At 40.8% G+C, this 144,179-nt stretch overlaps 4 protein-coding genes across 5 annotated transcripts in view; 3 read left to right on the top strand and 1 right to left on the bottom strand.

Moving 5' to 3' along the window:
- Window positions 1-8,422, top strand: part of LOC147413947 (uncharacterized) — a 21,017-nt gene extending 12,595 nt beyond the window's left edge. The window contains exons 12-15 of the mRNA XM_086476878.1: window positions 5,290-5,375; window positions 6,987-7,019; window positions 7,325-7,422; window positions 8,233-8,422. Coding sequence (XP_086333004.1) covers window positions 5,290-5,375; window positions 6,987-7,019; window positions 7,325-7,422; window positions 8,233-8,422 — 407 coding nt within the window. The remainder of the gene's footprint in view (window positions 1-5,289; window positions 5,376-6,986; window positions 7,020-7,324; window positions 7,423-8,232) is intronic.
- A 36,628-nt stretch (window positions 8,423-45,050) lies between these two features.
- On the bottom strand, window positions 45,051-46,689 carry BTG4 (BTG anti-proliferation factor 4). Its single transcript, XM_009953940.2, has 4 exons — window positions 46,508-46,689; window positions 45,759-45,896; window positions 45,387-45,582; window positions 45,051-45,227 (listed from the first exon to the last, which is right to left on the bottom strand). The coding sequence occupies exons 1-4, from the start codon at window positions 46,678-46,680 to the stop codon at window positions 45,051-45,053; spliced, it is 684 nt and encodes a 227-aa protein (XP_009952242.1). The 5' UTR covers window positions 46,681-46,689.
- A 16,858-nt stretch (window positions 46,690-63,547) lies between these two features.
- Window positions 63,548-70,452, top strand: LAYN (layilin). Of its 2 annotated transcripts, XM_086476915.1 has the most exons (8): window positions 63,548-63,614; window positions 64,924-64,947; window positions 66,108-66,405; window positions 67,531-67,688; window positions 68,055-68,093; window positions 68,462-68,545; window positions 69,288-69,390; window positions 70,095-70,452. In XM_086476915.1, the coding sequence occupies exons 1-8, from the start codon at window positions 63,548-63,550 to the stop codon at window positions 70,450-70,452; spliced, it is 1,131 nt and encodes a 376-aa protein (XP_086333041.1). The 2 variants fall into 2 exon arrangements, with proteins under 2 accessions (XP_086333041.1, XP_086333042.1); XM_086476916.1 differs by lacking the exon at window positions 64,924-64,947.
- Window positions 70,453-77,814: 7,362 nt separating this feature from the next.
- SIK2 (salt inducible kinase 2) lies at window positions 77,815-131,640 on the top strand. The gene is made up of 15 exons (XM_086476817.1): window positions 77,815-77,964; window positions 88,136-88,252; window positions 91,357-91,420; window positions 101,041-101,202; window positions 114,122-114,246; window positions 116,379-116,502; window positions 118,528-118,748; window positions 120,255-120,407; window positions 122,810-122,974; window positions 126,210-126,438; window positions 127,169-127,453; window positions 127,634-127,797; window positions 128,877-128,993; window positions 129,730-129,821; window positions 131,009-131,640. The coding sequence occupies exons 1-15, from the start codon at window positions 77,815-77,817 to the stop codon at window positions 131,586-131,588; spliced, it is 2,748 nt and encodes a 915-aa protein (XP_086332943.1). The 3' UTR covers window positions 131,589-131,640.
- The last annotated feature ends 12,539 nt before the right edge of the window (window positions 131,641-144,179 follow it).

Here is a 144,179-nt window from a genome sequence, read left to right as displayed (position 1 = left end):
AGCAAAGGGAGAGTTACTATTCTGCACTTGTAGCAGAGCATGGCAGAAGCATCCCCAGGACAAAATCTGTCCAGCACAGAGCAGACGTCAGACCTATTCTAAGCTGCATTTGCGTTATTAACCTGGCTCAAAACTTCCCAGCCCTGGGACCTTTTTGAAAAGAGCAGCATGTCTCAAGGTGCACAGCTAGACTGTGGCATGCCTGGGACCAAGCCCTGTGCTTCTGACACCTAAGTACCAGTTATGGTGACCAGGCTAGTATTTGTGGTATGACTCCTACAGCTAATTAATTTTAAACCAGATCACATGCGCTCCCACAAGCTATAGTCACACCTTTGAACTGTGGCACAGGCCATAGTTAGAGAAGCTGCTTTCCTTCTTCACCTTATTTCTTGTCCCGTATGACAAAATGAGTGCCGTTCACTGGCTTACATGGTTACTTAGGTTCCCTGCTCCTTTGAAGATATATGAGCATTGATATGCATAATTATTTTTAATAGCAGTGCAAAAGCTTTCCCACTGAATTAGTAGCAATTCAGTAAAGAAAGATAAAGCATTTCCAGCACTTCTCAGGGATGCTCCTGATCAGGAAAGAGGAAACTCATGCGGTATCTGTTACAGATTTGCATTGGCTTGAAGAAGGCCCTGGGAAGGATGGAAGCTTTACTTTCCTGGCAGGGCTCTCTGATGGACACTGCACGTATTTACAACCAGCGATAGTCACAAGGCCACAGATCCTGTACATAAAGTGAATGACAGAGCAACTGTGGACTTCAATGGATGTACAGACTCATACAGTATTCATGCCAGTTTTCTAGGCTTTCCTCACTAACCCCTTCCATTCAGAGTTGGGTTAAAAGATGTATCTGAGCCAGACCCCTAAAAGCTGAAGTTACACAGAAGACAAGTTGCAAGTTACAGCAAGGGGATCAACAAATACATCTGTTTAAACGGCCTGAGGCAAGGGAACAGGAACTCCGGCCTAGGTGTTACCTCACTAGGACTTTGGCTGAATATTATATCTTCCTCCTACAAAACACATCTTAAGGTTCCAGAGGGAAACAGGACATTGTCACAGATGCTTGGATGCTGCTACTACACAGTGACAAATGTAGCAAGTCCTGAGAACAAAAGTCTTCAATGTTAAGTCATTGAGCTCTACTGAACAGCTTTTCTGGTGCACACATATGTATTTCCACTAGCTTTCAGAAGTTATCAGTAACACAACTACTCAGCATAGTCTATTCTATAGTGCTGTGAAAAACAAAGTACAAGTGTTGCCACGTAGCAGTTCATCTCTATCTACGAGACATACACAAAATAAATTGCAGAGGTGGCAAACAGCATTGCAAAAGATGAAAATATTATCAAAGATATTTTATGGATTAACAAGAAACTGCATGGGAAACACACAGAAGCTCTTCTAGGTGTTACATAAATTCAAAGAGTAGAAACAACACAAGAATAAGAGCAGAGAGTTTCTGTCCCAGATTTTCAGGGGCTTAAAATTCTGCAGGCAGCAGGAGAGCCTCTTACAGAGCATTAACTCCAGAAAGTGTCTTGAGCAAACAGCTCCTGCGGGAGCTGCTTTCCATAGCTAGTGATGGCAGAAATGCTCCGTCATTCTCCTATCCCTCTACTTACGCCAAATGGAATAACAGGACCCAAATTCTTTTCGGCAAAGTGTACCTCAGTCTGGAGGGATCTGACTGCTTTCCAACCCTGTCACCCCAGCCTGGTACCACACCAAGACTGACCACAGCAGAAAATCCACCTCCTGTTTTGTTTTTATCCTCCAAAATGTGCCCTTGAAAACATGCTCTGCCACATATCCACAATTATTTCATCAAAGACTCCCTAAGGCTGCTGGATTTTGCTTAAACAAGATATCATCTCCCAGATCTCAAAAAACTTAGCTGAGAAGCATATGAACTGTTGCCCACTAAAAAAAAAAAAATAAATAAAAAGAAGTTAAACAGAGAACAATGCCATAATTGTAAGTAAAACATATACAAGAAAATAAAATACATTAAAAAAATTCCTTCTAACACACAAACAAAAAGAATTCAATCTTTTAGATGAAGAACCAAGAACAGAGTCAGGGGGAGGCTGGACACTGAAGAAAACCCTCCACAACACTTTTGAGAATTTGGGTCAACAGCTGCCATGCAAGAAGAAACATTGACATTTCCTCTACACCACTCTGCATCCCATTTCCCATAACTCCACATCTCTCTCCATGCAATGACAACCAGGCTGAATTGCAAGCAGAGCTGGTGGAGCCAAGTTTCTGAGCCAAGCAAGAGGGAGAGGCTGAGCTCTTGGCTGATCCAGATTCTTTTAGAACAGTCTCACCCATCAAGTTTCCTGCTTTCTTTGTGGCTAGAGAAACTTGGAAAACAAAAGATTCAATTTAAAACAAGGCATGTTTCTGCAGCTGTGCTGAACAGGACAGATGAAACAAGTTTAGAGAAGGGAATCCCACTGACTGAAAATTGGGGTGTCTCAAGCACTTTGAACAGGGATCATGGCAGGGAGAGGCAAGAAAAAAGGACAGGACACTGTCTCCTGCTCAACCTGGACAGCAGAGCTCTCCAGCTGTAGCAATTGCTATGATCCAGGCTGCCCCAGCCACACACACACACACAAACCAGGAGCTGAAGCTCAATGTTGCAAACTGTTTACCCAGAAGTTTCGCTTGTCCTGAGGATAAGCATGCTATGCAGCTTAGCATCTGGAGGCTGCAGGATCAGCCCTAAAGAAGTCACTTCTGTGTTAAGACAGTCTAAGTGGACTGGAGTTTCAGGCATCCCTACTTGCCCTAGTTGCTTACTTCCATGAGGAGCTAGGCACATGGCACCTGTGCCCCAAGTACCACACCATTGTTTTCCTGTCTTTTTTCCCCATTCCTTGTCCCATGTGGTCTCTAGGAGGAGGAAGAAGTTTAAAGCAAGGTTATCAGGAAACAGTTTTCCTGAAGAAAGATGGTGAGGGGAAGGGGGTTCTGACTGAGCTTCTTGCAATGCCCCAGAAACAGCACTTATTCCTTCTTCCCTGGCTTTCCAGGTCACAACTTTTTATTTTTCATCTGCTTTGAAGCCACTTCACCTTTACTTCAGCAGCGCAGTTTTGGGGTTCACTTGGCTTAGCAGCAGGAGTTTAGGCTCCAATGGATAAAACATCACTTCTCAGGTATAAAAACCCAAGACGACATTAAGCAGTTGATATCAGGAAGGCCCCAGGCACTGCTCTGCTCGATGCTTAGCCATACTTCACTGCTACACCCATGAGAAGCTTGTCTGGGTAGGTCCCAGCTCTTAATTACCTCTATTTGTTATCTCTATCTATCATCACTAGCCAAATGAGTTTACAGAAGTCTTTTTTTTTTTTTTTTGAATAAAACAAGATCTCCAAACACAAATATTGAAATTTGTGTGGTGTGATAAGTACATGCAGAAATCATAACATTATTACCTCAGTAACCAGAGGGTTACTCTGTAATCCAGAATAAATACTCACTTCAGATCTAAAGGAAAGCATGCAGCATGAATTAATACAAAAATCTAGCAGCAGATTTTAAATACTATGATTCGCTTGGTTTGGCTTTGGTTTTAATAAAACCCTCTGGATCCCTCTGTTACTGATGAGTAACTGGTTTTTGAATCCTTCACAATTACCTCTAGGGAGGTATTCACAGCTAACTGGTAGCTAGCGGCACAGAAACACACCATAACCTGCCTTCAAAGGTCTACAGAAAGGCCAAAAAGATTACCATCCTCACAAACCCTGAGACTCAACAAAGCACTTTAAGGTACACAAAGCACAGCCCCCTGAAAATTTCAGTTTTCTTTTTCTTCACCAGAGTCTTATGCATCTCTTTCTGCTCCTTCTATAGAGCTTCTTTAGAGAGCAGGACTGAAAGGTATGTTTACACCTCTACTCAGGCTGTGATGAAGTCACATTTCAATTAAGCAAGAAATATCTGCCTGCTAGAAAGACTCTAGGAAATACCAGTGAACAGAAATTAATCCACCAGGATTTCAAGTAGTTGGACAGTTTCTGATTTCATTTTCTAATGCTTCCAGGTGTACATGTTTTGACTCCTAGTTAACATGACCTTTCCGTTTCACTGGAATTATTACTCACACACAAAGGCAATCCCTTTCCTGATATAGAAAAAGATAAGATTCTACAGAACCCAGCAGTTCTTTGAGTTCACAGCCAAACAGTGTGTTTGCTAAGGTGAAGCATGTACACTACTAAAGTCCATCTTGATGAAATTTATGTGTGCGATAGATGTCGTTTTAATACTGGATTTTTATTTTCTATGTCCACAGCAGGCTATTTCCAACAAAATACTTGTTTATTGTAAAAGAAAAACCTCAGCTATGTTCTCTTACATATTAAATAAAACTTTGGGTTTTAATTCCCTAAGGAAGCAAAAGCCACACACCACTATATTCCCCACATTACCTCCTCTCCCAGAATCAGAGCTCAGCCGCAGAGATGCTAATTTACATCCTCTGATGTTTTAATCCACCTAGCTATAAAACATTGCTACTGCAAAAATACAACTACAAAGTCAAAACAAAACCACCTAGTAACTTCCAGTCTCTGCATTCTCCCTGGGACCTGAAAAAAAAAAAAAACCCAGCAACCTGAGCTCTTTTTGGCCTATATCTTCATTTGTTTCAATTTGAATTGTGATTCAGCTGGCTTTTCATCAGGATTATATCAGAATAACCAGTCTTCAGGTTTTTTGTTTTCCAACACAACAATGAAGTCCCAAGTGCCAGAAGCCTTATGGTCCCCAAAAAGAAGAAACTAGAAGAGCAGTAAGCAGTGAAGAATAAAGAGAAATAAAACAGAAGAGGCATGGAAGGAGGAAGGAAAATAAAAGGAGAACCTTCTGCATGTTGGATCCTTTCACCACTTCAATTTAATGAGCAGTGTTCATTTTTCTGAAGATGACAAATAACCCTACTAAGCCCCAGGTTGTGCTGTCACATGCTTGTGTTTTACGTGGAGAAAGATTCTTTCATCTTTTGCAGGGATTAAGTATATTGCACACCAAAAAACCCACAAAACAAAAAAACAAAATGCAATGAACAAAAAACCCCAAACCATGAAACAAAGAAAATCCAAGCACAGAAAAATGAATACATGTTGTATTTTGCAGCTCCTACTTCTTCAAATGGGAGGCAGGTCTGCAGGAACCAGATGTAAGTCTTCTGGATTTTTCTTCAATTGGGGGCATAAAGTTAACTTCACCCTTCCCTCCCAATTCAGCCTACTGTGATACAGAAAGGGAGCAAAATGAACATTCCGAGTTTGTCATAATATCCTCAACCTGGAGCAAGGTAGAAGGGCTCAAGGTAGGTTGCAGTTTTCAGAGTATTGTCACTAAAATTACCTTGGCTTTGTGCTATCACAGTCCAGCCTTTCACTGGGAGTCTTTAAAACTATTTCAGCGTTTACATAAGCTTCTCTTCAGAAAACATGTATGATTGTAAACCGAGCATTATCTAAAGGTAACTGGCCTTGTTCTGCAGAGGCAAAGGCTACTGAAAACATTATCTAGAGAATAAAGTTTATGTGGAAAAAATAACAACATGGTATAACTATGGAGTACGTTGATCAAATATTTGCAGAACATAAACCACCTGCCACCATGTGAACTCAGCCTTCTCTTTGTTTAGAAACCCCTATTCAATTTTACAGATAAATAAGACCAAAATTTTGCCTGACCGCCTTACTAACGCTAACTAAAACTCCTACAAACATATTGGTACCTACTTATTCAGACACCATGTAATTAAAATAACAGATAATTCTCAAACCCCAATGCCTGGGAAGAAAAATAGCTAACAATAACATGCAGTTCGTAACATGAATCTAGTATAGCATAGACTGAAAACACCAGTGATTAAGTTCAGTGAGAGAAAAAAAATAGCACTCCTAACCAAAACAATTACATGAGTTAAAAAACTGTATGTGCATCAGGGATGCTTTTACTAGTTCCATAGCAGAGAACAGCAAGAGACTGCTTTGCTCTCTTAATCAGAAGCTATTTGAGAAAACTCCAATTTCTGTGTACAGTAACATGGTGTTTTTAGAGGCTGTTTATCCAACAGCCTGCTCATTTTTTCCATCATCTTTAAATATTAAATAGAAAAACTGGAGTTTGTTTTACTCTGTCTCCCCCTCTCTTTTCTGCCCATTTGCTGAATTGAAAAGTCATAAAAGGTCACCATGTCAGCCAGGCCTTTGAGAACGACTCAGGCACTAATTCTTGGTCTTGATTACAGTCACGAAACATTTTATGAGGATATTAAACTCCAGCCCCTGCCAGGAAAATGACGGCTTGACACACAGAGCAACATTATGTAACAGTTCTGTGGAAAAAGTAAGCTGTGTACCTGCTTATAAAAGCAAGCAATCACTAACCTAAGACTCAACAGGGAAAATGTCATCACAAGCTATTTCTTTTTTCTAGACCCATCACCACTGGCCATTGGTTTGCGTAGCAAAGAGCAGTCAGAGACGTGACTATAAAATACTTCCTGTATGATGGAAAGCTACAAACTTCCTCTCATATTCTTTGCTATCAAAGAAACCTAATGACTCAGGGAATCTCTGAGGTCATTTCCACAATGCTATGCATGTTGCATTCGCAAAGGCTGAGCTCTATCAGACCCAGGACAGGGAGGCTTGCCCAACATAATCTTCCCTGGGGGAAAAAAAAAAAAAAAAAAAAATCCAGCACCAGAACTTCTAGACTTACAGTGGACTCTAGAGCCTTGTAGCAGCTGGCTGAAGTATAGATGCGCTGCTGGAGGGAAGGAGCTGAACACAACCACAGAACTACTCACTGCTTTCTCTAGACTACGACATTAGCAGCTGCACAGCTCCAGCTGAACAGAGCAGCTAGATTAGGCAGTCATTCCTCTTTGATCTCCCTTTTGCTCTCCTTCCTCTGCTCACAGATACTGACTGGCAGCAAGATGCTAGTTTATGAGGTAAGAGATATGGATTGAAACCTCTCTGGGAAAGAAAGGAACTGAAATTACATTTCTGTGTGAGTATTCCAGCTCCATGGATGTTGGCTGGCAGATGGCTCTGGCTTTATTGGTGATTAAAAAAAAAAAAAACCAAAACAAAACACAAACCTACAGAGAAGAAAAAGAAGAAATGGTTGCCCTTGATTTGGCAATTACCAGAATTTACTAGGTGTGCTCCGAGAGCAGGCACCAAAGTAAAGCCCTGCAGGGGACAGGAGAATAGGCAGAATCACAGCTAGTTCCTGCATTCCAATCTGTTTTAGGCAGGACCTATGCACAGGATTTCGCCAATGGGGGCAATTCCAGGCATGCTCAAAGACAGAGATCTCTATGCTTGGGGAATGCAAACTCAAACAAGGAGGTGAGTTTAGGCACTTCCAGTATTAGACAGCCACCGAGTGGGAATGTTTTGGACTGTAGTTTAAAGTGCAGGCAATTCAGATCTAAGTAAATACTACTTTAAGACCCAAACTGTTTTAGTGGATACTCTATTGCACATTCCCCTATAAAGCACAACCTTTAACTAGGGACTCCAGCCATTACCGTATATTAAAAAAAGGTATGCCAACTAACCCTTCACTGTAAAACCAGAGATTTGCCAAAGTGGCACCAACAATTTCAGGCAACCTGAATATTGCTAATTAAGATGCGGTCCTAAATTTTGCAAAAAGATAAATAAATATGTCCTCTCTCTGAATGCCTCTCTCTTGCTTCCCATTTTTTTCCAGGCTGACTAGCCAGTGGAACAGTGACTGCTATAAATACATCTGGAAACCACTCATTTATTTTATTGTGTCCCTAGAAAGTCCACCCAACTACAGGTCTTTGAACAAGAGTTATGTGAAAGATATTTAAGAAACACAATATGCTTTTTCTGGTGTCACTGCAGGTACAAACAGAGGATAGCAATGGGAAATGTCATCCAGAAATGCTCTTGAATATTTGATTATATGTTTCACAAGAAAACAGAAGTCTCTGCTAGATACGTGACACCTTCTTCGTGACACATGCAGGTAGGGGGCTGGGATAGTTGCCTTTTATTACAAGGGCAAAGGTTCAGTGCAAGACGTGCCATTAACTCCCTTTGCCTCCATCTCATCACACTCGGAAAAAAACCCTGTTTCTTGTGTGGCACCGAGAAATTTGCCGCTTCTTCGTCCGCCTCGAGAAGAGCGCAAGGCATTTCCCGCAAAGCTGCGGGAGAAGGGACCACGCCAGCTCCCGCCCCTGCGCCCGGGGTCGCGGCGCTGCGGAGCGGCTGCCCCAGCCCAGCGCGCAGCCAGGCCGCCCTCTGCCGGGGGCAGGCGCCCGGCTGGCAGGGCAAAATGCTCTTCTTGGAGAGCGGGGTCAGCAGCTCCTGATGGTTTTGCCGCCTTTGAACGACCCCTGCCCGAAGAACGGAAAAACCGCAGAGCATTCAGAAGCAAGTCCCTGAACTGCATTCTAGGATCTGCCACGGACCTTGAAGAACAGAGGGGACGAAGCAGCCGTAACCAATTACATTTTCTATAGTAAGCAATAGAAAAGACACCAGTTGCTTGACAGTTTTTTGGTTTATGCTCATCAAAACCTATGCAACCTATCCCAAAACCAAAATCCAGCATCTCCCGTACTACCTGATGACCTCCTGTGGTAAATGAGGGTTCACAGACTTTGAAAAATCATGGGACCCTGAAAACTTCAGGTTAAGAAGTACAGCAGCAAATGGTCTATAGTCATAAAAGAAGCACTTATCTGTGCTGCAACAGCCATATTTGACATATAAATTCTTTAGACAGTATACAGCTTCTGTTATATGATCTGCAGGGGAGTACAATAGGCTCAAATAACTTCCATGCATACTTTACACCAATACATTTGCGCGGTTTAACTTTCACTAGCAATTAAACATTTAGTGGCTGAAAGGGAAGCTCTCCTTATGCACTTCTGTTACCCACATTTAGCAACTCAGGCTACTTGGTGCAACAGAGAAATGGCCCTCTTCCTCTTCATTTTCTCTATTTTTTCAAGCTTGCCTTGTGACAATGGGGAAATCCAACTCCAAAACGATGAGGAATGTCAAAGTGGAATTTATTGCAAAAGAAGAGAACAGAATCTGCCAATTTGTCCAGCAGGTACCTGTAGATAATTTACCAGAGATTATTAGCTTCTTTAGAATGCTTCTCAGTCACATACTGCTCAATAAAAACACAGTCAGACTTTAATTTTGCTGAATGCTACAGGAGCTCTTAGATAATCAATTGGGCTTGCTGAAGTTCATATTGTAAAAGGTAAGTAAGCTTAAATAACACATATACAGCATTCAATTTTAATGTAATAAGATTCGCATATCGGAAGACCTCCTTTCTGTACTGCGTAGTAAAACAACATTGAAATGGGGGGAAATTTTTGTTGAAGCAGGATCTGGTTAACTAACTTAGGTGTTATGACAAACTACAGTATTTAAACTGGAAAGACACCAATTCATTCCTCTATGTATTATCATACAGCTGCATTACATAAGAAAAATTGACAAGCATTTCTGTTGTTGTTGTTCAAAGGCTTTTTCTGTCCTGAAGGAAATGTCACACCAGTTCCGTGTCCCCCAGGAACTTTTCGTTCAGAAGGAGCAGCACTGATATCGCACAGCTGCTTGACATGCCCAGTGGATTTCTTTAATCCCATTCCTGGCCAAAATGCATGTCTTCCATGTGGCTCAGAGGCCGTGCAGCCTGCGGAAGGGCAAGAGACATGTATCTGTCTTGGGAAAGGTCAGGTGTTTCAGGTACAGGACCAGTCCCACAAAAGCTGTTCATGTCTTAATACACATCAGTACTACTTCACACTTTGTTCTTCATTCTCTCTCTCACCTGCACTGCCCTATTCAGCTTCTCTCTCTCTTTAACATTGACAGCCTTCAGTCCTACACCTCATTTCCATTTACACAGACCCACAGGGAGGGCAAAGGGGACACCAGATCTACATATATTCCAAGTTTCTTCGGGGCTACATCAATCCTCCCCCTTTGCTGAAAGGTAAAGGGTATGTGTACAGACATCAAAGTTTCATCTGACCCTGGTCAGATAAGGTGCAATGCTTAATGCAGCACGGTACAGAACAGTATCTGCATGAGACTGCATGTAGCTAAATAGTTGTTTTTCTCTTCCAGCCTCGTGACGCTCATTGCACATGCCCTCCAGGTTATTCAAGGTCCTTAGGTGATGGAAGACACTGTGTCAGACAAGCATACGACATCTGCCGAGATTCAGCCTCCCGAAACCAGGAAGGACAGTGTTTAACCAAGAAAGAATGGGTTCATTATTGCTCAGAGAAGGTATTTCAATTTTTGCATTAGTTAAATTCAAAGACCATGCAGAAACTGCCCTAAAAGCAAACTCCCAAGCTTTTCCGTCAGAAGGCACAGACAGCACAGCAACCAAGTGTTATTAGTGTTTTCACAGGACGTTTTGCCTGTTCTTCAACCTGAAATAGGAAGCCCAGATTTTCCTTCTCACAATAAGGAACACCTGGACATTACTTATACAGCTATTTTCTTCCTTTTTTTCCTCCTGCAGGTTTGTACTGTCCCCAGAGATTATCACGGCTATGACAAAGTTCTTGGCCTCTGCATTTGTCAGACTGACAGTCTGGAGAGTGTGTGTAACTCTCAGTGTAGAAGACAACAAAGAGATACTCTGCAGGTCACTTGTACAGAGAAAAATGCTCAGCTTTTTGTCACTTACAGAAATGGGAGCAAGGTAAAAGCTGCAGTTATTTTCACAATCTAACTATTTTTGCTAAGCTTTCTAGACTTCTAATAATCCTTTACCTGAAGAACACCATCATTCCTTTTTTTCTTATAAAATTATAGAAATCAACAAACAAAACCCCTGGACACTATTCTATTATATGCATAGTGTATTTTTGTACCTGGTCTTGTATTGCAACTTTGAGAAAAATTAACCAAAAAATTTCTGAACTCTTTTTCTATTAGATTATCGTTTTCTTAGAAGAATTAAGAGCAGTTCTACTAAGACCATATTTCTCTTTAAAAGACAGCTGCACTTCAGAACATAGCAAACATACCCATCCAACATACATCGTGAAAACGAGTGGTAAGAGAAAGAACAAGAGCTATAGTGTTATCTGAATATTAAATGGCTTTTATACACAACAAGACTTTCCGCGATATTTATAACACAAACAATAAGAAATCTTGATGCTTATATCCTGATAGCATACAGCAATACCAATTCATCACTCCATGCAAAATTCATCCCACTTAATCCCAGAACATTCATCCAAAATCTGTGGATTTCCAACATTATAGGGAAGGACAGATACTCAGAGATTTCCTTCTATTCCCTAAATTATGATAAACAGAGATGAAGAACATCTTTGACTGTCGAAGGACTCCATTCTCGGGTCTTTTATCTGTACAGATTTTCTCCTGGGCTTCAAATATTAATGTACTTTTGCCAAGTAGGATTAGAAGTAGCTACATTTTTTTTTTTCCCCAGGATTCGAGAACCAAGCCATAGGTCAAAAGCAGCATTTGCCAACCATGTGAAAACTAGTAAGAGCAGGAGGATAGAACCATTTGCCCATGGTACCTTTGCACATTTTCATTGATTTCAGCCAAGTTAAACCAGCTGCTACATAAGGAACAGGTCTTACAACACCAAATAAACCCTAAAGGCTTTGAGTGAGGCCAAAACCTTTTAAAGCACTGCCCTAGAATAAGAGGAACGTACTAAAAAGTATACCATTTACTTTTAGAATTTGTAAGTCTTACTTAGGTGAGCAGACATCCCATAAACTAGAAGGGAAAGTCCAACATATTGAAAACTAAAAGTGACCAATGCTTTTTATACCATTTCAGGGAAAGGATTTTTAGGGGTGTATAACCCTGACCCACAACTATTTCACAACTTCATCATGCTAAACGAGGCTTCATCACATTACAAAAACAGGCCTTCTTCAGCAGCAGCTCCAGGTAAGCTCTCCTGTAAAGATCCAAAGCATGCATTTCATACAGCTTCTCTAAGACTTAATTGTGCTTTGTCTATCAAACATCTCCAGTGCTGACCTAAATAGGAAATAACAACAGTTGAATCAAACAGACCTCACCACATTCCTGGAGAAGCTGTTCACACTAAGCGCAGTGAAGTCAACCAAAAAGCTTTTCTTTCTCTGCACCACAAGTCAGAACTTCTGCAGCCACGGCCCAAACCCCCTGCTCAGCAGACTGCTTCCTTTTGGCCCCTGCCTTTTCCCTGGGGACAATGAGAAACAACTGTGTGGGCAACTGTCGAATGCTTCCACCTGCGTGTGCACATGACCAGCCCCCTAACACTGCTACCACTGTATGCAGGGAGGACAGAGCCCAGGAGCAACTGCCAGAGCCAAATGTCTCCCATTTCCTCCCACCTCTCTCCTTTGGCTCAGTAGTCCTGACCCACAGTTTTGCTCCATTCTTCAGTTCTAATCTACACCATCTACACCATCCCCTCCTTAGCTTTGGACGTGTCAGATCACTTCCTGATTGTTTCTTCCACTCGCATTCCCTCAGAGAGCAGGACTTGAGTCCCTGTTTAGTGTCTGCAGAGATACCCTCAAATCTGTAGACAAGCCAAATCTGACCAAACATAAAGGGACAGATCTCTTATAAAGGCTGCCAATTTTGCAGATGCACCTCAGCAGAGCCGTTGCAAGAAGGTAAAAAACCATGGTGCATAATTATCCAATGTTATGAAAATGCCAGTGGCATGTTTGCATGCTGTCTTGACAGTAAATCTTATTCTGGAAACTAAATTTGCATGTATAAAGTTTAGTCATAAAAATAGAAAGGAAATGTTTTATGCTGCATTTGTTCTGTAGACATAAAATTGTCAGTAATGATGCAAACCTAACCAGGTCTGTGCTTTTACAGTTAAATCTGGCCATGGAGAACACAGGTCTTCCCGGGTACAAAACCTGACCCCATTGAACTCCACATCAAGTATCTTATTTACCGGCATCTTAAATCCTATCACGTGCATTAATGTTAATGTTACCGTGATGTTCATTGTCTCCAAGGAGCACTACCCAGTTTATGATGCGTAAGTACAAATGCTGAACATAAAAGAACTTAGCTAATGCACTTTTACGTAAGCTACAAAGAATAAGGCTGAAGTTTTCACGTTTTTCAACATAGAATTGAGAGAAAACATGACTAGGAAGAGTAGAAATCTCATAATTAACCATACTTCAATGTCTTTTTGACAGAGAAGACATTGTGGCACAGTAGGAAACAGCATGTAAGTCATTAAGAAAATACCATTCTCTTACATAAGCCAAATTAATAGGTATATACTGTTTCAGATATCTTGCTGATGCTACTTTTGACCTGTGTTCACTCTCTTTGCAACTTGACTTCTCATTGACTTATGCTATATAGTCCCTCTAGTTGACCTTAAGTTCCCTTTTTTTTGTAGTTACTGAGTTTTAGGATCTTATTGGAGTTAAGGTTTAGGTTTTGGTAAATTAACCCAAATGGAAGCAAGTAGTTCCTACTGCATTGAAAGCCTTAGGAGCTCTGCCTTTGTGGCTTTTATTTGTTTGGGTGAATTTGTGAGTTCTTACCCTATGGCCTATTTTGATTTGATTTCTGCCATTCATCCAGTTTCAAAGCATACAAATAACAGCAGGGCCATATAATCAAAACCAAAACCTACATGCATTTTCCACGGTCCCCACGTTGACATCTGTGCAGACTGAACACCTATAAGGGGTCCCAGTGACTACTTCTTCACTGCTAATTAAACATCCATGCTGCTTAGAGTTAATTCCTACTAGGTCACATTTATTTTGGGGACAACTAGTTGGAGCAGCCGAAAACAAAGCAGGGGGTAAGTAAACACTGGAGCTGTGTGGACAATTAGAGGTTAGTGCCTAAACTCACACTGATCCTCAGTTTTTTAGTGGTATAGATGAACCTTGAGCGACAACGATGCCTGGCGAATCTCTGTTGCAATTATGAGCCCACACCAAAAAAGTCAATGGCAAGAACTGACTTTTGTGCTTTTGCTCCTAGAAACAACCTGTACAACACGAATGCTGAATTTGACTGGGGAGAACTTCGAAGCCTCGAAGAGGAAGTAAGAGAGGCTTCCCAAAAATTCCTCTTCTTCCTTTTCCAGTTCCAGTACCCTGGTACCTATGTGCTACGGCTCAGTAGCAATCAGCACAAAAAAATGGTTTGTATCAAGGAATCCTGTCTTTGCATTTACAATGTCCCTCTTAGCAAAGCATTTCACGTCTATCTGAATGTTTGGAAACATAGGAAATTTTAGAAATAATAGTGAGCATCTTTTAATTTTTGTACCTCGTTCTGTGCAGGTGAGTACAGCAATAAATACGTGAGTGTGCATGCCTGTGTGACACACATATGAGCGCAAAATGGTGCAACTGCTGCAAAGCTTTGACTGAGTGTAACAGACAAAATAACACTTCATGTTTAAATCAGCATGCCTATTTAAATCAGATGCAATGACATGTGACTTGCCTTTCTGTTTATGCTCATTTGATGAAGTATGTTAGGGTCATGCCGCTTGGAGGACAGTGTTATGAAGAGGGGCCATTCTTCCCCACAACACCCAGATATGCTGTACAGGTGGGCGTTGCAAAAATCCGAGATCTCCTACTGAAACCTGATTGGATGGCAATTACTGGAGTAATCACAGGACTCCTCGTATTGCTTATGGCCTCTGTGGTATTGACAGTAAGTAATAGTTACACAAAATTTTTTTAGAGGCTATTACAGGATTTTGCGTAATGAACCTGCAACCTATCTGCTCCCTTAGGTGTAATCTATTTAATTCAAAATTAGAATAAATTGTAACTCAACCTTGTGGTTTATGTATGGAGTAAAATTCCTCCTTACGAATTGATCCAGCATCATGAAAGTCCAGTACATTTACTTGTTACACAGGCCACTTAGAGACACTCAAGGTGTAGGTGAATTTCATTCCCATTTGCTGATTCATTAGACCAAACCATAATAAAATTCTTCTCAGCTCACATCTCTTCAGGAAGGAATGAGATCATCGATAATTATTTTTTTCTTAATGTCTGACCAAGCCTCCTGCAAAATAAAGACATAGATAAGTCCTGGAAAGCTATTATAAAGAACTGTCAGTCATGAATAAGTTTCTCCCATGGTCATTCATGCGACACTCAGTTTTTCATTCCTTATTCAGACAAAAGTCCCAGTGACCACAACATACATGAGATCAAATGTGCTGTTTCACAGTTAAAAACCAAGATGGTCCTTTAGACTGTTAATCCCCCAAACAGCCATTCCTTTATGTTTCTAGCATGTTCTGAAATCAACAGGCTTTTTCTGCAACCAGACTACTGAGGTAATGATAGAAAATGTGATTTATTCATCCAGTAGATTAAAACAATAGATAACTATGCCTCCTTTCCCTTGATTTCAGCCTTATCTCCTGGGACTACTAGTTCTTCTGTTTTAGAACAGATTACTCTGATGATGTACTTAGAAAACAGACTCTCAGGGTCTTTGACTAATAGGTGATGATGCATCCTACTTGTTGAGTCAATAACTTGTGAATCGCATTGATAGAACATGTCAAAATAAGACAAGGAACTCACTTGTTTAATTTTGTTGTGTTTTGCAGCTTCTTTGTCAGGGACTCGACTGGTCACAGAAAGGCACTACCTGCCCTCCATTTCGAAGGCAGCAGCTGAAGTATAATCTGGACAGCTATTCCTCCAATGTATCAACAGTCTTTTCTGTTAAAAAATGTCACCCCTTGCTGCAGACCAAAGGTGATATGGATGATGACCCTTGTAGCACTGACGGAACAGGTCAGATATCAAAAAGGCTAAACAACAGCAGGTCTACCTGGTTACTCGTATGTAATGGAGCCAGAATCCCATGTTTAGCAATATGCAATGGCTAAGTTCAGTGATTTGTTCAAAAAACAGCCTCAAATGAAAAAAATACTAATACATGAATATCCGTGTTTCAGCCTGCTTCCTGAAAAGGAGTGAAGTTTGGGAGCCTGAAGAACAGATAGATCTTGAGTCATTTAATACTAGTGTTTTCTTTGAACTTTTGCTGAGACAGTCTCTATCTGTCACAACCAAACTGGGCCATTTCAAAGAAGAGGTAAATTGTGGTTTGGGGCTACTCATATTTACATAGAAATTGCCTAAAACATGTAACTTTGTTACCATTGTTTCATTAGCCTTTGGCTATTAGGTACATGCTTTATTTCAACTTTCATCTTTTTAGAACATGAAACGCAGGCATGTACCCATATTCTCAGGCATGTTGTTTATAACATGTAATATAGTGGGAGGAATAGTGACCCTAAAGCAAAACATTTTGGTTTTCTTATGGTTCTGCACTGAACTGATACCATTTTTGGCAAGGGACTTCGTCTTCCAGATTCAATTTTTCATCTGTAAAATGAAAATAATATGGATTTCCTAGTCGAACACTTGAGAGCTTCAGATTAAATTGAGGAGAAATATAAATGAATAGGTGAATACACAGTAACAAAATATGGAGCCTCATTCAGTTATTCGAATTTTATAATAATCTCTCAGCTGAAGTGGATGGGGTAGCATTTCACAGCCCTAATGATGAAACTACCTGTAATACTCATCTAACTTCATTTGTGTTTTAAAGGACAGTAGAGGGAGCTGGCATTACAGCATGCGGTTAACAGACAAGTCATGTGGAGAAATCATTGTACCCTAATCCGAGACAAGATAGCTTTAATGTCTTTTGTACTGAAAACTCAGACACCAGCATGTGTTTTAATTACATAAAAAGGCATCTATTTTGAAGGGACTTCACCATCTCCAAATCATCTCTTACAGTCCTAATATAATCTTTTTTTCCTTTTCTTTTTTTTTTTTGGACCTCAGGTGAAAACTGTATATAAAAAGCTTACAAATGAAATATCTTCACTGAAAAACCTTTGGATACAGGCACTGAGTATCCCAGAAGAGATGAAGGCTTATGAAAGCACAATGACAGAGGCTTACCTAAAAGCAAAACAGCAGGTGGAGCTCAGTTTAGCACATTTACACATGGAATAACAAATTAAATTCTCAGTACTCTTTTCATACTTTTAAGCATGGTCACATAAAACTGCACTTTTGGAATTGTAGACATTTCATATTTCATGGGCTGAAAAATTATTAACATGGTAATGTCTGTGAACAACACACTACATTGGACCTTTAAAGCATTTGAAGTTGCTGCTACTGCTTTGTACTAACACAGAAACATATCTCTGAAAGATTACTCTTTCTTTTTTTTTTTTTTTTGCCTTTCTTGATTTGCCTGATACATCCATGCATTCCATGTCTTCTTCTGGGAGCTCTTGTCTCTCTGCTTTGGTAGCAGAAGTTTCAGTTTTGCAAACAGCACAAGTTTGTCTGCTTGAGCATGTGTTGCAATTTCTTTTTCCACATCAGAACTGTACTTGTTTACATTGTTACAAAAGTTCTAAGAATGAAATTATTTCATGTCTTAGAAAACAGAAATGTACTCGTTGTCTCACTTGGAAAACAGCTAGTAAAGAATTGAAAAAGCTATTCTTTCTTAAGGACTTATTATATCCCTGTTAAAAGGGTGCTCTAGTTTACTCAGATCTGGAGAGATGCTGATTGCTTACGTGCTAGATAACTGCAATTCAGCATTTTAGAGTTGTCAGCATATACATGCTCAGATTAGACGGAACACATCAAAATTTTTTTAAATTTCTAATCTTCGCCATTTTAATAAAGGTAGAAAAGTTGCTCTCTCTGGATAAAACCAAAATATGTTTGCATCTTATATCCCACCTAGGCAGAAGAAGAGATGCAGCAAAGGAAACAGCTAGCTGCTGAATATGAGGAAAGTGTGAACAAACAGATCCACATATTACAGCATGATCTGAAATGTCAGGAAGAGCATTGTGTCATGTTCAATTCTGCCTTACGAGAGGTGGTGAGATTGGCAGAGATGCTGACAAATAAGGTAGCTTGTAAAGGAAACCAAACAACGCTGTCTCAGCCAGAATATACAAGGTAATAAACATGCTGCAAAATTCTTCTGCAACTTTCTTTTTGCTAGCTAGAAAGCATTTGTGGCAAGCAGTTAGGTTCCTTGCGGCTGGCAGTACGTATATCTGCAAGTTGAAAACTGATTCTTTATCTAGAAGGTCAGATGATGCAGATTATATTTTTCACATTTATGTAAAGCAAGCCTAGAAAATCTCAGACAAACTCTGAAGGGACTCCCATCATAATCTCGGGGACAAAAATATTTTGAGGGTCCTTTCTTGTGCTACCAACAGATTTGGCTCTAGGATATCACACCAGCTCCAGTCAGTGTGCCATCCATGCTCTGACAGGTCTTATCACTGTCAGAATCAGAATGGTGTTATCAATAAGAAAACAGAGAAACTGGAAAGTGGCCTTTTTTACTGTGTTAGCCAAAGCAAGTATTCCTCCAGCTCTGGCCAAAGTGCAGATATCATTTGCACGTCCATCAAAATTCTTCCTTTACTGCTCACTTTAAATTGTTTTATGCTGTCTTCAGATGGTGAGTAACCGTCTTTATCTCTTGAATTCCAGCCTCCTAGCCCGGATAGAGACTGCAAGCAGCAAGATGTCAAGCATAATAATAAATGAGAGTCACCGCCTCAAAGCATGGGGAGTGCTGGGTGAAGGAATGGGAGCTCACCTTCTTAACAAAGCTAAAACCAGGATACTTACCAAGCAGGAGCTAGTGGGTAACTACAACATCTGTAAATTCGTTTGAAAATTATGTTAGTGTGTAAGGAAGCGTAGGTAGGCCAGTGTAATGTAGGTCACAAAATATAGGCCACAAAAAAATAGCTAGGTCACAAAAGAGTTAATAGCAAAGTCAAAAGAGACTGCATTTAGAAAACAATGCCCTCACTGAGTTCCTACCAACAACTTGTGAATTAAGAGGCTGTTACAAAAGCAAAGTCATCAGTAGAACTCTTTTACATTTTTTCTGAGGAAGAATGTCAGATATGCATTCATCCAGATCTTTGACAGAGTACTTGCTAATTATCTCCTGGCAACAGAGAGGGAGAGGAACTATTCTGTAGGCAAGTCTCAATAAGTTCAATTACTTTGCTCCTATGTGTTTGTCTGCTTTCTAATATTGTTGCACATGTTTTGGCATGACAAAATGTAAAAGGTACCCTGACACCAAGACACCTCTTTCTTTTACCCTTATAAAAAAAGAGAATTAAAAAAAGGACAATGAAACTGACCTTGGATGTCTAAATTAGTGTTGCAGACTAAAGCAAGGAAATCTAAAATCCTGAAAGTACATTTCTGAAACATCAGTCTCCTCACTTTTATGAAATTCATGCAGACATAGTAAAGATACAATCGAATTGTCACGTACTATAGACTTTTCCCCACAGACACCTTCATCTAGGAAAATCAACGTCTTTATTCTCACCTGATCTCTTGCATAAACTATTTATTTCTGACAAATTAACAACCCTCCCCACTCCATTCTGCAAGGCCTACAGGATGTTTCTTCTCCCCTCTCTTTCTATTGTAAACTGCTTTTAGACTCAAATGGCACTGCCCGAGCACCTGATGTTGTCTGCATGGATGCTGTCACTGGATTGTTAATGCCCTATCCACACTGCACCACACTGCTGACTAGTCAGTGCCCTGGGCCGGTACCTAGCAATCATTTTCTGCATCCTGAGACTGGAAAGGTACTTCACGTAGCTGGTAATATTGGTTATGATCCCATCAGATCTAGGCTGGTCTGTGCTGTCGATTCTGCTTCAGGTAAGTGCCACAATGCAATAATCAATTGATCCAACTGCCTGTTTGTAGAGCACAGTTATAGTGGGGGTACTGGTTAAAACAAAACAAAACAAAAACCCAACTTGCTATCCTTGCATGTAGTTTTCCCATAATAAAACCTAAAGAAAATCTGAGAAGGCTTCTTATTAGCATGGCACTAGAAGATAGTGTTGTTCAGCTAGATATAGGATTTACTGTGGATAAGATGTATTAGGTGTTACAAGGCTTGTCTACAAGGAAGTGTTGCGGTATTCCTTGTTTCTGACAGTTTTCAGCCCCTCTGTTCATTAAACTATAAAAACCACTATACAATAGGAAACTTGCAACTTTAAGGGAATGACCAAAACAAAAATTAAATTTAAAAAAACCCCATAGAATTCTCAGAAAAGGCTTACATTCATTCATTTGATTCTGGACCTAAAGGCAATAAACCTTTACTGTCAACATCCTCTGAAATCTCCATAGTCTCCATTCTGAGCCCTAATTCTTCCTTGCCATTACCATTAATTCGCGTAACCATGTTAAATTTCTTCTGACTCTACATGTAGGTAAGCGTCATAAGCCTGAAGTGCCCATATTTCCCTACATTCCTTACCCTGTTTGTCCTAACACTGGCCTACCTGTGAAGACAAAACTTCCAGTCCTGTGTCCTGAAAAAATGTTTAGTATGGGAGGACTCATGCTGGATCCCGTGACAGAAATAGAAGTTCCGGTGCTTGGGGTTACGATCCATCCTCACACTGGGCAAAAGCTGACTGTTGGCGGGACATACCTTAACCCCCTTACTGGCATGCTGACACCTCTGGAGATTGGGGGTCCTATGACTGAGCCAGAGGGAGGCAAGATTGTTCCAATACTTGGAGTTGGTTTGGACAGTCACACTGGTAGGTGAATGCTCTTCACGATTCAGTAAGAGTGGTAGGCACCGTTCATTTAACTTGCCCCTAACTTATTGATTTGAGGCACAGACCAGAATGAAACTAAAGAGCCTTTATGTTCACCTTGCTGAACACAAAGTGAACCACACTTTTCCTTTTCCTGTCAAACCAGCTGTGGAACAGTTGTGCAACTCAGATTTTACAGATAATAATCCTTCTCTTTTCTATAGTTTTATTTTACAATTTGTTGCTTTAAAGGTCAATGAAACTATCTCGTTAAACGGTGAGAGACATCCAGTTCATTAATTATGACACAAACTACTGAAGCAGATTTGACTCTTAAAGATTGTCAAATTGTTCTATTAAAATATTAAAAGTAGCATGAAATGTATTTAGAGGCTTGGAGTGGCTGAAGTTCTAGATTTTTAAAAAGCATTTTCACACGCCTGTAGTCTTTATGACTCATGTTAGTACATACAATAGACCCAAAAAAAGGACTGTGGACCTTAATCTTCTAAAGTAGAAACTAGAAGACTTGTTTAAGAACATTTTGTGAGCCAAATTATTTTATAAACAACCTCAAACTTCCCCCATCATTGGGGTGTGTCTGTGTGGTTTCCCTCCCCATGTGTCCCATTAGACATATTTCTGCTTCTATCAGAGTGAATGATCGTTGTGTCTTTTTCTGAATGGGAAGGACTGGACCATGATAATGAGTTGGCAAGTGATGTTCTGAATCTCCTTTCCTGTTCCTGACTGCAGGAGAAGTTATACCTCTAGGTGGGCTGGTGGGTCCTTCCGGAAACCTGATGCTTCTTGGAGATTCCTTCACTGAACCTCTGAGTGGGAAAACCGCCCGGGTACACGGAGCTCACCTTCAGCAAGACGAGGTGCTGCCTCACAGTGGAAGTTACCAAGCAGTGTTGGAAGCTGACTGGCTGGTATCACAAACCCATGTGGTGAATGCTCTAAAGCAGTTTAAGGCATCAGTTTTGGAAGATACCTGTCTAGCAGCAGACAGATTAGCAGCACTAAAGGCTTCAGTAGAAGATATGAAGAAGTCTTTCACCACTAGGTTTTATCATGCAATACACTGCTTGCAAAGCCTGGAGAAAAAACAGGAGATAGCTTCAAGCCTCAAGAGTAATGGTGGTAAACTGGGTAGGTATAAAACAACCAGCTTGTTTTAAGGAATAAACGGGTATCATTACACCGAAGGCTATAGCAATGCACCCATTTCCATCACAGGATTTGGCCAAGACATCAGCACTTCGAACTTCTAAGAAGTTTTTTGTCATAATAGCCACTCTAGCAAATCTTATGATGAACTCAGCCAGGTATTATTTGGAAGCTGTAGCAGAAAGAACAGCATTGTAAGCCTCTGAAAGTGACAGCAGTTCTTTTCATCACAAAACTATTCAATGGTTTATGTTTCCCATCTTTTTTGAACAAACTAGGTATGATCAAATACCCTGGCACAGAGATGTGGATCCCTGCAGTGTTTGGAATGAAAATCCCAGATCCCGGTGGGTCCAGTTTGATGGTGCCAATTCTGGGAATAGACTGTGACTGGAATACTAGGCAGCCTTCCCCACTTGCAGGAACCATGGAAGACAGAAATGGAAAAGGTAGAGCAGGAAATTTAATTGGATGATGTAAATAATAGAGACAAGGACGTGTCATTTTCAGAGTGAGGAAATCACTCTACCAAAACAGAACAGTTTCTGCCTCAACACTGAATGGAAAACACCAGTTTTCATGGTGCATGCATTCCAAACAAGCAACACCAGAATAATGGTGAAGGAAAGCTAGGACTGAGAACAAATTACACTGTGGCTTTCAGCCCTTCAAAAATCTACTGTACTGTACTCTTTAGGAGAACTATTCCTATGTTTTTCTCAGTGATGGGGCCGTAAATAGATGCTATCTGTAGGTGAAGGTCTGCAGTGCTTTGGTCTGATGCTTGGTACATAGCATTTACAGCTCAGGAAAATTCAGTTTGTTTTTCATTAAGCGATTTGAAATCATTGTCAGTTCCTTGTGCAGTTTAATAAAAGCTGGTCACTAGATCTGCAGCTGGAATTTGTGATCTAAATTCTAAGTGTTATACTTAGTTTTTCTTTATCCACAGGCCTTGTCCCCATTACTATTGGTGCCAGAACCATAAGTCCAATTACAGGTGAAATTGGGCCTGTTATAGGCGCTCAAACCAACCCCTGGACACACAACGTAATTCCTACTGTTCAGTCTCTTGGAGCTTTACCAAGAAGAGCTACAGATCCAGATCTGGTAATTACAGCTCCAGCAAACTATCTTTACTTACAGGTTTGATATCTGTGGGAAATTCTTTGCTTTTCCACTACTGAGAGAAAATTTCTCTTCTTTCTATGCCCCACAAGTAGTGTTTTCTTATAGTGCAAGATGAACTGAAATATATGTATGTCATTTTACTTACCTCTCCTCTTTTCATTATCTGCTTTTTCTCTCCCTTACATCTGTAACTTCTTCTGCTGATCTTTGTACCTTCCATTTCATATCCTTCCCCTACACTGAAATACACATTGCATTTGGACATGAATTAAAATACAGACAGACTTGGGACTGTGAAGCATTCATCCCCTTTGATAGCAAACTTGGATATATGCCGTCAAAATATTGAATGGAGATTTCATCATTACCTTCAATGAAGTTTATAATCTTCCTTCAGGTTCCTGCAAACCTGAGCTATTACGTCTCTCATTGTTTTACAGCTGGACTTTCTGGAAAAGGAAATAAATGCAAGGCATACATACTGGCATTGCAGAAGAAAAAAGGAAGAAGGGCTTCTTAAAAAGCTGAACTCTCTATTTCTTCATGTCCTCGACGCTACAAAAGAGGGAAAAGCACAGAAGGTATGGTGTATTCTTTTTGCAGCTGGCTTCACGGAAGTTCTTTAAAAATTCCTTAAGGAAGTCTTGTTCACATGTATCAAATTCAAATATCACTGATGTCATGCCGAGGATGGTGGTGTTCTGAATCCAAGTCACTTCCCTCCCCAGTATGATGCAAACCAAAAATTTAAATGGAGACTTTGCTACTTCAGTGCAGCCATTCCCAGCATAAGGGAACGGTGTCAGGTGTCCTAACAGAATAACAAGAGTTCTAATTCAGCATGTGTCTATACACAGCAAGGACAACACAATTCATACTGGTATCAGAAACAGGGGATTTGCAATCAGTTTCTACACAATCAGAATAAATAAAAGGCTAGGAAAAAGCAACCGAACTAGACAACCTCTTCTTCTCATCTGTCACAGGAAAGACTATCACAACAGGTCACCATCTCACAAGTCTGCAGCATAAAAATCCCTCTCCTTTTCCATTTCTTACAGATAAAATACAAGGAAAAAGTGAAAGACATTGAGGAAATGTGCCGTTTTCTTAAAGAGTCTTCTCTTCAGGAAGCCGAGAGACGAACCTCAAAGTATTTTAGTAGTTGGCTGGCCACCAATCTATCCTTGCTATTCAAAGGTACAAAAGGGTAGCTACAAGCAGAAGAGAGGGAGGCAGGGTTGTACATAATTTTCTGTGATGTTTGCTCCCTGACATGTTAGTTTAAGCCTTACAAACTACATATGTCCTCCTGAAGCAAGACAATACAGACATATGATCTGCAAATTGTGTTGTTCTAAAAGATAAAGAATGTTGATGTGGTGAAGCACATTAGGAAGGCATATTACTTCAGATTTGCTCTGTGAATTTCCAGTAGATTATCAGATGGGTGCTACTGCTAATATTTGCTGTTTATAGCTGACAGAGATGAAAAAGAACTAGAAATGCAGGTTCTGCTGGAGATCAGAAAGGCACTGGAGAAGCTGATGGAGTTCATTGAAAAAATGCAATTGGAAGAAGAACGAATATATATGCAGCTAATAGAGAGAGAAAAGCAAAGAAGTCACATCTCAAGTACTGAGACAGTAACAAACTTGAAGCTCAGAAAGGTGAGGTCACTGCTGGGTTGGGCTGAACAACCACAGTCTCAGTCCACAGAATGCTCTGGTCTACCTTTGAGAGGCACTGTAAAATGAAAGCTCTGAAGCCAGTGTACCGTGATATTTCCAGTTCCAGGCACTGCTATTTATAAAGAGTTTCTCCTTTCCCACCTGGCCTTCTCTCAATCCCAATCAGAAAAAAAAAAAAAAAAAAGAAATAAAAGAAAAAAAAAAGTGGAAAGACAGACATCAACAACCACAAGAAATCATGAAAACCCCAGTCACCTTAGACACGCATTACTCAGGTATTTAATGATAGACTTCTGGCAACAGCAATGTCTCATTGAACTGCATAATTGAAGCTGGATCTCCTTAAGGAAAGAAATCCAACAGAACTGTATAACAGTGATGACTGAGCTAGGAGCGGACACAGGCTGGACTTCGGAGTTAGAGATGAGACCTGAAAAAAATACTATGCTTTCCTTTTTGGCCTTGGGTGGAGAGCATTCTCCTCGCATCAGGAGCCAAGCAGTCACTGACACTGACTAGACAGATGTGAATTAAACTTTATTGAAATACATGGCCAGGAAGCTTTTATTGGGCTCTTCTTCACATCATCTGCAGTTTCCATGACTGTTCTTTAAGGGCTACCCAGGCACTAGTGTTCTAGAGTTGTTACAGTTACACCAGCTTTGTGGCTAGTGACTTGCCAAATTATGTGTAAGAAAGCAAATGAAAGCCAGGGTTTGCAATTCACTTGAAGCAGGCTTATATTATATATATTTCTTCCAGGTCATACCTGCCCTAGCCTCTGAGTCTCAGGAATATATACTGAAACAACAAGCTAGTGTGGAGACTGCGTACACCAAACTGGAATATTTGAGGGACTTATCAAATATCCAAACACAGCAGGCAAAGGTATGACTTCACTTTAAGGCAAATTAAAAGTAATCATGTTACTTACTTTCTAATAAAAGCATGAGCAGTTGCCATGTTCTGAGAATATACATCCAAGAACACCGCTGCAAGTAATCAGATCCCTGTAAAATAACAAAATCTTAAATGAGAATTGCAAAAGTTGATTTATAAAGTACATATCAAAGAATTTAACACTTGGAAATTCAATTTCATTTCATTTCCAAAGGCAGTTCTTCGACAGCGCGATTAGAAAAAAATTAGAATAGACTAGAACAGCATAGTTCACCTGGAAGGGACCTACAACGATCATCTAGTCCAACTGCCAAGCTTGTCTATTTGCAGAGAGATTTTAAACAGCTGGACACCCGAATTTCTGTACTTCCTAGGGAAGAAGCAAGGTATTAGACATTCCACAGCTGCTGTGAACATTTTTTTCTGGACTCAAATTGATTTTCAAAATGCTTGTGTAAAGAGGATCACAAGTCCCCCTCTCTTAAAGGGACCTTTCAAATCCCATAATCTGTAATGTCTCAAGAGCTGTAGACCCAAATCCTTTTGACAAGAGGGTCTGTGAATCTTTCCACTAATTCAATGGTGTCAGGATCTGATCCTTACTCTCTACATTAACTGGTTTTCACATTCCATTTCGGATCACTTACTATAAAAAGGTTAAAATTAATGCACTTTCCTAATCCTCTTCTCCTTTCTTCAGAGACCTCCCCTTAAAGTTCCTTGGGAAGTGTCTGTCCTCCTCTTCTGCTCTTCCATTCCCATAAGGCCATCACTATTAACTAAATTTCAGCTTATTAGTCCAAATGAGATGGGATTATTAGACCACAATGTTGAACAGAAAGAATTTTATCACATGTATCGTACTTACAAATGGATTCCAGAGAAACTAAGGACATTAAATACAAGTAATGAAGTTCAAACCACATTTTACAACTTCTACATCACCTTGAAGGATGAGAAAAACATCTGAGAGTTGGGAAGTGTGGGACCACAACCATTGCAAAAGGCTTTTAAGCTTTTAAGGCAAAGTGCTGCAGCATCTTACCGAGTCACTGGAAAACATGCACAGGATGGTTATAAACTGATAATATAAGGTTTTCATGAGAAGGCAAAGAAAGCCAGAATGTTTTTTTTCAACTATATTTTTGACAAGCATGAAATGGCCTTTGTTTTCTTTGTGCTGTTTCAGGTGCTTTTCTCTGGGTCACAACAGTGTTTTGAAAACTACCAGACAACCAGATTTTATGGTGTCAGTGGGATCTCACATAGCACATGCAAGGTCATCCAACAAAACCTGATCCCACTACTCAAGTCTACAGTTCAGATGCTGGAGGAAAATAACAAAAGTAGTGTATCACCTGAGACATCAGGTAAGAGAGAAGATAAAGTACCTTATTTTATTCTAGCCTTGAAAAACCTGGGGTTAGAACCTTTCAACTTTGAAAATCTAGAAAGAGATTCTCCCATCTGACTACGGAAAATCAGACTTTGGTTCTATCTTGTAAGAATTAAAGATCTTCTGGGACTTAATGAGTAAACCCTTTATCATTTGTGTAAACTTGCCACAGGGGGGGGATCATTTGCAAGGCTCAAAGTTTCCCTTGCTGGGCCTCACAAAAGTTAATGCATATTTTGCAAAACAATTAATGTCTTTCTCCACATTTAGAGTATTCCTATAAGTATAAACACGACTTCATTAGATTACTTTGTTATAAGCTGAAAGACAGCTAAAATTCAAAGGGAAGCCTGTGAGAAAAGGGTGGCACAGAATTTCATATCTTGCATTTTCTATGCATCAGAGTTAGGCTGGTTTACCTGGAAAACTTAAGTGGGATGTTTTAAGATTTGGAAATAAAAGAATGCATTGTGTTTATGCACATGAACTAGTTCTGTGGTTTCAGTCCTGCAGCTCCTGCAGAATGGAAAATCTAACCTCTGCTTGACAACAGAAAATGTGGTAAAAACCTAGAAATCAATAGCAAGCTTTTACTTCCACTGCTGAGAATATTTACATTGTAAACTACATTGTGACCAGGCTTTTATTTATGTACAGGTCTGCCTGCCATATATGAGCAAACAAAGGTGAAAAATACAAGCTGTTCAAATGCTGAAGAAATTTTAGTATGCAAAATTTACAGTTATGATGACATACGCTTCTCTGAAACCCTAGAAACAAAAAGCACAGTGGAATTTCCAGGGAAGTTCCTTTGATAATGTCCCAGCAAAAGTACTACTTGCGAAAAAATACATTTCATTCTTCATGGTGAACAAGCACAGTTTTTGCGAGGGCAGCTATCTGTACAGCTGGAGTTTGAACCATTAGTGGTTCAAAGATCTTTTTATACAGGATCTCTTCATTACTATCAGATCTGGTGGCGATCTAACTCACTTAGAAGACTGCTGTCTTCATGGAATTATGCAGTGGATAAACACAAATTCAGGGTGCATACTGCCAGAAGAATTATACGCAATGAAATGGGGTATTTGTTTTTAAGCATATAGCCTTGTATTGCTGCCAGGTGCTTCAGTTAATCAGGAATTAAGTAATAGTAGTTTCACAGTGCAATTACTACTTTTTTCCATTTTTCTACCACCTCTGCTTCCTTTTGGTGGCAGAAATCCTTCAGGTGATTTTACCTGAATTGGAAAACCTGCAAATTCGTCAGCACTTATTGGCTATTTAAACAGCAGGACTGCATTAAAATAATTGATACACACAGAATAGCTATTGTTTTGGGGTTGGTTGGTTTGGGGTTTTTTTGAGGCAGTATTGATTTTCATTTCAGTAACAGTATTTTAGCTTATGCAACATAACTATTTCCAGAATAACTAAGGGTGGGGTTATCACTATAATAGTCCCAATACAAAATGGAGGAAACCATCTGTTTTATTTTAATTCCAGGAGACTAGCATTAGTGATTACTAGCAAAAATTAAATAAACCAGAGTAAAGAGGTGTGCACTTTCAACCTCTTTTCCTCTAAAACAATCCCCTGTAGAATTCCTACGTCAACTGCAGGTACCTCTTAATTTATCTATCTGCACTAAAACTTTAATTGGTGGGTATGCCCTTAGGTTTTTTTCCATCTACTCATTTATGCTTGGGACAGATTCTACACTGGAAATTACTGCCTGGATAAGCAGTAAGAAGATTCTATTAGGTTAAAATTATCCGTTGCTGAAGGTTATTCCTAGTTGAAAACGAACAAGTGGTATAAACCAGGTTTCCTTTCTCAATAAGCAATATAAATATACTTTCAGAATTCTCGTATCCAGATCAAGACAACTCTCAAGGAATTATGGATAGACACACTTTTTTGGTTAAAAATAAAAAGCTGTTCTGGAAAACAGGCTTTTTGTGGAAATGTAACTAGAAAGGACTGATAAATGACTTTTTGAAAGGTCATTTTGTTTCCTTCCAGACAGGAACACTGCTACTTTAACTACTGAATAAAATACAGTTAAGGGAAAAAAAAAAAAAATCCTGGGAAGTGTGTAATAGGGTTTGACTGTAGCCAAAATACAAAGATTTGGCAGTAAATATGTTCTGTCATGTTTGTTCTACAGGGTACTCACCAATGAGCACTTTAAAAGCATCTCCTGCTTATTCAGAGGCATTAAGGACTGAGGCAAGTCAGGAAACTGCTTCAGCTTCCACAGTATTGCCTGTTCCGCCCACCTCACATTCGGAAAGAATCAGCCACGTACAACAAGAAATCCAGAGAAGGTAGGAAATCCTCATTCTGCCTTGTGTAATTGCCTCTGCATTTTTAGTTATAAAAATACATTCTTTGCAAGTTTGGAAGGTTTTCTCCCAGGAAGTCTTGTATTTAGGCTTTGTGTGTGGGTCAACAGAAGATACCTGTTACAGTCTACTGCTTGTTCTCCAGGCAACGTACCTATGAATGTGACAAGTGCCTCATAGTAATGACTGTATAAAAAGCAATGTTAACTGCTATTCAGTGTAAACTCTCTTCAGTTCTGTTTCATGCATATCTGGTTGTAGGTTTTTCTTTGAGAAACACGCTTGTGAACTGGCACTTCTGGAACTGTCCTTACTGACAGAAGAAATAAACACTATCTTTTCCTTTTATGAATCATCCAAGGCTAAAGAAAAGGACTGCCACAAAGGAAATTGGGTAAGGTTGGCATTGCATCAGCTTAGAATTCTCAGCTGATACACAGGAAACGAAAGTTTTCCATTTCCTTTTTGAATTCCTATCACTTTTCCCACATTACTTCAGGAAAGGAAATCAAATCAAAAAGGAGTTTATTACAGAACAAATAAGTCTTCTGTTCTGACTACTGCAAAGCAAAACAGAAACTAAATTAGTTTTTCTTTCTCAGCGTTAAGGCACAAGAAGCAGTGGCCATATTTTCAGTAACTTTTGGGTGCTTAATCCCAGAGTAAATCAGGCTACTGATGTTACTTAAATGAACATGGATGTCTAGTTTCTGGCTATGTTTTTTAGATCTTGGGCTCAGTACAACTCAATTCTCATTCCTTTGGTGCTCCTGATCAAGAAGATGTTTCAGTTGGGATGTCTGTAGTTTCAGGGGATGAAGACCAGTAAAGAAACAGAAGCAACAACCACAAAGGATTTGCTCCTGAAAGAACTGTCAGAACACCACCACCACAGTGAACAAGCCCTCCGTCAGAAACAACTGGAAGAAATCAAGCATTCGGGCCTCAGCCCAGACTTAACAGTGCCCACACAGATCCTACATTTCCTGGAAGAAATTCCACATCAGTTGCCAGTTTGTCTTCTTGGCTTACAAATAACCGATTCTAACTTCATAGAACAGCAAGTAAGTTTAAGGCATTTTCTTTATGCTACTCCTGCTATCGTCACCTCACTGCTGTGCAAGAATGAATATGATCTTCACTGGGTGATGCAGATGTACATGCTGGCTTTAGGCCTTACACAGGTGGCTGTATTATCAAAGCAGTTACAGGCATAACTTAATTTCGCAGGTCTCCCTGTGCTGGACTATGTATTTTACTGCCTCAGTACAGGTGTCTTTCTGTATCAAAGAAAAACAACTGTAAGTTTTAAGCTATCATTACACAAGAAAAAATAATAAGTGACATTACCAGTCAGAAGCCTAAAAAAAAAAAAAAGCCTGCTTGCTGTGTTTGCTGCCCACATGTATTTCTTTTGCTTACATGCTTAAATGTAGTTTTTCTTTTTTCTTCACAACCTACCTTTTGAATTTTGGTGCTTTAACGGCCCTCATTCTATCCTCCAATATCCTGGGATTTTATTACATAGGATGAATCTACAACCATAACAAGCTGTTTTTCTTCTAGTGTGTCCTTGGTTTTGCTAAGAGAGTAACACTAAGAGATAACCACTGAGGCTTCTAGAGTAGAAAAGCTTCTTCTAATAACAAATTTTCCTCAAAATATTTTGAGTTAACATCTCCTCTACACTCCTTCACTTTTTAGAAGGGGCCACTGCCATTTCTGCAATCTGAGTGCCCACCAATGGTGGAGCCTTCTAGCTTTACTACTCCACATACTCACAGACCTCATGCTACTGTCGGACATTGTTAGAGAAAGCTTAAAAGATGTTTAGGCAACTTATTGAAAGTAATTCTGTTGTGGGTAAATTCCACCTTTGAGATAACCTTGTTCATACAGACAGCTTTTAATATGGCAGAGAGTCATTCTACAGTCAGATTATATAAATCTGTTCTAGGAGCCCATCTCTGCCTATCTCTTATTAAGCTAATGCCAAACTTTTTAATCCATTTCCTGATTTCACCTAACTTTGCAGGGCCGTAGAGGCCCTGGAAAATAAAGCACGTACTTACAAATTTTATGAAAACAAAGAGGCAGGTAGAAGAGAAATACTGACTTCACAAACCTCTCTGAGGAAAAAAATGCAGTATGACTCCATGCCTTACTAGGTAGGAAAATCTTCCCTCAGAGTCTCTATAACCTTAGAGAAAAGTCTAGTGCAAACTCAGAATTCTGTGGGAAATTGGACCCCACTGGTTCTGGTGATCACAGCGCTATTTGTTGGTGTAGAAAATCCCTACCCTTTATTCTCTTTTGCTTAATAGAAACTACATTCTTGGGAAATCAAGCATTCACCAGACCCTCTAACTCAAATACTACAAGTTTCAGCAGTGAAGATAGTAAGACTGGAAGCTCTCAGGCAAGCATGTCTGTACAGAGTCCTGGATCTCTACAGCAACCTTCAGGTAGAGGCATTTTATACTTTTCATGCCTCACACCTCCCTGCATGAGCCTCACAGTAATTCACAAAACCTGTAAGTGCACATATGCCCATCCTGACTGACAACTTACAGGATGTGCAGAGCACACAGGCTGGGGTATATGTACAGGCACATGGCAAACTACAGTTACAGTAACCTCCTACACAGGTCAACCCAGCAGAACCCTGCTATAAAAAGCCCTGCCAATTATGCCCACTACAAACACAAAGCTGGTAACAAGTTCATTCTATAAACAAAATTCATTTGCTCATATCACTGTGCTTACCTGCTTCAGATTCTGACTTGCCCAGAAGGTGTGACAAGGATCCTGAACAGTTTTGACTACAAAAATAATGGTGAAGAAGTAGCCCAAGAGGTCGCTCAGATTAGAGAGAAACAGCAAGTAGCAAGAGCAGTGGCTTTTCTCCAGAAGCATCATCAGGAAGGGGATTTGCTTAAAAGTTTAAACGAAGAGTCAGAAGCTGAGCTGAGAAACATGCAGGCACAATTTAGTCTGGAACTTCAAACACAGACAGAAGAAAAGGTACATCAGCTAAAGCATTGATACTGTCATTTGCTAACAGCTGTACAGAGGGCAGAGACTTTCGTAAATGTCTCTGGCTGTGTTATTTTAGGCTCAGCTATGTTTTACATGGTTCACACGTATTTGACTCATGTTGTCAGGGGAAACTTTTAGAGGTCCCTTTTAAAATTGATGGATTCCATTGTTCTTCAGGGTAGTTAATTTTTTCCCCTCTGGATTTCTATTTTCAAACCTGCAGGAAGAATCAGAACATTTCCACACTTCCACAAGTCTGCAAGTAATCTGTAAGACATTGTAATCTTTTCTTCCCAGCTGCAAGCCAAAGAAATGCAAGTGATCCAGGAGACCAAAGGAGAGAAGTTAGGGAATCTTGTGGCATATTTCATCCTATCTCAGAGACACCTGCGGCAAACAGTCATCATGCTACAAGATTGCTGCAAGCTCAAGAAGATTGCCTTGAGGTCCCAAAAGGAGCACACACGCCTGGAACAGCTTGTGAAAGTAAAATTGCTTGACAGCTTGGTTTAGAATCTAGAACTCCTCCAGCGTGTTGTTACAAAACTTTAAAGTTTACAAACTCCTCAGGAATTGTGTCTGTTTATAGCAATGGGGCAGCTAACTCCAGACTACAGTATATTATACTGTATATTTTTTTAATGCCAAAAATAATTGAAAGTATCTTGGGCTTAGCTACTAAAGATCAGACACTTAGATCCATTTCTTAACATAGACTTACTTAAGGCTTCTTTGAGAATCTTAAATTTAATTTTTATTTTTGTGGTTTTGTTATTTGGGAATTTACAAACAACAACAATAAAGGGTACATAGGACTGCAAAATACTGTTACCTAGCTTCTACTACCTTTGATGGCATTTTCAAAAACTCTTGTATCTGTTCTCAATGTGTTGTGTGGAAAGTAAGATAACCAGAGAAGGTTCATACATTTCATGTTATATTTCACATGACCATTTTATCTTTCAGGAGTTACTGATTGATGATGACACTAGGGACATTTTGCATCTCCTGAAGGACGACACAGAGTATACAGTTTTAGTGCTGGAATTTATACAAACTGTAAAATTATTACAACTGAGAGAGGCACAGTTTAAGGAATTAGTCAGAAGTCTAAAAGGCTGCATCCAGGAGAAGGTAAAACTAAAGATATATCACCTAGCAATTTTATTCAGAAAATGCTAAATAATTTGCATTGCTGCTGTTACTGTGCAAAGAACTTTGTTCTCCAAGTATCATTCTTTCCAGAACAACACCAGGATCTTGTGGTTTGTTGTGGTTTTTTTCTTATATACAATCTGCAGTTTGTGGATGAAGCTAACATCATAGCCAATGAACTGAAAAAATTCAGAGAGCTGAAAATGAGAAGGCTGGAGGAGCAGTTGAAACTCTTCCTGGAAAATAAAAGAACAAAGACGACTATTTCAAGTCATTTTGATCCACTGCAGGTCAGAAAACAGCAAATTCCAAAAGTTTTCTAATTGAACAGGCTGCATCATATGCACAGTACATAACATGAACGGTATAATGCTAGTAAGACCATGGCTGCAGCTGTATTGTGTGGATTATGTCCTGTACTATGAGATTCACAACAGATACACAAATAAAATGGTTGAATGTAGAGATTAGGAACGCAATACTTGAAGCTGGAAAGGGATAGGAGAAGTACAGTTTTCAAAAGTAGGCTCTCTCCCAGGTGAAGGCACAAGGGAACAAAGAAAGAGCTTAACAGAGCTTTCTTCTTTACAGAACAAAACAGCCGCCTTGAAATCAGAAGAAAAAACAGAAAAAAGAGAAGACCTCTGGCAGACTTTCCAAGAGAAGCATCTAGACCTCAAAGAATCTCACTTATGGCAAATATTAGATGAAAGAGCAAAGCTGCAGGATCATCTGCTCTGTGGAGAACAGAAGAGCAGGATGAAGCCCACAGGGTTTGGTTCTACAGCATACACTGAGCAGCACGATAGGGTACAGTGTGACCGCCTCCCTTCACATAACCCCCCTCCAGTTGTTTGGGGTTTGTTTTGCATGGGGGTAGGATGGGGGTGTTGCTATTTTCTGATTTTCAGACTTACTGAAAGATTGTGAAGACTGGTACTCCAGAAATGCCATATCTAGTATAAAGTGCTAAGCATCATAGAGTCTGATAAATTCAACAGCAGAAAGCACAGTGAGCAGCTAGTGTCAGCCCTAAACAAAGAATGTACTGCCAGAAAACCTCACTCTAAGGTGACTGGAGGTCTTTGTATTTGCTGCTTAATATTTTTTCTGGCAATTGAGTAATTCAAGGGAGCAGAAGTTTCTAAAACACAGACCCTAAGTTTATGCAATGTGAGGAGTCACATAGATCCAAATATGAAATTTCCATTGTGCTTTTTATAGGTACTTACTTTTACATCTCCTTACTTGATGAAAGAATGCAGTGAAACAAAAGCTTTCTTAGGAAAGGATTTTCATCCAGATTTGCAGAAGTTAAGAATGATCCCAGAAAAAGAAAAAAAAGAAAGAGAGATGCAACAAAACAACAGTCCTCTATCATCCATCGCCAAGTCTTTCCAGGTTCCAGGGATACATCATAAGGCAGATGACCAGCTCCTATTGTTCTTGACTAAGAGTAAGTCTGGTTTGTCTTAGGAAACTCAAGTGACCTGTGGTTCTTTTTGGATACTGATGCATTGCCTGGGGAACACTAATGCTTTGGGAATTGAATGAACAGGGAAGAGGTGGGATGGAACTCACACTAGAGCTAGAGTACAAGATGAGGAAGAATGATGCAATTCCAAAGGAAAAAAGTCAGTCGCATTCTCCCAACTAACTATCAGCAGAAGAACACCTAAGCATTCTTAGAAACTGGGCAAATGAGCAGGAAGATTTTAGGTTAAAAGTACATTTTTCAGCTCAGAAAATACCAGTTTTCCACCCATTCAAGCAAAGGATATTACCAAAATCCAGACGTAAAACTGGATATTTACATGGGTGCTTGACTTTTCTAGGGCATGAATAAAACTAAATGTCTTACCTAGATGATGTTTATGCATCTGCAGAGCTAAGCTTATTCCATCCTTAGGGTTAGCAGGTCTGCAGGGGTTTTCTTGAAACTTCAACAGCTGCTTGATAAGTAGTAGAATTTCCTCTGTTTTGGATTGAAAAGATCTCACAGGGATGAGGTGAATTACCACATGTGATCAATTGCTTAATGCTTCAAAGCCTTTTCCAGCACCTTTTCTGTGAAGTAGAGGTTGCTCTCTTATCACCCTGTAAGCAATTCCCAGAGCTTCCTGAACAGCAAACAGTGCAATAGTTACACAATTATTAGAATGCCAGAGAAAGAATTCCTTATCTAGGCCCTTGGAGAGATTCCAATACGCTTCTGCATTTTTAAACCTCTTCCAAAAATTAGACATTTAGTCAAAAAGTACAACTTTTATTCCTAATAATTGATTTTTAAACTGACATGTAGGCCCAAATACTGCATAGAAAAGTCAAGGTTAGCTTATGAAAAAACGAGAGGAATAGACGCAAACCTCCCTGGAATTTTTGCGGTAATTAAGTAGTATATACTGTTCTTACAGATGTCAAGGTGCTGAAGCAGGCAGAACACCTGATGGCATCCAGAATCATTGTTCTGAATCCACAGTTCACAACACCTTCTCTACATGGTAAAAACCTTGATTCACCTTCTTGACTACTGCCCCACAAACAGAGCTGCACAAAATGATCTCACAAGAGGCTTCTTTTCGTGCCAGCTACCTACTTTTTGTCTGCCTAATAATAAAATACATAAGCCACATATGATACCTGCATAAGTAACTTGCCTACAGCTGTGAATTAGCAATGATGTAGTCATAATAAACCAAATACTGGGCTTAGAGCACTTAAACAGGTAAATTCCTGTCAATTCTGATAAGATATGGAACTTGACACTTTGATAGAAAGTCACTATTTATAGAGTTAAGGGCAGCTGGAAAATTTTTTCTCATCAATAAAAATGCATCAGTGACTAAGACAATTTTGTTAGGAAAAATTGTGAGGAGTATTCTGTAAGCAGTCTAAACAAGAACTACAGGAATTAGAAGTGTTTTGACTCGGGTTTTTTTGTTTTGTTTGGGGTTTTTTGTTTTAATTGAACATACTACTCTTCCTTTACAAACAGACTTCCACATAATATTTGCTATATATGAAAACCGAGGAAACTAGTGAATTGGATAATGTAAATGGTTTCGGAGAGAAAGATATTTTCTCTGCAACTTTAACATCTTTGCCCAGACTTCAATGTCATGCTCCAAACAGCAAAATTATTTACGTGTTTTACCTGACTTGTCTATATAATTCCAATGTGTGAAATATTTGCTAAAAAAAAAAAAAAAAAAAAGGTAAGAGATGGATTGTTTAGGAAAACAATATTTCCATATTTGTTTACGCAGGTGGTGATAAAACTAAGTGTACGAAAACCTCTTTTCTTCTTGGTCTTCTGAAAGATGTGAACAATGAGCTCCAAAGTCATGCAGTGGCAGCTGGACTGCTAGAAAGCCAAAGGCTAGACAAAAGTAAATCTCACCTCTGTTCATTCTTATGCAACAGTCAGAACTTGACTGTTTATGAAGATTTCTGTTTCATCATTCAGGTAGCTGTTTGTTCTGTTTATCATGATAAGATTTTGCTGGACAGACATCATAAAGTTACTCTCCTCTTTGAAGGAGGTGCTCTACCAGTGAAGGAGAAAGACTCAGAACACAGAATCACCACCGATTTTGCTGCTGCTCAGCTGAGACACACATAAGTATTGTCACTTTTTTAGGCCTTAGTTATCAGAAATTTCACTGGGAGAGTGAAGTTTTGGGTATTGCCTAACAGTATCAAACTTTTCTCGACTTTTAAAAGAACTCATAATGCATCATAAGGGCTTCATTTTGTATTGAACAATGATATCACAAGGTGAGAAATGCAATATATTACACACTTGTACTGCAGTATCACCTCTTGGACAACCAACATGAAAACAGAAACCAACTAGTCTAATGAAACTCTACTGTTCTTGCAGAAACAGCAAGTACTTCTCAGGGTACACAGGATGCCTTGGTGACTCAAGAAGGAGAACTAACAGTAGTTGATCCTGCAACCCTTTCTACAAGAGAGTTTGTCATATATCAGTATGGCATCTCTATCCTACAGTTTCTCAGATTTCACATTGATGTAAGTTTTTAACACACTGATATTTAGTAATCAGTGCTTCCAAAAGATGACTATATCAGAAAAATTCTTCAGCCAACAGGCTGTAAAGTGTCTAACAATTATATGGTAAGATCAAGTAGAGAATGACCAGTGTGCAAGCATCAGGAATTGAATTCTATTTATGTTTTCTCCACAACGGTGTAGGACTGTTTTGAAGTCAAACCTCTGACCCACAATACCCACAGTCAGTTCTTACACTTGCTGTGGTATCTTTCTTGAGCACATCACTTAATTCTGGCATTACTTAGTCCCTGCACACTGCATAATACTGTGATAAAACATATTTCCTTTATAACTTGGAGCAAGGATTCCCTCATTTTCTTTGTACAGTTCTTAGCACAGTGTAGCTTTACTCTAGGTAAACTCTCCAGGGCATTTCATAATGGTATCAAATAAATAATAATAAAAATCATGGTGACTACAGCCAGAGCTCCAGGGCTGGAATACACTATCATTTACTTAATTAGAAAACTTGCAAGATGAACTTCTATGATTTGCTAGGGTTTCTTTAAACAGTCTGCATTTTCATATGTTATTTGTTGGCTCTGTGTACCCACTGCAAATCAAAGCTGACATTTAAATGAACTTATATCCCATGAATCCCTCTTATTTTGCAGATCTGATGTGCATACATACTTTTTGCAGAAGCGTTTTTCCTTCTCTTTGCAGGCTCCAGAAATTAACCTGTGTGTTGCCTCCAGCATACCTCTTAGTAAAGCCACAGGCAATGCCTTCAGAAACTCTTTCTTCTATCAGGTTTGTCAACTTCACATGTAGCTAACCTATGCCATATTTTCACATCCATTAAGTTCTGGGACTAGGAAGTAAAGTGTGAAAATGTTTCATACTTTTCAAGTCACAGTATGCTTGGTGCTTTCTAGGAAAAAAATATTAATATAAGAAATCCTCAAACATTAATGGTATGCCTCAGATGTATCTGAACACAAATTTAGCAGACCACTCTAGGATACTGAGTTTGACTATATGTTTAATATGAGGGTCATACCCAAAGCATGTTTATAAAATCACCTTTGGTTACCCAGTTTCTCATGTCCAAACTCTTATCACTTCTATTTCTACCAAATTCTCTATAGGTCAGCTTTATAGAAGTGTATCAGCATTTTACTTGTTATAATTAAATTACAGAATCTGGCTATTTAGTATTATTTATTTCTAGAACTCCGGGATGTTGAGAGAGAAGTTTTCTAAAGTTCATGATACCAAAATTTTAAAATTGTCTAGAGACAGAGAATGCAATAATGCTTTAGATTCGCATCACAGAATATTTGGTGAAGTCTTACAACAACGCTGCTGGATATGCTAATGGATATTCCCCAGCACTCTAATTTGAATCTTTTAACTTCCCTAAAACTGAGACAAACCATTGGAAGAGTTGCATCAGCTTGGCTGACTACTGTTGTGCCCCCGTCTCAGCTCCGGATATTTGTTCTTTCTCAGAATTCAACGAACAGACTATTCGTTTTAAGGGATTGCCTGAGCTCTGTAGGAAGTTTCCTTCTCCTCCTCGTGCACTGCTTAGCCCATATCACTGCTGCTGACTTCAACCATGACACCAACCCAGTCTTTCTGAGGCTTTTTTATCAGGTACATCAATATATTCCAAATGTAATTACATTATAGCAGCGTTTGTAAAAAAATTACCCTTTTAAAATTAGGGGGGTTAACACCTTTGTAAAATTTCCAACAATAAAAATCAAAAGGAGATATTAAATAAGATCGTTAACTATTACCTGAACTGCCATTACAGTTACACAGTGGCTATTCATAGAAAGATTCATATTCAACATTCAAAGAAAGCTGCTTCATCTTAGGTGAAGGCAGCGAGACAGCAGAACAATCCACCATATCAAGTACTAACGTCCTGCTTGCATACAAACAACACTAACTCAGAAACACCCATTTGTTCCACTGATAGCTAAGAAGATAAGAACAGACACCTACATTCTAACCATCAGCTGGCCAGTACATTGGAGAATCAGAGAACGCTCTTTCATAATCATAGTCCTCACTCAGAGAACACAGTTATACCAGACACAGATTTGTTGAGAAAGATAAATGGAACTGCAGTGTTCTTCCGTAACACCTTGATGTGATACAACCCTTTCCATTCAGCTTTCAATAAAGTGCAGGAGATACTCATTATCATCTCCTTTTCCCCAAAGGTATTCCCAATGTAAATATGGTGATTTTAGTCCCCTGCTGAAAGCTACCCTTTATGAATGATGGTTTTCTTCATGAGTGGTAGGGACTATGAGCATTATCTAGAAACCAATATAACACAAATATCCCAAACAGGACTCTACTCAGGCATGGCACCATGTTCCCATCCTGATCCTGTCTTTAACAGCTGCTTATTAACCACATCGTGCAGCATATTTGTGGTCTGTATCAAATCCCCATGAGACATATGAAGTTATTTTTTTCAGATGAAATAGGCTCCAGAAGTAAAAACCTGTCTTGATACCCTGCTACTGTTTGATTACACTTTTTTTACCCCCCTTATTAATATCTCTGTTCAGTAGTTAGCTGCGAAGAATTATGTTGAACTGCTTCCAGGTTTTCTTTTCCAGGCACTAAAGGCTTGTCTTAGTGAAACATTCTCTCTCAGACTCCAGCTGTCAGCAGTTCTCCAGGGTGATAAATCTTATGAGTTAAGTCAAATGTTACTAAAGGAAGAACCATTCTCCAAGGAGGAAATAAATCTCATCTCCAAACTTTTTGAGGTGAAAGTGAAAGGCCTCACAGTCATGGAAGCCTTTGAGAAGGTAATAAGAAAGATCATGAGTCCTGGTCTGGCTGAAAGATCACCACCCTTATTTTCTTACTTTGTTACAAAAAGGCAGTTTGAACTGGCTTACAGAGGCCTGCCTCTCCAAATCGTTACTTGGTAAAGTCAGGCTCCAGTGGGATGTAGAAGGTCCATACATCATTTAAACTCCTGAGCTTACTCCTAATGTATTGGAAAGATACAGCACTGGCTTTCTGCAGAGACATTCATAAGCCATGTGGCCAAAAACCTGTTCAGCCAACCCTTGAGTACCCAGATCTAGGACTAACTATCCCATCTGCACCATGGTGGTCAAACTATCATGACTCAAACTGCAGCTGGTGAAAAAGGGCCATTTGTACCATGAGAAGCAGGTGTGCGCTTAAATATCCTCAGGGGTGTGGATAAGCACAAGCAGTTCCCAGTGACAGGCCAAGAGGCAACGGACACAAACTGAAACACAGAATATTCAGTCTGACCATACTTTTTCACTATGAGGGTAAGCAAGGACTGGAACAGGTTGTTCAGAGAGGTTGAGATCCTCCCTCCTTGAAGACATTCAAAGCCATCGGGACACAGTCCAGGGCAACAGGCTTTAAGCAGCTCTGCTTAAGCAGGGGAGTTGGACAAAATAACCTCCAGAGGTGTCTCCACCCTCAACCATTCTGTGATTCTGTGGGGGGCCATAGCCACTCTTTTAAGTACAATGCTAAGAAATCTTTTATTTGCTTTAATATTTCAAGAGCATACATCCTAAAGAGAAAAGTGTGCAAGGGTTGAAGTGAGCTCCCCTATCTTCAGCTATAGATATGCAGCAAACATAACTGTGTTCAAACGTAAAAGCTACACAAGCAGCTATCATTTTCATCTGAAAAAACTCATACAAGGAAAAATTATTTGACTTCATGCAAATCATTAAGATAGCATGAAAAGCAGCACCATGAAAACTGTATTTAAAGAGATTATAAAAAGGCTTTCAAAATTAACAGTGCTCTGCTTTCTCTACTTCTGTGCTTATTGCATATCACATGAAGAACAACCTCTTACTCCGTATGAAATTTGAGGAACCACTAAATGACAAGTTGCTTGTGAAGAAAAAAGACCATTTCCTTCATGCCTCGAGCAGCTATGAAAAGGGCAGCTTTGGATGGAGAACACGGTAAGAATGATTTGACAAAAGGTGTTAACAACCGTTGTATTAAGACGGAAACAACTGAACAATTTGGGGGGGTTTGAATCAAAGCAAATCATGACACATCTTTACCACAACCTCACTTTATGCCACAAAGTCAATCTCCATAGCCTTCTACATCCAGGCACATTGTATAAAGGACAGATCAGATTTCATGCCAGAATATGCCAAAGAAAGACTGATTACGTCTCTGTAAACTACCTTCACTTTCTCAGTACAGAGAAGTTAAGCTCCCATGAAATTTGTCTGTCTTGTTTGCTCTTGTGAAGAGTCTATGGATATGGATGGCATTCCTACTGTCTGATTTTAAGCATTCCTTTCCCTTTTTTTAGCTTTGAAGAGGAAACCTACACTTACTTATCCCCTTCAGAACTTGAGGATAAAGTGGATGTGTTAACTGAAGAGCTAGTACGTATCATAGAGGATGAACACCAGTTTTTAAACAGTAAAGGCAATGAAGACTTGCTTTTTTACTACCTTGAAATAACTAGTTTGGAGAAAGACTGTTTAGTAAAACAAATAAATGCATTAGAAGAGAAAATAGCCCTAGGCAGGAAGCTATCATAGCACTCAAAAGAAGACTTGGTGGTTTGGTTCTAGCTTGGTCCTCTAAACTTGTTCTCAGGCTTTAAGCCAAAGTAAATCTTGTATTTTTGTTTTAAATATAGTGTATTTTCCCCTTTCACACTAAAGGCTCATTAAATTAGGAGTGAGAGCAATGTAGTAATTTAAGTGTCAAGCCTTTAGCCTATGTGATGGCTATTTCTGGCTATACTCAAGTGGTGAAAACACAAACATTATTGCGACAACTCAGATTCAGAGTTTCCAGGAACAGAAGCAAAATATAGGATCACTCGTAAGTCTGCTTAGTGTTAAAAAAATATTTTTTAAACTAATGCATCATACCACTACACGTTCTGAAACCTCTGCATCAGCTAATAGTTACACTTCTGACTTTATGAGCCAGTGAAAGCTATAGATACAATCAAACCCAAGGAACTATATCTGCACAATTACATATCAAGAGCAAGAGAGATTATCTCCACCACTGAAAGCAACTTGCCCAGCCCAGAGAACCTTTATTTGTTCTGAAGTCACCATATTTCAGCTGCTCTGTAGTACCCACCTATACATGAATGCAGGTCCTGCACTGTCAAAGACTGGCCCTGCTCTTAAGCTTGGAGAGACAGTCTTTCCTCCTCCCAAAATCAAGAGCTGAACCCTGAAACACATTCAGTGTTCACTGATCAATGAAACATCATCTCTTCTCTGCCCACCACAGCCTCTGGCTTAGGTAAAAAGCAAAGGGAAAAGAGCAGAGTCACCTAAAATCCTTCCTAGCCAGTACAAGGATTCATGGAGGCACAGGACAAGACTCAAAACTTTTTCATGGGTCAATGAATACCCTCAACACTAATACTGTTACCTCATTATACATCAAATACTGAACACTGAGAAGTGGTAGGATTACTGTAACTTCACAACTTATGTATCCATTACATTCTCTCACAATTGCTGAATCAATTGGTCACACCTTCACCCCATACACAGATATTTATTTTGATCTTCCTAGGAAAAAAAAAGGTTGACTACAACAAAGGGATGGAGCTGCTAAAGTGCAAGTTCTATTATCAAAGCTATGAAAACACTGCTTCTAGTCACAGTAATGACAAAGCCCCTCCTCACATCTCCTTTACTCAGTTTAATCAACACCCCACAGATGGCAATATTCACACATAAAACAGACTTTAAAATGAAGTCTTCTAAAAGTGAAGTTACCTCTACTTAGAGAAAATGTAGGATTTTTAGGTTTTGTACATGCAATCTACCAATCCCCATTAATACCAAGTTTATTGCAAAATTCTTGTGCAAAAGTATATGTGACTAATGAGGGTTTGTTCTGAAGAAATACAGACAGTCCCAGTGAAGCATGGCTTAAACGTAACTGTGAGAATAATTGATTACAGCCCTTCGTCTCCTTCTGATTATTTCCATCCTCATTGTATTTGAAAGGTACACTAGGATACAGTTTATTGAGCACCTATGACTTCACACAGCAAATGAGATTCTCACACACACACTATGAGATCTTCACTAAAATCTCTACTATAGTTTTATTTCTTTCTCTTTTAATTCACTTATACATGTAGCCCTCTACTCTTGAATGGGCTCCTAGTTATCTGCTGTTACAGGACACTGCTTCCCCCTCAGAGCTACTTATTAGCATGTTTTTTCCATCATTGCTTATTAGGTAATATCTGGACTGCAGCAAGTAGAAATGGCTGCAATAAGTGACAACCATAGGTATTTACACGACCTATTAAGTTTTCAAACTAGTTCATTTTGCATTTTGACCAGATTAACCAGCAAGACAGAAGCTATTGACATCACTTCTGTAACCCTTATGCCCCATAGTTTAATCAGCAGGCAATGGTGGTGTAGGTGACAAGTAGGACCAGCAGGAAGACACACTGCAAATCAACAGAACAAACTTAGGTTGATTCTGATTGTTTGAGACCACAATTTTTACTCAGTACTGGAGACAATAGCCCAGAGCATAGTTTTGAAGCCAAATGGTATTCCAGCAAGTCCTCTTCTACTGAAAGGGAGTCTCCACCTGTCTGGAGTTCTGAACTGGCTAGAAGACAGTTTGACTCAAGTTGTCCAGAGCTATGAGAAAAGGTTCCTGTGGGCCACAGTATTGCAAACTGTCAGGCTAGACATCCTTAGAGGTAATAGTTCTGTCATTCTACAAGGGGATATGTCAGCTTACAGCTGTGGCAAGCTACACCACCACTTATTCACCCTTCTCCTGCCCATGAGGCTACATGCTTCTGACAGGTAAGGTATAGTCTAGAGGCAAAAGCCTAGCTGGAGCCACAAGGCAGTCTTTCACAGCTGCATATACCAAAGCTTCAATTAAGGGGGAGCAGAGAGGTCATTCTGCTCGTGATGTGTAGATGTTTTGCTCACAATACAGCTGCCCTTGCTACCTTTGCCAGAAGAAAGCAGACTATCATTCAACACAACTTGGAGGATGTTTCTGTCTTCCTTGGCTTGCTTGCTTTTTAACTCCCTTCAGGGCACTGATAGCAGATCAGACAGCTTTTAAAAAAAACACATGAGCAGATTTATTGATATATGCATTTCCTTTTTAACTTACAGGTAGAGTCTCACATTAATTTTCAATCTTACATTAAACATTAATAAAACATTTAAAAGGTTATATAATAAAACCCCAAAGTTTCAGATGTACAAAGTAAGACACAGGGATTAGACAGTGCTTTGTTTTTAATGAAACTTTGTAGTGCCAGCCTTCACCCCATACCACAGCTCAGTATTTCAACAGCCTCTAACAGGTGAGCCACAGATCTACCGCTTGGTATTGATCCAGTGGTATCTATCAACACATGGTCCTGTGAAAGCAGCTGTTGGCCTGTAGACTTTGTAACCCCTGTGCTGGGCATAGTATGAGCCATCAGTCATATAGGTCTTCCTATGAAGATACTGAGACCAGGGCTGTATGGGTGCCTTGTAGTAGTCACTGAACTGAACAGCAAGAAACGAGATAATGTTAAAATGTGCTTGGGAAAGAGGGGAGATTAGTCTGGCCATCAATTGTTAAGTCCATTGCACTCCTTTATAAGGAAACTTAGAGGGCAGATGCTAGCTTTTACTGAAAGCCACATACCATTACCACATGCTTACCTGGTAGACACTGTTGGGATTGCTGACAGTAGGGATAGCTTTTGGCTCCTTGTTGAAGCTCTCCTCATCTGATGAAACGCCAGAATGATAGTCTAGTGCTGCTCTGTCAACAGCATAGCTGATCTGCTGAGGAAGCTCTGGGTTCTCCTCTCCCTCAAAGTGCGCAATTGTGAAGGGCCGGTTCTTCTCACCGTATCTGAAAGTGGCTGTATTTTATAATGCAGCTCTGCACTAGCAGTATGGGCATCTGTTAGCAGTCAGCTGACACTAGTAAGTACACCTTCAGACACTAAGACTCTAGTAACAGGCTTGGCCTCAATCAAATTCATACAGGGCACTTGACATGCATTAACCAACAGCTTCCCAGCTCACCTGCAACACACCTCAAATGGATCAACCCATAGCGTCATCTCTTTTGGCAAACCAAGCTTATTGAAGTCCACGTTACTCTCCACACAAGCTTGCTCCAGCAGTGGATCTCTTGTCTGATGTTTGTTTATCCGTATACACCTAGGTAAGAACAAAGTGCAGGTGGACTTAAGATTTCGCTGCAACTTCACAAGTTCTGCTCATATAGAGGTACACTTCTTAAGTTCACTGTTTATTTTCAACACATTTGGCCCTTTGATGCAAGTTCTCACTTCCAGCTGCAATCAGCATGTTAGTCTAACAAGCCGATTCATAAATCCAAACAAAACCTTGTTTGGTTTAAATACATAATGCAGTAACTCACTTCAGTAATTTTTAGAAGAATTAAAAGCAGTTACAATTCCACAAGTCACTTTAAGACCACTTGAATTCTGCATTCAAGTCAAGAAGTCTTGAGGACTACTCAAGACACTGTTTTGTGGTTTTGTGTTTTTGTCTGAAGATTTCCACCTCGGCTCTCTAGTCATACCTACACAAGCACACACTGTGAAAGCACTTTCAAAATAGGCCCATCTTTACCAGTTAATAACATTTCTTCACTCAAGCTTAAGGGACAGCTAAGTGGTTTTCTTTCAATTTTGTGTTACTTATTTCCAGTTTAAGGGCTCCAAGCACTGAAAGGGGACTCGCTCCATCTCACACATCATGCAAAGGCTCCATTCACCCACCCCATCTACTAAGAGTCCTCTTACCTAAAGGCTTGTCCTCTGGATGGATTGTCCAAGTACCAGTGGTTCTTATACTTTTCAAAGAGTATTGTTGTCAGCTTAGCTGCAAATTTCTCCATTTTATGCTTGCTCAGCTTGTCTTCCCTTTTCACTAGCCTTGTAATGAAGAAGACTGTGGCGGCAATTTCATCTTTCATTTTAAATTGAAGGACACAAGGTATTTTAGCTGTTGGGTAATTATCAGTAGAGATGAGACACCACACTAGAGAGATTTAACAACATTAAGGTACTATCAAGTCCCAAGGATATATACTGAAAAACCTGTGTGAGCCATGACAGATAGAGCCTAAATAAACTCTAGTGCCAAACAACTGATAAATTTAGTTCTGCATAGTGAAACCAATTTAACACATTACTAGAAGGCACTCACACTAAGCCAGTCAACAGTGTACAAAAAAAAATTTAAACAATATCACTCCTCATTATATATCGCTTAATATATTACAGTCATCAACCAACAGCTCTTGCAATTACATAGTTCTTCTATATACAATGAAGACCATAAAACATTACCTTCTCAGACCAGAGCTGTTGAAAATCCAAGCTATGATTTATAAACAACTTCAAATAGTTACCACTAAGGAAACAGACCTAATTTTACAAGAACCTGAATCACTCATATAGCAGGGGAAAAACAACACCCAAACCCTCCCTTACTCTTCCTCTAGCATGGCTTGCTTAGGGTTTATATAGAACAGGAAATCATGTGCCCCCCCCCCCCCCCCCCCCCCCAGGAATGTAATAATATTCAGGTGTGTACCATTAGACTGACTAACATGCTGGTTTCAAAGCAATTTCTAATCTATTGGGCTTATTCCAATATCAGCTCCTTCTTTTAGGGTATATAACTGATTCAGTACTGTGTTCTGTTGTGTCTACCAGTCTACCTCATAAACATCTGTGAAATATTTGAGTGAAATATTCACCATGGGAAAATTAGTACCAGGCTTATTAATTAATTATTAAAATTGCATTTGCTTCTAGCAGACTTTACACAACACAGTTACTTTCCTTACAGAGTCTTCACATCTGGTACTTCTTTTGAAAATCACGTGACTCTATTTATCATAACATTAATCTTCCTTAGTGATCTACAGAAATGTTTGTATTATTAGAATAGATTTATTTAATTTTTGAGGCATTTCATACAGAGTGTGAATGGCTCTGTTAAGGAGTTCATACACAAGCAGTTTCTCAAATGTGAGTGCTTCACTGTTTTAAAACGTCAGGCAATAATTAGCTGGTGCATTCAGAGAATAGCTGATGTCTTTTTTCCCTTTGCTGTCTCAGGAAGGTGTGCCTCTAGTGTCACATATGGGGAACTGTCATGACAAAAGAACAAATTAAGGTAAAAAGAGTTGAGTATTTAAACTGGCCCTTAATTTGACTGTACATGTTGCAGCCAAGCAACTCAAGTGCTTACATTTCAGTCTTATGAACAGATCGTGATACAAGACAGAGGATAAGAAAATAAAGCATGAAGGGACAAATTTACAGAAGCACACATCTTTGCAGAAGTGTACACTAAACCATGAATTTCTGGCTACTTCTTGATTTCTTTTCTCCACCACTCACACAGTGAGTTCCTTGCTCTTTACAGTTTCTTTCTGCATCACAAAAAAAGACTTACCAAGGCACTTAGTGGAAACTCTGGTTTCAAGGAACGAGCAATAAATTACAAAGAAAAGATGTCTTCTCTTTCTTTTTCTCACATATCGAAATGCTTCCTTAACAAATGGGGACCTTTCAATAACCACTCAAATGAAAGAGAAATCAAAGTCTGAGATAGATAATGAATCTTCAGAAAAAGCATTCAGTAGTGCCAGGAGTTGAGCTTTAATATAGTACACCAGTGTTGCGACCACAAGAGTATCCTTATCATGTGCTCTGTGCTGCACTTGGTTGCTTGTGATGACACATGAGGATTCTGTTCCATACACAAGCCATGAGTCATTCCTTGCCTTTCACATATAGCATAAGAGGCCAATGGTAGCCCGTTCAATGCTTTATGGAGAATGATGTAGAACAACAGGAAACCACTGCTGTGCATTGCTGGGAAGAATTTCCACACAACCTTTTTTAGGAGTTGATTAGCCTCTTCCTATGCAGCCTGTGAATTTTCATTTGCTGATGACTGTCAGCATCCGGCACACCAAAATTAGCTCTGAGCAACAGATGAGCATTCTTGAACAGGCAAACTGGATTTTCATGCCTGAGGCCTAAACTTTATTCTAGAGACTAAACTTGCTTTGAAAATGTCAGGCAATTGATGGGTCATATTCTGATGTGAATAGATTCCCTTGTAAACACTGAAGACCATGTTTACAGCCACATCAATTTTTCTTTGTTTTTAAACATCTGTTGCGTGGTGACATGTCAAAAGAACAAAAAAAGAGTTCCCAAGGGACTTGAAACTTTTGATCACATAGATTTTACTGCAGAGTGTAGCTGAACTGCATAAGAAGAGGAGATTATTAAAAACGGGGCTTTGTTTCTCATTTTAAGAGTGAAAATCCATTGATGAGCGGGGTCAGACTAACAGATACAGCTAGATACAGATCTCCTATATGTAGGTCTTCACTGACTCATTCTTGACTCACTGTATGCCTTCTGATGGATTGTCAGCTCTGAACAGCACTGGAATGATCTGCAATCCTGAGAGGCAATGTCTTCTAACATTCTAACCCTGTGGGATGTACTCCTAGCTCTGCCAGAGCTATAAATTCCTGAAAAGCATTCCAGCATTCTCATCTAGCCACCCTGAGGTCCCCACATTATTATTTCCCCAAGAGATGACACTTGCTTCATGAAGTATCTTAAATGTCTAAGAATTTTCTACTGGAGCTACAAACAAATATCCCAAGGCTTTGCAGCATGGAAAGTACGAGGCAAATGCTATGAATGGATCCCTTTCCTACTGTCTTTACTTGTAAGAAAAAGCAGCTGGGAACAACTACCACAGATACGTGGGTTTTTAACTTTGCTTACAAAATCAGTATCCAGGAAAATATCAAGTGTGAGCAAGATTTGCCACCTAAAAATGACAGATAACGCACATAGTTATAGTTTTTTAAGTTCTTCTTAATAACAGTTTAGTCCACTCAGGGTTTCATGCACAATCACAGACAGACTGTGGCTCCTCTAGGGATGATGCTGTCTTTCCTGCCAAAGCTTAGGAAGTTGCTATTTAGTCTGGTTTCTTTGCCTTAATGTCATCTTTTCACAACATCATATTGTAATCTAATAAAAGATACGGCTTCTTCCTATAAACCTTGTTTTCCTTTTCTTCTTGAACAATCAAGGCTAAAATAATATTCCCACTGCAAAACAGCAGCCGGCATCATAGGGAGTCCATCTTCTGCCCTGGAGTCCGTAATTTGATCACAGTTTCCATGTGGCATCTGACCCTGACACAGTTCAGTCTCAGGAATTATCCAGTTACTGTCTTTTCCTCAATAAATGGCAAGCTAGTTTGGCTCAGTGGGACACATCAGCTGATGGGACTTTGAACTGTCTCCTGCCTCTGCTTTCTCCAACTTGTCCAGGCAGGCCCTGTGAGTTAGGAAATTCTGTGACAAAGGAGTGAAGTGACTAGATTCCTCAAAGGACAATCAAAGAGAAGTCTGAATCCCTACAACACCTCCTTTTGTTGAGTTACTTGTTCCCATAGTTAACATACAAACTGCAAGTCAACAGTAAACAAACTCTTCACCTGAGAAACCAGATTACAGCAGGGCAACCAGTCATGCAATAAGGTGCTATTTCTCGGATGTTAGGAGGCAAAACCCAGGCCAAATCGCACACCAAGCAAACACAGGAAAATTTAAGCAAAGTTCTTGGCAATTCATCCAGTTGGCTCTAATTATTAATGCTGCCTTTGATACAGGAGTAAGGTTCTGAGAACTGTTTAACTGGGTATTTTAATTATCATGCAGGCGTTCAAAAGTATTTCTGTTAATGGCACAGAAACCAGAATAGCAGAGAGTATTTCTGGCTTCCCACTTCAGTGACAAGTAAAACTCGCTCTTTAATTAAGTAGATTCATTGAACTCAAATCCTTCACAATGCTGTCCATTGTCACTGACTTGAAGAAAACATAGCCCAGGATACTCTGGATAATAAACAGCTAAGAAAAAAATTGTCAAAACCAAAATTTGAACAGTCCATCCCAATGTGAGATCTGCTAAGTAACAGTCAATAAACTGTACTCCTACTCATTCCCAGTTGCATCCAAACAGGAACTCTTAGCATCCCAGCAGATTTTGCAAAAAACATGATGAATAGCCAAGTGTTCTGACTGACATGATGCATGAGATAAATGAATAGACATTTGCACCTTTTGTTAAATGGTGATGGGTTTTTTTAATCCTTATTAGGAAGAAAAAAAGCCTAAACCACTAAAACCCACTGCATTACAGTGCCTGGACACTCGTGGGACAGATCCAGCGCCCACTGAAATCAATGGAAATCTGTCCAAAGACTTCAGTGGGATTCAGATCAGGCCCCTAACTCAGCACAAGCATTCTTAGCCAGATTAAATTATGGGTCTCCTGGGTCACCAGACAAGCCTAGGCATGAACTAAAGGAAAGAGCAAGATACAGTTTCTCTAGTAACTGCAGGCCAAACCGAGAGCAAACACTGTTTCCCTAAACACACTACTGACAAGAGTCATCCCTGCAGAATTTTTTGCGGTTTTCTTGCTTTAAAGGATTGAGTACACGGAACCAACAAAAGAAAGTGCAGCTTGCTAGTAGCAGTCTTCCTTCTACAAACCTTTTGATTTTTGTGGATGATTGATGGCAGACAATTTCTCCAGGTAAGCAGATGAAGTTCATAACTACCAATCTAAAAAACAGTAAGCCTGAGTTATTTCCATATGGGAAAACATCCTAGGTGACAATCTTCTTAGAGAGAAGCCATTTGCATCTGCTTTTTCAGCCTATATACTGTCCTGATCACAATCAGAAGTATCATGCAACAGCAATGTACAAATAATAGTAATGCTGCATGAACACAGCACCAATTCAATTGACTACGCCATTACATCAGAGGGCAGAAGAAACCTTGTATCTGGGTGTTAAAAATGTACACCTTTATTTAAATCATGCAGTCTGTGTGCAAAGAATTATTTTTGTTTGAAACAAGATAGAAATTGATTCCAATCAAAGCTGCAAAACTAAAATTTTAATATGTTGATAACTCACAAAGTTTTCCCATTCAGCTTATATAAGTAGGCACTTTCTGGGCTTAAGAACAAGTATTTCAGAAATGAACCATGTTCCGATCAAGGTTTTCATCTTTACTTGATTACTTAGATACTTACTGGATGTTCTGTGAAAACCTAAGTGATAGGTACTTACAGATAATTTTTCTGGTTAATGATTTTACCATGATTGCATTCTTTTATTATGCAAAGCACACATGACAGTATGACCGTGCTAATTACACTGATCAGAAGGAGCCTACTGCCCAAGGAAAACACTCACTGATGTAAAAGCTTTTCGAAACAAGGTCTGTGAGAACACCCATATTGCTCAGGTAAGCAGGCAAACCACAATGGTCTCACAAAACAGTGTCATGTAGGGCAGATGCAAGAGATAAGATGTAACTGCTGAGGAGGTATATTCCACAACTATAGAAGATGGTCTGACTCGCAACTCCACGTATAACTGTCGACTTCAGGACCTGCTTTTACCCTCATTCTGTGAACTGTCATCTTCCTTTACAGAGCAGAAAAACTCCACAGTTCACAGGGCTATGTAGCATTGTTTAGCACTTTCTCATACTTTTAATTCAATTCATATTACAATATAGGGATTTGGAAATGCTTAAATTTGCTTGAAGAGAATCTTAAGTGTATGAGCATCACATATTGCTAGAATTTAATTTAAGATCATCAGTCCTCAGCAACTTAAGCAATAAAATAAACTTGAAAAAAAGACTGGTGCTGCTCTAGCATGTTCTAAAATTAAATTGCAAAGGGAAGACCGCAAAGCTACCTGGGATTATTTTCTGCAGTCTAAGAGCTATTGTTGTAGCTTTGTAAATTTTTCTGCTAATGTAATCAAGTGTTGATTATTTTTGTCCGTTCTTTCGCCCTCCTTATTTGCATGCCATAATTCTCAGAAATGACAAGACATTTGAGCCATCCAGCTGGACACAATTTTCATGAGCCTCATAGAGTTATGCAGTTCTCAAAGAGGGTGGGATGTCCAGAAATGTCTAAAGCACAAGCTCTTCAAAAGCATCTCAGGTCAATAAACTACCCCAAATCACTAGATACTCTTGAAAGTCTTATCCTTACAGTGTTTGTGGATCACACCACCAGCTAAGAATCACATCTTGCCACTGTTGCTAACATAGCAGGGAGGAGCATGTTGTTTTTCTATTGCAGTTCCTCCTCCCACACAAAAAGGGGAAATGCAGAGCACAAAACTTCTTCTCCTGCTCTGCCTTGGTGCCAGCGTGACCAGTATGGAGCAAAGGACCGCCAAAAGTGGGGACAGTCAGCACTGTACAATCCATACGGGCTAATCTATCTGCGGTCTGTGGGATTTTGTTGGTGCTGATTGTGAGGAAGAGCAAAGGGTTACTCAGAGAAACAAGACCTGAAATGCAAGGGAGAGAGAACACTGCAGTGAGCGGAACAGGTCAAGAGCAAGCATACACAAATGGCTGGGTAGGCCTCTAAGAAATAGGGAGAGAGGTGGCGTTGGTCACCATTGGGTAAAGATGTGCAGGAGCACAAGACATTCATGCTTTTGAGCTGTTAGTCCGTCTTTTTTGGGGCCTCATTGTATGGCAACTAAACTCCTGGTATGAATAAAACCAAGCTGAAGCCCCAGTATCCAGATATCAGCCTAGAGGTGTGTGCCTGGACTTACACTAAAGCCTGGATCACCTTTGGTGCCTGTGACACAACCTGCGTCATTTGTCCACAGGAGCAGGGCGGAAACTCCGTATGTGCTCCGTATTGACTTTGCCCATAGAAACTTCTTTTGCAACAAAGCTTCCTATGGCAAGAGCCATCTTGAACGTTTCAAAGCAACGGTCCAGTCTCCATGCACAAGCCCCAGCTGAGTGACCATGACGACAGAGCGTACACAAAGGTTACAGGCATGGGGCTGACCCACAGCCCCGACGGGACACTCTAACCCAGGAGTCCCAAGGGAAAAGCTGGGGCACCCAGGGGCCACCTAAGGAATGATTCCCAGAGGTATGTCTGTCAGTGAAAGACTGCTGGGTGCTCACCGAATAGGTTGCTGTGCCAGCCTTGGAAAAGGGAAGGAAACAAAGAGTGAAGAAGGTAGCTGTTTTTCCCTTTCCATTAAATCTTTTTAAGCATTTTATTATAAATGCAGTCCTCATCAGGATTATTATAAGGTAAGCTTCTTAAGGGTGAGTCCTGAATTCTTTTTATGCATTTTAACAACAAGCCATTTAGGGGTGAATGCTAGCAAAATTGTTTAATTTGCAGGCAAACTTGTCCTTGCAACCTCACAGACTCTGTCTCATTCCTGATTTAGGAATAGCCTGATAAATCTATATAAAATAGTGTTATCACATTATTAATTGCACACACATGTATGAGATACAAGGTATAATTGATTAGAACTACTTACACATACTCAGTTTTGTGCTGCAGAACAGATTTGCTAATTCCTTTAGCTACCACAAGTTAGTGTAAAAGGTTTGAGCAGCCTGACATCTGACTACTAGCGTGATCTGTGTTTCTGCATTTTTTCTGGAAAAATAAGCTTTCTGAATTTCAGGGAACTAATGAAATTCTATGTTTCTTACTGCTTCTGTGGTCACATGCAGTTTTTTCTGAAAACCTTTAAGTGGAAATTGCACGAAACTTGTGCTGTAGGACATTAACTCAAATACCCCAACTAGAGAACAAGGATAAGTAGGATCACTGTGACATAAGCACTAACAGCTGACATGCTGTAAACCAGGTAGAAAGTTATTAATGTTGAACATTTTGTATTAGTCCAAATTTGCACTTCCAGCTCTGAACACAGCTACCATTTAGTCTCCATTCATGCAGCAAGGAAGTTCCAAGGCTTTCTCTTTTCACATTTCCATTACGGTGCATTATAATAATTTAAATTTTAGTACTTCATTTCTTTGTCTTTGCATTCCTGAAATGATCTTTGCAACGCATTCACTGCAATTTTTAATTATTAAGAAAAATTAATTTGTGATACAAAGACTTTGAATTTAGTGGAACAACAGGTTGATACGACTAATGTTTTCCATTATTGTCAAGTGCTTGTTGTTATAAGAGCATGTGAGGAGACAGAGTATGTTAATATAATTATTAGAAATGCTTTCTTTTTTTCTAGGTTTGAATGCCATGACCCATCACAAGAGTAGTGCTTGGTTTGTAGGCAGTGTAGTTAGCTGATTGTATCCATTGCTTCACAATCACTAACTTCACTGCCATCAAAACAAGGCACGGGATTCACTGCTCAGTACAGAAAACTGCACTACAAAACTTCCTTACAACATCCTTATTCCTAGTGCAAAATTATTAATAGTGTTTATTCATTTACAGCTTTATTTCCAGAATTTTAGCTGTCCAACAGAAGCTTATGGTATATGTTGACAATATAACATGAAATCTTAGATTTCTTGAAGTTGGTGCTACAATCCTTAGGAACCTTCCTGCAGCAAGAATGCTGTCTGTTGTGTTTAAATTGTTTAGCCACATGAAGACATTGTATACCTAATTGTTTTTCCACCAAGATTGGACTTAATTTTTTTTCACTTGTACCTTTCAGTTTACCCGTCTGCTATCGGAAAAATAATTTTCATGTAGATTTCATGTCTTATTTAACAAGCTAGTAAATGAAGGGGAGTTTGAGCAATGATTAAATATTAAACTCACCACATGCTATAAATGGTTTTTACCCCGATGGCTTTGCTTAACATTCAAGAATTTTAATAATGGAGAAAATACTTAATAGTCTTAGAACCTGCTCTAAGTGTTGGTTTGTTTTTTTTTAACAAAACGCGAGTCTTCATCCAAGTAGGAGTTGAAATGGAACTGTCTCTTACATCAGCCTTGTTACTAGGCAGTGTAGTTAGCTGATTGCCAAAAGTAACAATCACTAGCCACACAGCCAGGTAAAAAGGTTTGGAAGATATATGAATGGAATTTTGACCACAGAAGGCAGACAGAGTAACCTCTTTGCAGAAGCATCTAATAGACAGGCAAGATAGGGAACTAAAACAAGTGAAATGCACTGGATTGCCTGTCATACATGCAAGAGACATCAGTGCATCTGTCAAGCCAATTTCACTGCACCTTACTGTGTGATACACTTCATTGACAATTGTTTTGCATACAGGCCACTAAAAGACATGAGAACAAATGGAAAGGTTTTTTCTTCCCAAAATTTGCAGACATCAGCTCCCATTCTGATTGTGCTCATCTCAGCCTTACCTTGTCTGAAGCCACTGTTTTCACATTTACCTCCATTTCCTCTTGTTGAATAAATAAAATTGAGGTCTCTGATGGCATCTATTTCCTGTTCATAGAGAGGCCCGAGGCTAGACTTGAGCGAAAATGGCCTGAACACACTTGAAATGAGATTTACAATGTGGTCAGCCTTCTGGTTTTCCATGTTTACTGTGACAGGCAGTGTGTCCCTTACCATGCAGCTGGTCCAGGCTCCCCAGGCACGCCTGTGCTGCTGTGTTCCCCTTGAGATAGCTTCACACCTTCACTACAGTCGTCCCTCCTGGGACCCAGATGCCTGTGACAGCAGGGAAAAGGGAAGGGCCCCAGCAGAGAGGTCAGGGGTACCTACCGCTGCCCCATGTGGTACCACAGGAACAGAGCCAGGACAGCATCTGATGGTGCCCAATGGGGTGCCCACACCTTCTCTGGGGCCTCACACATCCTCCCAAAGCCCTGTGCTCTCCTGGGAGCCCCACACCTTTTGCCAAGCCCTGCACCCTCTCCAGACCCCCCCCCCACCTCTCTAGGGCCTCGTGCTCTCCCTGCACCGCCACCTGCCACCTTCCCAGCTGCCCTTAATGTGATTTTACTTTCCAGAGAGAGGCACTGCTCCCCAGGGCCCACAAGTTTCTAGAAGTAAGTATGAAGTACTGCGTGCCTTCAGCTTGCTAAGCCTAGGTTTTTGCGTGCCATCAATCTGGTATGCAACCGCTCACCTAGCACTTTAGTTAATGGTTCCTGTAGTCTGTAACTGGTGAATAGAATCGATAAAATCTGGCATGCTATGAGGTATACATGTTTATGCAGTGACTCAAGCATTACATTGGCTGTGAAAACCAGCAAAATAAGTAACATGGTATCCAAATCGCTGAAGCTCATCTCCCATAAAACAGTGGGATTGGACCAAGTATATAGAGATTGGGGGTTCTCCTACTACTTTACCAAGAAAGAGGAGATGCAGACAACAGTTGTGCTTGCTATTGAGACATGGGTGAATTAGTGTTGCACAGATTTACCATGAATACAATTCACACAAGTAATGGAAACCAAGACAACTAGTGTTAAATATTATAATAACATTTTCAGCCTGACTCTGTAAATTTTTTTTCCTCATTTTAGTAAAACGTTCTACGTTTTTACTGAAAAGCTTCTAGCTTATATTTGGGAAGCAGGCCAGATGAAAGCAATCTGCAAGAGGTGCAGAAAGGTGCTGAGGTCTGCAAGTCTTTCCCGCAAGTCAGCAATCCCTGTTTTCCAATTAATAATTCCAAAATGCATCTCATCCATTATCATCAATTAGCCTTCTTTCTGAATTCTGGATGAAGCTAGCAACAGTTCCCTGAATCTCCTGTTCAGTTTTCTAAAATTCAGTAACAACAGATGATAGCAAGGTTTTGCAGCTTTCAGCATCTGGCAGCCATAAAGATGACTGATCCATTTCAATGAGTAAATTACTTTAAACAACTACAGGACATGCCATAAGCCTCACCTAACTCTAAGAAAATAAAAATTAATGCGCTGAATGAAATAAGAATAATGTTCACATTATTAGCAGTCGTAGGTGTCATTTACTGGTCAAGTCCAGATTTCAGACTTGATTCAGACATTCTGTTCCTGCAGCATGTCCCCTGGAAGAGCAAAACCTGGAAGCTCTGTTGTGTAGATCAGGGAATTGAATGTTGTCTCTACAGGGACAGGGTTTTTTAGAAAGAAAGCTTAGCTGCATTAACACTGTTATTTCACAAACTGACAGTGAATTAATTTATTAGAAATGCTTATTTTAATTATTTAGCTAATTTCATATGAAACAGTCATGAGGCACATGGCAAAAAAGCTGTTGTCTTTTGGATGTTTATTTCACTGGACTATTCTGTAATCCATTAATTCCCACAAGCTTTACAGGATAGTGTATGGTTAACAAAGACATTTCAAAATTGTAAACATTGCAAATCTGAGTAAACACTTCCATGCATCTACAATAGGAATGCTTAGCTTGTCTGAATAGATCTTTGTACTGCTAGACACTTTTCCAATCTGGCCACATATTCTTTGGATCTTGGTCTTACTTGGCTATCTCTAGTTAGTAACTTCTAAGGTACCATCACTGAGCTTGACCTGTGGACTGCCTTCCTGACTTGAACTTGTACTGCCTCACCACCGCGAACTTGCCTGATGATCTGGTCTCTTGGTTGAACCTGGTTCCCACTCCCAGGCATGCGCTGTTTGCCTTACTCAGGTATTGTGTTTACATTAACTCCCCATACTAGTGAATAAAAATACAGCTTCCTATTGTGATCTGGGGCTCAGTTTTGCTTTTCTTTTTATCAGCTCAGGCATTTTACTTCCCTTTTCTGAAAGGGGAGTAACAGTAAGGGTTAAGAAATTGAATCCTAAAATATCGAGTGGGTGTTACTTTTCAATATCAGGACTCCCAAACATCTAGAGCTTGGGCTTTGTCTTTTATGCTGTCATTTACATCAACCTGTTGGGGGGAAAAAAAGTTGGCAAATTTTTTTTATTAGGCTTAAATCTGATTAAAACTGGAAAGGGTTGTTGAAGAAGCCACTTTAAATGATGAATATTGCTTAATTTCTAAAATCAAATTGCGTGGAAGAAATTGTCATCAGTCAAAAGAGACTGCTGCTCTAAAAACCAGGGGGTTTCCCCATCAGTTTTACCTCATCTTTTCTTAACCTATTCAGGATGGAAAAGAACAACTAAGAAATCTTTTTTAAAAGTGTTTGAGGGTATAACTGACTGTTTCTTGATGCTACATTTTTTTTTTGTATGAGTATGTATATAATTTAGTCAGATACAACACACTGGCCTTGATTACTTTCTCCAAGACAACAGAATAGAAGAGTCATTGAGAATGGATTGTGTGTCTTCTTGCAAACTATCTCAAAAGGATGATTAAATCCATCAAAATTTTCACAGAAAATGTGGAGATGCTTGTGGGAGGAGCAAACAGGAACTGAAGCTTACCCCAGTGCTGGAGGCAGACGGGGAAAAGGGCAAATATGAGAAACTGTGGAATCTTGAAAACTAGAAGAACTTGGGACTGAGAACAGAAACACAGCAGAAGCAGTGACTATAGTGCTGTCAGAATGGCAGTGAGAACTGTGGCAGCACTTTGCTGAAGGTCCTGTATTCTATAGAGAGGTACATAATGAAAGGACCTCAGTTATTTAGATTAAACCAATTTTAATACAACTATGTGTAAGTGTCTAAATTTCTCAGTTTAATATGCCAAAGGAATCTTTACAGCCTGTCCATTGTTAGTTGCTTTGATTTTTTTCATTGTTGTCTTTGATTTTTTTTTCACTGTTGTCTTTAGGTTTTTTTCCACTGAACCAGTAAAACTGAGTTTATAACAAAGTTATTAAACTGGCTGCAGGTTTCACGTGCTCTGCTCCCTAAAAAGCTCTCATAAACTAAATTTGAGCAATAAAAGAAATAAGTCCATTTAGGGATTCTTATTGTTATCAGTAGTGAACTCTAGATTTACTGATTTATAATGGTTTTCCTTGGCCTAGCCAGACGTTTATCAGGAGAATTATATTCAAGAATAAGGGGTCTGTATTACATTAAGGCACTTCTTTCCTTCAGTTGTAATTCACAAGATACAAAGCAGAGACAGATGAATTTTTACTCCATATAAGGTTAAACATCTGTCCTTCTGAAGAACTACATACCCTAATTCATGCAATTTCATTACTCAATAATAGAAGGTAGAACTGAAATTTTAAAGCTGATAATTGTAGTGATTTGAGAAGTAACTTGGAAAACAAGATTTCAAACGATACTTACTCATTTGAGACATAACAGCCTCCTTTTTCTTCCTCCTTATTTGAGCTTTTAAGTTGGTTCATATTAAGTACTTCCTCTCTCAAAATTTATTAAAATGCTGAACCGAGTATATCTGCTTTGTCCAAACTCTATGCTTTAATGCTAGGCCCGAAACAGAACTTCTGTCCTTCTGACACAGTAACTCACACGAGTTTAATACTTTGGACTACTCAGGTACCATATTAGCACGTTAAAAAACCCCAAACTCTTCACTATTGCTAGCGTAGCCTTTTGTTTCAGTGTATGTATAAAGCTGTTTTCTAGGATAAACAATAAGTTTAGAATCAACTAATGACAATTAATAAGTCTTTCTCTGTTTTTAGAAAGAGCTGATTTCTCATCCACATAATCCAAAGATCGAAACTGATCAAGTAAGGTAAAGAAAATAATTAAAATAAGTCTGGTTTTGTGAGGTTTTTTTCCTCTGTCTAAATAGTCAAGCCCTATTTTGGGGGAAAAGATGTTTTGGTTTTATTATTATTTTCAAAATAACTACTCCATTTTATCCTTTATTAACACCTATTATTATAAATTTAGGCATGAAAGGCCAAAAGTCTTCTGCTATTGTTCTGTACTTTACTCCTTTACTTTGTATATATGTTCCATTTATTACTGAATAGTGGAAGTTTAGACATTTTTTAAAAAGCTTTGAGGACTTTAATTTTGCTATTCTGGAATTCAGAAAGTCAGGATGAAGGCCAGTTGTCAAAGTGTCTCCATATTTCTCGAAGGGCCAGGAAATATCAGGTTCAAAAAAATATGCTTTTTCCCTTAAAGCACATCAGCGCTGCCTTGTCTATCCCAAAATCTTAATATCCTTCCTCAAACATGGTTGCATCAGTCAGACGGGAGCTATGAGGGCAGTCCTAAAGGTGCATTTGAGCCACGGGCTAAGCTACAGTGTGAAGAGTTAAAGAGAATAGCTACACTTACTATGAAGTTGTTCCTTGTTCCTAAAAACCACCTCATGTTCAAAAATGCTGACAAGGTACCTCACAGACCTTGATTCAGCAATTTCTTCCTTTTAATGAATGCCATTTAAATTATTTAAGTGAGGCCATTTTTCTCACACTGGCACCGGTTTAAGCAAGATGGTGTCAGTGAATATCCACAACTTAAAGACTAAGCAATGAATCTGCAGCTTACATCTTCCTTCCAACTTAACATATGGATATGAAAGCTGAGAAATGACTGACAACAATTCATTCTGAAAGCAAATATCTCAGGAAAACACTGGGCATCAGGTGGAATTAATTTGTAGCATGACTATTACTCTGAAGTTAGCTATAAAAGAGAAATAGAAGTATCAGGAACAAGTGAAAAGGCTGAAGGTGTAATGTCTGCTGAGGGGAGCAGCTGCAGGAGTAGGTATAAGGGAAGGACCTACAGAATCCTTCCTGCCATCATCAGATAGTTACAGAAGGAAAGTTTAACCTGTCTTGAAGCTGTGCCAAGGACAACTGGTGGAGCTCTTTACTTGAAATGATAGTGAATTGCATGGGGACAGTTAAGATTCATGCTTTATGTAGCAGCTTATGGCCTGTGAAGAAAACTGTAGTCCAGTTTAACAAACTGTCACATTTTTTCTTGTAAACATTGTAATCTGAAAAATACGCTTCACTGTATCGACTGAAGCAAACTTACCCAGAGCACAGGGTATTGATCACTGCTGTATTTAATTAGAATAATTGTGTTTTTGTAATGGTCTGCTAGCACTCATTACTAGGAAATATGACCATACCAATTTTACTAATGTCTTATAAAATATTTATAGTCTGTATTGACCAGAATGAGCCCTGTTTCCAGTGGCAACTCAGATGAATGGCTGATAAAATATTTCATATTTTGAGAAAAGCTACATTTGTAAAAACATTTTCCATGAGCAGAACACACTCTCTTCCTGATTCTTTTTTTCCTTCAGAAGGTCCTCTTTTCTTGATCATCTTTTTCCTGATTTCAGCACACTCATGATTTGTGTATGTATTTTCAGAGGTCTCACTTTCCAAGTGCTTAAAAATAGAAATAATGATTTCTTCCTTACCAGTAATTCAAGAAAGTATGTTGATAATGCTGCTACTACTTTGCATGGATATATTCAAAAGATTTCTTTTCCTGCAGAGCCATTAGAGAAATGCTTTCCAACGGATTTAGAATACAAACATGCTGAAGAGAGGATAGACGGCTAAAAAGATTAGCAGGGTGGTTTAAGCTGTGTTACAAAAATACCTACAGCTGTAAGGAAGGTGAGTTTTTGTTTAATTTCTAGAAACACTGTAATTATTTTTGTTACTTTGGTCTGCAAAACAAGAAAAGCTCCCCAAACTGGATTTCCTTTGTCAAAAGTTCTCCAAAGAACGAATGTATGAGTGGAGCTTCAAGATAATGAAGATTGGCTTGAAAAAGGCTTGACTTCAATCTTACAACTCAGGCTAGCCAATACAGTTCTTCCCTGTATCTGAGGCTTTTCCAATTATATTACCTAACAGTTTGGAAATAGTTAAATGCATACGTCACTTTCACGGACCTACCTCACTTTGAGCTGTTTTATCTTCTAAAATACATGAAATGAAATGCAAAACTCTCTTACCAAAATATTAGTCCTCATTAAAGTTCATGAAACCAGTTGTATTGTTCATGTCTGTAAAGTCACTCAAGTGTCTAGTTGTTTACTAAATCCAAACCTTGATCACCAAGGACTCGGGATATGTAAAAGTTCAGTTCCAGAGTACCACTGATGGGTGCGTTTCACAGACACGACACACACTGCAGAGCCATAGCCTTAGTTCAGCTCTAACACCTACCTGTGAGATTCCTGACTTCTGGTGACCTGGAGTGGAATGTCTCAACGATATTTTGATATCTTTCTCTATTTAAGATACTGATTTCAGAAATAGTTTCTCCAACTGGGCTCCAAGAGTTGGCCAACGTTTTAAGTCTTTCATTAAGTCATTAATCTCCTATTTTAAAACATCGACCCCAGCTAGTATCTGTCTGTGCAAAAACTGTAGCTCTCAAAGCTCCTGCATCCGTTCATTTTGTTGCTCTGCCCATTACTGCAAAATGCAAAAAGCTCTTCGAATCTGGGCCATTAAAATCTTAGCTGGAGAGCTCGCGTTCCCGGAAACAGGTGCGTAGCAGCTTCCCAGCCACCAGGAAGCAGGCTCAGCACTTAGTAATCTCGGAAACAAAGTTCCCGTGTTTTCAGTCCTGAAGCGGTTTGTTAAAGGCAGCTGCGCGTCAGTAGGGGGACGGTCAGCCTTTGGTTTCAGGGACTGCAAGTGTGGTTTCTCTCACTTATGCTTTGTGGTGGATGGAGACGTCTCCTGTGCTCACGCCTTGTCGTTTGTGCGTGGGACCGACCGCGGAGTTACAAAGCTGGCGGTGGGGGGCCGCAGGGAGAGGCGCGGGAGGCAGATGCCGCCGGGGGAAGAGATGCGCAGCGAGGGAGGCGAGGCGCGTCCCGTCCCGTCCCCTCCCGCGGCTTTGGCTGGGCGCTCCGCCGCTGCCGCCTCCTCCCCGCGCAGGGGCTGAGCCGGGCCTGGCCCGGAGCCGAGGGGCGGGAGGAGGCGGCGGCTCCTCCCCGCTCCCTCCCCCCTCGCCCGGCACCCGGGCCTCGGGCCACTCGCATGGGGCCGGGCGGTGCAGCGGGCCGGGCGCCCAGCGCACGCCGACGGAGCCGGGGACGATGCTGGCGGTCGCGGCCCTGTGCGCCGCGGCGCTGGGCTGGGCTGCGGGGGCACGGCTGCTCAGCGGTAAGGCGGGGCGGGCTGGCGGTCCCTTCGCCTGCCCGGCTCCGCGGAGCGGGGTAGCGCTGCGGGTGCCGGCGAGCGCGGGGTGCGGGGCTCGCAGCCCGGTGGAGACTCGTCCGCCGGCTTGGAGCGGCCGCTCCCCGCTCGCGGCGGGAGGGTTTGGCTGCCTGGGACAGGCGTTTCGACACGGGCAAGGATGTGCATGCCCTCATTTTGCCCTACTGACTCCCCGGCGGGAGCAAGCCCTGCCCTGGGGAGGTCCCCTCCGTGTTGGGTGGGAGCACCCCTGTGTCCCCGGTCGTGGAGGGGGCACGCCGGTAGTCCAGTTTCCTGGAGCCCTTCTGCGCTCTCTGCTGCGTTTCTGCCTCGGTTCTAGAAGTTTTAAACGCTGCCCTGGCTGACAGAACTAGTCTTGGCATCCGAACCTCAGTGGCAATTACCGCCCTGTCTGAGTTTCCAGCGACCACTAGGTTGTCTTGCTCTTGTGCTGCAAAGTCTCTTTTGATTATCAGTCTGTCCTGGTTTTGTGCAAATGAACGTCACCTATTTAGACGCCTTTCGTAGGAATAGATGTATGGCAGCTCAAGGCTGGACTAGCAGTATTTTTGGATGTAGTGCCCAAAACTAGGTAGTCTAGTCTGGTTTTAGGGCACAGAATAGCCAGTCTGGGGGAAGTTTCTGCATGGCGTGATAGGCTGGTGTATTCAGCAGAAAGCCTCAACACTGTCACCCGTGAAATGCTCTTGTTATTCCAACATGAGGCAAATAGTTTTATTATATCTACAAATACGTTTTTAATTCTGCCATGCTCTTGTCTGAAGTAAGACTTTTGTGGGAGTGAGTTAGAGGGCTCAGCTGCCAGCTGTGGTGTTGGAGATGTATTTCTATTCACAAATTTTTTTTACTTCTCAGTATCATTGACTCATCCCTAGTCTTGCATTACCGAGGCTCGCTGAAGTCAGCAGGCTTTGAGGCAGATCCCATGTAGGCAATGAGGAGATAAGGGGAAAATACAAGGAACCCTTTCAGCACTCGTTAGAGCTACATATCCAACTGTTCTCTGTTACCTAAACTATATTTGGGAACCTAACTAGCAATGAAGCCTGGACAGAAGTCAACTACAATAATTTTTTCCTTAGCTGAAAGCAATGGCAATTTTGGCTGGTTTTCTGCCAGTTAATGGGGAAAAAAAACCAAACATGTTTGCGTATCGGAAAAGAACCCGAGTGCAGTTTATGACACTATTTCTAGACGGTTGCTGCAGTTTTTTTAATAACAATGTGCTGTGTTTTACTTATGTCTTTCACGATAGCAGTGGACATATCCCTCAAAAGAGGTAAGGTTTTTTGCCTTTTTCACCCAGCCTGCATGAGTGTTAAGTTACAAAGAGAAACACAAGTTATGCGTAGAGATGTATTTTTAAATACTGCTTTTGCAGTACAGCCAGTTTTAATTTCTGTGTAGAATGTTAGGAGGCCTTGTGGTTCTGAGTACTTAGCTGTTCAAAAATTCCAGTACAAAAGGTGTTTAAATTCCCACTCTCAGAGTGGCTATGCAGGAACATGTAAGAATAAAGAAAAGACAGCATATATCCCATGGAGTGGTTTATAATGACCTGTCCTCACATCCCATTTGTTCTGAGTACATTTTAATGTTGGTAAATGTTTTTGTTCTGTAAAAACATGTAGGTTAGCAGATTGTGTCTGCAGTGTGTTTGAAAAGAATATTTACTGAGTAAAACAAAACTGTTTGTTTCCACAGTCTAAACACTGGGACTTTTCTGCTGAGAAACACACAAGTGCATAATTTTAGATTATGTGTCTTTTCGCTTTGATCTTTACTTTCCTTATAATCAAAATAAGCCATGCTGCTTCATGCATGAGAAAGTCCTTGGCTTATGACAGTCTGAAAACAGACATTGTTTACTTCCTGGGCAGTCAGTAACATTACAGTGCAGAGCAATGCTTACAACGGGACTGTGCGAACACATCTTGATAGACTGCAGCATATACTCCATGAAACTGATAACATATACCCCAGAAGATAAATTATTGTTATCTCTGCCTGCGTAAGGGGATCTTTAATTTTAGCCATTTAAATTCCTTAATAATAATAATTTTAAAAAGCCTCCTTGAACCTTTTTAAAGGACCTCCCTTTTGAAAGGGTTGCACATGTCAGCTTGCTCTCCAGCTCAGCATTGCTTCTTTGTAAGGAACTCTTAGGGCCTTCAAATTGCAGAACACTCATGAAGGAGCTGAGAAGTGCAGGACACGAAAGAACAGTGCTGTGCAGGTCAACCTAAACTGTTACATGTGGTGAGAAGAGCTTGGAGATGCTGTTTGCCAGTCCAGTAACACAAGAGGCTTTTTAACCTGTGTTGCATTTTCCATATAAACTATCCTACAGTGCAAAACTCAGCCAAATGGAAGTATTAGCATTCGCTTTTGGTATTAACAGGCATAGTTTCTGTAACAGGTTTCTTTCAATTTCTGCAGGACAGACAGTTTGCCGGGGTGGAACACAGCTACCGTGCTACAAAATAGTGTACTTTCATGATGCTTCACGCAGGATCAGCTATGAAGAAGCACACCTTGCCTGCAGAGCTGATGGCGGACATCTAGTCAGTATTGAAACAGAAGCAGAGCAAAGACTGATTGAAAAATTTATTGAGAGTCTCTTAGCTTCTGATGGAGATTTTTGGATAGGGCTTAGAAGGAAAAAGGAGGAGGTAGAAAATAGTACAGAGTGTCAGAACCTCTACTTCTGGTCAGATGGCAGCTCATCCAAGTTCCGGTAGGTACCCGTGAGTGAGACTGGGAAGCAACCTAGTCAGAGACTGTCACCTGCTTTAGCAAGCAGAAAGGATTCTTTCAAAAGAATCGAGCAGTGTTGTCCCAGCTGTCATCTCTGTTCTTTCTGCAGTCACTGAAGAGTGGTAGTATCTCTAGAGAGTGATTCATCCCATCCAGATGTAAGGGGTAGACAAATTACCTTCTAGAGACCCTCCTCTCTCTCTGTTGCTCTGAGACACTTAGAGTGTCTAGCTTGGGCTAGATTGATAATTTTTGATTGCTAAATGGAGGCAGAAGAACACGTGATCTGGTCTTAAAAATCTCTGATTTGGCATGTACAAAATACATGCTTTGACTTGAAGGTTCCTGCACTGCAGATCCCCTGAAGTTTTGTCACTGATGTCCTAAGCGATGGGGCCTTCTCCTTCTACTGGCTGAGGGAATAGCATTGAGACAGTAAAATCGGAGAGCTGTAGTATTTATTGTAGACGAAGAAAATCAAAATTTTCACACTTGTTAGATTTCTGCCTCCTTGTCTTAAGGCAAGCAGATCCACAGTGTTTGCTGTAATTAAAATATAAAAGCAACAACATCTACAACCAATACAAGTTTCCTGGAGATGTTTTCAGTACTTTCACATTTCTGTCCAGCCTAGAACCAAAACGTGTTTAGCCTCAAAAATGCTGATAAATTATGATTTTATTTCAATCTTGAGTCACAGTTTTCTAGACAAAAGATATTCTTAGATCATTTTGATAGATGATTTTGCACGGGTCTGAAATTGTGTAGAGAAAGTCAAAGTGCTCTTGAGCCTTGCAGAGAGGAGTTTCAGGCAATGAGGTACTCAGCCCTTCACTCCCTAGTATTTGTTGAACACGTTGCTTACTGAGTTTTCTTTGAAAATTGACAATTCCAAAAAGAGAAGGTGCACTGTAAATAATTGTATTGTTATTGTTCCTACTTTTGCACAGTGGAAGCGGCGGGTCAGGGTGGAGTATACTGAGCTGTAATCCTCTTCAGTTCTGCCCTCTGTGGTGCCCTGTGTGCAGTACTCCCATCTGAGCTTCTGCAGTACCATGGAAAGTGATGTCAAGTCTTACTTGACATGTTTGTTGTATCTTCTTAGGAACTGGTATGTAGATGAGCCATCCTGTGGGAGTGAAATCTGTGTTGTGATGTACCACCAGCCATCTGCCCCACCAGGTGTTGGAGGTCCTTACATGTTCCAGTGGAACGATGACAGATGCAACATGAAAAATAACTTCATTTGCAGATATTCTCTTGGTAATGAGTCATTCTGTGGCTTTAAAAACCAACCTGCTCCCAGTCCCCAAGAGGAGGTATGAGGAGATTGCAGTAACAGATAGGGAAACCCTTTCTTAGCTTCACTGAAAAGATCTAGTGGGAGACAAGTATCTTTAAATTTATGCAAGTCCTTGGGAAACCAGTCTCAGTATCTAATATCTGTAGCCACTTGCTTGTGACTTATACAGATTCTCAGGGATTTTTTGTAAAGTATTGGAGATCTCAAATGGGGCCTGAGGGAGAGAACACGAAAGAAGGGTGGTCATGTTATTAGACTATATTCAGTATACTTGGTGTCCCTACTCAAGCTTATAAGGATATTCTGCATATCTTTTTTTCTTTTAGAGAAGCCGACAAATGCTCCAATAGAGAATTCTCAAAGAGGTAAGTTACAGATATTTGTTTGTGGCTTTTTTTAATGATATCCTAACCTTCAGTAGGAATACTCTGTTACATTTATTGTCAAGTACGCTTACAAACTGAAAACTTACCGAGCGAGAAGCTTCCCTGCAGTTTGCACTTCCCTTGTGCTATTCTATAATCCATTCTGCAGGAATACATTCTTGCTGTTGTTGATGCAGTATCCCTGGGACCGTTGGTCATGCTGCAGAAATCTAAGCAAAAGACTACCAGTACACCTTACACGTCTTTGCAGCTGGCAGTGTTTTCAATCTCCTCGCACCCTCTCTTTTTATGATTCCTAAACCCTTTCAAATAACATCTGCAATATTAATTAAGCTGTTTCTTTCCAGATGTTGCAACAGAGTCCTTGAACGCAGTATTCCCAGAAGAACGCCGTAAGAAAGATGCTAATGTAACAGTTGTAGAAGCCAAAGGTGTGTTGTGCATTCAACAACTGGCCTGCTCTCTCTCTAACTACACAGGCCCACATTTCTCCCGCGTGGCTGCAAACAGTTCACATTTCAGTTTGAAGTATTTGACCCAAAATGTCAGAAGACTGAGTTTAGACAACTGCATCTGAAAAAAACTTCCCTCAAATCTTTTCCGGTACAAACCTAAACCGATTGCTTTGGCTACCAAAATGTTTTAAATCTAAAGCTGTGCCAAGTATTTTGGGTTTGAGAAAGGTACTTTTAATTTGTTGAATCACTTTTGAATGTCTAAATTGTTAATGTTTTGTTTGTAAGTCTATTATTAACTATGAAAAACTTCCAATTTCTTCTTACCACACTCACTTGCCCCCTGCAAATACACAGATCATAAAAGACATTTTGCTTCCTGAAATCTTTTGGCTGCGGGTTTCTGAGCTTTTGAAAGACAGCGCATCTCATTAACTTGCACTCCGTTGCTTCCTTACAGTGAGACAGAGAGGCTTGTGGTTCCTCACCTTGAATATTTGAGCTTGTTTTACTTTAACCCGCTTAACAAGATGATCGGTCTCTGTTAGACTTGCTGCCTTTGAGAAGAAGTAGGTGCTGCTAGGTTATGAACAAGACTAGAAGCCCACTGAGGTGTGATGATGCTGCCTTTTGCAACCACTAGTTTTTCTATGAAGTTCTGTGCACGTCAAATGTGACTGGAGGTGAATAAAAGCCGAAATCTCATTTTTACCCCTAGAATCTGTTCAGAGTCTTGCCTACATCCTCATTCCCAGCATTCCTGTGCTGCTTCTCCTGATGGTCATTTCAGCCACCTTCTGTTTTTGGCTTTTTGCGAAGAGGTAAGTGACATTTTTGTGTAAAAAGTGAACCTGCGATATCTTATCCTGGCAATCATTTTACAGCTAGCTTCAGGATCCTGTAAGATGCTCTGGAAAGGAGTTCTTTCAGTCAAATAAGTGTTTAAAAGGAGGCATGGATGCTTCAGGCTGAGATACTTGTGAAGTAAAAATTTAAGTAAATCACATTATGCCATTTTATTATGTTCACAGACATATAGTAGGTAGGGGATAGTGTAAAACAAGATGATGATTTTGAAGCGTTAGCACTTTTCTTATTAAAGATTTAAATTACCAAAAGATCCCCTTCAAAAGTGAAAGACATAGTAATAGAAATAAAAGGATATACGTTTTGAGCACATAACATTTACCAGTTTCCTCTCCTTGCTTTCCCTGCGTGCGCAGTACCTCTGGCGAGGACTGGCTGTGGTTTTGGGAGTGTCAGTGCTGCTTCAGCATCTCCGCTGGTAGCAGGGTGCAAGGGGTACCTCAGCAGGTCCTGCCATGGGACTACTACCCCAGGTGTGGAGCCTGCTGCCACACACGTGGAATGGCAAGTAATAATGAATGTCATCCTGAGTCTAGGCTCTGAGTGTCAGCTTTCCTCAAGGGTCATCACTAAATTACTGTGAGAGCACTGTGGTATTGTTTTGATTTGCCTCTGTAAAAACGTGTATTATACTTGTTCTCGTTCCTCCATCCCTAAGGAGACAAGAGCGAATAGATGCAAGCCCAAAGGAGGAAGATGCATGGCTGCCTAACCCCAGGAGGAACAGTCCAAACCTGGATATTTATAAAGTAATCAAGAAGCAATCGGAAGCAGATCTGGCTGGAACCAGGCCTGACACTAAGAATTCTTCCTTCCGTATACAGGAAGATAAGGTGCTTGACAACCTCTCCAGGGATTACGATGATGCGGCAATGAATACATCAACAAGTGGCTTTGTGACGTTGGCCAGCACTGAAAGTGGCTTTGTGACCAATGATATCTATGAGCTGTGTGGAGATCATGTGGGGAGGAGCAAGGAATCTGCCTGGGTGGAGAATGAGATTTATGGATATTAAGGAAATGGACAAAAAAAGCCTGGAATATAGATGACAAAGTGAATATCAATGCAAGTTAACTTGCTCTCCCTATGCACTTGTTTTAATAACAGTATATGTGATGTTTATCCTCATTTTGCGTTGTCCCCATATTCTTCTCTTTTTTTGAAAGAATAGGGGTTTTTAAAGATCCAAACTGAAAAGAATATATATACTTTGCTTTGCATCAAGCCCCCTTTTGCCGCAGGAATGGCTTGTTATTACTCTTTATTCTTTTTTGTACTCCAGAGATATGCCTTTGAAACTAAAGGACAATCCAAAATCCCTATTTATATAACTGACCTACTAATCCTCAAAGGTGTTAAAAGTCAAAAGTCAATCACTGGTCACACTTGGATTTTCATAGGTGTCCCACAGGAAACTGCCATGGTTGCAGGTTGGTTGTTGTTTCCATGTCAGCCCGTATTCCAGCTGTGTTGGCCTCCTGCCCCATCTGCCTACGACACTGACAGACACGTCAAAACAAGGACAGTAGTGTGGTTTCTGCTTCTTTTCCTCCCTCCTAGTTCTTACTGACAAGGCAGTGTATGTGACTCACAGCACATAACTCTGTGTTACTTACACCAGTAGGTTGGTTTTAAAAGAATCCCACTAAGTGCTTTGATGTCATAAGGCTAACTGTTTTCCCTCACTTATCCTCTGGCAAAAGGAATTGCAAAACAAGGAACAAGGCACTTCTCTAAAGGAAGGGAATGGGGTACTCCAAAACATTCTGATTGGTCTCGGGAATTACAGCAGCCTGGTTAGCTGTCCAGAGATATGCTAATTTGGCCTAAATGACAAACTGAGTACCAATTCCTTTCTTGTAGAAGGAATAGGCAGTTGCAGTTTTATTCCAGATCTTTTTCTTCCTTGGGCCCATGACACGTACTGAATTCCATGAAGACTGACATCCTGATGTTAATCTCCATAGAGATGGAATTTATTTATTCCATAGAGATGAATTTTATGAAAAGGTAGGTGAACATAAAGAATAATAAATTGTCTGTTGTCTATTTACAGGGACTTCACATATTCCAGTACACAGATTAAGTAAGTATTAAGGTGAGGTACTGAGGATAGTTCATGGAATTTCCTCTCTGACAGTGTGGGGGAATGATACCTTATTTTACCACAGTTTTTAGGGTGTCATTTTGAAGCCGGTATTAGATACAGCCTATTTTCCTGCACCTTTGGAGGAGTAGAAATGAATGGCAGCAGGGCATAGCAACTGCCACACAACTAAATATAAGTTCAGGTGAAATGAGAGTTTTCCTATTAGATACGGGGAACAAGCAAGAGTATGAAGCAACACCATTTACTTCGGAAAGAATTCACAGTCTGTAGTTCACTGCTTGGCTTCTAAGGGAAAGAGACAAGTGATGATCCTTCACACTAAGGGTTTTTTCAGGTCATTATCTCTGATACATATTTTGTCCATGAGCCACGATCAGATCAATGTCTGTCTCCATTCTAAGGACTCAATGACTTTCATGGGAGCTTGGAGCTAACTCCCGTGGCAAGGTCTCTGCACTGTTGCATTTGTCAGTGCAGCTAAGTGTAACAGGAGTTTGGATAAAAACTGAGATTCATATTGACTTGAATATGCTCAGGGCATAAAGGTTCCATAAAGGACTACTTTCTGTAAAATATTTGATGTTAATAGCGAGATCTGCAAAATTGAAAATACATTTTAAAACTTAAGATTCCCCCCACTGAAATGAACAGGCACAATTCATTCCTGTGCCCCCCCAGCTGCTTCAGGCTATAGATGGACAACACAGCATTGTTTTGCACTTTCTGCTTTTTAAAGATGGTTGTCCTTACCTGAACACATTGATGTTAAATGGACATGTGGCATCTGGAGCACAGATTCTGCAGCAAGTGGTAGATTCTAAGGCAAAGACAGTGGCCATGAAGGACTGATAGCAGCAGTGTGGCCTCTGGATTTTTTTCAGTACAGAGCTAGCCTGAGTTTCTTCTGTGAATTGAGTCCAGCTGTTAATACTGAAGTAATGAATATGCTTAGAAGTTTGCATTCAGAGCTGTACAGCTTCTTGCTGGGGATCTTTGCATGTTCATAGCTGTGTATGTGTAGAAAGCACTGCAAAGTTAAGCCATTAAGATTTCTGTCCTGTCTGATCTGGTATGTCAGCTGTTTCGTACATTTGTTTGTTTATTCTCAAGGCAAATACAGTCAGCTTTGAGAAAACCAGCACATTTTGCTTTGTCTGCACTTAATTTATTTTCATTTATTCCAGTAATGGAGCTATTCCTTAAAAATGGAGTTTGTATCCCATTGAACTGAGAAAGATGTGGGAGTGCCACATAGACAACCAAGTATGTTGAATGTTGGGAAGCTGGACATCTGCACTGAAGAAGAGAAAGCATTTAGGACATTATCATGTATCTGGGGCCACTTGGATTCAGCTCTGTACTCTGTCTCAGTCTGCTCTTAACAACCGAGTGTCTCAGTCCCATGTGAAAAACAGAAATAACAGCATTTCACAGGCTTCCAGGGGTGCCTGGAATCTAAAAATGAGTGACTCTGAAGTGATTTTGAGACTGCAATAATGAGGCCTTGTAATTGACAAAATTTTAATGTTATTGTCCAGCAGATCTGTGCAGCAATTTTGACGCATGTCTAGACTAAATCATTATGTATAAAAATGTATTCGATTAAAGATACGGTTTGGTTAAGCAGTTCTGGTACCTGGCCCTGCGTCTAGCAAGTAATCTTTTTTTACTTATTCTGTCAGATCACGTTCGACCTTTTCACAAGCCAAATAAAAATAGTAAATGCCTGTTTATCTATCTGTCTGCGTATAAAAAACCTCCACAACACCCCAAGTTTTTCCATTCTGTATTGGTTGCAATTATATCAACTTTTCAACAAAGCTTTTGTCCCTATATCTCAGTCAAGTACAGGACTTCTGAACACAGGAGTACTTACTGCATTAAGACAAGAACTGCTGGTGACTGAAGTTAGTCCTCAGAGTTATGATTTAAACAGCCAAGGGAAATTTTTAAGCTTTATAGCCCTGCCTAGACTTCTCAAATCCTTAGTTCAGATTTACATAGTGGAGTCTTAAGCAATCTTGAAGATTGCCGTGTAACTCAGTCATTTCTCAGCCAAACACCCTTATTTAATAAACTGCGGTAATGTGGCAAGAAAAGATTTCTGTCCATCTCCTTTCTCTGGTTGAACGTTTTCATTAAGAGTATTTACTTTGTTTAGGATGCCTTTTGTACACTATGATGGACAGAAATGTGATGTGGTAGAGAAGTGCCAGTCTTCTGCTGGATGAGTTTTGCCTGAAGGCATACAGGATGTAATACAGAGCTAAAAGAAAGGTGCAGGTTGAGGCAATCTTGATGCTGTGAAATGCTTACTGAAGTCACAACTCTTCAGAATGCATTGTTAAGATCACAATTATTTCTGCTTTCTCTGTCTTTACGCTAGGGATTTGCTAAACTCCTCCAGGTTTTGGATCCATCTGGGTTTTGATTTGTTTTTTTTTCTTTGATCAGAGACCAGGTAATGGAGGGAGAATGACCAAGCAAATAAAACATGCTAAGCAGGAAGAAAAATATTACCTATTGCTCTGCAGGTGAGTATTTCTGGCTCTAGGAGAGCAACATTTTTGCTGCCTAACAAGTCTGGCTGTGAAGCATCTGAAATGAATTTATTTCTTGACAGGGTTCCCTAAAAGTTTGCTCTTCTCCATTGCACGTAAATAAATAAATAGGAAAATGAAGCAAAACCAATTTGCATACACTACCAGAAACAAAGGTGTGCCAAAGGCTTTGGCAGAAGGTGTTTTATGTGGGACTGAAACAACAGAAAGGAATGCAGGACGTGGCCATGAGTGCGCTCTGCCAATGTAAATATGCAGGAAGACATTTCTGGATCTGTGTGCTATTGCTGTCTATGGCAAACATGGAAATATTTTGGGTAGTTGCCACAGCTGCTTCTCTCACTTCCTGAATGTTCTAGTTGAGGTTGATGTGCACAATGGCTCCGTCCTGTGTATCTGCAGTATCACAGAGTGTCTGCCAATCTCACACTGTTCCTCCACCAGACAGCTGTGCAAGATGAAGCCCTGAAAGAAGTAACCCCTTTAAAAAACAAAACAAAACAAAACAAATCTTCTACCTGTTTTGAAAATGACATCCAGTTAGCAACCATGTCATCTGAAAAGCAAAATCCTGGTATGGGAGAGTAGTCATTGCTGGGTGCTTGCAAAATCCAGAATTTCTAATGCAGTAATTACTGTTCTTTTATCAAGCAATTGTGTGTCTGTCCACTTTTACTCTTGTATGCTCGGTCTTTTTTTTTTTTGGCAGGCACTAAGCATCTTTTAGGCACTGAAAAACAGGAAATGAGAGGAAAAAGCTCAAGCCAGATGTTGGAGCTTAGGTGGGTAAACATGTAAAGCCATATTTTGTCAACTAAGTATGTGCCCTGGTCTCTTGAGCTGCTGTCTTATTGAACTCGGGCAAAGGCGGCCGCATGCGTCCAGCATCTCTGGAAGTTATCAGAAGGCGATGTAGTTTTGTTTCTTTTCTTCGACATCTCCGTTTAGTAGAGCGTCGCAGCTGCAGCATGCCGTACAGGAACATTACCACAAGAGGGCATGCGGGCTCTACAGTTGGTGTCGTTCAGCCGGCTGTTGAAAACGGCCGGGAAGGGCTCCCCTGCACCGGCGTTTGCGAGAAGTGCCTCAACCACTTTCCTTGAAGCACAGCAAAAGCCACCAATGGCCGTTAAAGGCTGCTGTACAACGACTGGTTTTGTGACTGCAGTCCCTCTAGCAGCGTTATTAACAAACGTTTTTGCAACCTGAACTTTCAGGCCAAAAATCACATTGTGGTGTGCAGCACAGGAAAGGTTCTGCAAAAGTTTTCTATTGCAAACGCAAAATCTGCCTTAATAGCTGATTTTTGCACCAGTCTGGTGAGATTTTACATTGAATTTTATTACTAAAAATTTTATTCATAATAAAATGACTGGGAATGAGTATTAGGCAATATTTTGCACAATGTAGGAAAAGTTACTTTTAACACACCAAGCCTGCATCACGCTAGAATTATGGGTTGGCCAGTGTTTCAGATTTCGGAAAAAAATGAAGCATCCTATAGGGTGAAACAGGAGTGATATTTCACAAGTAGCAGCTCGGGATGACACAATTTTCTATTCAAGTAGGATTATGGTAAGGTGGCTCATGCACCTATCAATCATTTAAAAGGGTGGATGTCTGACTAACTCAAGTCATCAGTTAGTCATTGCCAGAAGTTCTTAAGGGGATAAATAGAACAGTAACAGCACGATTATTATCCATAGCAGTCTAAGTCAGCAGCGTCACCTCAAAATGTCATTCCTTAGAGGAATCTCATGAACTGCAAGTGCAGTGAAAGACAAGCATTAATTTTTCACAGAGGTCTTCAGTTCCCTTTGCAGAACAGTCATTGTTGTTTGACACATAACAAATTTAAACAACTTTCCACAAGTATGAGGCAGCTTTAAGCTTAAGACATACGTACAAAGGGAAAGCAAGAAGCAGTAGTTTGTTTCTTGCATTCTTCCACTCACATTTTCTGGCCGTGCTCTATTTTAAGCTGTATTTGTGTCCACTGTACTCTGTGTTGATAAAAGGTCTGTGCCTGTTGCTGAACGTGCAGCTGATTCAACAGGCAAGTGTGCTCTTTTACCATCAGCTTTTGGATATGCCTTGTTTAGTCAGTGGAACGGAGCAAAACCTCCAGTGGTGATTCCTGGTATCCAAATGTCAGAAGGTACTAGTCCTCCAGTGTGAGATGGGTCAGGGAAGAGGGAGCAATTGGAGACGGACAGGCATGAACTCGCCGAGGAAAGAGTGCTGCAGAGTTGAAATGGGCATGGCATTTTAAAAATGAGAGCAAACTAATGTGTAAGTGCAAACATAAAGCAGACTAGGTGGACTTAGTACTGGAAAAGAAATTGAGCATAAAAGGAAGGCCTTCACTTTTTTCGTGTTTACATTATCAACTCTGGAGGGCCTCTAACCATTTTGTATCAAAGGGCCTAACAAAGCTTCCAAATCTGTCTTTAGATAAGGAAAGGAAAGGGAAGGGGAAAGGGAAGGGGGAAGGGGGAAGGGAAGGCAAGGCAATTCACTTGGAATTGACCTAGAACAATCGTCTAGTTCAACTGCCTGACCACTACAGGGCTAGAAGTTAGAGCATGTTATTAAAGGCATTGTCCAAATGCCTCTTAAACAGTGACAGCCGTGGGGCATCGACCACCTCTCCAGGAAGCCTGCTCCAGTGTTTGACCACCTTGTCTGCAAAGAAATGTTTCCTAATGTCAGGTCTGAACCTCCCCTGACGCAGCTGTGAACCATTCCCGTGTGTCCTGTCGCTGGATCCCAGGGAGAAGAGATCAGCACCTCCCTCTCCACGTCCCCTCCTCAGGAAGCTGCAGAGAGCAACGATGTCGGCCCTCAGCCTCCTTTTCTCCAAGCTCGGCAAACTCCAAGTCCTCAGCTGCTCCTCACAGGACGTGCCCTCCAGCCCTTTCACCAGCTTTGTTGCCCTCCTCTGGGGGCGTTGGAGCACCTTCACGTCCGTTTAAAACGGTGGGGCCCAGAACTGCACACAGTGTTCAAGGTGAGCATTGCGCAATGCTGGTCGGGATTTTGGGAGGCTGATGTACTAAGAAAAGGCATCTTTCTGATCCGGAATAACTTGGCCCACTGGAAATGCCGCTCACTGCCAGTGAGAAGGCGTTTCTGCCAGGAAACTATGTAGAGTGCCCACAGAAGTCTCTGGTCCGGGCGCAGCAGCCCAAGCTGGGGCCGCGGAGACCCTAATTCAGCGCTGCAGAGACACCCGGGGACACCTCGCCGTTTCCCCTCGAACTGCTAACGCGGGACTCACGGTGGCCTGCGCCCCCCGCCCGCCAGCCACGCCGTGCGCGCAGCTGCGAGGGGCAGCTCGCCCCCGGCCACAGCGCAGAGGTGGAGCACAGCTGGGGAGGGGATCCCCGCCAGAACGGCCTTGGACAACGCCGCGGGGCGCGGGGCCCGGAGCACCAGAGGCCGCGGCGGCGCTGCCGAGCGCGGGGGCCACCGGGAAGCGGCGGGGCGGGAAGCCCGGTCGTCCGCCCGCCCGCCCCGCCGCGGTGGCTGCGGTGGCTGCGGTTGCCATGGCGAGGCTCCGCCCCCGCTGACGCGCGTTGTGACGCGCGGTTGGTGGAGGAGGGCGGAGGGGGCGGGGCGGCGCGGCTCCAGGGCGCCGCAGACAGACTCCGAGCCGCCGCCGCCGTTCGCGCCGGAGCCGCCGCCGCCGCCCCCCGCGCCCAGCATGGTAATGGCCGAGCCCCGGCGGCCCCCCCCGCTGCTGCCCCGCGGGCTCGGGCCCGTCCGCGTCGGTTTCTACGACATCGAAGGCACGCTGGGCAAAGGCAACTTCGCCGTGGTCAAGCTGGCGCGGCACCGCATCACGCGCAGCGAGGTGAGGCGGGGCGCGGCGCAGCGTGGCGAGGCAAGATGCGGCGACGGGGACTTCGGGCCGCGGTCGCCCCCTGCCCCGGACTAGGCCGGCCGCGCCACCGGGGCCCTCCCGCGGCCCCTGGGCCTCGCCCGGCCGGGCGTTGGGCGGCAGGGCTCGGGTGCCCGCAGGCGCGGGAGCTCTCGGGGCTTGGAGGTGCGCGGGGCGGCGGCCGTAGGGCTCTGGGGTGCTGCTGCGGGGTCTAGGGGGAGCTGGCCGCGGGGGCTCCGCTCAGCGGGGCGTGGAGGGGCGGCTGGCGTTGGGGTGACGGCGCTGCGCTCCAGGCTGCGGAGCGGGGGGCGGGCAGCTGGCCTCGGGGCCGGGGGGCTCTGCTGTGGAGCTGGGCTTTTATTGGGGGTGGCCCGAGTGGCTCGGCGGGGGCGTGTAGCAGCGCCCTTGCGGGCTGCTTGCTCCTTTTGTCCCTACCAGCACCGGAGCCTCCCCCTGTAGGGGAGGGCGCGGGGGGGGTATTTTATTTACTTGAGGTGTTCGGCTGCGGGCAGGCTTCGGAGCGGGAGCCCTGGCTGCCGTTCGTGTTTGTTTTCTCGCTTTCATCTTCCTGGCAAAGGCAGCGATAATGCCTCCTAGCCTGGCTGTGGCGGGGTGCCCCTGTGGCTCAGGCCGCAGGCTGTCACGGTAAGGATGCTCGGATGGGGAGGGTGCAGGGGGCGGGCAGCTGTTGGCTTAGTTCGTGAGCGTAGCCATCAGGGAGTGATAACTTTCTGTTAATAGGGAAGGTTCGAACCTCGTGTTGTGCCTGCTTTCATATCCCGAATATTTTACGGTTTTCTGACCTGGTCGATACTTGCAGATGAGCAGTCCTTCTACCTCGGTCATCTGTTTTAGCAGAGGAACTTATGCGCGTCCTGAATTCTTCAATACATCATCCTGCCGGTTAAACAAATTCAACCATTTTTAGTCTCTTTGTTTCACTGCCCGCCTCCCCCCCCCCCCCCATCACCGGTACGTTACTCAGTGATTACTAGCCTGTAGGTTGTTAGTATCTCATGCTTTACCTAAACCAAAAGTGATTGTAAGTCTGTGTGGGTAAAATGTAGTCATGTTTGCTTTTTCAAAACAGATATCTGATGAGAGTAATGGCTTTGAAAGATCAGTTTCCCCTTGTATTTTCTTCTGAGGTAGTTTTAGTTGCTACACCTAGAGGTATGCTTTCTGTAAGGCTCTGTTATGGTTGTTTTCATTGTTTAGTGAAGAAGGGCTTACTGTGCTGCTCTGTACCAGACAAAAGTAAATAAAATACAGTCTGAAGTACAAAGTGAAAAAATGAAAAGACCCGCAATTACTGTGTCAGTTACTGTGGTCTTGTGTGGTAAAATCATTCTGTACGGCAATGAAAAATACCCTTAGTTTGGACTTCAGTTAAGGAAAATGATCCTGCAATGCTAACATTGTTCCGGCTATGTAGGGATAGATGAGCTTTGCATCCCAAGCATTAAAAGACATTTCTCTTCTTGTCTTATTTCTCAAGTTTCATAGTAAACTGTTAATTACTTTTAAGTCTTCCCTTGCTATTTCTGAAGAGCCAAGCAAGCAAAGACCTTGCAATGTTAGTGTTCTGTTCCCAAGTTTGATGCCATATGTCAGTCTTCTAAATGCTTCACTTGAAGATTAGTAAGTTGTCGTTTACTTCTTAGTTCTCGTCTCTTTGGCAGATTTTGTGATGGGCATGAAAACTGTAAGCTTTATTTTTATTTGTCATTTTAGAAAGGATATTTGTCTAAACAAATTGTTTAGGCAAATATACTGTACAACTGACTAGTATTGCTCAAAATAACAAGGTTACAGAAAACTTAGAGCTTAACAGCTCTTGGACTCTAATATGATTTTTCCACCTGTGTCTTAAGAAATTGTTGAATTCCCGTGCTTTCTCCTACAGTTTTGAATTTTTTTAACTAGCTTTTGTTTTCTGAGGAGCCTTGTGTCCAGTCTGAAGCTTTTTTGTCTTCTGCATGATTTTTACAGCAGATTTGCCTGTATTGGAGATTTGTGTCAAGGTCTGTCATTTTTCAGTACAGCTACGTTGACTTTCTGCGGTAAGAGATGCAAGAATGTTTATCTGGAACGTAATTGCTGAGTTAGTTGCTGACATTGTTTATGTTGTCTTTGAGGAAGGGGAACCCTATTAAGATTACTTCTGGTGATGTCAGGGGAAGTTAATTCTAGCCAAATATGACTTTGAGTAAGTGCTTAAAGTCTGGACCGCCTCATTTGATTATTGCGTTGGTTCACTATGCCCATAAAGTGGAAGTCCTGCTTATTAATGTTTCTATGTGGAAGGCTGTACATATTTCAAGCTTGTTCTAAACTTGCTTAAATTTCATGAGTTGGCAATTTCTCACGTTCATCTGTGCCTTTCTTAAAATTCCAGAGGAAGAATATTCGGCTTTGGTTCTGGAAAGGCTGTACCTGTGTACCATCAGGTCTGTACGGCAGCAAGATCTGTGCTGTGGTGGTGTTGAGACTTGCTCAGAAAGCCTTTTTAAAATGGACTATTTCCTTGTCTGAGTTTCTCCTGAATCTCCCTATTTGAACCTTTTAAATTCAGAACCTGTTTGTTGTTGTGCTTTTTTAGCATCAGTACTTTGAATTTATATTTTATATGGCTTTGACCTATAAAAAATATTTGCCTGCTTCTTTACATAACTTTGCCTAGCCAATAACTGTCAAGTTAAAAAGAGATGGGATCTTATTATCTTAGAAGGTCAGCACTTACGGATTGTATACAGAATCCATCCTTTTTACGGAGAACCTACATATCGGAATATAGAATTGTAACTTGAACTGAAAATAGTAAATATAGTTGCCAGAAATTGTTAGCCAAGTATACGTGAAAATAAAAGGAAAACAGCTATGAAGCAGAAGTCACACGTGAGACAGTAGTAGATGGTTGTATGCAAACAAACTCAGAAATCATAACTTGAATCCTATATTAATGCAACACTAAAATTGCATGGCTAAATAGTCAAACAGAAAGAAGTGTGAAAGTTAAGAAAAACGGGGGCTTGAGATGTGTTTGTAGTAACAGAGGCAGTGCATGACCCTCTTTAATGACAGTCCATACAGGGTGCCCCAGCGGGGGCTGCATGGTTGAATGTGACCTTTGCTTTGCTTGTTGTTTGTGTGTCTGTTGCCATTTAAGTTAATGACACGTACTTTCCTGCCATGCTAATTTATCCTGTTGCTGAGAAGTCCTGTGATCTCAGGGTAACTTTTGTTAATGAGGCATGCACAAGTGAGCAAAACTTTTTCCCCAGAAGAAGGGGAGACCAAGGAAAAAGAACAGAAGTAATCAGAGGCATAAAATTCAAGAAGATGGACGTTTGCCTCTAGTGAAAGATGATGACGTGAGAAATAATGAACAGTAGTGAAAAGGTCTCAGAATAGATGGAAGTTGGAAAAAAGCAGTGCACTTTAAGGATGAAGAAAAGTCTTTGAGAACAGGCTATGTGTGAAGGAGTCATGTTCCCCACCCACCCCCAAAACTCTGTAACTAATACCCCCTAACGATTAGTCATCTACAGAAGACATTGCTGCTTAGATGAAAAGGAGACCCTTCCAACTAGTATGCCCTTAATGGTTGAGTTAAGCTGTCTGGTATGTTACAGGTGGCTTGTACTTCTCTCTGAAAATTGCCAGCTCCTGATACGAGATGTGGTACTAGTTTAGATGGCAGTGCCTGATCAAGTGTGCTTAGGTACGTGTAAAAGTAAGTGATACAAGTGGAGACAGCAGCTCCCTGGGCTCTATAGCACACAGTTTGGGGTGGTGGATGTAGTTCAGTGGGAAAATGACACTACTGCCAAAAAAACCCCCAAAGACTCAGGGTGTGGATTTAACTGTTTGCACCTGTGGACTCTCTAGATCTGTTGCGAGGGGGAGAGGAGGAAAACACACCTGGAAGCAGAGAGTGGGAGCTCACGGGTAGGTGAGGTTGAGCATGATGTGCTACACTCTAAGGGAGGTTAATGCTTTTATAAGTCTCTGATACCAAAACTCTTTGCTGTTGCAAATTGAAGTTGTTCCAGATTGCAGGAAGTAATGTTTGTTAATTTTAGTATAGTTTATCTACTTTTAGCAGGTATTGGGTTAACAGCTCAGATCTGACTTTCTGTAACCTGCATAAAACTTTCAAACTTGCACTGACATGGACAAACCTGTCTTTGTATGTTAACTTGCTAGGCTGTGTTGGGGGGGGCTGTTGTGTTGTGGGTTTTGGGGGTTTTGATTTCTCTTTTGAAAGACTAGCCAGAGAATTAAATGAATATTATAAAAATGATGAAAATTCAAAGCTGGAGTAGCTCAAGGATAGAAGAATTTTCTCTTTTTTGACAAGCATTTCACCTTCACTGCTTGACAGTTTCAATTCCCAGATCTCACTTGAGGATTGCACAAACTCCAGTTCTCTAGGCCTTTAGTAAAAGAGGGAAGGAAATGTGTGCTACTCCTGATATTTTTAAATCAAAAGAAATTCTGAAAGTTGCAAAGATACTTTGGAATACAAGTCTTTAAGCAGCAAAAACTAGTGATAAGGGAAGGAACGGGATTCCTTTTGTTTTGTCATTTGAAGTGTGTACTAATAGTATATATTGATATTTGGTTGGGTTTTTTCATTGGTTACCTTTTATTTTCCTTAGAAGTGATAACTATTAAAAAAAAAAAAAGCCAAAACTAGAATTGCAGAACTTTGTGTAGTTTTCCTTAATTTGACACATGCCAAATTAGAGTTAGTTTGCTTGTGCTGTGGCAATGATTGACCACAGTAGAGAAATGAGAATGCATTTCTTCATGCATTCAGTCTCTCTGCACTGTCTTCAGAAGATTAAAGTGATGTTCCGGCATCTCTGCAAGATGCTGGTAGTTACTAGCAAACTGCCTATTTAGGAACAGAACAGACTTTCAGATGGGGAAACTCTTCCCCATCTTGAAGTAGCTTCTTCACCTCGAAGAATTACTTCACTCTTTCCTGTCATCATGACACAGCTGAGATTATGGACAAAAGCGAGCTGTTGATGTTGAATGCACTGTTCCTTCTCACGTTGTTATGAAGAAGTTGCTGGTTTGTAAGTTTTTCCAAGCGGTTTTTCTCTCAATCTTCCATGGCCCTGGCAAGATGTATGAAAACTGAAGATTCAGAATAGACTCTGACACCTAATTTGCATTTGACTGTAGAAGCAGTGGTGCCAGCTGCTACTATGCTGCTTTTCCTATAGAAGCCTGCCACTGTATGCACATATGTAATATACACATTGAGAGTTGTACAAGGATTGCAAATAGCAAATCTTTTTCCTTCAAGTAGGCACGTTTTTACTCTGTGTTCAAAAACAGCCGCTTAATAGTACCAAATAACCATATTTTGTGTTACAGCATGGAGTTTGATGTAATGTGGTGGGTTTTCTAAAGTAAAAACCTATTTAAACTGGAAATATAGTTTGTTCTTCATTAATCTGCATCTCTTCCATCTCAAATAAGATATTCTTAATTAGTGGAGAACTGTGCTTAGAATTATTTCAGATATCTGAGAGACTGAACTAACGTGGTTACAGAACACACACTTCTATGAATATACTAGTGATGGATGTCAATTGAATGATCTAGCTAAACAAGTCATGTTTGTTTTGGTTTTTTTTTGAATGGGTTACAAATGCAGCAGCACAAAATGCATCTCTTAATGTGATGGCGGAGGTAGCAAGTACCCTGCTGAGACAGTGGCTCGTTCTGTAGTGCTCCGAAACAATTTGTTTTCCAACGTTGTCAAAGTCACGTAGGACATTTTTTTTTTTCTAACTCCATAGTTACCTGCAAGAGTTCAGTATTAATAAAGAGCATTTTATTAATGCTGTCATTATTATCAGGCGATATCTTCATAACATTTTTGTGGAAGTATTCATCCGAGTCCTTGATGCATTGTTGCACCTGAATGATTTGTCTTTCAGTGATCTTTGGGAATTGTTGTATCATTAAATGTGCGCAGCAAGGAGATTTGATAGGGAACTTCTGGAAAAGGAAGAAAGCAGGAGACATGGCGATATGAAGCACTGTTCTTGGCCAGAAAGGTTATAGCAGGATTTGCGGCCATGCTTCCCAAATTTATATGACCCATTCTTTTTTTATTATTCTTTTTTTTTAAATGCTTCTTTCTTCTAATGAAATTTTAGTGGTTGTTGCTCAGGAAATAAGATCTGTTCAAGGATTTTAACCATGTAAAGATGAAAAATGTCTTCTGCACATTTTTATTTTATATAAAATTATTTACTTTTTAGTAACTGACGTGATCGTGTATTGCATAGTCTTATTAATGTTGGAAAACATAAAACTGCATTAGGCACTGATTGCTAAGAAATTGAAGTGGAGATGGAAGTATTTAATCTTTCCAACTGAAGACAGACAAATGAGTTATCTAGGTTTTTCTAGGGAAATGGATACTTTTGTTATCTGAGAAAACGAAGTTAAAAACTGTTTGGTTTTTTTTGTTGGAACTCTTTGCAGATATTAGAAGCTAGGAACTGCAGTGTTCAGAATAATGCCTGATATTGCTGGAGAAAGTTGGCAACACAGGCACTTTAGATAGACTTGGAAGTGGTAACAGGCAACATTTGAAATATTTGTACTTTCAGTAAAAGGAATACTCAAAACTTAAGAGCAAATTGTGGAAGTGCCAAACTATACTGGAAAAAACACCAAGAGTCAGTGTACTTGTAGAGCTAGATTTTTCACTAGTGTGAAGTGATGGGAGTCAAGCTTCTTTGGAAAAAGTAGCAATAGGAAGCCATACAGTTGCAGGATTTTCCCCCTCCCCACTAAGAAGGAGTGAGAAGTATAAATATTTGTGGTAATCAGACGATAGTGTTATGATAGATAAACAAATTTCAGCACGAGCCCTAGGGAGCAGGCTGCTGCTGGGTTTTTTGGTTGTTTTGGAGTGTCTGTATTTTGGGGTTGTTTTCCTCAAATTGTCCAACCCCCCCTATTTATTGCTTTGCTACAGTATCACTTGTTTGGGTATTTTTTTTTAAACTCTTCCATGCTAGACCCAACCTCTTTTCTTTGAAGTCCCATATAGCTTTGCTTTTATTAGCTTTTCTGTACTGCACACATTTCCTATGTGCAAGAAGAGTAAATGGGAGAAAGTTACTGTATTTTTTTTTTTGCTTGCATTTAAAGACAGCTTTGTAAAACACCTAACTGTGGGGGAAAAATGAACAGTGACTGTAAGGTGAAATTAAATGAACCACATCAGGAGGTAGTCTTAAAAGAAAGAAGCTACTGTAAATACCTCGCGTTACTGAGAAGCTGACGCTGTCTCTGTCAATCAGTATTCTAATTAGATTGCTGTTAAACTTTCAATACCAAAAAGATGCAGGAGGATTTTTTTGCATTGCTCTAGATGGATGAAGGAGGCATTTAGTCCTTCCTGGACACCTAGGTGATCTAATCAAGATTGGAGATACCTTACTGCTTGACTGAAAAATGTATTACTGTTTGGTGGTAGGAATGCAAGATTGCTACAGATTAATCTTGTCGTTGGTTTATAAATAAGTAGTAGTGGGCTCCACTCCTCTTAAATCTGGAGGTCGCCCAAATAACAGGAATAAACTGAGATAGATGTGGAGAATGAAGGAGAAACCAGCTCATGTCTCTGGTTGATTCCAGAGAGACAGTATAAAATTAGAGGAAGGGGAGAAATGTGACACATGGGTTGTTTTTAATAAATATTTCCTGATGTATAAGAATTTGGTCTGGCTTTAGTGGCTTGTTTTGATTACTTTGTTTTGTAACTTTCTAGTGAAGTGATTTCTTCTTAGGCTAATAAATTGTGTCTGCAAAAAAGAAACAGTAACCAGAACTCATTTTATTAGGCGTGATCTTAACTTAGGCCAGGGAGATTTAAAGGTATAATTTTTGTGGGGTGTTTTTTTCTTAAGCTGTGTAAATGACTGTTTGCCTCTTCTGCTGACACATGGCGTATCATCAGACCAAATAAGGAAGGAGCTTGCTGTTCTGCCTTTGTAAGTGAGCGAAAAGGGACCTGCTGAGAGAATGAGCAATTGCTATAAGGAGTAGTCAATGGGAGTTCAAATCCGGCCAAGACCAAGTGGGAGGTATGCATTTGGATAGGCCAGTCCCATGCCCATTACTGTTCTTCTCTTGCCTGTCCCTTATTCCTTGCACATGTGAAGCCAGGCCTTTATTATCAAGTTTTATACGTACACCAAGTGTAAGACAGTGAATTAATTGAATTAATGCTGTAGTTGGAAGGAATGGGAATAGGATGAGGAGCAGAAGCAGGTGAGCCACGTGTTTTATTTGCATGGTCTTCATAGTCAAAAGACAGAAACTTTCAAAGGGAGATCTGAATCTTTTAGGACCTGCCATCTTGAGCAGCATCGTTCCTGTATGCTTCTCAGTGTGCAAGGTAGCCTAACGTGAAAGAGGGGAGAGTAGATGCATTATGGAGAGTGCGGTAAGTACAAATAGCTAGCAAGAAGTCTACAGAGGGAAGCGTGTGTTGAATAGATCGGGCATCGGGATCCCCTAAGTTGATATATGTTACGTTAGGATAGAAGAAAGTTGCAGAGAGCTGGTGGGGAGGAGGGCAGTGTGGAGTGGCTGAATACCATTTTCGATACCACTTCTTCCAAAGTGTCAACTGATATTTTTTGAAGAATAAAGGCTATGGAGTAACTTGCAATTAATGGTGCAAATATTGTAGGACGTGAAACTTTTTTCTTGTTTTCTGTTTAATGCCAGTATATATCATTATTCTTATAGATGTGTAGTGCTTTTTGATAAGTCTAGTTTCTGTGAGTTCTACTTTAATCAGACATTGTTTTAAAAAAAATCCCAACAACCCACACCTATCTCTTTTCAAAGTTTTAAAAAATCGTTTGCTTTGGGGAAATAGTCTTGTTGTCTTCAGCTATGTAAGAGTGCAGTCTGCATCTTAAAAACAAAACCAACTTTTCTGATTAAAAGGCTAGATCAGTTTATTCTCTCATAGCAGAATTTTGTTTTTCTGGTGCTTGGGGAAGACAGGTGACTTCTGAAGACGTTATCAAGCAAAAGCATACTGAAATGAAGTCAATAAATAGTTAATTCTGAATTCAGGTGGGTCCGTAATCAGCCTTGCTGGAGGTAATGAGGTTTTCATCCTATGCGTTTTTGTCCCCTGCATAGCAGCTGTCTCCTATAGTTCAATACTTTGTGAAACGCAGTTACAATTGGAAGCATTTAGGTGACTTAAATTGTTTGCCCCTGCTTCAGTATTAATAATGTGATATTCAGGGGGAATAAGCACCATTTATATATTCAATACTCTTTAGTATTGTTGCCCTTTGCATGGGTTTTACAGCAGCTATATTCTTCTTTCTTCTTGGTTTAATTTTTTTTAATGTCTTCTGTTTGAAATTTTTAGTTTCCTAAGCATCTGTAGTTATTTGTAATTCACTTTGAAAGTATTGGCTAAAACCAAGGTCAATAGGACTAAGATCTGTTTTCTAAACTAATTGAGATCTGTTTGTAAGCTTTGGCTGATAAACGTATCTGTACTGAGCTTTTCCCTCAATGGATGAACTGCAGATGTTCTTACGTAGTAGCATCTTAATTACAGTTAAAATAAACGTGCAGCAGTTGAAATTACATGGATCCACTATGTTTCGATTATTTGTGTTGAGCCAACAGTTTCTCTTTTAAAATAGCATTTTGCATTTGTAGGATTTGGATTGGCTACCTGCACTCCAGAAATAGACACCGTTAGGCTTTAAGAAGCTTTTTGTTTTTACAACACTGCTCTGTGAAGGGTCTTCAGTTGTTCCCACTTTCTGCTGATAGAAGAACACTATGTACCCAGAGTCATTGGAGCACTGGCCTCGATCACTTGTTCTGTCTTCTACTTCTTGTAAAACTTTTTTTCTGACATGCTGATGTAGGTGATAGTCCTGCAGCCACTTAGTGGGACTACCAACATGTTTTAATGTTGTGCTGCTGTATTGCGGGATGTGTATTTCTGAGCTAGAAGAAAGGCCCCAGTTATCTGCATTATTCCCTTTATAATGAGGATAAGCTAAGGAGGAAAATGTTGGGGAGTCTTAACCTCACTTTTGCGATTTGTCTGCAGGTGGCAATAAAAATCATTGACAAATCTCAGCTGGACGCTGTGAATCTGGAGAAGATCTACAGAGAAGTGCAGATAATGAAAATGCTTGATCACCCACACATTATAAAGCTTTACCAGGTATGGTTCGCAGGGTCTTTTTTTTTTCCCTCCTCCCTCTCCCTTTTCCTCCTGTATGAAGAGTTCACTCTACACCAGTGACTGCTGGCAGATCACCGGTCTGTGACAAACTCTGCTTTTCTGGAACTGATTTGCATTGGATAAGAGTTTAACTTTTTTGAAAGTACATTAGTTGTGGTCTTTTCCGTTCTATGGTACCTATTAGGCTGGCTGTGTTGAATAACTCGAGTGTACTTGAAATCTGCTTAAAATACACAGGAGCTCTAAGTTTAATATTAGTGGAAGAGTTGAGTTGGAAATACCTGGTGATGAGACTTTGCTGTCTGTTGCTGGACAGGATGCTATGTAAGCTAGAGCAGGGTAGGAATATTCAGCATAATGTGTCTACAATGAGTATTAGCTGGGAGGACCTGTATGGATAATAGTGTTTTTCTTTAGTCAAGTTTTGGCTCAGAGTGCAGATTGAGGAGTACTTGCAGCCTTTTTTCTTATCCAAAGATAAGACATGAGGATACGTAAATATGGATTCTGCAGACATGCTTGTGATGTAAATGCACGCACCCAACAAGAGCTTCCCAAACACTTTATCTTGGACAGATAACTAGTGCTTTGGGTTTATTTTTGTTGGAATCTTGCATTTCACTTCTGTTGCGGATATGGACAATTCGTATTTATCCTAAAGTGAATTATGTATGTTGTGGAATTGAATGCATCCCATTATAACATAAAGGATGAATAATTATGGTACAACAATGTGTATTTACATGAAAGGTAAGCCTGCACTTCTGATAACATAGACAGTGAACACTTACGAAGGTTTTTACTTGTGACTCCTTTTAGTGTGCATAGTTTGTATAGTAAAATATAGGTTTGGTTTATATTGTTTCTCTTCTGTTTCACTTTCTGTTCCTGCTAGCATATGGTAAAATGTTTGAGGCTGGTGGCATTTCTGCTTCAGTTAATTCTTGCTTTTAAGGCTTTCCTGAGAATATTCCCTTTGGGGTCTGTTGTTAGTGTTCTGTTAAACAAATCACATGGTGCTTCTGAGATACTCTCTCGCTTGTCTCAAAGAAACGTAGCTCAACAAAGAAATGAAGATTTGTGCATGCTAAAACCAAACTTTGAATTTAAGTTCATCTGACATCATCTGTAAAGGCAATGTGAGCACAGGGTCTTGGACCTATGATGTTGGAGTGGTTCTGCTGAATAAAGACAAAGATCCCAGTTTAGATCTGTTTAGCTTTAACTTCATCTTACGGGAAAGAGACTGGCACTTCCTCTTTAAAATATCAATTCACTGAGTAGAGGTGGACCTTTGGGAGTTAAATTTCTAACTAGCTTGAGTAATATCTACCATAGTTCCTTCTGAATGAATGACAAAACACAAAAATGGTAGAGGAGAAGCTCAGAATAGTTAAATTTAGGTCTGGAGATCAGCACGGTCATTCGAAGAGGAGGGTAATTGTTATGTAGAGCTTACCTCCTTACTATTAAGGGATTGGGTTGTTAGAAATGCACTTGGTATAGGTGAGTTTATTTTTAAAATAGCCTTCAATCAAATTGTCTCACTAGTTTGCTTGTACAATGTGCTTATCGCTGTACTGTGTCCACGCTACAGGTTTCGGAATTGTCTTGTATCAAGGAACCACTGAGGATTGTCAAGAGTTAGGTAATGAAGCTAGCAATCTTGGCTTGATTAAGAATGGTTCCATATATATGTAATCCACAGGCTGTTGCAGCTTCCTGTCTCCAAATGTTGATTTAAAACAGTCTTTCCAAACTGTTTTGCCTTCCAGAAACAGACATTTCAGTCATAAGCTATGCTCAGCTGTTGTAGAATTAAACAAGAGTGCAGGAGAGACTGAAGAACTGCCATCTTGTTCTGTCTACTGGCTTGTCAGTGTTTTGCTAATTCTGCTGGTTTTATAACTATCATTCAGGATTTTCTTTTTTATTTGTGAGCAGCCTTCTAGTACTTTCAAGCTTATGCATATAAAATGCAAAAATCAAATTCAAGGAAGTCTTGTCAGCTCAGCCTGAACAGTTTCATTGTGGTTATTGAAACAGGCCCAAAATATGTTGGGTGTTGAAATTGTTGTATTTACTGAAGGGAAGTCCTAAATTACTTTATAATTTTGAAGCAGAGGATTTTTCACTTGTCAGTGTATCTTTTGATTATGCTATTTATACAATGCATTCCTGAGGACTTGTTCAAGCAATTGAGGAGTAGATCACTAGGAAGAAAGCTGCAAGATAACTGATGGGGCTGCCTTTTCCCAGCTTACATCATGGAAGTATGGAAGTTTGAATCGTTGAGTGAAATCTTTCTGTTCAAGGCCATGAACAGTGGAAAAGTGTTCAGGTCTTCTGCTTACCTTTCTTTTTTCCTGTTCATCTCCCTCTTCCTTCCAGCCTTCCATGTTTTCAAATTGTGAGTAGTCCGTTCTTGTAATACGGAGGCTGGAGCTTACCTGAAAAAGTAGAAGATGCGTAAAGTTTGTTTGGTTGGTTGGTTTTTTCTGCCCCCACTAGAGGATATATTAAGGATGTGATAGTTCTAGAGCTGTACTGTCCGATTGTACAATGGGAACCTGTGATGTGCTTTTACCTGAATTTTGCCAGGTTTTAAGACTGATGCTTATCTGTCTTTTCTTTTTTTTTTTTTCCCTCCTGTAACTAGAGAAGTGTTGATAACAGAGGTATTATCCCCAGTCGTCTTTCCCAAGCACCAGCCCTCAGCATGTTAGAAAAGCTGAGCAAGGGAATTACTGAGGCTGATTCCTGAAAGGAAAGTCTTTAAACTAGCTGTTGAGGATACTGTCATTTTGTTAGACACTTGTGGCTGAGAATCCTATCCACATAGTCCTCTGTACACTGGCTTTATGAAATATTTCAGGCTTATCCTTGTGCTTAGCATGCAAATGCTCCCCTTGAAATTGCTGAGGTAACTTGAAAAAAAGAAAGATTGTAGTAACTGTATGTGCAAGGCAGAGACTTTCACATCATTACCAGAACAGAACAATGAAAATAAGTATCCATTTGGGTGTTTGTTTGCTTTTTGCTCTTCCTGCAAACAGTCTCATGTGCAATTTCTCCGTCAACAGGTGATGGAGACCAAAAGCATGTTGTACCTTGTGACAGAATTTGCCAAAAATGGAGAAATTTTCGGTAAGCAAGAGAATATTTTCCTGTTCAACATTTTAATGTTAACTTCTGAAGTTTGTCAATTGTATTATCTTGCATACAAGGATCCCTTTTGCAGTAGTATGTCACTTTCCTTTATTTGTCAAGAAATCTGTGGTAACTGTCACTGTGTCTCATTTTAGAACCAAGAACTTTAGGGAAGACTGTTAGTGTATGCTGGTATAAGGAAAAAAATTAAAATTACTGATGTTCCTTTAGCAGAAGACATAGCTTGTTAAACAGAACAGTGCAGGATAGCCTCTCATCTCAGCTGACAGAACTACCAGGTTTTCAGCGTTGAGCTGAGATGAAAAACTGTATTTAAGTGTTCAGCCTGATACGAGCAGTGGTCTGAACAGTATTTCAGGTAAACTGAAGAATCTTTCTTGTCCAGTTACGTACTGATTTACCAGACACTTTTTTAATACGTTATCAGGAAGAACATGGAGGAGGAGGGAGGCGTAGGAGGCATGTGAGGGTGACTTGGAGTAACAGTCATAGTAAAAATTTTAGGTTGCTTATGGTGACCTGCATGGTCAAATTCACATTAATTCTTGTTCTTTGGCTTAAACTGATCACTCAAGCAAGACTTCACTGTTAAATTTCTGCGAAATACAGTATTTATTTTTAGTTATGTAGTTCACAGTGCAGCTTTTCTGTTTTGTAACGCTCAGCTTGGATTACAATAGAGATCTCATTTCATTCCTTTGGAAAAAGCTGTTACTTGAATCAGTGCAGGACAATTGTACTATATAAATATTCTGTGCAGATAACACTTCACACTTGGTCAGCCTTCTTTTAGTGTACGATTGCTCAAAGTGCAAAACAGTAGAGAATCCTGCAGTATTGTGAAGGACCAGAAGAACTGAGGAAGCTTACTAAATTTTTAGAATCTCCTGCTGATGATCACGTAAAAGGGAATTTGGGAATGGCTGTGCATCAGCCTTTACTTTTCCCGAGGACTATGGAGTGAGTAGTAAAAGTGAGTTGATGCTCCGGAGGCTTGCATTCTAATATTGAAGGCGATTCCTGCACACTCTCCCTTCTTGATAGTGGTAATGGGCACAGTAAAAAAACCTTCTACATCGATGTAACACAGACTTGGTTACAGCAGCCAGGTTGTAGCCTTTGAGCTCTCCTTCTGTGTAGCTTGAACAACTGTCGTAATCTAAAAAGTCAGGGTTTATGGCATCTACTATGTCATTACCGGTCATCTCTAGGGCATTTTGTCTTCTGTGATTGTACTGTGCATACATGTCCCAAGTTACTGAGATTTTTCTAAGCTATTGAGGCTAGGGTAGCAGAGAAGCCCTGTCAAGGAGGGACAGGCTGATTTTTTTTTTTTTTTTTTTTTTCCCCCCCTACCCCCAGAACTACCTATATACAGCAGTGTTCCATTTTAGGCCACAAAGAAGAAACATATGAAGTGTGACACTAAGTAGTTAAATGCGTTTCATTTTGACCTGTGTTGGTGCCTTAACTAAACAGTGTTAGTGATCAAAGTAAAAATGCCTTTTTTTTAGCTCCTGCACATGCAACAAAATGGTTGCGCCTGTGTTCTTCTGACCAAAGATGAGCTTGCTATTCATAAACTTGTTTGAAATTCTTGACAACCTGCAGAATAGTGAGACAATGTTCTAGTAAGGCTGGGATGATAAAATACCAAGAATGTTACTCCTATTTTTGTATGCAGCATGTTAGCGTAGGTCTGTTTTGGGGTCTGGTAACCTTTGAATATCGTGTGCATTTCTCAGGAATGTGGGTTTGGTGGTTTTGGTTTGGTTTTTGTTACGTTTTTCTCTGAAGGAACAGTGTGTGGTTCGTTTTACAGTGATTACCATCTGGAAGCACTGAATAAGAAGAAAGGGGATTCTGTCTTTCTTACCTTTTAAGCTGCTGTTCTCAAACCAGTGCTAATCTTGAAGCCCAGCCATGAGTTGCAGGCTGGCCTACAACTTCTTTTTTTTCCTCTTCCTGAAATATTTCCATTCCTCTCATTAATTTCCTTGGGAACTACAACATTGGATGGTGTTTATCTTGCAAGATTTGCATACAGATTTACGTAAGTGATTAGCATAAGCTAAAAATCTATCTAAAAATTACCTTTGTGCTTACATCAGGTTAAGTTTGTGTATTGTGTGTAGTTTTAAGGTTTCATATATGAAACATGAACAGTACTCAGTCAAGATTCTATAATGAAGTCACATTTACAGGACCTGAAAGGTTCTTTTGCTGCTGCTTTACGTAAGAAAGTGAGCTAGTCATAGGGAAAAACAAATGAACAGAAGGCAAAAAATATAACACTTTAATCAGCGTGGCTAAAGATTCTAGAAGTAAGTTGGATGATGGATCTTTTTGCCTTCTTATTTATCTTGGCTTTACTGTATATAATTTCCTGTAAAACTTTGTCTTAAATTCTTGGTTCATTCTGAAGCAGCAAAGTCTTTTGGGCTCTGAGACTTTCCCTGTTTGCAGATCCTTTAATGTATGTTTCATGCACAGTTTAGCAAATTCTTTTAGACCTTTTGTCATTAAAATAATTAAGGAATCTTTCTGGGTCCATTATTAGAGACTTAATATTTCTGTACAGGCTTTTTCTAAATTAATAATTCATTTCTGATTTAGAATGATTTCTCAGTGGCTTTTGTAATTAAGGATGGGATATTCCGCTTGTTGTATTTGCCACTGTTACATATGCTTTTGGAGAAGGAAGCAGAAACGATGTAACAGCAGAAACATTTTAGATTTTCAGAAAGGGAGAAAACAATCTCTTCTGGCTTTTCTGCAGGCTCTCAGACAGGAAGTGCACTACAACAGTAAGTGCTAGGTGAAGAGCAAATGGTCACTGTCTAGCAATACGAAATAACTTTTAAGTTTGAATGGTACCCAGGACAATGGGTTTCTTTTCTATGAGTCTAGCATGTCCTAGTAGAGCAACAGAAGAATAGAAAAATAGCAGAGCACCAGAAATACTCTCAAAGGTAAAGAAAATCTTTTTAGCTAGAGTATTTCATACGTAGCTGGTACTGTTGCTTTGTTTAGGAATTGGACTGAGGTGTTAAAGTAACAACCTTTCTTGCTCAATAAAAGTTAATTTCATGAATTTCATGCTTTATACAGAGGCACATAAAGTTTTCACATGCATTTTAGTTGCAATAACAAAGTTGGGGTTGCTGAGAAAGTTTCTCTGAAACTGTCAGCCAACATCACCAGGCAGAATGAACTCGGAGGGCAATGGAATAGAGTTCAGCATGTAGAAGGCCCTTGTGATTGGAGTGCAGAAGAGGTGGAGCCTGGCTGATCTTTATTTCTTACACTGCGGGGGCAGCAGGATAGATTTCATGGAAACAGAACTCAAATGTTCAAAGTCTCTTCTTGTTGTCTGGGTTATCTCCCCCCCTTAAAATCCTTATCATTGGACTGCTTGTGTCATAAGCAGAATATCATGTCTGGGGTGACTTTGATGTAACTGGAAAGTAGAGAAAAGCAGGATAGTACTTAAAAAAAAAAAAAAAAAAAAGTAGAAAGATTACTCAAACTAGATGAGGTTTTACTCCTTCCAGTCCTGGTCCTACTTTGGATGTATTGAATTTGACATGTCAAGTCTAACAATGTGTGAAATAGTCTCCCTTTTATAACATTAGTTTTCAAACAGCACAAGTAGTGAGATCCTTTTCTGGAGTCCTGTGTCTTCCAAGTGTCTAACACTTTGCCACACATGATCCTGCTTTTTGGGGGATTTTACTTTTTCTGTTGTAAAGCAAGATGGTTAGAAACCTGTGGAACCTGCTATTTCTTCAGTTAATCAGTCTCCTGACAGCACTTTAGTATTATGCTTCTTTGTTCTTTGACTAATCTTTCATTGCACTTGAAGGGGGGCTTAAACGATAGAACAACCAAAAGCTCACTCTAGGTTTGTGGAAAGAGCAGCTTATTTAAATTTTTACTCAAAAGCTAGTGAGGTGGGAGAAGTATAATGAGAAAGACTGAAGTTTGTCTGTCGGGGCTGATCTTCCTGTATGTTCCCTCTGTGATCAGTGAGGAGTGAAAGGCCTCTCGGGGGGCTGGTTCAGAGTTTTGACTCGCCCTCCAGAGGAGCCTCTCTTTCTTCTTTGACCACAGGAGGAGCTGAAAGAGAGATTAGACTCCCTAGGTTGAAGTTGGCCTTTGTGATAGCTCTTCTGAGTAACTTTGCTACTCAGTGATGTACAAAATTTCTGAGAGTGCACGCAAGCCCCTTTTCTATCTTCCCCTTTAATAAGGTACTTTAAAGAGTGTAGCATGCTCTTCAAGATGGTTGTCAGTAGTTGGTAACTGGTAAATGTTCTCTTAATACCATGGCAGGCTTTCAAGTTTGCTGTGAGTAGCCTGGTGTTAAACCTCATTGAGTCTTTTCAGCTCTGCTAAACCATCATTTCATGGTGCTGACTGATAGTTCATGGACAGGATTATTTTTAACCCCTGTACTAACATTCTTCACTGTCTTCATAGCTTCAGTGAAATTTTCTATACTTACCAACAGTTCTGAACTTGCCTTTTGCCAGTTAATGTCATTGCAGTAAGTAATGTGTTTAGCCTAGACACTTCAAATGCTGTTACATACTAGATTTGCTTTATAAAAAGGTCTTCAGATTTAATAAAACATTTGAATTGAAAAGGTTTCAGTTGTGCTTAATACTCTACAGATCTACTGTTTAACTAGCTGTTTCTGCTGTGTTTTTAAAAGTACAAGCTACTATCTGGTAACTTTCTTCAGCTTCACTCACCTGAAGGTTCTAGAACAGCCGAGATGCACATTATCTGTTGGCTAAACTAACTACAGTGAACCTGTTCTGAAAGGCTAATTCTCTAGCTTCTCATCAGTGACTGTTTATTTATATTACAAGAATCTAGACTGCGGAGGGGGAAGCTGACTATTAAGCCTAAAAACAATGTAATTGTTCAGCCAGGGGAAAGGGAGTATCCAAGCTTTCAGTTATGGTTGTTTTACCCCCTCTTGCTTGCTGTCTGACATACCACATGGACATTCTAAAAGCAGTAAACATGACCAAACTACCAGCTTGTGTGATTTATGTGTAGCTTAACAATTGTAACTGTTTAAAGGGATGTGCTGCTTTTGGCTGAAGCTTAGGAGCAGTTACTTTGATCTCATCCTTCAGTTTCCTCATGTGGCCTCCCGCTGAGTTGTAGCATGAAACTACTGACCAAGTAATAGTACAGCTTCATCCAGAGCTCCAGTACAGCATTTGACACATGACAGTGTGACTGCACCTATGGATGTGGCTTTCTCGTACTTCCGTTTTCTACTTCATACAAGAAACGTGAAGGAGAGGAAGAGTACGGAATAGTTGAGGCAAACTTTTCAACTGCCAGACATGGTGCCTGGGAAGAACAGCTTAACTGCATTTGCATACTCACTCTGTTATCTTGCATCTCATAGTTGACTTTCCTGATTGTTTAGGTGTTCCTTACAACCTTCAGTCTGTTCTGCAATTGGACAGTATGTTGTGAGGACCTACAGAAAATAATAGGATACTGTCAGGCTATATTATTGTGCTAATATTCTTCCTCTTACACAAGTATCTCTCTGGTGAAGAACCATAAGATTACTCTGAGATTTTCAAAAGCGTCCAGAATGGAAACTACATGTTTATTTCTCACTCTTGCCAGATGCCAGCCAGGGCATCCACCACCCCATTTAAAAAATTACTCTTGTGGAATGACGGTAGTGCACAGAAATGCAAAATAAGCTCCTTTAGTCAGTCCTGTTTATGCTCTGCCTCTCTTGTCCCAAAGGGTACCCTGGGACTTAAGCCTGGGTTTGCAAGAGGCTTTTCTGCATTCACAGTGTGTGTCCAATGGTTGTATGGTAAGATAGATCAGCCCAGGCAGTCTGGTGGGTCTCATCGTCTACACATGCAAAATCAAACATCCCTGAGAGTTAGATCTCCAAGTAAATCTGATTTTGGAATAGCAAAGCACTGAACTTGCGGAGAGGCTGGTAAATATTTGGAAAAACATTTCTTACACAAAACATCATCTAGATGTGAAAACGCTCTAACGTTAAATACGTACAGTAACTAGTCATGCAAAGTGTGCTAGGGTTGTGCAAATGAAAAAGTAACAGTGCTATTACAGTTTTATTGACAGTTTTCCGAGTGTTTCTGTTGGAAACATGCAGTAACTGATACACAGTTTAACCAAAGTGACCTAAATTCTGCACTGGGCTTTGCTCTACTCATTAGGGAAGCTGAAGTAGTGTTGTTTTGTCCTCAAACCAAATTTTACTGGGAATGAGATTCCCCTTATAACTAGTCCTTTGAAATTGCAGTGTCCTCAGTCAGTCAATACAGAAGACACTGTTACAGGTTTTTCTAGAGTATTTCACCATAAATACTAAGCCTGAAGGAGACAAGTTTGATTGTATAAACCTGTGTGCTTACAAGGTCAATGTCTCAGCATCTTGTGCTTGTTTAAGTGAAGAATAAACTTGAAGTCATTCTCCAGAAATGCTTCCCCATGAAAGAAACATTCAGATGCCTCTTTGATTTCTCGGAGTAATGATGCCTGTACCTGTAAGAGCCTGGCTTTACCTAACAGTTTGTCTTGGACAATTTCATACATGTTTTGAGCAGAGATGCAGAAAGCTGGGCTGGAAGGGGCTTGAGCAGCTATCTGCGATGTCCCAGCCTTGGCACAGGATCAGCTGCACCATTCTTGGAAATCTCCAGAGAGGAAGTCAGTAACTTTCCTAGACAAAGCTACTCGGGATCTGAGTTTTTTAATTATAAAGATTCGTTCTGATGTTTAATGTCGATTTCCTTAGCTGAAATTCTAACCGATTATTACTGCTTTTGTTAATAGGCATGCGTAAGACTAGAAACATGATGTATCCCCTAATAAGGGATTACTAAGCTTGGATCAGATGAGTGGTCTTGACTCCCTTACACTGAACCCAGGTCACAGAAGAATTGAGGTTGGAAGGGATTTGTAAAGAATGTCTAGTCCAGCTCTATGCCTCAGAACATGGTCAAACAGAGCAGGTTGCTCAGGACCATGGGTGGAGACTCCAATCTCTTAACCAACCTAGTCCAGCATTTGACCACCTGCGCACACACACACACCCCCCCTTTTTCATAGGTTTAAATTGAATTTCCCGCGTTTCACTTCGTTCCTGCTGCGTTTTGGCCTTTCGCTAAGAAAAGTCCAGCTTTGTCTTCCTCTTGTTGAGCGTTTACACACTTGATAAGATTCCCCTCTGCACCTTGTCTTCCCCATGCTGAGCACCTGCAGCTCTCTCAGCCTCCCCTTGTATGACAAGGGCTCCAGTTCCTTAATCCTCTTCATTATCCTTCACTGTACTCACTTTGATATGTACACACCTCTCCAACAGTGCCTTAACATACAACATTTAAAATGTGTACAATTGTCCACCTAGATAAAGGACTTTTTAAATGAAAGGTTTTAAAATAAAAGCATTGATCATTGGGTTTGCCAGACAATGTCTCAGAGTTGTATGTTTTGAAGTAAATACCATCTTAGGCTTTCAGTTGTCCAGTAAACAAAGGTACTTTGGACTGCTGAAGAGGCTCAACAGAAAGCTGCCTTGTGACAAAAGTCCTGCTGCTTTCTGCTGTGGATCCAGATGAATCAAAGATAGTTTCTGGTTTCGATTTTATTATAGAAAAATGAAAAAAAAAAAAAAAAACAAACCTACCCTAGAAACATGTAGCCAGAGGGTATGACGTGAGGGTAAGATTTGTCAAAGGCTATGTTTATGAAAGCATAGGTAGCTTTGCTATTTCAGTTTTTGCAGGGTACAATAGGGTGCTTTGCTTGAGGTATCTGCAGTAAAAACTAGAGTCATGGTTCTTAGCTCCTGAGGTATATACACACATATTCAAACAGTGCTGAGATTCTAACGGTTGTGGCAGAGCGTCTCTAGCAGGTTCCATCTGTCTTGAAGTGGTTCTGTAACCCAGGGGCTGGCACACTGCCTGTATCCCAGCCTTTCCTATTTGCAAGCTAGTTAATGCACAAAGGGTATCCTTGCACATACCATCACCTATTTAGATAGACTGTGGTATGTTCTACTTCTCCAGGAGAGAAAGAGGTGCATTTCAGAATAAATTACTTATTCTGTGCAGACTACTAGGCTTGGTGGAATACTTAAGGCCAAGGTGGTTTGGAATCTTTAAATAAGTCCTGACAGGCTAGAGCCATAAAAGCAAAGGACAGTTTAAATTATTAACTTCTTTGCTGCATTACTGACAAATTATGGATTAACGGCTTAAAGAGCTGGCTTGCATTCAGTGTAATGTAGTTTGTGCTTTTGATATCTGACTTCACCTCGGTATCATATGATTTGTCAGTCACTTTGTGACGGAATGATATTTAGCTTGCAAATATTATGATCTCCCCTTACTTGCCAGGCTTCTGTTTGGTTTTGTGCTTTGCCAAGTTAAACCAGCTGAAAGTGTCTTAAGACTTAGGTAGCTTAGAAGCTCTGAGGAGAGTTTTCAGATCTGCAGGTTCCAGAAATCAGATCTAATGTGCTTTGCTTAAAAAGCATCCCTTTTTTGAGGGATGATGAGTGTACTGCAACTGAGATCTCTAGTCTGCCACTTCAGATGGTTCAGGAGCAGCCACCTCTGTGCTTGTAGAACACGGCTGAGATGTAGTAGCAGCAGTGCATGAAATTCTTTCAATCCCTCCACAAGTAAAACAAAGTTAAATTAATGGGCTATAGAACTTTTTCCTAAATGATGCTTCTGTGAAACACCTTTGAAATAAGCCCGTTTTACTGAGCATATTAACATAACATATAAACAGAAGTAGGCTCAAAACCTCTATTACATCATGGTCACTTTTCAACTTGCAGAAGCAGCTCTTCTAACCCGTTAACTGAATTCAGACAGAAGTGTTTGTGTCAGCTGGTCTGTAAGTGGCGATTCCTGTTCGCGGGACTTTCCCTATCATTGGTAATTAGGAGGGGCTGGTGGCAGCTCCAGCAGTTTTGTTCTTGCTCACTGTTCTTTGTTTTAACTTCAGTACTAGTTGTAATGCAGCTAGTCAATACCTATAGGTATTTGCTGCACCTTGGCCATTAACTGCATTCTTTGTAGGATGTTGAAGGCAATTCTGAAATCATCCTAACTGTTGATTCTTTGATTTTATGCCTCCTTAGAGAAGGAAGAGAATTGGCTATACGAGCTGTTTCTGTCAAGACTCACATGGCTGCTGCTTCACTTGTTTTTGTTCCTGAGGATAAATGAAGTCTTTGGTTTCAGAGCTATCATTTGTTTCAGGGCTAATGTTAGTTTTTACAACATAAACAAATCCGAAAACAAAATGTTCTTTCTGTCTGTGATGCAGTGAAGACAAGAGAGAGGTCAGGATGAGTGCTTTATGGGTACTTGTTTATTTCCAGAGGAAAAATGCTTTTAGCCACCAGACAGACTCTGAGTGCAGGAATAATAGGTTGAAAACTAGGATTGTCTGAAATACTTTTTGGGTTTCCTAGTGCACGTTATTTGAGAGAAATCATCTAGTTTCAGAGTTGTTGCTTGCTATCTAATCCATTTAAACTTGCTTTATTTTAACAGATTACCTCGCCAGCCATGGGCGTCTAAGTGAGTCTGAGGCCAGGCGCAAATTCTGGCAGATCCTCTCAGCTGTGGAGTATTGCCACGGTCGAAAGATTGTTCACCGTGACCTGAAGGCTGAAAATCTTTTGCTTGACAACAACATGAACATCAAAATAGCAGGTACTCAGAATGTCGACAAAACACCTTATTTTTATGAAGTCTGATCCAGTAATTCAGGTCCTACTGTCAAGACACCCTGCTGTGCTTCAGGTGCAGAAAACCAGAGTGGTAATACATGTAATATTTTCACATTATGGATATCACAGTACATGTAGCTAAAATAATTCCTAGATTAGCTCTATTATACTTTCAGGAAAAAGGAGATAATTTTTGGAGTTATAGTCATTTTTTGTGGGTATCATAACATGTCTATAATGCTGCCAGATGTTCAGGTTAAAACACAGTTAATCAAATAACTTCTTTCAACATCAGAAAAACTCAAAATGGAAGCATATTGATTTTTTTTCTTTTTGCATGCATGATTTCATTTTAATTATAAATTTAGACACAGCAGATGTTGCTAGCAATAGAAATCATTTTGGTGGTTGTCAACTCGTTACGATTCCACAAATCCTTCCATAGTGACTTTAGCCCAGCAACACTTGAAATGGGAGAGCTAGATAACATCTTGATTTGGAGGACTGTTGAACTTTAGTCATCTATAATATGGGAGCAGGAAAGGAAAGCGAACTGCTGTAAGAAGCTGGTTTGTATACGAGTAAGCTTACTAGTCCCAGGATGGAAGTGAGACTAGATAGCCAGTCAGGCTGCGAAAGGTAAAGTGATAAACCATTCCTGAGTTGTAGATCACTGCTGCTATTTTACCCTTGAATTTCCTCTCTGGCATTTCTGAAGTGGATGAACTGAAAATGTATCTTGGTCTCTAATGCTTTCTGTAAGGATAAAATTGCAGAAAAGTGTTAAATGTGCCAGCAGCTCTCTAAAAGATGTGTTCCTTTTTGTCTATGGAGTGTGAAGACAGTGTCCTTAAAGATTTTAAAGGAAAAGTTAACATCTGTTTAACTGGTTAGCATCTATTTCATGAAGATTCAGCCCTTTCTCTGCAATACTACAGCAAACATTGGGAATACTAGGCAATTAATTCTGGGGATTGACTTCACCCTCAGGAAAAATCTTTGAAATCCTTTCAAGTCATCTTTATCAGAACAGGACATCTATGCAGTCTTTTAAAATGAGCACTCACCTTTGAGATGAAAGCTATTTCTTGAGCAAGAATTTTATCCTCTATAAACTTAGAGGAAAGGAACCCATAGTCATTGCTGTTAAAAAAAAAAAAAAAAAAAAACAACAACAAAAACCACACCCAGCCCAACAACAATAAAAGCCACCACAGGTTATCTTTGCCTATGAAATGGGATTTTACTGATGAACTAAGAAGGATTTCTTATCAAGGTATGTATTAATGGAGTACCTTTCCCAGATCCTGGATATGTTTGTTGCTTTTGTATTGACCTTTGGTTTTGTCTGTGCATTTAAAATGTTCAATTCTTTATTCCTTTACTGCCACCTTTCCACCTCTAGCATCTTTTTCACATTGTTTAAGAGTTTACAGAAAGGTTAAGTAACAGATAAATTAAAATTGAGGAAAATGAAAATACAGCTATGTGAGTTCCAGAACAATGATTTTCATAGAGTATAGGCTACTGTTTGTTATCAAATCTGAGTGTAAGGTAGGGGGTTTTGGCAGAAGGCACAGTGTGGAAAACAGATTCTCTGAAGCTAGAGAGGGAAGCCTATTAATCTGCTCTTTGGCATTCTCTCTGTATTTCATGGCTCTTTAGCATCTCGGAGTGGGAATTTTACAGCAGGTTCATAAAAGCTGTAAAAATTGTTAACACTTTATGTAAATTAATAGCAGACTCTTTGCAGTAGCTTCTTTTTCATTTCATTTGATAGTAAACTGTTTATGGTTATCTTTTAATTTTCTCTATACTCTATTGTGGGCTTTCATGTTAATGTTAAACTGTAAAAATATTAAAAGCTACCATCAGATGAAGTAAAAGGGTTTGGCAACTGTTGTAGCAGGAAAATGCAGTTCTGGTCTAAGTTCTTATTTAGGGCATTTGATACCTGAGGAAAGTTAAAGAAACAGTTTGGGATGGTGATGATGTCTGGACTTCATATCGAAGTGGCCCAAGTATAACAACTGTTAACGTTGAGATTGAATTGGTGGTGATGTCTCCAAATTTTGAGAAGTGATAGGGCCACCCAGACTGTTTGCTCACAGCTGTTGGTAGTAAGACTGTAAATTTACAGTGAAAAGTTTTTGGTACTTTGAGCTTTAATCTAGCAGGTTCATCAGCACTACCATTTGTAGAATATTCTTACTTTTCTCATTTCTGATTTCAAACTTGCGTTTATTTCTACCAGCTACTGACAATCATAGCACCTGGAGATTTATGACTGACATACAATTGTATTACCAGGACAATGTATGGCTTCAGTAAATACTGTGTCTAAGGGCTGCAAGTCACATGGACCCTACTTACTATGAGTAACTGCACTAAAAGGGAACTGTTCATCTATGCTTTCTTTCCTTGCCTTCTCATCCGCTGCTCTTCTCCCAATTTCACTGCCACATTCTATCCCTTTTAATTTCTCTTCCTCCACATCAGTGTTCTGCAGTGTAGCTCATCACAGTCAGCTTGGCATAGCTTTTCAGAACTCCTCAGGGGCCTGAACTGCGCTGGAGCGGGGCTGTATTCAGAGGTATTCCTTTCATGGATGTCCTTAGCACTGCAGGGATGCAAGTTCCCTGCCTCCCTGCACGCTGCAGTGCAAGCATGACACAGGCTCACAAAAACACTCACTTCAAAGGCATCTCAGGAGATGGTTAACTGAAGAAAGGTTAGAGGCATGAACTGTTCTGTCGCAGGGAATTTCAATACTTACATTCTCCAGGGACTCAAATAAAAGCATTGATAAATGGTAGTTACTAGATTCCATCAGCTGCTGCTGCCTCTTTCCTCCTCTTAGCTGCTTTTGTGCTCTACCTCTGTATTACAGGAAGTTAATTACAGGTGGTCTGTATGTAAATGATCACATTAACTGGCAGTGATCATACAGCCTGATTCTTTCATGTATCTTTGTCAAGCTTTATCAGATTGATAGCAATTCCTGCGTCCAGCTTTGGTGATAAAATAGCTGGAGAAAAGTTTTGACTGCTAGAAACTTTGTAGTGAATTGTGCTGCATCAGTTCTTTTATTTTTCTCTGTAAAGAAGACAGACGATGAATTCCACAGAATGGTTTCTGTGTGATTTTGGAGTTACCTGGTGCTGTGCAGATCCCGGAGAAAAGTCTCTTGCAGTGATTCAGTATTCCTCATGGCTCATTTATCAAACCGTGGAAGAACAAAGGGCAACCAGGATCCTAACTCTGATAGCTAGAACTACTCTCTAATTTGAATTAATCTAGCAATTGAAAAACAACACAGTAACTGATGAAATACTTCGATAGAAAGCTCTGCAGTGTCAGTGTTTCCATTGGGCCCCAGTACTATGCATGGGGCTGTCCGTTGCTGATCACTCCAAGCAGCTATGAAATCCACATAGATACCTGTGGACAGGCTCCTCCTAACTTCCAGTGGACCTCTTGATTCATTCTGATGCTTCTAAACTTTTATTGAAGCTTTTACTCTTTAAGAATACAACATTTTTTAGTCAAAGAAATGTGCGTAAATTACCTCTGTATTTCACCTACCAGGAGAATAAAATAAGATTTGAAAATAAGCGTTGCTAAAGGTGTGAGCTGATGATCTTTTATGCTTAAACAAGGAGGGTGGATTGAAATTTAATAGTTCTGCGTTAATATTGCTCTAAAAGGAAGAATACAGACAGAATTCAAAGGATCTTTCTTTCAGTCTTAATAACTGGACAAGAAACAGAGGATGCATAAAGATCTTGAGGCTTTGATAGACTTAGTTTCTAGAAGATACTAGGTGGTTAGGAGCAAAAGCCTCAAACTTAAATTTTGGCATAAGTAACATACAAGAAGGTATTAATGTGATAAAATGTCCACTGAGAAAGTCGCGGCCGAAGAATGCCATACCAGGCAGTCTCCATCAGGCTTGACATCAAATCTGGTTTTAGTGCTAGCAAGGTAAACCTTCTTTGTTCTTCTCAAAGCTATTGCCTGTAGATAGCTGGATTGTTTATGTGCCCTTGACGTGTTCCTGGTTTTTGAAGGGATCGTAGGGACTGGATTTCGGTTACTGATCACTGATACGCTGTGCTGTCACCAAATAAAGCTTGCTCGTTGTCTGTACCGTGAAACATCCGTGCATTTGTGAAAATTAAATGCAGCTTTGAATGGAGGATGGAACAGTAAGCTTCTCTCTGTATACTTCCAGCCCCACAAAACTGCCAGATTAAGATGCCTTATAGATGCCTGCAGAAATCATGCCATCTTGATGGTAAAGCTACTGTGTTTGAACCTGATCAGGTAGGAGAGACTGTTATTTTGAAGTAGGTTGTAGTGCTGGTTTGTCTTGCTGGTGGACAGTAAAATATGCATTGACGTCAGAACTGGCTGATCAGCATTCAGTTCATGAAGTGGGTCAGGTTTGTTGCTAACACACTCATACCTTTCCTTTATCAGTACCTCTGTCCTGATTATCTCCTTTGCTCATATTACTATTATAACAAAAGATCCATGTGGCTCTGTGAAGCCAGGCAGATTGAATTCTGTTGGTAATTTTAGAAGAATGGATTAATTATAGCTCTGAAGCTAGTATTCCTCCTAAAGGTACAGAATTGCTAGATGCACAGCAGAAGTTGCAGTGGCTCTGGCAGGGAGCTTCTATTTCTCAAATTGCAAATGGGTCTGAAATCTTAGGCTATTTCCATTTTTAACGGGAAACCAGATTCCATTTAAATGATGTATGTTCAAAAAATTATACCTTCTAAATTCAAGATTATTCTAAAAGGGGGTAATGAGATTGAGAAACAGAATACCGCAAATGTTGAGAGCCAATATTTGCAGATTGCACAAACACAGAGTTTATTCAACTGAACACAATGCTGCAAATGATCGTATTCTTTTAACGTGCGGATTCAGGCAAATGTTAAGAAGATCACTCCATTATATAATCTCAGTCCTCTGGTAATGAGTCCAGTTTCAGTCCTTTTAGAATTCTGTGGCTGGCATATGTGTTTTTGAGGGCTGGCACATTTTTCCCTTAAACATCAGTTATGTTCTTAAAATCCTTTTCGCTGGAATCAGAAATCTTAACAGTGTTCTTAGGTTAAAAGCAATTACCTTTGATCCAGAATGATTATGGTAGAATGGCAAAGTAGAAACAAGGTGGAGGGAGGAAGAGAGAGAATGAGAGACCAGAGATTGTTTTGTGCTTAATTGAATCCTGGCCATTCTGACACTCCAAAAAGTGGGACAACTAAACTGACAGTGCAATAATTAAAAATTGAGGAAGCCTGAGATGGACCAAGCACCCAGCATCCTATCTAAATCCTGAACTTCTTCTTTGAAATGGTTTTCGTGGATGCTATTAATTCTTGAGTTCTTAAGAAATGGTTTAACACCATTTGAAGACGCAAGCGTAGAAAGCATAATGGAAACAAAAAGAGGTAACCATAATAATTTATGTACCTTAACAAGTAATGCTGATCTCCCCGCAAAGGTAATTATTTTCTTCAACAACAGAATATATTTGGATTTCTAAACATAAGAGCAGATGGCTGAAATATGCCACACTATTTTTAATTCCTCTGTTACATGGAAAAGTCCAGTATGAATTAGTAAGTATCTGGCTTTTCTGCACTTTGTATTGCCAGTGCATGCTATTTTTTCAGCAGAAATTTGTAACTGAAGGATACTGATGTTCCTTGCCTGTGACAAAGGAAAGACATTGAAGTTTTAGAACTGCAGATCAAAGACAGAATGAAGGAACCATTTTCCAGGCGTATAAGACACACAGTCCTAGACAAGGTGCACGGACGCATGAGGAATTCCTTACTGGGTCAGACCCATCCGTCAGTGATGGAGAGTATACCAGGCAGGCCATTTTCTGCAGCCTGTTCCCCTTGTGCTCGTCCCTACCCCCAAACCCCAGCAGCCAGTAGTGTTCTGTTCGTGCTTACACAGAGCGCATCCTCGACTCCTCGTTTGCTGTCAATTTATAGACCATTCATTCATGGATTTGCCTAGGAAAAACTTAATCGTCTATGCTGTCACAAGACCACCAGGTGCAAGCCAGTTGCTGCTGTTCCACCCAGTGAAGCACTGTCACAACAGCGTAAGTTCTGTAATTTTATTGCTCAGATAGGGAGCAAAGGTAACAGCCTTGCAAGGATCATGCCATTCAGTTCTAAGATGTCCTTGCTTTTGAGCTACTTTTGATAACCATAAATAAAACTGTGATGTGTTATGAAATTAAGCATATAAAGGTAATAGTAAAACCCCAAAAGTCCTAATTCTAACATAAGCCTGAAGCATCTCTTACATTGATCAGTTACACTTAAAGACTCTGCTCTGTCTTTTGCTGCTCAAATTTGTTCATGTTTCTTTTTGATGTGGCTTCCATGTGTTCACATTCACCAAACAGCTAACTTGAAATCCAGTCTGGACAGGCAGAGAGTTCCACTTTCCTAGGAACTGGCATCTTGTGTATCTCCAAGTAGGTCATGTTTTCTATAGCCGTGCTTACAAATACACGTCCCTGTCCTTGTGAATCTGATACGGAGATTTGTGAGCATGGCACCTGAGTATGAGTTGTAGTTCAGAGATAAAGATTGATATTTATCTGCAGTACTAAGAGGATGTTGAAAATCTGACAAATTCAAGATTAAGTGAAGGGAGAGATCAGATTTAATGACACCTACACAGATGGCAAAATGCTTCTGAGAGAAGAAGTTGCTTCATGTCTCCTGAAGTATTGTCAAGGTTGCCAAGCCAATTATGTGTGAAGAAAAGTCTCCTCAAAGAGAATGAAAAAAGATTAACAACCAAAGTCTAGCTGTGATAGGAAAAAGGCAGGTGACATACAGCGATTGGGAGGAGTTCTTGGTAGATTTCGTTGTTTCCCCCTCTGTTATCACAGCTGAATTTGCATTTTTTTCAGGACTGAAGGAGGATGTCAAAGGAACATGAATGTTATATTCAGTGCTTCCTATGTAGATTTGCAATCTGAGGTGACCTTGGCTGTTTGCATCTCCACAGTATGGTGACGTGCCAGGATGGCGTTGCGTAACCGTTCGTGCAACTGTCAGGCATTTTGTGTGCTTGCAGAGCATGACACTGTTACAGATCTCGCGTGTAGTCTGACCTTCAAATAGTCTTTCTGGCATTGTAGCCTTCTTACTGATAGGCAGTGGGGCGGCTCTTTGATTATGGACAAGTCCCAAAAGTTCACTGCTGTGAGACTGGGTATCTGATTTTCTGACTTTGAGCTAATACAGTGACCTTGGAGTGATGTTGGAGTTTGAACCTCTTGAGGGTTCCACCTGTACCAGATATTTACAGTAGTGTAAGATGTTCTCTTGTAACAAAGTGTGTTAATTATCTGGAATACAATATAAGTTAAGGGACCTTGGGTTAAAAGGGTAGGATGAAGCTTAAATATTTGTCTGCCTTTAAGTTTCCAGTCTGATTGTTCACAATGCAAAAATAGATGAGGGATGAGAGTATCACATGTCATCACAAAAATGACAGTTTATCATCAGCAGTCAGCACACAGATACATAAATCTCTAGGGAGCTGGAGCGATTGTAGATCTGATTTAATCAATCCCTCTTTCCAGCAAACTCAATCATCCATATTGGAACTAGAGTTTATCTTTTAAAAAGTCCTCAAATTTCTAGTCAGACTTTAAAGTAATCAACCCACCAAATACTCCTATGCTGCCCTAGGAGATGATTTGAAATCAAATCTGTTAAGATAAACCACGAAATGTAACAGTTTCAAAGTTATTTATGCCGCAGAGCCCCTTTACCAAGCAGTTTGCTTAAGTCTAAAGGCTCTGATCATCATCTTTCTTCAGTAGATTCTCATGAACTGTTTCTTCCAAAGTGAAGCCATGGGCTGCAGCTCCTGATTTGTCACTAGGATCGCTTTAGCAGATTTGATGTCAGATAAGCCCTGTAGTTCTAGTCTTGAAGGGAGGCTGATGAGGATATCTAATGACCAAAACAGCTTTCCTCGAACACAGATTTACTTGTTCAGAACAAAAGTATTTTGGGAGGAAGAAAAAAAGGTAAAACTGCAAGGATGTAAGAGATGTCTCTATTCCTGCTTTGTGTGACTGCAAATAATGGGTACGGTCAGTTTGAGATGAGAAGTGAAAAGGATTAATCCTACAACTGTGGGTGACACTGAAGAGCTCCGTGCATTGAATTATTGTAAGCAGATCTTACTCACGGAGTGTTAAGGACCTGAATCTTTGCAAAACTTTTGTTGTAGAATTGGCAGGCCAAGTATCTACTGTCTTTACCATTTTGCCATTATTGTTAGCCCTTTATAGTGACCTTGCAAATCCCATCCAACAGGTATTTTGAACTTTCCAGAAAAGAGCCAGAATACTTTATTCCATACTCTATCTGTTGCATATTGGAAGTGGGTGTCCCAGAATTACTCCCGTGGTTAGGCTTTATCTGCACACAAGGGTTCCAGCAGGAAATGGTGCAGCTAGTGTTTGCGCTATTGTCAGCTGTCTCTGGGAATATGTCCTGTGTAGCTGCACTGAGGCACTTTGGGATCGCTTCCAGGACAGATAAAGATTGTATAATTTTTTCTGCAAGAGGAATTAGGAGAATGGCTTGGGAGTTATTGGCACCAAAGGGATGTAGTTCTTGTCATTGCAGCAGAGTTACTGGACTCTTCCTGGAGTGTGCAAGGAGCTAGAGCAGTTAGCTGCCCATCTGTCTGTGAAGCACAACTGAATTTTCAGAGTATCTGCAGATCCAAATTAGAGGTTTTCCTGGATGGGTAATTTCAGGGTTAGTGCAACCTGGGAAAAGTTTTTGACAGCCCCATATGGAATTACCTGTAATGGGCTCAGCCCCTGGCCTAGTTTCTTTAAGGGGTCTAGACAGATAAAGAGCAGGCTTTTGGCAGCTGTGGGTTAGACCTAGACATTTCAGGTGTGTGGTCAGGTAGTTGAAAGTAGATGCAGCCTATTGTCCTGTGTTTTCAACATGACCTTGCTGATGATGATAATTAAGCCAGTACCTTTATCATCCAATTATGGACTAGCCTGATAGGCGTATCCTGCTTATTTTTAGACGTCATCTCTTCTGATAGCAAATTCAGAAATCTCTGTAATAAGATTTCACAGAATTACTAGTTTATTTAAAAGGAAAGGCAATTTCTGATCAGTTGCTGAGACGGCGATGAAGTATGTGCAGAGTATTGGACTGTACAGTTACAACTGAGAGAAAATCATGTCAGGCCAATGTTTACAAAAGGAAGTAAGACTTAGCACTTCCCCATATACCCTGATGTATTTGGGTCACTGAACTGAGATGTGCCCAGAGCATGTGATGTACATTACAGGTGGCAGAAAGTTTACAGCATTGAATTTCACGCTGCGGAAATGCTGAGGCGAAAGTTTTCAGCAGAGAATGACTGGTTTCTATTTGCTGTTTAGAGAATTATCAGGCACTTTTTAGTTTTGCTTGGCCCTGGCCTGGATCAGTCACTGATTTCTTACTTGAATTTGAGCTAGTATATTAGCTTCTCTGGTCCAGTGTCCTCACCTGTGAAACTGGTATGCTGTTTCACACGCTAAAATCCCTGATAAGAGAGACCAATTCCATAATCAGTACCTTGAAATTCCTAAATACAAAAAGCTGCTTTATGCATGTTGCAAAATATTTTTAAAGACGCATTTTTTTTTTTGTGGGAGAACACCACTGGTCTAGTGGGAGGTGCCCCTGCCATGGCAGCGGGGTTGGAACTAGATGATCTTTGAAGTCCCTTCGAAACCAAACCATTCTATGATTCTAGATCCTCCCACTAGACCAGGTTGCTCAAAGCTCCATCCAACCTGGCCTTGAACGCTTCCAAGGACAGAGCATCCACAACTTTCTTAGGCAACCTGTTGCAGTGTCTCACCACCCTCAGGTAAAGAACTTCTTTCTTATACCTAGTCTAAACCTGCTTCCAACCATTAGCCCTCGTTCTATCACTACAGGCCCTTGTAAAAAGTCCCTCCCCACCCTTCTTGTAGGCCCCCTTCAGGTACTGGAAGGCCACTATAAAGTCTCCCCAGAGCCTTTTCTTTTCCAGGTGAACAAGCCCAGCTCTCAGCCTGTCTTCATAGGAAGGGCATTCCAGCCCTCTGACCACCTTGGTAGCCCTCGTCTGGACTCGCTCCAACAGCTCCATTTCTGTTGGGGGCTCCAGAGCTGGAGGCAGTATTCCAGGTGGGGTCTCACAAGGGCAGAGCAGAGGGACAGAATCACCTCCCTCCACCTGCTGGCCACACATCTTCTGATGCAGCCCAGGATATGGTTGGCTTTTTGGGCTGCACACTGTTGGCTCATGTTCATCCTGTCATCCACCAGCACACCCAAGTCCTCCCCAGGACTGCTCTCAATCCACTCATCGCCCCGCCTGTATCTGTGCTTGGGATTGCCTTGACCCAGGTGCAGGACCTGACACTTGGCCCTGTTGATCTAGCTAAAGATGTCCCTGCTTACTGCAGGGGGGTTGGACTGGATGACCTTTAAAGGTCCTGTCCAGGCCAAACCATTCTGTGAATCTATACCTTATTACATGCTAAGGAAAATCTTGGAAGAGGAAGAAAAAAATGCTCTGAAAGCTTCTTCAGTTGTGGCGTTCCCAAAACTTCTTGTTCCACCTATGTTCATTTTTGATGTATGTTGCAGAAAGAGTTCTATTAAAAGAACTGCTGGAGCTCTTGTGTCCTTCTGTTAGGAAAGCAAATACCTTTACTGTTAAGCTCAGTGTAAGTAGTCTGATTTAATGTCCATACTGCTTCTCCAAAACAACTCCAGGTTAACTTTATCCAAGCCTGGTAAGTTTTTGTTTAATATCTCTGTATTGCTTTGATTCTGAGGGTTCTCTCGTGTTTTTATAGCTCATGATGTATGACAAGAGAGCCAGGCTCTTTCCTCTGAGTAACAGCCTATACAAATAGAAGTAATTGAAGTGGTACCAGCAGTGCCTGTACTCCATCTGCTAACCACAGTGTTTATCAGTTTTGCTATCTGCTGATCAGCACCGCATTGTATTAACATACTTCTGAGGTATTCAGCGCTTGATAGTACTAAATCAACAGCCTGATTACTGTTTATCAGCACTACTGACTTTCACGGGATTCCTCGAGTCACACCAGCATGCAGTATTACTCTGCAGGAGCCTGGTTAGCTACAAGGGTAAAAGCATTATCACCTTAAGGAAAGGAACACCTTCTGTACCCTTCTACTGCATAGTTTACTCCAGGGTGGAAAAAGTGGCTGGGAACAGTTAAATCATTGTTCATACAGGAGTCAACCAGTGAGGAACATAAACAACACTGCTGTGCTTGTCAGTCTTTGCATGTCACTTGCCAATGCTCCGTTCTGTGTTTCTCCCCTTCAGAGATAGTGAAGTGAAGCTAGTTTGCCTGAAAGACTTAACTCCAAAGAATGTTTGTCCCTGTTACCAGATCTCTCTCCTTGAGAACTTCTCGTTCTTTGCTTTAGTATTAACAGCATCTGTTGTCACTGAGAATATACGGGTGGCCTGCAATGCAAGTGGAGCAGAGGACTAAGCAGTACAGAGCGGTAATGCTGGGAGCAACAGGGAGAAGTGTTGGCTTCATTGAATTCCATGAGAAAAGTCCACTAGACTTCAGTGGAGCAAGTATTTTGATTCATGGTGTGAACAGGTGTATCCAAACACTGTGCTCCAATGGCTTTTATTAAAAGCCTGCTGAGCAAGAGCCTGTGTATTAAAACTGAGGAGTGTCATGGAAGGACTGTATTCAGAACGGGCATCTGCAGTAGATGTAGGAGGGACTGTTAGGATCCTGGCAGGAAGAGTAAAGAATGCTAAAGCAAATGATGTATGAGCTAAGCAAATGGAGCAAAAGCGGCAGCAGGATATAAGAGGTACTGGAGGATCTGGCCTGTGAAGAGCTCCAAAGACACTGGTAAGAGTGGAGTGGAGTGGAAGGCAAGAGAGCTATGGATTGGAATACCAGGGAGTGGTAGCAGCCCCTTGAAATTTTGCGTTTTGAAAATAATCCGTTTCAGTTCAAGCTTTAAGCGAGCTCCCTCAATATTAATGTTGTTGCATGAATATGGAACCTGGCAGAGCAGCAGCAGGGGAAGCTAAATTAAAAATTGCATCGGACTCCATGTCTCTATGCAACAGTGGCTGTCATTTTGCTTTTCACTATTGGATTATTACAAATGGTGACGAATACTGAAGTCCCATATCAAGCCATAAAAAAGAAACATTTAAAAGAACTGCGTAGTTGTGGAATGCTAAATTTCAGTTGTAGCCTGAAAGGGCCGTAGACAATCCCAGTAGCAGAGTTTCCTTCGCAGCAAAAGGCTTTGTGTCTTCCCATGCTTGTTACTTTTGGCAGAGTTCCTTCCTCCTATCTCCAGAATTTATGCTTTTGTCAAAATTTGTTGTGTATTCAAGGCTAGAGAGCACCTTAAGAAAACTCAGGAAATCTCAGATCCAGTACTGAATCTCAGATATTTCTTGGCAAGTAAATAATCTCGTATGTATGGATGACTGTCAGTTTGTTAAATTTTAGTGATAGCTGTTTATGAACTTGGATTTAGCAAACTGGTAGAAGTTTACTCAAAACTCCTACAGGTTGTGAAGTTTTGCAGAGTGTTTTAATAATTATGTAGTTGTCATGAAAACCGCAGTATAGGGCATTCAGCATCCCACTAAGTATTTTCAGCGGGAGCACTGATAAAAAGACTTGTGATAGAGCCTTTCATAAATGAAAGTGAGCTTTTGGGCCTAGTCCATGCATTTAATTATTCTTTGTCTCGCAACTGGAGTTTGGAGTGACTTGCCTCTTAATTTCTCAACAGATTTTGGATTTGGAAATTTCTATAAGAGCGGTGAGCCTCTGACGACATGGTGTGGAAGCCCACCATATGCAGCCCCAGAAGTCTTTGAAGGACAGCAATACGAGGGACCCCAGCTGGATATCTGGGTATCATTATTCTTTTTTTAACTGGATTCAAGTAAACTTTTAGGAAGCTGAAACAAAGGAATCATCTTTGATTTTTTTTCTTCAGCTGCAGCCAAGCTGTTCAGCTTCATTTCTTGAGTGTCACGAAATGCCACCTAGCATTGAATGGAATTGAAGTTACCTATCCAGGTGCCTATTAAATGTACACTGTAGGTGTATGTTAGCCCACGAGAGGAAGAACGGTAGCTCCTCCAAAAGCTCTTCTGACTGAATGCGTGAACTTTGCTTTTTTCAGCGTATTTCGTATTTTCTGTGTTAAGTGGGAATTGAACTTGTAAGGCTGCAAGTTCTTCGTGGGGTTAAAGGGATTCTGGGCCGCTGAAACACAGGAGAGATGACCGCTTTGCTCTCTGAGCTGGAAACAAGCGCATTTGTGCCACAAACTATTCTACTGCAGGCAGCTGTATGTTTTTGAATTGGTGTGTCTCCACGCGTACTACTTAAATGCAAGAGGATAGAGAGCACAACCCACATTGTTAAGCAATGGAAAAGGGACTAAAAGGAACCGAAGAAGTCCTGTGCACCCTTTACGCGTTGTCAGAGACTGCTCTTTGTTCCTAATTTGGTTTTGTTTGGGGTTTTTTGTTTGTTCTAATTTTTTAGTATTCTGGCATGAATTCATATCCTAAAGCAACAAGAGACAGTACAATTTGGCAGTCTCTGCTGTGGCATCAGGTTTGCAGTGATAATATCGCACATAGCGCAGCAACATGGGCACTGACATTTTGGCGAGAGCCTGTTACACAAATAGGGCAGTTCATGGAAAGTCACCTTTCAGCTGCTAATCTAATTTAAATTAAGCTAATTGCATTAACAAATAAAAATGTGCTTTTAGATACATATATTGGTGTGTATGCATGTATCTCTCTGTATACATACACATATATAGCTAGCTAGATTTAAAAAAAAAAAAAAGGCTACAGCCTTTAGTAACTAACTGGTAAATAAATGTTCAGCAGACCTCAGCTACGCTTACTGTTCCAAGTAGCACAGGCACTGTGTGAATGTCAGAAGTGACGCTCTGAACTTTGGTAAATAATCTTTAAATGTACAAGATCCTAAATAGTTAACGGAATCTGCCTGCCCACAGAGAGAAGCACACGTGTGTTTATATTTAAGATAAAATCATCATAATCTTTCCTTATCTTCAGAAAGGAGTTAAGGATTCTGTATCTCTTTGCAACATCCAATCACAGAACAGCCTGCTGAAAGTGCTAAGCCTGCAAGAGGGATGCAACGATCCACAGTTCAGTTTTTGGCAGGTCAAGGAAGGAAGGAAGTGACTTTTTAAAATACATGTTTAAATCTCTGGGTACTTGCAAAGTTTTAAGGTGAATGTCGAATGCCTGCTTTTCCCCTTTGAGAAACCCAGTGCTGTGGCTCTTCCAGCTGACTGGCATGAGGGTCTGGTGTGGTTATTTCATTTAGTGTGGCGCTATATTTTTTTGGCATACACTGCAAGACTATTTCCACTTGTGGTGCCAATTAACTTGCATACTTTCAAAAACGCGTCTGGCAGTTGGAGGAGAGCTTTTGCCCAGAATGTCTCCTTTTGCTCATATTAAACAATCCCTCATGCTCAGCACTGCCCACAGCAGTGCAGAATTATTAGCTGGTGTTCCCCTGAAGCTGACTGTTCATGAAGTTACCAGTGTGCCTCTTACGGAGGCTTTTGCAAATTGGTAAATGTAAAAGGTTACAGTTTCTTATTTTGAGCGGCTGCTGTCTGAGGTTTGTTTTTGTTTGAACAACACTGAGATTCATAAAAAGTATCTCTAATTCTCACCTGAAGTTGGGACTCGCTTTTCAGGTATCATTCAGTCATCTGCGTGGAGCTTCCTGCTAGCAGCCAGAGTCTCTAACCCATTACACTTCAGCTTACCTGCTTATCAGCACAAGGTACTGCAAGCCTAGCCATTTTGGGTTAGCTGAGTGTTCTTAATGTTTAGGGATCTTCGGAAATCTAACTCCTTTTTGTATAAATTTCCTGTTTCTGCAGAACATAATTTTTTTTGGTGACAGGATTTGGCTAGCCAACCTCAGAGACTTGGCTTGTAGCTTGAAAAATGACATTAATTTTCTCTTTCTTGCAGAGCATGGGTGTAGTTCTTTATGTTTTGGTCTGTGGAGCATTACCTTTTGATGGACCAACACTCCCCATACTGAGGCAACGAGTTCTTGAAGGAAGGTTCAGGATCCCTTATTTTATGTCAGAAGGTAACCATGTGCCCTTTTTACACTCCTGGTGTGGTAAACCTTGAGTAAATTCTAGAATAATGTCTGGTGCGATACAGCCAAGGGTTGTGCATCTGGACGCTAGGTTACGGTATGGCAGACTTTGTTTTGCAAGGAAACACAAAGATGAGCTGTATGCCTTTTGCAGTTAGGCAGCTGCTAGGTGAACCAACCCGTTTTTTCCTGCACAGTGCGTGGAGATTGCAGTGTGGCTGTGCCCATGAGCAGGGAGAGAGTTGAAATGGAAGCTGAAGGATCTGTCATCCTGCTGTGAATAGAAATATGGGGATGCAGTGGGAGAGGCACATTTGTGTAGCAAGTAGCTCCTGTCCTGCAAGGCCATATACATTTTAACGTGGAAAGAAAATACGCTGCAAGCAATGTCGCTGTCAAGCCTAAGTTGTGGATTGGGTGTTTCCTGGTTTTTGACAGCATCTGCTAAACAAAGGCAAAAGTGCACAACTGGTTCATATGCCAGGTTCTCATTGTCATGTATCAGCACTCCCATGTGAGACCGCAAGATCTCATGTAAGTGTCCCATCTGTTGGGTTTCGCTCTCCCTTGTGCCTGTTCAGATAAGAACAAGTGGGGCCATTTTTACACAGGGTTTGATGGTGTCCTTCAGCTTCCATATATTAAAGGGTCTCTAAACCAGATTACTTCAAAACCTTCCTGAATCCAGTCCTCTTTTGACATACTACTTTCTGTGTTTTGTATCATTTTTTTAAGGGAATTAAAAATGTGCTTTTCAGCCCTGTTGTTAAGGGTTCTGTGGTGTAAAACATTCTGGTCTTCCCCTTTTTCTGTCTGGTGGCGTGTACTCCTGCACACTGCCTCTGCAAACAGCCACTGCAGTGTAGCCGTAGTGCACTTGGTTGCTTTTAGCAATGCCATTATGGCACTACAGCAACCCCTCAGCTTCCTGGGCCTATTTTGTGGCCGGCGCTGAACTGTATTGTGTTTCTGTGACTTTGCTGACATGGGTATGTGAGCTAGATCCCGGTGCTTTTGTGTGATTTGCAATCATCACTCTGACTGCAGCATAGATTGGCTGTTTCACAGGCTGTTTGCTGCTGCCCTTGTTGATCACATGGTGATGCAGGGAGTGGGGAAGGGTGTGCCTCTTAGCAAAATGGTGAAAACAAGAGAGGAATAAATAGCCAGAAAGCGCTCTCTAAACTATTTGTCTTAACTACCTGGATTGCCTCATAACATCTGTACTGTAGCCACATCATGGTCAGCTAGAAATACATGGCAGAGCGACAAGCTCCCTTAAAGGAACTTACATTGACTTCCTATCACATACAAACTGCATGTTCATCTTCCGTGTCCTCATCTTCCAAAAGCCAACCGAGATCTGAAGAAAAAGGATTTTTATGCTGTTTTATTTTAATTTTAATTTTATTTTTTTTTAATTAAAAACATTTTAATGCTGTCCGGCATGTAGTAGTCAGAAAGCAGCAGCGGTTTGGTGTGTTCAGAATTATTCTGGCACCTAAAGCTACTGATTGTGCTTTGGTCCTGGAATTAAAACAGGTAAACCCGCAGACCTACTGGTTACTATTCACAGCCACAGAGACATTTTTTTACCTGTGTTTTTGTGACCACTAGGATGGAAATAAAAAAAATAAAATCCAGATATTAACCCTAGTTTTGCCAGTCCCTCGTTGTTTGAAGCTTTATCAGTTAATGTTAGCACTGTACTTAGAACAGCTTGAGCAGTTTCACAGAGGTATTAAATATTACTATTACCCTCATGTGGGAGCTGTGTAGAAGGAATGGCACTGTTAGCTGTACCATGCATTTAAAGAAGTTGGGGATTTGTCCTTCCTAATGTGACCTTTAGTCTTGTTTTGAGAGATTGTTTTGGCCTTCAGGAAATGTATTTAGCACAGAAGTTAGGTAGAAGTAAGACAGTTTCCTGTTGTCTTCCTCTGTACTGGTCGGTCTCAGGTGAATATATGCGAGTACCACTTAGCAGGTTGGTAATTTTTTTTTCCCCAACAGAGTGTGAACATCTGATTAGAAGAATGTTGGTCCTAGACCCATCCAAACGGTTAACTATTGCTCAGATTAAGGAGCACAAGTGGATGCTCATAGAAGTTCCTGCACAGAGACCTATTCTTTATCCACCAGGAGAGGAGAATGAGCCTTCCATTGGAGAGTATAATGAGCAGGTCTTACGGCTAATGCACAGCCTTGGAATAGACCAGCAGAAAACTATTGAGGTAAAATAGAATCAAACAGGTATTTGTCCCTGGGGGGAAGGTCTCCCGTTTGGTTTTTGTGACTAGAACTTATTACGTAAATTGGTTGCAACATTCTTTCTTTCAACAGTTAGGGAAAAAAAAAGACTGAAACCAAAAAACTGGTGGTATATTTCACCTGGTCAGACCCTAGCGAGGGCAGACATTTTAAACATTCTGTGCTGCTGCCTCCCTGTCCTACTGATGCCTCAGTCTTTGCCAGCAGACTGATCAGGAAGAGTAGAGGCATCCCTCCAGAAAGTTCCCTAAAGATCATACCTAGCAGAGAGAAGGTATCTGCATTATGCAAACTGCAGGCAAAAAAAATCATTGTGCAGTAGGCCCAGAACAACTTCACCTGTGTGCCTCATGCTGCCCGGCCACCCCCAGCTATTCAATCCAAGGCATCCTTTGCCCATCCAGGAAAACAAGTCAATGAAAAAGGCAGCACCGTGAGAGAAAGGATACTCCTCTGCATCAGGAATCCAAATGCGAACCCACGGAAAAGAAAAATGTGTTCTGGTCACATATCCCAGGACTAGGTACTGTTCTCCCAGTGTATTAACTGTTTACTGTAAACAAGCACACATTGCAAACAATTTGATGTTGCAATTGCTTTAAGCTAGAGAACATCGAGAACTATGGCATGGACTACATAAAAAATGGTAGCCCGGTAGGGCTGCCTGTTACAATGGCAGTACTTGCTGCTGCTTACAATTGGTTATTTCTGGAGATTTGTTTGTTAACTAAGACGATTCTTAAGCACAGAAGTAAAGTAAAGGAGCCGTATTAGGTTCCACACTATTAGATTTCCTGGGTAGGGCTGGATAAATCAGTACTTGTCAAATGGAGAGAGAGCAGGGGAAATCAGAATTGAAAGTAAATTCCTTTTGAAACTCATAAGAGGGTGAAAAATGAAATTCAAAAAGGAGCATAAAAGCAGTAAGCAGTTGAATGTCTCTGTCCAATCCCAAATCATGCTTCTTACCAAACATAAATGCCAAGACTCCCTATGGAGTTAACACAATAATTTCCTTTAGCATGGTTGAAACTTCAAACCATTGTAGAGGTTGGCAGTTTGAGTACTTTCTGTTAGAAGAGGCTAGTTTCTCTGCTTTGCAGAGGCACAGTTCCCCACCACTTCCCGTGACCTGGAATGGCCAGTATATTCAGGAAGTCCTGGAGCTCAGTGCCTTCTCTGGGCTCAAATCTTTGAGGGTTCAGAGTAGCACCTCACTGCTAGCTACAAGTACTGTTGCAGCCCAGAACATAGCAGGCTCCTGTGAGCTTGCCACTAAACTGAGGTTGATGCTTTTCTTTGCCTGCCAGTCTGGTTTGAAACTTTCTCAATTCAGAACCTTTGCCTACCCCACTGCCTTTTAAATTTATTTTTTTTCCTAGAGGGCAATTCTTTCTTCCTGGTCTCGTAGCACATAAAAGATAATGCATATTTGGCTGCGCCCACACTTTTGTGCTTCTCTTTTTCAGTCTCTTCAGAACAAGAGTTATAACCACTTTGCTGCTATCTATTACTTGTTAGTGGAAAGACTCAAATCACATCGGAGTAGCTTCCCCGTGGAACAAAGACTTGATGCTCGTCAGCGTCGGCCAAGCACCATTGCTGAGCAGACAGTAGCCAAGGTAAGGTCTCATTCCTAGCAGAGGTGGGCTTAAGGCTGTGTGAGAGCTGCTTCTTTTTCAACAGGGTGTTCCTACATAGATTCACTTAGAATCCATTGCTATTTTCTGATTTCTATAACACATAGACTTGCAGTATCATTTTGGAAAGACATTTTGGATTTGCCTCCTATCAGAACTGTATGATGACAAGTCAGTCGTCTGGCATGCCTCCTACAACTGCTTCTGCTGCCTCCTCCTCACCCCTGGGGGGAGGGGGGAAGAGGAGTTTGGAGGGATCTGGATAAGTTTTAAATGAGAAAGGGAAGTTGACTGTTCTGAAGCCCAAAATGCAAACAGGGGTCTTGGCTTTAATGGGTATCTGTGTGGTTTAACCTTAGCTCCTAGTTTATTTCCCAGTTAAAGGGGAAGTACTGTGCTTGTGCTTCTAATTGGAACACTTCCATTTTTGAGAATTTCAAACCTTTTGCTGGGAAGTCATGGGTTAAAATGTTAAAGACAGACCATTTCTGGAGCCTGTGTAACACTTGGAGTATCTTTAACATAACTGACAAACGAGCTGTTGAATTTATGGAGAGCTGTGCTAGCATGGGGGCTAAAAGCATGCAGGCTCTACTTAGTGTTATAAACATAGTCACTCTAAAGGGACCTGTTCAAAATAAAATTACTTTCTCCCCTGCTGTTCTCTAGATATGCTTTCTGTCTCCCATGAAATGAAGCATGGCAAAGAACAGTAAAGAGGTACCCAAAAGAAAATGTTAGGATCAGGTTAACATGCCAATTCATTGTGATATCTTAAGCACCTGACAAAAATAGCATTGTTATGGGACTCCTAATGGCTCAAGACTCAAAGATTTGTTCCTAAATAATGTCACTTCTTTTAAGATTTGTACCACTTTTTCCTTATGTGACCCAGCAAGAGTCCAGTTTCATGGGAGACTGCAACACGGCTGCAAAACCTCTGTGTGCCTAGAGCCAACGTGATGACTGACTAACTGATTTAAGACTTAAGGATGTCACGAGCAATTCTGGCTGCTCCTTAGATCTGGTGCCAGCCCTTCCATTGTAGAAGGCTGTCCACTTAGTATCCTCTCTAATTATTCTGACTTGATTCAGCACAGGCTCTAAGGCTATTCAGTCTGCTTCTTCCCTAGTAATTTTCTTCAGAAAGAAAGGTCATCTACAGTGTCTTATTCCAATAACTCAGATTTTTTTTTTACATTTTTTTTTTTTAAGATACACAGACATACAGCTTTTGATTTCTATTAATGCATAACTTGGCCTAAGATGATTCAGATTTATCATAGTCTCAAGTAAATAGTGTCTCCAGTTCACAGCCTCCTAGATACCGTATTGCTGCTGTGTAGAACAAGTGCCCAGACTCCACTTCCAGGAGAAATCACAACCCTGCTGCACCTCTTTTGCTTGAGGCAGCAAGATACTGTTTGGTTTTGGATTCTGTTGAAATGAAAGCCAAATAGCTTCTGCTATGAAAACATAGATCCAGGAACAATATGGCTGACAAAGATTAAAGCCAGCTATTTTCTCAGATAGATAGTAGTTCCAGTGACAGAACAATACAATATTCAGAAGCAGATTATTAATTGTAAGATGTATTAAAAGCTGGTGGAGATAGATGAACTAGGAGGAAGAAAAAACCTCCTAGAAAGTAGTTCCTTATCGTACTAAGTTTCTGTACTTCATAGCCATATTAACACTTTTTCCTCAGGACTGCAAGCAATCTTACAGTTATCCTGAGTAACAAGATAATTTGTTTTCACACATGGTGGCACCACAGGCTCCTGTATAAGGCTGCTTGTTTCCTCTTGGATAGGCAAGTTGTGTGGATACTGCACTTGAGGAAATTAAGGTTAAGAAACAGTGAAAACCACTGTTTTCCCAGTTGTGCCATGCTTGTTCCCTGAGGCACAAGTCTCACTTCAGCGGTGCTCCCCCTCTGTTAAAATACCTTCTTTCAGATCCAGCCTGCTCTATTCTTCTCACGCTTTTTCCTACAGGAATGAGTGCGTGTTAGAAAAGTCATATGCCTCATAGTAATATTAAGGGGGTTTGTACTGAATATTAAAAGGAATTCTAGCATGTCAGAAGTTGGAGGGCACCAAAGGGTCCCAAACACTGTCTTTACTGCTAGTAAGTGCTCAGCTTCAATAAGCAGCTGGCTTAATGACATTTGGGGTCAGGTGTTCGTGTTTTGGGCTGGTGGTGGTGCTTTTTTTTTAAAGTCTGAAGACTAACAATGTAATTCATCAAGAATGAGGTCATAAATCTTATACTCCTCCTGCTTTGGAAATAGGCTAGATACTGCTTATTTTTAATTTGTGACTTTGTATGTTGTTTTCTACCTAAAATTGTTCCAGTTTTGGAGTTCTTAAAATCTCTTTTAGGCACAAGCTGTGGTACCCTCAGTAAACTTGCATTCACAAAATGCAAGGTTGTTGCAGTCTCCAGGTCTTCCTTCAGCCTCAGGAGCAGAAGCCTTTTCGTTCCCTCCATCCAGCTGCCAGGGAGAGACAGCATTTATGGAGGAAGAAAGAGTTGAGACACCAAAGGTACAGCTTAAAATCATCCTTCTGTTTTGTCAAAAATCATCAAGGCTAAAAAAGATTGTTGCCTTTTAAATTACTGCCTAGTAAAAGCCCAGCTAGTGGTAGTAGTTGTAGCTCTTCAGTAATTAATTGAACATCAGTTCCTTCTGACAGGGTAGAGTTCATCATCCTAGCACAAAGCACTGTGGAGTCAGGGCCAGAGTATTTGCTAATCCAAACCAATGTCACTTCATTGACTGTGGTGCGCCTCCTGTGTCTTGACACTTGCAGGTAGCTGAGCTGGGAACTCTGCTGCTTCTCTCTGCTTTCAGTAGCCTTTTTCTCAAAGACCTAATATTCTCAGACTGCTCCCAGGTACTTAAGCATATGCTGTCCCCAAAACTCTGGCCTCTGGCAAGTTCTCATTCCTGGGTGACCTCTCAGGATAGACAGCAAGTCAAAACCAAAGACCTTTAGTATCTGAACACTTGATTTGTGCATTTCTTGAACTAGCTGGACAAACCAAATTGTGCTTGTTTCCCTAAATTTAAGTATTCGCTGAGCGCCAGAGATTTAGGTATTCCAGATTGTTTTCTACTTCTCTCTTGCATATATCTTTCAACAGCTGTGTCTTTTATTTATCAGTAATCTGCTTCTTGTGTTCTTTGCTTACATTCCAATCTTTCCACACTGTCATTTGTAAAAGAAAAATCAATCTACAAAAGCGGGTTGTTTTATTTTTTTTTTCTTCTCAAATATATTTTTAAGAGCCCTCAAGCCTCCTCACATATAGTTTCTAATACAAAGGGTTCACTGCTAAGTATCTAGAGTAGCCTACTCAGCTACTCATCCAAAAATTCAGGCAAATGAGTACAGGAAGGTCTAACAGAAGCTTAACCACAAGCTTCTGTTGCCAGCTAAAGCAATTAAAATACCATGCACTTAAAATTCCGCATCTCTGCTGATTTCTTAATAAGCCAGCCAAAAGAGTTACATTTTTGTTCAGTTTTTGTTGAATAGTAAATAGCCAGCAGGACCTTCTGACTGTCAAAAACTATTGGAACTGCAGCATCTCAAATAAGTTGTAGCAGTTCTCAGCTAGGTCATTTCTGTAACTAGGAATGCCTGTAAAATCTTCACTGGAGACCATGTAAAATCACAGCTCCGTCTAACGGGTTTTGTTTCCTGTAATCAGACTGGAAGACTTTGTGTAGGCTTTCCACACCTCCACAGTTAACAGACTTAACTGAACTCAACTAATAGGCTGTGACAGCTCCACAGCCTTACAAATGTATGGTTACACCCTAAGTCTCTGAAGGGAGCTACAGTCTGATCCATTTTGCCATGCAACTTTGAGGTCTGTTGCAATACTCTGCAGGGTAGCAAAGAATAAGTGAAATACACGGGAGTTAGCAGTTAGAGCTTTTGTTGAGTAAGGGGTAATAGCTTAAAAGAACTATCTTTATGAAGCATATTATTATTCCTATGAAACTTCTGTTGTTCTCTCTCATAGCACATCACGTTATAACTTTAATTTCAGCATATTGTATTTTGCCAGCTAGGGGTTTGGTCTCATGCTTGCCGGTTTGAAGCTTTTATTGCTCACTTACTGGTTTAGTTACCAACACTAAGAGTGCAGCCCTGGTTCCCATCACTGTTTTGAGTAAGATCTTGTGTGGTCTCCTACAGCTGGAAAGCAAAAAGCAGTTCAAAGACGTTTGGAAATTAACAATTCAAACTGTATTCTGCATCCCCTTTTGCTTTTATAGATGCAGTTTAGCTGGAGTAGATCAACAAATGGTGGCTACAGTGAGGTGTCAAATCACAATTGACTAGGGAATATTCAGTGTCTTAAGTATTATAGAACATGTCCACTAAAGACGCCCAAGCTCTGATCTGTGCCATGGTAAACTGCAGAGAGCCAACTGCCCACATGGTATCCCTTTCCAGCAGCTCACTAAATAGTCTTCCCAGTGCTTTTGCTGCCAGACCAGTAGAAGGCATTTGAATGGGAAAGTCACAAATGGAAAGTAAGGTGTGCAAGAAATTAAGCTTAAAATAAAATCCATTAAATTAAAATAGAGGCAGCAGATCCAGAATTTTCCTGTGCAAGCATCATCATTTTACTGATGTCCAAAATATTTATAGCTATTTCTTGATACCACTTCAGGTATTTTCCTATAGTACCACCATATCATCTGCTTGCAAGACCATTTGTTAACAGCTACTCTTAATGCAGTGAAACTTCTTTTCCAAACACACTTGTTTTTACAAAGAACGTTAAAGAAAATTCAGGAATGATTCATCGACAGTTTTACCTAAAATTCACCTGTAGCAGTGTCAGGTTTTATGCTAAATGAATGTGTCGTTTCATCCATATTTCACTGAAGCAGATCCTACCAGAACAGTAGGAATGACTTGTGCAACCAGACATTAATTACAGCTTCAAAAAGTATTACAGAACAGAATACTTACCCCAAGACTGCATGACGTGCAGGCCATTGGTCCTCAAAACCCAAGCAGTGCATATGGCAGAGATTAGTTACGGTACAGAAGGATTCAAGACAAACTGATTTGGAGAATAAAAACAATTAAAATCCTAGGAGTGTTTTAGGTTGGAGAGGTACCTCTAAGGGCCCTCTAGTCCAACCTCCTGCTAAAAGCAGGTCTAACTTCAAAGCTAGATGAGGTTGCGCAGAGCTTTATCAAGTTGAGTGAATGAGGGGGATTCCATAGGCTCTTGTTCACAGAGGAGCACCATGAATCAAATGGACTTTTGCTGGAAAGGGTGCATTTATTATATTATTCTTGAACACATTTCTGCAGCTCTGCAAGAATGCTGCAGAATTAAATACGAGACTCTCTTTTCATAGTGCTTATCTAAACATGATAAATGAGCACAGTAGGTATGATAAGGGGAAACAACAACATTGTACAATCCATAAATACTTTATATTTGTGACTAAGTTGGCAAAGGTGTTTAATAACTTAAAAAAAAGCAGCCCTGGAGAACATAGTACCGTGGAAATTAGATTCAGGGAGTTGAGTACTAAGAGAATTGTTAGTGGTGATCCTAGAGGGATTTGTTGTCACATACAACTCTTAGTCTTACTTAATGCAGTAGATTATAGGGAGGGTCACACATTTTAAATATCCAGGCTGCCTTCAGCCTACATGATAGGCAAAGATTTCTTGCACTTTTGGGTGATGCTCTGTGTACATAATTGAAAGCTGTCCATCTTGTCCTTGTGCCATTTAGGTTAATGGTTGCCTGCTAGATCCTGTACCTCCCGTGGTGATTAGGAAAGGATGCCAATCACTGCCTGCAAGCATGATGGAAACGTCTATTGATGAAGGAATAGAGACAGAAGGCGAGTCAGAAGATGACCCTGCACAGGCATTTGCAGCCCTCCAAGCAGCTCGCTGTGGGAAGCGACGTCACACTCTGGCAGAAGTTACCAACCAGCTGGTGATGATGCCAGGCACAGGTACAGAAGTTAGCACTGACATCTCAAAGCTCATTCCCTGCTCTCGGCACTCAACCTAATAAGCCCAGGATGAAAAACACTAGGTTTTACGAGTGACAAGCACAAGACAGAGTTTCTTGGTTTTGTTACTTAGCATTTGCTGTAAAGGACAAAGGGAAAAAAACACCCCAAAACACCCCAAAACCTTCTGTACAGACAGTGTAAAACCAAAGCAGCACAGAGAGCTGGCTACAGTCATGCACAATGCCAATACAAACTGGTAGAGTCTGGCAAGTTGGCTTGTTCTTTTTCACGTAACTAAATGCCCCCAGAGCGTTCATTCCCTGAAGACGTGCTGGCAGAGGAGGACAGTGCGGAAAACCACTGGATTCTCAGGTATTCCAAAACCAGCAAGATGACCAAGCCTTTCAGCTCAGGCTGTGGTCTTGTCAGGATTGTCTACAGCCGGGGACAGAGCAGGGACCCAAAAACCCAATGCTCTCCAAACAAACCAGTTAACATCATCTGCATAGTGTCTTATCACTGTAATAATGTAAAAACCAATAGCAAATCCCCATTCTGGTACTGCAAGTGTTAAGTTACAATTACTTTATGAAACTTGATTTTTTTGTTTTGTTTCCTCTAAGACAGTCACTGTTGGCAGGAATAGTTTAAGTCTGTGGCACTTCCTTTGCCTTGCTAAATTACTGCTGCGCTTTGCTTTTATTCTGGCTTTTGTTTTTTGTCACAGGGAAAGTCTACTCATTGGATGAAAATTCATCTCTGGGCAGTATTGATTCAGAATATGGCATGGGATCTATTCAGAGAGATATTAAATTCCTGGAAGACACCCCTTCCTTGAAAGAAATGGTGCTAACTAACCAACAAGCACCCAGAATGACAACACCTTTCATAGGTCTGAGACCTGCCAATCCAGCCATGCAGGCACTCGCCTCTCAAAAGCGAGAGACCCACAACCGCTCTCCTGTCAGTTTCCGAGAGGGGCGCAGAGCTTCTGACACATCCCTCACGCAAGGTAATTACAACCACTGACACGACACATTATGCCTAGACACGGTATGAAGCCATCTCCATACACAGAAGCACCAAGCCGCTTTGTGACTTGGTTGTTACTCAGCTTATCTCACATTTGCTGTGCTAACCAGACAGGAATTAACTGGTTTTCTGACAAGGCTTTGTCTCAACTCTTCTCCAGGAATTGTAGCATTTAGACAGCACCTCCAGAATCTGGCACGAACCAAAGGAATCCTGGAACTGAACAAAGTCCAGCTGCTGTATGAACAGATGGGATCAGAAGAACAACCTTCTCCAACATCAACTGCCACTCAGTTGCAGGACCTCATTAATAGTCCTCCACAGGTACTTAGACCAGAAATTAAGCTCTGTCTCTTGGGTGTTAATGCTTTGGGACAGAGGTGAAGAGGATAAGGTGTTCTAGAGACCAGAGAAAAGCTCATTTACAAATAAAGTTCCCTCTTCTCCTTCGAGTCTTCTGCAGAACAGAGAACAGGCATTTGCAGGCTAGCCTTTACCATCCTCACGGTGTCAGTGAGATGGCCTTGTTAGCTTTCAAATCCAACATTTCAATATTTCTTTTCATCTGAAGGATGTTTTAGATTTAACAAAGCCAAATAACATCTTTCCCTATTGGAGCTGGTCTGGTATACTTGAAAAAGAGTGCAAAACCCGAGTGATAATGGTTAGTCTGATTTGCTTAGTGCAATGCTAAATAGCTTCTACCAGCTCCCTGGTTACTTGTTTCAAATGGAACAGGTCACAGCAAACAGGAATAGTAAGTTTCTGTTAAACCCCTGGAATAAAACGGGTAAGAGGTGCACAGGCACTGTAAGCACCTAATGTTCCAGACGAAGCCTGCTATTCTTAAGCTCCAGCTGTTACTTCCTGACTGCTGGAAAACTTCAGTTCTGACGACCACAAAGTTGTAATGTTTTCACAAGGATCTCTCACTTGATGTAAACACGCTAGAGTGCTCACGGTATTCTCATGACAACAATTCATTCCCCTCCCATGTCAGCACTTTCCAGCTTGCTAGAGATGCCTACTCTGTGCGTATCGCCTCCACCACTATTGAAAGCTTTTCGCCTTCTGTTTTGAAGCTGTGAAATGAGCTGCATGAAAGCACATTCAGTTTGGATGGTTTTCTAACCCTGTACGTTTACTATTTCAGAGGGCAAGTCAGAAAATACAGTATCTATAATATAATTTTAGTTACAGATCTAAGCCCTTGCCATTTTGCAGCACAGATAGTTCAAAGCTTTGTAGTTTGGGCTCCTCACCATGCAGTGAAAGTGGCGAGTGACACCAGAGACCAGTCCATATGGCAACTATGAAAAGTGCGTCAGGGGAAATCCTTAAAGAAAGGGTTGAGGCAGAAGAGCCTTTTGTGGGGATGAAACTTGTTCCTCTTCTCTCTGCAGGAGGAAGCATCTCAGCAGCAGCAGGAAGCTGCATCTGCTTTCCCTAATGGTGCACATCCCCCATTATTATCCAGACGGCAGAGCTTAGAAACACAGTACTTGCAACACAGGCTCCAGGTACCATACTTCCCCTCCACTGAATTAAACCTGCTGCTGTTACTACACAGCAAACTAGCCTTTTAGATCTTAAGAAAATCAGTCAGAGACTAAATTAGCAGAGAACAGATGAATTTGAAATTGTGCTGTATTTTTCTTTTGTCAAACACTGACCCGAATTATGCAAAAAGTATACTATATTACTGCTGTTTTCCTACTCAGTCTGTTACTGTATAGTGTTATTCAAGCAATTTGACGTCATGTGCTAGTGAATAACTATTATCTGTGTTGCACTCCGCAAAGGTTACACATCAGCATCTGAGAACCCCCTTCTGCTTCCCTGGGGCTTACAGCTTACTGTTTCTCCCCCCCCCCCCCTTTTTAAAAAACAAACAAACAAACACCAAACAAAAAAAAACCCACCACACCAAAAAAAACACCAAACAATTTTCATATAGCTTTAGTTCATTAAAAAAACCCAACTTTTTTCCAGCTTGCAGCTTGTCTTTCACTTGGGAAGAAATCTTTCCATGGATTTTTATGGTACAATCTAACATGCAAAGATATTCTTTGTCTAAGGGTTAGAAGGCAATAAGCAGTAGTGGCTGTGGATTTAGATAGAAGCTCTATTGACAGCTTCTGAAAATGGAGCTGGGCAGTTACACTGTCCTAAGGATAGATAAATCTTCTTTCAGTTGCTTTCTGGAGTAATGCATTAAATAAAAGGCAAATTAAAACAGCACTGCTTTTCTTGCAGAAACCCACTCTACTCTCAAAAGCTCAGAATACTTGCCAGCTATACTGCAAAGAATTGCCCCGGAGTCTGGAACAGCAGTTACAGGAGCACAGGTAAGAAGTTTTCAAACTATGCAGATAAGCTATATCTTACTCTGAAGAGCAATAGAAGAACTGTAACAGTCTTTGTCCATTGAGAAATTCTTTGAAAAAGGAAAGCTTCACTTTAAAATTTGTAAGAACACAGTCTTTCTTTTAAAAGAAGAGGACAACAGTCCTGTCATGTGTTTACAAACTTCTGTGCTACAAGCTCTTTATCAGCTAGCACTACTGGGGTGCAGGTAAACTGCTTCCTTTAGTGCTAATGGGCATACAGAAGCAGAGGAGGAAGCTACCCTACTACATATGTTGTTGTACTTCATTTCACCCTCAGCCTCCCAACCACCTGCGGTTTATAATCTACATATTGCAGTATTTATCCTAAGTCAGAACATGGATCATGTATTTTCTGCCTGCTGGATGCACAGTAGTCACTGAGGTATTTCCTGTCTCATTCCCACGACCCAGTAATTTTACAGTAAAGTAAATCAACTTTTTCTTGTCATAAGATCAGTTTAGAAGTGACTCTCCTCTGAAAAAGTACTACTTTAAGAATAGGAGGTCTGCATAGAGAAACAAGCTGGGAAGCAGCAGATTCATTTTCTGAATGCTGTCTGCTTGCATCAGTAGTAGGTTTCCTATTTCTGCATGCTCTGGGAATTGGCTGGCAGGAGACCTCCACTTTGTCATATCACAGGAATTTGTCAAAGGTAGCTATAACCTTGCATTCTGTTCTAAATTCTTACTGTTTGTAGAGAGTCAAAACCCTGGAATTTCATTAAAGTTTCAGAGAAAAAGAATACGGGGGGAAGGAGACTTCATTCATTTCCACTAGTAGCCAGCAATATTGAAGTCTTCATCTCCCAAGTTCCACAGAGCAGTGAATAGCAGGCTTAAAATACAGTAAGCTCTTAGCAAACAAAATTTAACAATGCAGGGGGTTAACTTTTAATTGCACAGGAAAAATTCACTAGGCAGTTGAAAAGGTTATCAAAAGGAGGTCTACAAACTCAACCTCTGCACATTTGCAGAAAGGTGAAGATTCTAGTCTGCTGTAAAATTTAACAAACAAGATTGCCCAGGAATTTTCCAGTTCTGTACTTGACTCCCTGCTGGAACTGTTTGACTAGCATGCAGGACTCACGCTAGTGCCTTAACACTTCAAAAGGCAAAAATAATTGCTGTTTATGTCCTTGATTCAGGCTGCATCAGAAGCGACTCTTTCTCCAGAAGCAGTCCCAGCTGCAGGCCTATTTTAACCAGATGCAAATAGCTGAGAGCTCATACCCAAGGTCAAGTCAACTGCCGCTTTCATGCCAGGAGGAGCAACAGCAGCAGCAATCAAACCAGTTCAGCTTGCAGCAGCCGCTGAGCCCTGTGATGGAGCCTTCCCCAGAACAAATGCAATACGACCCCTTCCTCAGTCAATACCAGAAGGTACAGCTGGATCCACTGCCACCCTCCCAGATCACCAGCTCATCACACTTGTCATCACCAGTTCAGGTGCAGCAGCCGCCACAGTCCTTACCGTATTCGTATCAGACTTGTGAATTGCCTGTTGTCACCTCTTCTGAGCCAGACTACCCAGACCAGTGCCAGTATTCCATGGACCCAGCACAACAGAGCAGTGTAGCATTGCCTGACAGCCAGAGCAGCTCAACATCTCATGAGTCCCAGTCAAACTATGATGCATTAGCCCTCTCGGAATTGCCTGGACTCTTTGATTGTGAAATGATGGAGACTGTAGATCCCCAGCACAGTGGCTATGTCCTGGTGAATTAATACCGTGAGGTGACTAACATGAGAGTGGAAGACAGGACAAGTGGAGAAGCATGTGAATTTTTGGGTTTTTTTGTTCCTACCCCAACGTTCATGGTAATTTTTCAACCCTTGAATTAACTGGGGAACTACAAATCCACCTGACTGGGAAAAAAAAAAAAAAAAAGGAGGTGGTGAGAAGTGTTTGGCCACTAGCTCCTCGTGCTGGTGGCAGGGGCTAGAGAACACAATAGTGCAGTTTCATCCCACCAAGAACTAGTTTGCATAGAAGGAGGCAAAAAAGGTGAATTTTAAAGGAAGGAAATGGCCCCTTCTAAAAAAAAAAAAATGGGGAGTTTGTGAGCATTCATCTAACATTCACTTGGAGAAATGAGAGTGAGTGCACATTGTATTGTACTTCTTGGCAATAAAAGCAATAGTTTTCATTGAAATTCAGGGTAGATTTGGGTCTATGCTGATGGCAACTGTAATACTCTTGAAACAGTGGCATGAGGTGGAATTAAAGGAAAGTTGCACTTTGGCATCCAATTGCTGGTTAAGCTACTGATCTGGAACTACTCCATGGTAAGTCTCCGAGGTCACCAGGCAACTCAGGCAGCCTCCACTTCTGCCTGCTAGCAAGTAAACAGTATTTCCCCAAGCCTGCCAAGGAACTCTTAATTGTCCACTACGAGAAGCTTCTGGATCTCTGCTAAGTGACATCTTGACTTTGTCAAAAGATACGTGGAACTGACACAGGGCACCACAGCGGTTTGTAGAGACCTCTGGGTGGGATGAGAATGCTGAAGGATTAGCTAACAGAGAGACAGAGGTTAAGAAGTACCATGAGAAAAATCAAGAGTTGCAGCCAATGGCATTTAAAAAAAAAAAGTCCACCTGAGTGGATTTTCAAATCAACCCTTTTTGCAGGCAGGCCTTTGTGGAGGGCTCTGTCTTGGAGAAGTTCTGATCACTGGAAAGGATCCATCTGTCCTTCTGTTGCATTTTAAAAACAAGCAAACAAACTGTATTTTGAAGTTGCAGTATGTGTTGCTGGTGGTTTATTGAGCTTTGTATATTTGGACAATTATTTAGGGTTTTAGAACTTAAGGATAAAAGCAATGAGCTTAAAAAAACCCCTGTGAAGTGATAGTGCTGTGCCTTTTTCAGTTCTTTATCAGCCTATATGCTTTTTTTCTGAAGAAAGTAGACAATACCCCATTTATATCCTTGCTATAGCCAAAGTCCCTTCAGAGCACACGTTCCACCATGTGGAACAACGTTTAAGTGTTTTGGTTGCTCATGTGTATATATGTAACATTGAAAGTATTACAGCAATATTTAGCATCGCAAACTGTTGATCTATCAACCATTTCAAGAAATACTAAACAACAAGCAGTTGTGTCTCCAGAACTTTCAGTCATGAAATGCAAGTCATAGGAGGACTGTTTAGGAATCTGCAGAAAGTTTAGACCTCTAGTTTGGGTTTTGCTTCTAGGCTGTAATTATTGTGGGATATTACAGGATGATAGACAAATGCATCTCACAGCTAGACAGTTCAGCCCTCTTCTGAGCAAACATTAAGCACAATTGCAGATTCATTAAAGCACAAAGAATGGCAGAGAAACTGTGCTGATGACCTAAGTAGAAAACACCACTGTTTGCTGGAAGGTTTGGTGAGCTAAGGTCTTTGATACTACAAATAATAAGGGTGTGGAAAGGTGAATAATCAGCCTGCATTTACAGCAATAAGACTACATTTAAACATGGAATAGTAGGACCTCAGTCACTGTCTTGTAGGCCGTGCGTGGAGGAGGGAACGGTTTAACAACTGACAGAAGGCACCTTGCTTCCTGTATAGTACAATTAGAGAGGCAACTCCTGTTGCTATGCAGCCTGCTCTAATACTGGTCCAGTTGTGCAGCTGGACTCAATCCGTAAGTGCTCAGCTTCTACCTCTGATATCACAGTGATTCTCAAGGCATTGGCAAAGGAGATTTTTAAAGAACAAGGATCACATCCATACACTACCTATGCGATGCAAGGTAAAGAGGGCTAGAAAGCTTTACTTTAAGCAGCTGAGATGATAGAAAAGGTTTTTATTGTATGGTTTCCCTTCAAAAGGAAACTCGTCTAACAGAAATCCCTATGACACCTTAAGCGACTAACAAAGGGAGGGGAAACAGCTTGACAAATACTGCAGCATAACAGACCAGGCATTTCACTACGGAAAAAAAAAAAAAAAAAAGAAAAAGAAAGAGAGGCCACAAAGAGTCCTGTCCTTTCATTCCTTCTTCCCTGCCCTACAGCATAATAAACACTGTCTGGAATTTTAGTATCTGACCAAGCGCTCAAGGAACTATATGGTGAAAACTGCTAACAGGACACACAACACCATGGAGACAGGCCCGGTTCTGCTCCCGGAGCTGGGTTACTGCTGTAACTACAACCACTTCCTTCCCCATCCGACTCCAGGATACTGTACATTTTGGGTCTTGAAGATAAAAATAAGTCTGTTCTTGAGTTCTGCGATTCATTTGTCAGGATGTGCCAACTAGTCTAAGCTCATTTGAGCTTTGCAGCACTGGTGCTGCAAAGGGGGAAGCTACAGTGGATTTTTTTTAATATCGTTTAGACTGACTCTTCCCCTCAACCAAAAGCATATTTAACATTTCATCTAATTTCCTTTAAGCCAATTAGAACGAATGGCTTCTAATGCCTTCTAACATGGCAGAATATCCATTGGGCACCACTTCATACTACTTTGAAGTGGCTTTTTTGTTCAAATCTGTTATGTCTCATGTTAGAGAACTGTGTACACTACTGTTAGAATAATTATTAGCTTTATTATCTTGTATTACAGACTCCTTTGAAGAGACTTTGGTGTGATGTATATGGGGTAAAAATTTCATATGGAGAAAAGTGCAATATGTATGTGTGTGGTACGTTCTTTAATGTATTTTTTTAAGGAGTTAGAGGATTTAGTCTCTGCTTTGGGATAAATGCACTAGTTTTGTGAGCTCCAGTTTGGCAAGTTCATCTGTAGTATTTACATGCAACTGATATGCTGGACTCTGTAAAGCAATTACAGTGTATTAATACAAAATAAAGAATATGTGCATTTCATTTTTAAATATCTAGTGAGCTAAAGCAGCCCCTGCCACTCTTGTGTTTTTAGCAGCTTCTTGATGTATTATGTTATCTTCTCTCTGATGCACCGAGCTACAGCTGACAGAAAAGAAAACGAATGTCTACTGCAAAGGCTGGGTTTTGTAGACTGAAGTTTGCTTCCTATCATTTTGACATACTTGGGGTAGTTGATACCACTGACTTTTGAATGGACAAAGCATTCTAATAGCCTCAGCAAAAAAAGCTGCATTCCTTTACTGCCTGTTACGCCATGGAATGTCAGACCCTTCAGGAGCACGCCTCCAACACAGGCAAGGTCATCTTGTCAGGGTGTAGCACCTTGACTTTGAAAGAGGAAGTTTATTCTCAAAACTACTATCAGTTTTGATGTTTTTCCACATTAATCAGCACACACTATCCAACAGGTGATACAAAAGCAGTTTAATGCTGATCATATAATGCTAAACTCAAGGAACACTGTGAAGGGGATGGGTGTTTGGGTATTGCTGGAAGGAATCCCATCACAATTTCCCTTTGATATAATCACAGCATGCCACTCTGTCATCCCATGCTCCACTGAGAAGTACCAGTCTGGATTTGACTAGAAAAAGGACTTACAGGGGGAGCTGCTTGGGATCAGAATTATTACCTCACAGAAAGAAACTAGATGATTTTTTTTTTTGACATCATAGCTGAACAGTTTCCCCAAGACTCCAAAATTACTATAAGTTTCTTGAGATTTGATTTTTCATCTCTCTCCTGTTACATCAAGTGCAATTAAAATGATTGTGTCCACAAGAAAGATCTGCTTACCTGCTTTTCTAACGTTTCACATTATCTTTACCTGTGAAAACATTCCTTCTCTGCACATCCTCTACAATATTTGTTTTGCAATGCAGGGGACCTTCAAAAAATTAAGTTAACTCTTTGCTGGGATTGAAAAAGAAAATAAACCATACCACTCCTCAATTTCTCATTAAAAGTCACAGACCCAAGTAAAAACATTGCCCTAAACCCTAAATTTAATCTCCTTTCTCTGTAGAGAAAAAGGTGGGGGGGGCGAAGAGAATAGGACAGGTCTCTGTTACGGTACAGGAAGACAAGAGCAGAGTTTTTAAAGTCTCTTACATGGTCTGGACCACAGATACCTTCCACTGATTTAATTCTTAAAAAAACCCAACAACAAACAAACAACAAAACAACACGCAATTGGGTGACTACAATCTAATGCTATAGATACGGTTATACCATGCAGTGTCACTTACAATGGTTTTATTTCCAGAGAAATAAATAGGTGTCAGTACCACATAGGGATTTTACTGCCTGTTCCTCAGTTAAGAGAGTTTTGGAAAGCTACTTGTGCAACAGTAAGTTACGACTGGGTCCTCTTGAACTAGTTGTGCTACCAACTGCCAAGAATCTGCATTTCTGCAGTCCACATACACGTGGAGTTGCAGGCAGACTGAAGAATCAAGGCACTGCATGGGCCACTGCAGTCTCATAGAGACTGGTAAACTTCATGCTACAAGACTATTACAGTACTTTCCACTTTCATTAATCAAAGACTCATACAAAAATTACTTCAGATAAGGTAAAAGAAACAGTAGGCAAAGTTGGGGAAAATTTTTCTTCTGTGGTGTCAGAAGCAGTAAGATTACCCATGTTTTCTGCTCTCCCCCTTCTCTGCTCAGACAGCAGGTTTGAATTGGCCTGTAAGAGACATCACGAGAAGAAAAAGTCCCACTCCCAAGAACAGAATAAGCCAAAGAGGTTCATGTATTGCATCCTGTTAACTCCTTTCCTTAAAACCTTTTACCCCGATCCGGAATGTAATAGGCTTACTTTGACTTAGCCTAAGACAATCCTAGGACTTTCCTCTTAGAAGGGAGGCTTCTTTCCTCTAGAACTATAAGCAATGGCAATGAAAAAATCATCTTACTCTTTTGCTTCACGCACTACACCACTGTCCTGTTGAGGGTGAAAACTGAAAGTCAACCATATCGGTTCTCTGGTAATTTAGGCAGAAAGTTTACATTCGCGGAGAGAATGGGCAACTCCAGAAGAGGCTCTGTGGAAAAGTAAAATGTCATGTTTTTCACAGAGGGAGCATCAGAGACCAGAAGATAACTAACATCGGGAAGATGTTACAGTTCTACTCTAGGACTGCAACAACAGTTGCATGACACAAACAGTCATTGTATGTGAGTGGAGGGAAAAAAAAAAAAAAAAAGGAAAAAGAAAAATCTCAATAGCCCTTTCCTCAACATCCCTAGCAACACTCTTGTGACCCTTGGAAGGTAGAACAGGAAGAAAAGTGTGATTATCAGAGATGTCAAGCAAAAATTAGTGTAGTACCCAGCAGAAACTGCTGACCCTGTTGTATTTGTGTAGTGACCTCAGCTACGACTGGCCATGAACAGCTGCAGCTGAACAGTTAGTATGACGCACTGGGACACTGCAACGGAATTAATAGCTTGGTTTGTAACAGTACTGACCAGCTGACTGATCATCTTCCACATTCCCATGAATCAGAAGTGCCAAGAAGCCTTTAGACTACGCACCCAGACTGGACACCAGTAACACTGTGCCTTAACTCTACATAAACTGAGCTCGATACATTCCATGTCTCTCTCGTGGCTGTTTTCCCACATACCCTGCTCCTCTACTGACTCCTAAAACTCCTGATACAGCCTTGGGCAATGACCCAAGCAAGAAGGGTGAAGTGCCCTATCTGCCCCATGCCCTGCTTAACCAGAGACGTCAGCCAGAGATCACAGGGTGACTCAAGCTGCACAGAGACAGGGGCTGTTAGTCACTCCTTCCCCAACAGCACCACAAACAGGCCGCATACAGAATGCAAATGCAATTTCCCATACAGACATAGTCCTTCACTGCTAGCAGTCAAAGCAAAACAGGAGAAGGTCACACCTTAAGGGGTTACCTCAACTAACCTTACAAGCTGCCTGGAAAACACTTCCCCCCCTTCCCTGCCCCCTGAAATGCAAAGGCTAAGCCCTGCTTATCCCAGTGAAGACAGGAGAAAGCCCTCCTCCAGGGCTAAGTTCTGATTTACAGACTAGGTCAGAGCCTTTAAACCCCTTGCAGAGCTGCAGAGCACAGCATTTCTCTACTGGGCCTCAGGCCAGCAGAGCTTTCCTTTTCAATGTTATCTGGCTGACAGCGCTCGTTTAAGTCCCTGGCAGATGGATCAGCAGCAAGGCTGTCACAGGAACCCAATACACGAGGCAGCAGCCGACTATCAGCAGTTTATACATGGGGTGAAAGCAGAATGCATACGCATCTCTTCCGCTGATCAGGCTTTTACGATCCGAGTGTAGCTTTAAAACCGCGTCTCAATTTGGTGCATAACTTCTCTATGGGTGTGAGCTTCAGCTTCTCTTCACCTTGCACCAGAGTCCTAAATACATTCAGGATAAGCCTTGAAAAGCTTCATCCCCGAGTCCTTTTGGTATACAGCAAAGCAAAATTAGTTGAAGGAACAGTGGAGAGAAAGCCCATGAAAGAACTGGTGCATTAGAAAGGGGGAAAGAGTGACTGTCTAGGAGAGGACTGCAGGAGCAGATAGCCCCAGATAGCAAGTACTCTCAATGGTAGCTCAGAAAGACACAGACCTCCACCCATACGTGCACTGCAAAAACCTGATCCTCTGCACGCACAGAGCCAGAAGGACTTCTGCAGTCCCAAATGCATACATATGGCCAGAAAAGCTCTAACAGTTATAGGACCAGCAGCTGGAAGCTTTAGTCTTGCAAGGCTTCAGCCAAATCTAAATGCTGTTCCTTGTAGTACAGACAGATTCTTATATTCAGATAGGTAAACAGCACCAAACAGCAACACGGCCACATGCATTTACCTGGAGCTATATGGACACAGGCACTGGAAGGATGCACCTACCCAGCTGCAAAACAGAGTTGGCCAGTTTCCCAATACAAGGTAAGAGCAGGTTTGTCAGCTGAAAATGAAGTCTGTCTCCCTCCCCAGCTCTGCTTGCCAAGATCCTAACCTGGGATTATCTGAGACATCATAGACAAGATGCAGAGCTCAGCATAGTCCTCAGATAAACAGCACCACCTAGTCCTGTGCTACCCACAGGAATAGTCCACATCACAGCCATGCTCTTCCCAGCTTGTGTTGAGCCCACCACCACCGCCTACAAGCAAAGCCTGTACGCAACACCCACGCTGGTTTGCACTTTACTCACTTGGAGGAACCGCAACACTTGGAAGCAAACGTTATAGCACTGACAAGTCATCTGCTTTACAGCAACAGCCAGTGCACGACTATTCACATGCAAATACAAGCTAGTTTCCTTCCTACAACCCCTCCTAAGAGGCAGACTTTCTCCCGCATCAAAACATCAGGTCCGTAATAGCAAGCACCAAAATAATAAATGCTTCACTAGCACCCGTTCTTGACGGGCTGTCCCTGTTTCAGCTAGAATAAAGTTAATTTTCTTCCTAGTAGCTGGTATAGTGCTGTGTTTTGGATTTAGAATGAGAATAATGTTGATGACATGCTGATGGTTTAGTTGTGTTTATACTAAGCCAAGGACTTTTGAGCTTCTCATACTGCCCTGCCAGTGGAAGCTGGAAGCACACAAGAAGGTGGGACTGACACAGCAAGGACAGGTGACCCAAACGAGCCAAAGCAGTATTCCATACCATATGATGTCATGCCCAGTATACAGGGGGACACCATGGCTTGGAGACTGGCTGGGCATTGGTCAGCAGGTGCTGAGCAATTGTATTGTACATCACTTGTTTCGTATATTCTATTATTATTTTCCCTTTTCTGTACTATTAAACTGTCTTTATCTCAACCTACAAGTTTTACTTTTTTTTTTTCCCCCCTGATTCTCTCCCCCATCCCACTGGAGGTGGGCAGGAGTGAGTGAGCAGCTGTGTGGTGCTTAATCGCCAGCTGGGGTTAAACCATGACAGTCCTTGGCTGGGGCTAAATCACAAGGCAGGCCCAACACCCTGCAGCACAAAGACAAGTTTATGTCATGCCTCCTGCTGAGCATACTTTCATCTAGCCCATGTGAGGTAGCAAATGCTCAACAGGTTCCAACTTTAAGGTGAAGAGCAGTATGCAAGCCAGGCAAAACTGTCCCAGGCCACAAGAGAGACTTTGGAGGTTTTATCCCCTGAACTACCCCTTTTTCATTGGGACCATATGCTTTTCAGATTCAGTTCTTCTTTGCTCCTTTCTCAACTCAGCCTCCAGGAGATGAGGGGACTATTCACCTCCTGCTGCCCACTGCCTAGGGAACTGGGATATAAATGTGAAGGCTGATGTGAATGGCGAATGAATGGGAACATCCAGGTGTGAAAGCACCAAAAGGAACAAAGTGTGGGAGAAGGGCTTTAAGAATAGAAGGTGTAACTGGCATCAAGATTAACAGGACCTTTGGATCCCAGTATATGGCAAGTTCACAGCTCATAGAATAAGCGGGGGGTAGAGTAGAGGAGCGAAGCAGATTGAGAGACTGATCTCCATTACCTCCTAAAGGGGTCAAAAGGTACATCCAAAAACAGCATCTTGCTGCCAGTTTGAGACAACGCCAGGAGACATAAGGAGGATGTCATAGGCATCACCCCTGTCTTCCACCTCCATCATTGGAAGGAATCCTGACCAGATCACGTGGACATGTGCATCTTGGTGCTTGTGAGCATGTGGGCATGAGTGCAAGTGATTTCAATTTAAAGTAAATTTGATTCACATTTTCCCCTCTTGTAAGGCCTCACATTGTCACAACACTATTTTCCACATTAACTGAAAAAGAATACAAAGTGTAGGTAGAATACATCTAGACTTGCTGGACAAGACAAAAAGGAAACATACGCTAGACTTCATGCTATGGCTGTTTTAGGAGACTTGAGAAGAAACAAACTAACCAACCAGTCTTATCCTAATGGCTTTTATTTCCTCTTAAGAATGGAGCTGATGGGCAGAGGGTTGCATTATTTATAAAAAAAATATTGTGGCTGAATTTTACAATTAATCACCACACAAACAGCAGCTGGACCCACGTAAAATTGGAACTGCTTAAAGAAAGAGTCAGCAGTTAAGTCAGATGTGCACACCCTGAGAAGCAGAGGGCTGCATTTTGGAAATTATGTAGTGGATCTGAAAAGGCTCAACTAAGTTTATGTTCACACAAAAAAAACCCTGAGGACTCAGATAATTTATCCCCAAGCTGCACAAAGTGGGTAACCTCTTTAGAGTTTCTTAGAGGATGTTTCTGAAGGAGCTGATCCAAGAAGCCTTGCTCATTGGACTGCTAAAGCAGTTTCAGACATGCAAACCTGTCTATTTACTAGAATATGCCTCATTGTTAATGTTCTGTGCAGATGCATAAGTGTAAAAGATGGATGCTCTTTGTGTCTTTAATGGCATGCCCTCCTAAAAGGGTCACAACACACGGAGGACAATATTATCAGAACCGGAGAGTTGAAACAAAAAGGCACAACAGCAACAGACTGATGATAATCAGACTTCACAAACACTGAAGCAAGAAATGCAATGTAAGATGAGACTTGCAAGTATATTTAGCTGCTGCTACAGAGGAAGTGACTGAGTGCAACGCTATATGACAAGCGGAGGGTAGAACTTAATTTGTGTATTTTCTAGTGAGGGAGCAGAGCATGACTATTTAATCATTTATAAGAACACACTACACATGAAATTGAAGAACATGTATGACCACATATAAAATTATAGCGGAAACTAATTCCCCCTCCTCCCTTTCCCCCTCCCGCACTGGACATTCAAAGTGCAAAATTGGAAAATGGTGCATAAATTCTGTAGCCCTGGCCTTGATGGGGACAAAATACAAGGAACATTGCCAAGCAGGTCAACCAAGTGTAGAGAACTGCAAGTTAAGACAACAAAAGCATTGTGATTTTCACTGATTGAGATTGTTTTCTGATGGGAATACTACATTGCATGTTTGGAGAGGAGGTCAGATGGCAGAAAGCTCATTTTAAATATGATGAAAAGAAACTTCTAATTGGGTGACTCTCAGAGGGAATCAACTGTGAATTAGATACACAAAACCTAGAAGAAATAAGAATCAGGAAAATGGAGAAATAAGGCAGATTCAGCTGCTAAAGCAGCAGCCAGCCTGGGGCACACGGAGCAACTAGTAATGGCTGTTATTTTGGCACAACAGAAACAACAGGACTAAGGCAGAAGGAATTGATAAACTGAAGTCATAACTTTTTACATGATTACTAGAAAAAGACAATTTAAGTAGCAGCGTGGAACAGCATGGATTGAAACAGGTGCCAAGAGATTGGATCCAAAATTGAGATGTGCAGAAGAGGCAAGACAAAGACAAGTCACCTCCCCATGCTGCCCCAGCAGGCTGTCAGACTGTGTGCACACTTAGGAGTACATTTTGTACTTAAGTGAACAACAACAGCCCACAGCAATGAATACTGTCTGGTAGCCCTTTTTCAGAGGGGTTACAGAGCCTTCCAGTATTCAGATGTGAGAAGCAGGAGACTCTGTTGTGTGTTTGAAATTAACATCCAAAAACCCCACAACCTACAGGCTAAATGGGAAGGCCCTTTTGTAAATATAAACAGATGAGCCTCCAGCATTTAATACAAATAACCCTCCTTATGAACAAATGCCACAGGTGAAGGAAGACAAGAAAGAAATGGGAGCAGGGTGATCAGCTGGGAGGTAAAAACACAAGGGGGGGCAATCCAGTTTGAAAGCTTCACCAATCAAGGAAAGAAGAGAAGCACTCTCTCTCTCTCTCTCCATGGGGATGGATATGCCTCTTACTGTTAATGGCAATTGTAAAATAATGAATGTTTCTGCCTCCACTGCTTTAAGGAGATTGCAAAGCATTTGTACTATTGCTTACACCTCAAGATAGAGAATAACACTGTGCCACTGACTAAGGTTTCCAAGTCTAAAGGAATATACTGTGTGGACTAAACATGATACTAACCTGATCTGGACACGTTATTCTGATTTTTAGTGGTTGCAAGTTAGTAGAACAAAGAGCAATTATAACAGAGCATGGACATCCAGACAGACTAAGAAATTTTAGGTTAATCCAAGTGTAAAATCCCAAGACAGAGTGGAAACTGAAACTAAGGAAGAAAGATGTCTAGCTCACAGTAGCCTTTAATTTAAAAGAAAAAGCCCCTAACAAAAAAAATGAAACCTACAGTTTCAGCCACAGAGAATACCACTCAGTGCCAATAGTTTACAGTCCACAAGCTGGCATCGAATAGCAAAACTGTGTATTTTGTTAGAAAAAACAAAAATATTACAAAGGATGAGAAGTTAATCTTAGGGGCTGAGAGTAAGTGGCAGGGGCCAGAAGGGGTGTAAAGATCGAGAAACTGAACCTTGTCAGCTGCTAAAGGGGACAAAAGGCATATCCAAACCCCACACATCACCACCAATCTAAGAATGGAGACACAAGCAGGATGCCCCAAGGCACCATCCCTGTCCTCAGTATCATTGCAGGGAATCTCCAACAGACCACATGGATATATACACATCATGCTGACATGCTTATCAGCATGTAGGTACAAGGGTGCAAGCAATTCAAGTCAGGCTTGTTTTAAAATCACCTTCCCCTCCTATAAGAACTCACACTGTGGTTTGCTGTATTGCCACAACATTATTATCTGCAACTGTTTCTAAACAACACAGCCTATGTGTGGGATCTTGCCTCTCCCACCAGGCAAAGACTGCAGGAGTATGCAACAGGAACCTTTGTCACCTCCCACTGGGCCTCACAAAGCTACAGAGGTAAGAGGAGCAATTCAGCACATGGATCACAGTAGCTTGTTTCAAAAACTGCCTGCAAACCCAGGCAGACAGCTCTGCTCCAGTTACACTCCGCTCTCATCAAAGCGGCTTTTTCTAACCCGAACTGCTGGGGCCATACTTTTTAATCAAAGATGGGACTGAAGCACAGAACAGCAGCGCTGCATGGCAATACCAAGATGCCCCAAATACTCTGTCCAAGCCCAACCTGCTGCTAAAAAGAAAACTGAATTATGCCGAGAGACATACGGATTTCTCTTTGTTCCTCTACAAGCACTGATACCAATGAAAGGCTATTCAGGGAGAGGAGACTCATAGACCAGATCTTATCTTTCCAGTTTATTTCAGAAGTTCTATCTGTCCATTTTTCCAGGGCTTTCCATCAAGGATTCAGTATAGTATCCCTACTGGGAAGGCTCCATTTCCCATAGAGCTGTCACTCAGCGTTAGGAAAGAGTTTAAATACGGTGGTTTGAGAAGCGATCTCTTTGCTCAAAAAGGTACTTAAACGTGGTAATTTTCTGCAAGGAAAATGCCATAATATAGTTTTATATAACTGACTTATCAGCAAATAAAGGCTACAGTGTTTTGGTAAGAATCCATGTGGTGTTGGTTTGCAGAATAGGAGCAAAACGAGTTGCACACGGAAAGCTAATAGGAGGTTTG

Source organism: Leptosomus discolor, chromosome 22, assembly GCF_034619465.1.
Source record: "Leptosomus discolor isolate bLepDis1 chromosome 22, bLepDis1.hap2, whole genome shotgun sequence".
Classification (NCBI taxonomy): Eukaryota; Metazoa; Chordata; class Aves; order Leptosomiformes; family Leptosomidae; genus Leptosomus; species Leptosomus discolor.
The sequence above is the reverse complement of the archived record's forward strand: the minus strand, read 5'-3'. Positions and strand labels throughout refer to the sequence as shown.

Bases quoted from the DNA above. Each gene is read 5' to 3' on its own strand.
- SIK2 (XM_086476817.1), top strand. From the start codon at position 77,815: ATGGTAATGGCCGAGCCCCGGCGGCCCCCCCCGCTGCTGCCCCGCGGG. The intron at 114,247-116,378 runs GTATCATTATTC...TCTTTCTTGCAG, and splicing joins GACCCCAGCTGGATATCTGG to AGCATGGGTGTAGTTCTTTA. The intron at 116,503-118,527 runs GTAACCATGTGC...TTTCCCCAACAG, and splicing joins CCCTTATTTTATGTCAGAAG to AGTGTGAACATCTGATTAGA.
- BTG4 (XM_009953940.2), bottom strand. From the start codon at position 46,680: ATGAAAGATGAAATTGCCGCCACAGTCTTCTTCATTACAAGGCTAGTG. The intron at 45,897-46,507 runs GTAAGAGGACTC...GTTCTTACCTAG, and splicing joins TCCAGAGGACAAGCCTTTAG to GTGTATACGGATAAACAAAC. The intron at 45,583-45,758 runs GTGAGCTGGGAA...AGCCACTTTCAG, and splicing joins CCATTTGAGGTGTGTTGCAG to ATACGGTGAGAAGAACCGGC.
- LAYN (XM_086476915.1), top strand. From the start codon at position 63,548: ATGCTGGCGGTCGCGGCCCTGTGCGCCGCGGCGCTGGGCTGGGCTGCG. The intron at 63,615-64,923 runs GTAAGGCGGGGC...CTTTCACGATAG, and splicing joins GGGGGCACGGCTGCTCAGCG to CAGTGGACATATCCCTCAAA. The intron at 68,094-68,461 runs GTAAGTTACAGA...GTTTCTTTCCAG, and splicing joins AATAGAGAATTCTCAAAGAG to ATGTTGCAACAGAGTCCTTG.